The 144,179-nt window shown below is 36.5% G+C and overlaps 1 protein-coding gene across 1 annotated transcript; it reads right to left on the bottom strand.

Annotated features, from left to right (window-relative positions):
- Positions 1-42,098: 42,098 nt before the first annotated feature.
- Positions 42,099-138,435, bottom strand: LOC149535748 (uncharacterized). The gene is made up of 4 exons (XM_089804748.1): positions 137,832-138,435; positions 107,681-108,140; positions 76,886-77,287; positions 42,099-43,005 (listed from the first exon to the last, which is right to left on the bottom strand). Exons 1-4 carry the CDS (start codon positions 138,173-138,175, stop codon positions 42,589-42,591), a joined length of 1,623 nt encoding a protein of 540 aa, XP_089660874.1. The 5' UTR covers positions 138,176-138,435; the 3' UTR covers positions 42,099-42,588.
- Between the last annotated feature and the right edge of the window lie 5,744 nt (positions 138,436-144,179).

The raw sequence follows: 144,179 nt of genomic DNA, 5'->3' as shown, positions 1-144,179 counted from the left end.
GAGTGAGAATCAAGTAGCATGTTACTGGTGGTTTTCCCAAATTGGGTTTCCACGTAAATCATTGTGTCATGTGTTGATCTTGCATGTTTTACCTTTGCATGTTGATTTACTATAACTTGCTAATATGATTGATTTAAGCTTGGATGGTTAAAAGGTTTATGAGTTCACTACATTTGGTGAAAAAAAAAAAAAGTTTTATTAGGGCATTTGGGACCTTGAATAATTGATTCACCCCCCCCCCCCCCCCCCCCTCTCAATTATTCTAAAAGATTCTAACAAAAACCACCAGTCTACTCCTTTTTCACTCTTATAAAGCAATTCCATGTGAAAGGCCAACCTAATTAAAGGTTACAATACACACTATTAAACATGACCCGATTAAGGGATTTCAATCACCCTGTTAAAGTGAGCCTTGTTAGAGGACTTTAGGTCATTCACTTGGAATGCCACCCGATTAAAGGATTTTCAAATAAGTGTTAGGTCAACCTTAATCTAAAGGATTTACCCTAGACTAATACAATTGTTAGAGAGTAATAGTAGAGCTTTGATCTGATACAACTTACAATTTCCCTTGTAGATTATAGATCTTTGTTCAGTCCTCCATTCTACTTGGCCTTCACACTTTGCAGTTCTGACAGCTTGGTCACCCTTCAAGTATTCATCTCCTTAAGCCTTCTTCCTTAACATGTCATTGTAGACTCTTCTCTTGGGTCACTTGATGAAGAAAAACCCTTAATTCCTTCTCCTCCTTAGGTTTTTGCACATGACAACAACCACCTTTGCTTCATGACCAAACATTCCTATAAATAGGAAATTAGGATATTTTTCCACTCATTTTCCATCATCCAAATTAGGGCTTTGGATGGATTAGGTAGGATACAATGTATCTACCTCATATCTTGTCTTTTTTAGAAAATTCTCCTAGAATCCATTAGAATTCACCTAAAAATGGTTTACATCAAATTCTATGCCACCAACTCATCAACCTTATCTTCCTCCTAGTTCACAAGTTTCAAGAAAAAAAACTTGTCAACTCAGATTCGATGAATCTTTGATCTTTAACATAATATAGTAGCTCATCATTATCAATCTCCTGATGCTTGGCACATATTCTGTTGTGCATTTGATTTTTGGATTTAATTGTGTGAACAGATTTTTTACATCAATGTTTCGGATCACACTCTGTGATCCATCATCAAGATGCATTTTTTACATATTGTGTTGCCCAGCATCAATTAAAGTTTATTGATGCTCGACATCAACTAAACTTTACTCATCATCAACTATTTTTCTTGACATCCACTAGAATTTGCTTTCATTTGGCTTCAACTAACTTTCTGCTCAGCTTGCACTAACTTTGCTTGGTACCTACTATACACTCGATCAAGCTTGGTAGACAAACTTTGTTTAACTTATTCTTCTAAACTTTCTAAGTGTAGCCAGCATTTTTTAATCTTAAGTAGATCATCAATACATCATGTCATCACTATCTTAATTGAACCTTGTACTTCATTGCATAATCATAACTCAACATTTCCTCTAGGTGCTATTATTACCTCTTATTGATTGAATCCTCTTTATCAATCAACTAAGTGATAGTACTTGAATCTTCTAAGCAGTTGTCCTACTAGCAAATAGTAGGTTTGATATTAGTGACAAAATAATGATTGAAATACATAGTCTTGTTTAACAACTCTCCTTCTTAACAATCTCTCTTATCAATCATCTTTTCAATCAGATTTCTACACTTCCCACCATAAATTAATGTTTTCCATGAAAGTCTTGTCTAGAAACCACATTTTTTCACACTTGAAGTTTTAATTTGTTCTAAAGTTTCTAATTGTACTACGAAGTGGTCTAATCCTACATAGGGGAGAATCAAAGATTGGAGTGTTGATTTGAAGTTACTTAAGTCTCCGTTGAAGATAAACATGTCCATTCTTGTTGCAATGAAGATGGAATCTAACCTTCGGTTATTCCATGTGTATTTCCCATTTGTTGTTGGGATATCTATTAGCTTCCCTTTGTCAAACCATTCTTTAAAGTCCTTCATGGAATGGGAAATTGATTGTGTGCCTCCAAATTTTTCTTCTAGATTTAGGAGTGCATTAAAATCCCCCCCAATACATATATTACTTTCTTGAAAGTTCCTCATGAAAATGTTGATTTTTTCCCACACTAATTTTTTTCTACTATTAGTATAGGGCCATAGAAATTGATAATTATTATATGGATACTACTTTTGTAGTTCAACACCCTGCCTCCAATCCATCTCTTGGTTGTTGTTCCTTTGATATCTAATTTCCTTGGGTCTCATATTAAATTGATTTCTCTAGATGCTCCAATTGACTCTACTAGATCACTTTTCCAAATGTCTAAGGATTTTCTCAACTTAGTGCCTTTCACTTTACGTAATTTGGTTTATTGGAGTAGTATTGATGTAGAGCCTTACCTTGGAAAACTCAAGAGCAAATGAATCACTTGACTAAGATACATCAAGGGGCACATACACCTTCAAGATCAATTATTAACTTCCTCATATTGTTAACCAACTGACTTTACTTCATACCAATTCATAAGCTAACCTGCAATAGGAACTTCTTTCACCTGTTGTAGCTGTTGGAAATAGAGATGGAGTAACTAAGAGGGGAGGGGTGAATCAGTTACCACAAAAATAAATCCACAGATCCTTGGATGTCTTAAAATAAAGTTATTGCTGACACTCGGTAACCACACAAATAAATGGTAAAACTTGATAGATGTTCTATTAACTTATTAAGCATTTAAAGTGGTTAACATGCATGCATAAAGAAATAACATGAACAAAAGAGACACTAGATTTAACGTGGAAACCCAATTTGGGAAAAACCACCAAGTAACTAGTTACCAATTTTCACTCTTCTGAAGTGAGCCCTGTTAGGAGCCAACCCTGTTAAAGGTTACAAAACACACGATTAGGTGTGACCCTGTTAGAGGATTTAATCACCCTGTTAGAAGTGGCCTTGTCAGAGGTCTTTAAAACAATTCAACTGAATTGTCACCTTGTTAGAGGATTTACAAAATGGCTGTCAAACCAACTCTGTTAAGAGGTTTTGAATCACTATTACAATGATTAGAAAGCAACAATGAAGTGATCTGAAATATATGCAACTTATCTTTGCTGAATACAGATCTCTATTCTACTTCACTAGATCCTCACTGATCGAACACAACTTTGCAGCTTTATTAGGATATCTAATCCTTTTTCAACATTCGCTCATATATCCGCTCATTCATACATTCACACTCTTATGCATCCACACTCTTATGTCTTATGAATTCACAACTTGACCTTTCATATATACCTTTCAGATTGTCAAGTCGGCTCAATTACAAGTTACAACAACTGAAAAACATTAAATCAGTCAGCTCCACAAGACAATTAAACTTAATTCTTTAGAACAATAAAATTCTTTGTTGCCCGGCCCAGCTCGGTGACCATTGCTCCAAAATGGTATCCCCAGTGTTAACCAAGTGAAGCTTGGTAAACATTGCAAACCTTGCAAATTTCTTCAGAGACCAAGTTAACTCGATAAACACTTACCTTCCTTCATTTACCAATAGAGCTCGGTAAAAGCTAACCTTCCTTCGCTTATCGAGTGAGCTCGGTAAAAGAAAACTTTCTCTTTGATGACTGAGTGAACTCAGTAGATATTGAATTCAGTAAACATTGACTTTCCCTTTGTTAACCTTGGGAGCTCAATTAACATTAACTTTCTGCTACAAGATCCTTTGATGCCTGAGTGAGCTCGGTAAGAGCTAACTTACTGTGTAATGTTCAGGAACATTCGGTAGACACTGTAAATTGCTTTGTTAATCATCTAAGCTTGGTAGACTCTGTCTAATGGCTGATATGACATTTTTGTAACATCAAAGACAATACACAATTAACAATTGTATCCAACAGTAGCAACTTTACAACAACATGATATAAAGCTGACTGGACTCCTCTCTTATTACAATTGAAAGACATGGAAAAATTTTATCACCATCAAATGTAAAACTAAATACTAAAACAAATACAAACTGACTACACATCAAGAAATAATCATATTCAACTCCACACCAACATTCTACATATGAGATTTAAAACTCGAGACCAAGCTGGATATTGAACATGACATTCTCAGTCACTCACAACTTCTGTCAAACCCAAATACAAACCAAATTTCCTCCCTATCACATTTCAATTATGTGATTTCAAAAAATTAGTGAATACATGAACATATTCACCCAATTCATAGATTGGATTATGCATGATTGTAATAGAGTTAAATGAAACAGAAAAAACAAATAAAAGTAAAACAATATGATACATCACTCCTCCATGATCTCAAAAACAAATCGTAGAGATTTTAATAGACTCCCATCAACTAGTGCAACTCTCAAAACAACAAATATTTACATTGAACTATTCAAAAAAATTATTTTCTATAACAATTTCAAAACAACAAATTTAATTTAGACTAAGAAATGATTGATATGTTGTTGTTCTAAAATAAAGGTATTGATAAGATCTTAGAATTTTGAATATTAATTTAGCAAAGGAAACAAGGTGAATCACACATCCAAATTGCAAAACTCGCAAAATCTGGCAAAAAAAAATCAACTCTTTCTATTCTCCTGGTCATATCTAATCTCCTTCAATTATAAAAATCTACCTCAACAATACATTCTCTTCCTTCTATTGGGAAGATGAAATGTCAGCCCAAAAGCAAGAAAGGAAAACCATTTTAGAATCATGATGAATTAGAAACCAAAAGTTGTTGCAACTTCATGTAGTCATTGATTACATAGCTGGCCTAATTATTAAGCACACACAAAACACACTTAAAGAAAACTGACTCAACATAAAATGAAGCTCACTTTGTCCTAAGTGGTTATACTTGCAGAGTTTATCGAATCCCTACTCCATTTATGCCACCACATCATAGGAGTTTATTACAAACATAAAAATTGAAAATATTTAAAACATGACATTAACATTCTTCACAATTTCTACACTTCCTATAGCATCTCTAACTATATTAGTTCCTATCATAGAATGTATAGTCTGCCACTTCAGCATACTCCCCTATAGAATGAATCTCAAGTCCACTTGAGATGAGATGTTGTAGTGATGAACCACGTTTGTTAATTTATTTTTCATTCATCCAAGTAGCTTATGTTGTTGGTTTGTTCTTCTATTTAACTAAATACTAAGTATATCATCTCCTTTGTGTCTTCTTTATCTTTGTGTCGAGTATCTTCTCCAATTGAAGTGGTGTTGGTTTGGGTACTTGTTGCAAATCTGTTGTTACTGAATCTTCATGTGTTGGTTTTTTTTCTGAACCTTTATATGGTGTGAGATCACAAACATTAAATATGGGTGAAATGCCAATTTCTAGAGGTAATTATATCTTGTATGCATTATGTCCATACTTTTCTAAGATTTAACAAGGACCAACCTTCTTAGGAAAAAGTTTAGTATGCTTTGTTTGAGTTAATCTTTCTTTCTTCAGATATACCCACACTAAATTGCCAACATTGAACTTGTACTTCTCTTCTTTTCTAATCAACAAATTCTTTATATTTCTGATTTGAATTCTGTAGTTGCAACTTGACTTGATCTTGAACTTCTTAATAGCTTCAGCAAATTCTTCACCATGTGAACTACTAGGAAAAGTGTTTGGAAGTTTTCTAAGATCAAGAATTCATCTTGGGTGTGTACCATACACAATCTGAAATAAAGATTTTCCCTTACTTCTATTCACTATGTCATTGTATGAGAATTCAGCTTGAGCAAGTATAGAATCCCATTTTTCTCCATTTTTTTTGTAAGGCATCTTAACAAGTTTCCTAAAAATATGTTAACAACTTTAGTTTGACCATCAGTTTGTGGATGATATGCAAATGAGAAAGATAAGTTTGTGCCAAGTTTCTTCCAAAGGGTTCTACAAAAAAGACCTACAAATCTGTCATCTCTATCTAATACAATATTCAATGGGAATCCATGAATTTGAACTATTTCTTTGAGGAATAAATCTACTATGTGTTGGGATTAAAAATTGCATGGTCAATTTTGAGTATTTTTGAGAAATTGAGCCCTATAAATGCTTTTAAAATGCACATGTACCTGATTGTACCTTTGAGCCCCGTAAGGTGTTTAATATTTCTAACACCCTCCATTTAGTGCATCTAAGTGTTCCATGATGTTAAATTTCCATTCCAATCTATTCTATAAGATCTTGTTTTGAGCAATTATTAAAACATATCTCGCACCTAGAAATGTGTCATGACTCACCACTTTGGGAATGTTTAGTGTCCATACCTGAGAACCTATGTTTTAGATTTTGAGTCATCTCAAGTCTGTTTGACTAGGTTTTGAATCCCTCAAAGTTGGTCATTTGTTGTTTTCATGCATTTGCACTCTGCACATAATTTTGGGAGGCCCTGTTCGATGTGTTATAACTTTTGACTAGTTAACCAAAATGTTCAATTTCCTTTTGTGTTGCATTATAGATGTCAGAGACTTGTTATGTTTCAAGTTTTCACCTCATGACAAATCTGTTTGATCAATTTTCAAACGCAATTCCAAATGCAATTTCTAAAGTTTTATTGTTGTCAGCATTTGCAAATTGATTAGTACCCCTATTCATGATATCATAATTCAAAATTCGTGATTGACTAGACTGAATGGATTGTACCATTGTGTAGTACTCTAAAAATAATTTAAGTGTGCCCAATTGCAAGTCTTGATGAATCAATCTGCACACTTTTCCAGGTCAGGTCAATTCCATTTGCAAAAATTGTTATCTTGTCAATGTTTCTAGTCTGCGATTCCGAGTAGCCCACTTTGATCGATCACCATATGCATCCCGTGATTCGTCATGAGCCCAAATTATAGAATTGTATTCTCCTCATTAAAAAGTGCCAACATCCCAGTTTTCCTCCTCCCAAGTATCCACTCGCCCAATTTTTGAAGCCAATTTCGTATGCAATTTATTGCTTTCTAACATGTTTACTTGCAGGCAGTTTTGAAGGGTCAACTTTGATAGCAAATATCTTTTGACCCCAAATTTTTCATGAGACAAGATTTGAAAGGGTAGGAATATGTAGAACAAAGATTTAGTACTATTGATTTTAGAGCCTAGTTATAGGTTTGGATCAATTTTTAAGGTCAATCAAAAGACCTTCTGGCACAAATTTGATAGTGTGCAGATCGATGATAAAATGAGGTTTTAATGATCAATTAACGTTTGAAATCAATTCCAGTGAATACTAAAAGGTTAATGAATCACTTTGGCATTTTAGTTCTTTCAAAATGAAAAGAAAATTAGCTGAGCCCACTTTGGGGCTCGACTAATTGCATCAGACTGAATAGAAATGTGAGCGTATGAGCATTTCAAACAATGTTCCATGCTTCTTTTTCATGGTTACAATACTGGTAGGAATAAGATGAAGGAACTGCTAGGGAATTAATTGAAGTAAACTATGAAGTTGTGATAGAGTAGTTAGAGATGGGTATGAAAGACATAGAGCAAGTTGCCATGCTTGTTATTCTAGCCTAGTTGAATATGAGTCTTTGTGAATTTATATTCGTAGAGTATTTGCTTGAGTAGATAAAAGAAATAATGGCCAATGTTGGGAATCATGAGCTATTGGTTGACAAGATTCTATAAATTGTAGGGAGTATGTATATTGCTCTTGAGAAGCCAGAGGAAGCATGACCTTTATGTACAAGAAGTCTTGAAATCCAAGAATGCATCCTTGGAAAGAGTAGTCTACTATTGGTCACCATACTCTTGTGTTTAGCTGATGCACTCAATCTTCTTGGTGAGGAAAGTACAAGCATTGAAATTTATCATTGGGCGATTTCTATATTGGAGGCAACAAAGGAAGTAGGATTTAAATAATCTCAATTCATAAAACGGATATCGCAGGTCAAAGACAAAGATGCTTTTCTTAAGGTGTGCACAATTGTGCAAGGAGTAGAATCAAGACAGAATAATCATTAACATTTTCTATGTTTCAACAAAGAAGCATCGAGGTGAAAACCCCTATCTTCAAAGCAGCAATAGCAATTCTACTTCCCTTCAAGGCCACAGTCAAAATTGAAGAAACCTATTACATAAAAGTAAGAAGGCGAGCTGAGCAGATCAGACACATTGAAAATGGACCCACACAATTACAAAAAGGAACACAGTCAAAGCTGAAAAGAGGGAGCTATTCAAAGAGGTAGTAGCCCACGACTTTGATTTCCATCGAGTGATTGAGGAACAAGGGAGCTACCTTAAAAGATCAGACCATTTACAACATAAAAGGAAGAGCTCACACCAATGAACAGGGTAGTGGGCAATAAAAAAAGCCCATGTACGTGTTAGAAGCGGAATCTCATGCAAACATTGAAGAAAGCACCCACGTAGAAAAATGAAAAGGCAGAGCATCAATGAAATAAGTTGCCAGGGGTAAATGAATGTCTACCAAAATCCTTGTCTTATGCATAGAGAAGTCTATTAATGTTAAATAGACGTTGAAGGTCAAACCAAAAATGGTGCATCAATCAAAAGAATGCTGCAATCAAATTGAAAGGATGGTTCACGTTTTTCAAGGAACTCCACACATAGATTTAAAAGGCTCCACGCAAGTGTTTAACAAAGGAAACCCACCTTTTAAATGGTGGCAACAGAAACAATTTCAAAATTATTTTTAAAAAACCTAATAACAAAGAAGCTCCAGGTGGCATAGATAAGAGACAAGCAAATCCAAGAAATGGATGCTGCAAGAAATAAACAAGACATCACACAGTTAGAGAAGCTCCACATGCCATTCAAATTGCAGAGGATAGGGCAGATCAACATTGAAAAGGGATGTTTATGTTTTAAGAGTTGAAATCGACATGAACAGAGGAAATAAAAAGGGAACAATCAAAACCCTTTTATCCCACATTTCTCTCGTGGTAGGTATTTAACCTTTTTAAATACAACTACACACAAGGCTATGGTATCTAACAAAGATGAGCCTTTTCAAAGGCATGCAATGCACTTGTGGTGGGACCAAGCCTAGATGATGTCAGCAGGAGGAAGTAAATGCATTATTTTGAACAAAAATGCGTCGATGATGACATGGCAGATCCATACAATAGTACACGAGATCATGACATGTGTCACGGTCTGACAGTTGGCATAAGCCTGCAAGATGGAAGTGATCGATTGTTAAAAAGTATGGGAAAGTGGGCTGTTGACACATGGCACGAGTCCCAGCTATCGATGAGGTGGCGCAGACAAGTAGTTCAGACGCGATGCATAGGATGCTACCACGTGGCAGATCCAATGAACGATGCAAGCTCGCAAAACCAAGATGCCCAGGAGATAAGAAATGCAGGTATGTGGGATCGTGCCATGTGGCATCAGGTCCGATGTGTGATGATGTGGCAATCAAGATTAGATTAGAGGCAAAAGCACAGGATCGTGACATGTGTCAAGATCCAACGAACAGTGCATGCCTACATTTCCAAGGTGCTCACCAGTTAAATATTACAGGTAAGTGGGATGCTAACATGTGTCAGTAGGGGCTACTCAGAATGTTGATGTAGCAATCCAGTAGCAGGGGTGCAAAAGTTGAGCAATCACGAAGTGCCACGTGGCACCCGATCAAAACTTGTTGACTGAATTGAGGAGGAGGGAAAAGTTTGAAAATAATAAAAAATAATATTTTATTATTTCCTCAAATATGTGCACGTCAGATCATTTTAAATTCAAATGGGCCTTTTTTCTAAAGTTAAAACTTTAGGTTGTTTTAAATTTTTCAAAATTTAAAATATTTTAAGTTGTAGACCTGAGTTTTTCTAGCAGAGGGGGACATTTTCAAATCAACTTTCTGGGAGTTTCTGAGAGGCTAAGTATGCAATATTATATATCGTCGAAATCAAGAGAATCTAAATTTTTTGATTCTAAGGTCAATTTTTGCACAGAACACCGTTGGTTCAAGCTATAGGAGGTTTTCTTCCAGATTCCTATCTTGCAACCAAATTCAGGCATCAAAATTCAAAACTAATTTCTAGTAAGATAATGACTTGAGTATGGGCAAAAGGTAGTGAAAATGCAGTTTGGGTAAAATTCTAATCAGATTCACTTAGTAAAACTCAATTTCACTAGCATTTTCACGAAGTTATCAGATATTTTGATAACTCAAGATTTTTCATCATTTAGAAAAGGACATTTGCAAATAAATAATAGAAAAATGATGAAACCAAATCAGATTAGATGGGAAGAGAGAAGAAAGAGGTTATTCAGTTGTAGAAGATTGAATTCCAAGTGGACACATGTCAGGCATAGATCAGATATGGGAATTCATCTTCTCTTATATCTTTCTTTCTTTCTTTCATTATAAGGGTTAGTAGTTTTCTCTGGGTAATACCAACAGGGTTCCAGTGTTTTATTGTGAAACCATTTTCTTCAGTATTTTCTCTCTTGTATGAACAGCATTAAGAAGGTTAATATAGATAGTTTAGATCTATTACGTTTTTTCATGTTTTTCATTTCATGTATATGATTGCAGATGATTGAGTTTCAATTGAATCTTGTCTCCTTTATCAGTGATCTTCAATGTTTTATAATCTTTGGCATAGAGCTTAGGTTTTAGTTGCAGTCCCTTAAGGTTGTATGTTATTTCATTGTTGCCTGTGACTCAAAGGGTTACGTAAATGCTTTAGGGAAATCAATAGGGTTGCAAGTTTACTAATGGGGATATCATGTAAGAATGAGGTTTAGACTGAACATTGATGTTTATTTACAAGTTGAATAGATAGATCAGATATCTGAAGATACTCATACATCTCAGATATTCATATGTATGTTTCTAATTCATGGATTTGCCCAATGGTTAAGGCACTGATCAGTTACAGATTCTTGAGGTCTTATTGTTGCATATGAGGGGTCTTCTGAAATTAACATTATTAATCAAACGTGTTTTACCCTTTCATTTTGAAGGATTTAAAGGATTAACCCTCACTCAACTTATGTGATTCACATATTTGCATCTAGCTACTGTATATCTATGTTATTGCATGAGTTATTAGGAGATATAATGGGTTGCATCTACTATTATTAGGTTCAAATTTATGATTTAAATTTACTGGTACCATATCTCAAAACCTGAAGGTTAGGTCTTGTAGAGCTTGAAGTGAAGATGGAGTTATGCCTTAAAGTTGGCCCAAGACTGCAGTCAGGTGTATCAGTCATAGGAAGTTGCTAGCCTTAGATGCATTTGTCTAATTTCTTGGTTATTTACAAAACTAGTAAATCAGGAGCCAACAAAATGGCGACTCTACTGGGGACAAAGATTGTAAATGCTTGAATTAAGGAGCTAGAAATCTCTGGTATATATTGTTCATATTCAAGTTTTGTATGCAAGGCTTCATGTTCCCTAGTTAAGTTTTATCCATTTGCAGTAGTAACTTTGAGGTTGAATGTAAATTGTATTGCTAAAAGGTGTCCATCTTCAGTCAATTTAGTTGGTTGTTATTTCCAAAGTACTATTGTAATTTCAGAGTCAAAATTGTTTCATGGTGGTTTCTCTCTTCTAAGTTTTTGAAGTTTTGCAAATTCTACAAAGGGAAATTTCAGTTCAAATCTGTCATGTATGAATCATGTGTTAAAATCTTTCTCACATTTGTGAGTGGCGACTCTCTAAAGGATCTCTTTTCCAGTATAGATCAGTTACCTATAATTGTTTTCAAGAGTTTTCAGTTGAACTAGGTAGATCTAAAAGTTGTGTCAAATTTTTAAAACAAGAAGAGAGTATATAAGTTTGTGACCAATAAGTTTAGAAGTGTTGTTTGATCTGTTGTCATAAGTTTTGAAATGATAAAAAATGAATCACAATTTTGATTTCATTTAGTTCTCCTCAAGGAGATGGAAACTCCACAAAGGATATGATCAGTGGTGTGAGGAATTGAGATCAACACCAGGCCAATCAACAGATCAGTGGTTTCATGCAGCAACACTTGAGGTATTTCATTTTCATGATGTTTTTCTTGTCATGAAAGAAAGTAAGTTTTACATATGTGTTCTTTGTCAAGTGAAGTTTTAGCACTAAGAAGAGGAGAATAGTTTTAAAGATTTTATACATTTCACTGGATCTATTTCAGCTAGTTATATTTAAGTTTGTGAAGTGTATTTGAAGTGTTCATTTGGTAGAAGGTTGTATAGATCTGTTGCAAATTTCAAATCATAATTAGTGTGAATGAGGTTCAAATTTTTAAAGGATTTCAAGATTCATTTCACCTAAGATGCAACTGGTTAGTGAAGTTCCTAGATCCATTTCTACCAAGAGATATATGCCATTAAGTTTCAATGGTATTCATGGTTTCCCGAATGTCATTCCTAATGATGTTCGAAATAAATTGCCAAAGTTTAAAGGAGACCATCTTGTTTCAACCAGTCATCATGTTGAATTATTCAGTAATGTAATGGGTGACTATGTGATTGCTCATGAGGATGTGCACATGAAGTTATTTGTTCAAACTTTGGAAGGTGATGCTAGAGACTAGTTTTCTTTCATACCATCATGTTCTATTTCATCTTGGGGTCAGTTGCATTCCACCTTCATGGAGCAATTTGGAGAATGGGTAAGCATATCTGATTCTTATGACAAGTTCTTGAAGATTTATATTTAGAGTGATGAACTTGTCCCTCAATTTAACATCATATTTGCAAGAGGTTTGAATGAAATCCCTGAGAGTTATAGACCTAATGATCAAATGTGTTTAGCTATTTACTTTGATGTATTTGATAAGAAAATGAATTATCTACTAAGAGATAAAGAACCACAGACATTATATCATACTTTTATGACTGCTAGGGATATTGAGAATAATTTTAAGTATGGATTGACGAGAGGTCATTTTTCTATGAATGATAGTCGGTATAATGGTCATGAAAGAAAATTTGAACATGGTGTTGATTCTTCAGTTTTAAATAAGCTTATCAATACCCCTACTATAATGAATAATTAGATTGAAATTTCAAATCAGAATGTGTGTGTAGAGAAGAATGAGTTCATTGCAAATAAAGACACATGTGTTCATGATGTTACAGTAGTAAGAAATTTTTCAAAATTTGATAGGATTTAGCACTGTGTTGATTTTATGAATCAAGGTTTAGTTACAACAGTAAGTTATTCTTAAGATGATTATATGTATGATGATGTAACTAACACTTCAAAGTTTGAGGTTGCTGCACCTATATCTCAGTTTTGTGCAAGTGAGGAGGCTGAGAATTATCTCTATGATCATGAGTTTAATGTTGTTGATCTGACATGTCATGGAGAGATAACACAAGATGAAGAATGTCAGTCACATTTATCTCAGTCATAGTTAGAGGAACATAGCACATATGTTTGTAATGTTATAGTAGTGGATGATCAGATAGATTCACTTGATCAGTCAGATACACAAGAAATTAATTATCTTATTGAGAGATTGCATTATGTTGAGAATGTTATAAAGGTTAAGTTGAAAGATATGCATCTCAATATGAGTACGAAGATGTTGAAAGTCATCTTTCAAGTAATGATAATGAAGTTGTTGATCCAGTATATTATCAAGAGGTGTCATACAAAGTTGATGATGAGAGTTGTCACTCGAGTCAAGGAGAGGACAGTCATAGTGTATGTTATGAAAGTAGAGGTATGAATTCTTTTTCTGAATCTGAAAAAGAAAGTGCATCTCAGTTTTTGTGTTATAAAAATTAGTTAGCCAATGAAAAATTTGAAAGTGATTTGTCCGCAAAGTATGAAGATAAAGAGATGGTGAAGTCAGTCAATGCTAATGAGTTTGAATATGAAGATTTTAGTGAAGAATTGTCAAGTGTTCTTACATCAGACTGTAAAGATTCAGCATATAGTGAGATGTTTAGGGATGAATTAGGGTCTATTTGTAATGGTTATCCTAAACAAGATAATGAAAAGGATGTAATTATGCACACTATATGTTTGGTAGAAGAAATAGAAAGGGAGTCTTCATATAGTTCTGACTTTTCTTCATATGCTGAAAGTTTCCATGAGGATAAAACGGGTAGTGAATTTAAAGTATATGATAACACTTTATATGATGATGCTTGTGAGAATGAGAAACCCATGTTTTTTCCTAATGTTCAAAAGGGATCACTACATGGAGTCATTAACCAATTGTTTGAAGAGGACATGGAGTTTTCAGATTTAGCAGGGTTAGATGCAAATGGTGATACACTATCATATTGTTGTAATAAATCAAAATTTTCTTCTTCCATTTTTGATATTGAATCTTCTAATGATGCTACATTTTGTGAGTTTGAAGATGAAGTGTTCAATGGAGTTGTCTTTGAAGAGAAACCGACACTTCATAGTAAGTTTTATGATGATTCAAATGAGGTAAAAGCCAATCAACACTTCGATTATGAAAATACATCACAAGGTTATGAAATGCTTTCAGATTGTGATGATGATGTTATGTGTGAGTATAAATCTGACTACTCATTTGACATTCAGTTGGCAATATTTGAGGAAATGCAAAGTCAAGGTATGAGTGACATATATAACTCATTTGATGAAGTTGAGTATAAGACTTTTGTATTTCCGTTTGATAATGTTCATGAGTCAGTTTCTGAAGATGAGTTTCAGTTTGAAGTCAATATTCATGAGCATGTTGATGTTCTATTTTATGGTGAGCTAGAGGTTAGATTTATGCCAAGTTTTTACATGCACTATGGAAGTGAGGGCGATGATTTTGTTTTGCCAAGTGATTCATTTTATGATGTGTATCTAATTGGTGAAACGATACAAGTGATCATTTCAGTTTACCTTATGAGGAAAGGAATGAAAATCAAGTATATGACAAAGGTAAACAATTTTGTTGAAGTTTGGTGGCTTGAGGTCATCATATGTACATAGTAGGAGTAGTTGCTTCCTGTTTTCAATAAAGCTTTTCGAGAGAAAGTTTTTGAAGTCAAGTGTGTGGTCTGCTTCTTCCAGAGATCTAAATCCTTGCCATCCCCACAAGGGACATGCATCCTTAGATAAAGCCACTGTTGGGACTAAAAATTGCATGGTCAATTTTGAGTACTTTTGAGAAATTGAGCCCTATAAATGTTTTTAAAATGGATAGGTACCTGATTGTACCTTTAAGCCATGTAAGGTGTTTAATATTTCTAACACCCTCCATTCAGTGCCTCTAAGTGTTCCATGATGTTAAATTGCCATTCTGAGCTATTCTATAAGATCCCATTTTGAGCAATAGTTAAATCTACATTTTTACCCCGTGCGACAAGAGGTTGTGTTTCCTACTAAATATCTCACACCCAAAAGTGTGTCATGACTCACCACTTTGGGAATGTCTAGTGTTCATACCTAAGAACCTATGTTTCATATTTTGAGTCATTTCAAGTCCATTTGACTAGGTTTTGAATCCCTCAAAGTTGGTCATTTGTTGTTTTCATGCATTTGCACTTTGCACATAATTTTGGGAGGCCCTGTTCAACGTGTTATAACTTTTGACTAGTTGACCAAAATGTTCAATTTCCTTTTGCGTTGCATTATAGATGTTAGAGACTTGTTATGTTTCAAGTTTTCACCTCATGACGAATCTATTTGATCAATTTTCAAACGCGATTCCAAACGCAATTTCTAAAGTTTTATTGGTGTCAGCATTTGCAGATTGATTAGTGACCCTGTTCATGATATCATAATTCAAAATTTGTGATTGGCTAGACCAAATGGATTGTACTATTATGTAGTACTCTGAAAATACTTTAAGTGTGCCCAGTTATAAATCTTGACGAATCCATATGCGCACTTTTCCAAGTCAATTCCATTTGCAAAAATTGTTATCTTGTCAATGTTTCTAGTCTGCAATTCCGAGTAGCCCACTTTGACCAATCACCATTTGCATCCCGTGATTCATCATGAGCTGAAATCATAGAATTATATTCTCCTCATGACAAAGTACCAACATCCCAATTTTTGTCCTCCCAAGTGTCCATTTACCCAATTTTTGAAGCTGATTTTGTATGCAATTTATTGCTTTTTAACATGTTTACTTGCAGGCAATTCTGAAGGGTCAACTTTGATAGCGAATATCTTTTGACCTTGAATTTTTCATGAGACAAGATTTGACAAGGTAGGAATATGCGGATTAGAGATTCAGTAATGTTGATTTCAGAGCCTAGTTATAGATTTGGATCAATTTTTAAGGTTAGTCAAAGGACCTTCTAGCACAAATTTGACAGTGTGCAGATCGATGATAAAATGAGCTTTTAATGATCAATTAATGTTCAAAATCAATTCCATTGAATCCTAAAATGTTAATGAATCACTTTGGCATTTCAGTTGTTCGAAAATGAAAAAAAAATTAGCCGAGCCCACTTTGGGGCCCGACTAATTGCATCAGACTGAATAGAAATGTGAGGGTATGAGAATTTTAAACAATGTTCCATGCTTCTTTTTCATGGTTACAGTACTAGTAGGAATAAGATGACGAAACTGCTAGGGAATTAATTGAAGTAAACTATGAAGTTGTGACAGAGCAGTTAAAGATGGGTGTGAAAGGTGTAGAGCAGGCCGTCATGCTTGTTATTCTAGCCCAATTGAATATGAGTCTTTGTGAATTTATATTGGTAGAATATTTGCTTGAGTAGATAAAAGAAATAATGTCCAATGTTGTGAATCATGAGCCATTGGTTAACAAGATTCTAGAAATTGTAGGGAGTATGTATATAGCTCTTGAGAAGCCAGAGGAAGCATTGCCTCTATGTACAACAAGTCTTGAAACCCAAGAATGCATCCTTGGAAAGAGCAATCTGCTATTGGTCACCATACTCTTGTGTTTAGCTGATACACTCAATCTTCTTGGTGAGGAAAGTACTAGCATTGAACTTTATCATTGGGCTATTTCTATATTGGAGGCAACAAAGGAAGTAGGATTTAAACAATCTCGATTCATAAAATAGATGGCGCAGGTCAAAGACAAAGATGCCTTTCTTAAGGCATGCACAATTGTGCAAGGAGCAAAATCAAGACAGAATAATCATTAATTGTGATGTGAATATCAGGATTTAACTGTGTGATTTTGAGTCAAACTCGATGACCCATGTTTCATGAGTAGTGATTCAACATGAATCCATCTCTCATGAGAATGAATGGAACACTTAGCACTCATTGGATCTAGGTGATGCTCACAGGGGTGAAGCACCGGGACTTCCCGGGAGGTCACCCATCCCAGTACTACTCCAGCCTGAGCGCGCTTAACTACGGAGTTTCCTCCACAGTTAAACCCAAAGCTTGCAACCCCATTTGCAAAACCTTCACCAAGTGTTGTGCCTTATGAACCATTCATTAGAAAGCCCTTTAAGCTCATCAATTGATAAGTAGGAGATGATTTCCACAGCTAGTCAAATTGTGATGTGAATATCAAGATTCATGTTGAATCACTACTCATGAAACATGGGTCATCGAGTTTGACTCAAAATCACACAGTTAAATCCTGATATTCACATCACAATTTGACTAGCTGTGGAAATCATCTCCTACTTATCAATTGATGAGCTTAAGGGGCTTTCTAATGAATGGTTCATAAGGCACAACACTTGGTGAAGGTTTTGCAAATGGGGTTGCAAGCTTTGGGTTTAACTGTGGAGGAAACTCCGTAGTTAAGCGCGCTCAGGCTGGAGTAGTACTGGGATGGGTGACCTCCCGGGAAGTCCCGGTGCTTCACCCCTGTGAGCATCACCTAGATCCAATGAGTGCTAAGTGTTCCATTCATTCTCATGAGATATGGATTCATGTTGAATCACTACTCATGAAACATGGGTCATCGAGTTTGACTCAAAATCACACAGTTAAATCCTGATATTCACATCACAATTTGACTAGCTGTGGAAATCATCTCCTACTTATCAATTGATGAGCTTAAGGGGCTTTCTAATAAATGGTTCATAAGGCACAACACTTGGTGAAGGTTTTGCAAATGGGGTTGCAAGCTTTGGGTTTAACTGTGGAGGAAACTCCGTAGTTAAGCGCGCTCAGGCTGGAGTAGTACTGGGATGGGTGACCTCCCGGGAAGTCCCGGTGCTTCACCCCTGTGAGCATCACCTAGATCCAATGAGTGCTAAGTGTTCCATTCATTCTCATGAGAGATGGATTCATGTTGAATCACTACTCATGAAACATGGGTCATCGAGTTTGACTCAAAATCACACAGTTAAATCCTGATATTCACATCACAATTTGACTAGCTGTGGAAATCATCTCCTACTTATCAATTGATGAGCTTAAGGGGCTTTCTAATGAATGGTTCATAAGGCACAACACTTGGTGAAGGTTTTGCAAATGGGGTTGCAAGCTTTGGGTTTAACTGTGGAGGAAACTCTGTAGTTAAGCGCGCTCAGGCTGGAGTAGTACTGGGATGGGTGACCTCCCGGGAAGTCCCGGTGCTTCACCCCTGTGAGCATCACCTAGATCCAATGAGTGCTAAGTGTTCCATTCATTCTCATGAGAGATGGATTCATGTTGAATCACTACTCATGAAACATGGGTCATCGAGTTTGACTCAAAATCACACAGTTAAATCTTGATATTCACATCACAATTTGACTAGCTGTGGAAATCATCTCCTACTTATCAATTGATGAGCTTAAGGGGCTTTCTAATGAATGGTTCATAAGGCACAACACTTGGTGAAGGTTTTGCAAATGGGGTTGCAAGCTTTGGGTTTAACTGTGGAGGAAACTCCGTAGTTAAGCGCGCTCAGGCTGGAGTAGTACTGGGATGGGTGACCTCCCGGGAAGTCCCGGTGCTTCACCCCTGTGAGCATCACCTAGATCCAATGAGTACTAAGTGTTCCATTCATTCTCATGAGAGATGGATTCATGTTGAATCACTACTCATGAAACATGGGTCATCGAGTTTGACTCAAAATCACACAGTTAAATCCTGATATTCACATCACAATTTGACTAGCTGTGGAAATCATCTCCTACTTATCAATTGATGAGCTTAAGGGGCTTTCTAATGAATGGTTCATAAGGCACAACACTTGGTGAAGGTTTTGCAAATGGGGTTGCAAGCTTTGGGTTTAACTGTGGAGGAAACTCCGTAGTTAAGCGCGCTCAGGCTGGAGTAGTACTGGGATGGGTGACCTCCCGGGAAGTCCCGGTGCTTCACCCCTGTGAGCATCACCTAGATCCAATGAGTGCTAAGTGTTCCATTCATTCTCATGAGAGATGGATTCATGTTGAATCACTACTCATGAAACATGGGTCATCGAGTTTGACTCAAAATCACACAGTTAAATTCTGATATTCACATCACAATTTGACTAGCTGTGGAAATCATCTCCTACTTATCAATTGATGAGCTTAAGGGGCTTTCTAATGAATGGTTCATAAGGCACAACACTTGGTGAAGGTTTTGCAAATGGGGTTGCAAGCTTTGGGTTTAACTGTGGAGGAAACTCCGTAGTTAAGCGCGCTCAGGTTGGAGTAGTACTGGGATGGGTGACCTCCCGGGAAGTCCCGGTGCTTCACCCCTGTGAGCATCACCTAGATCCAATGAGTGCTAAGTGTTCCATTCATTCTCATGAGAGATGGATTCATGTTGAATCACTACTCATGAAACATGGGTCATCGAGTTTGACTCAAAATCACACAGTTAAATCCTGATATTCACATCACAATTTGACTAGCTGTGGAAATCATCTCCTAATAATCATTAATGTTCACTATGTTTCAACGAAGAAGCATCGAGGTGAAAACCTCTATCTTCAAAGCAGCAACAGCAATTCTACTTCCCTTCAAGGCCACAGTCAAAATTGAAGAAACCTGTTGCATAAAAGGAAGAAGGTGAGCTGAGCAGATCAAACATGTTGAAAATGGACCCACATAATTATGAAAAGCAACATGGTCAAAGCCAATCAGAGGGAGGTTTTCAAAGAGGCAGTAGCCTGTGACTTTGATTTCCATGGAGCGACCGAGGAACAGGGGAGCCGCCTTAAAAGATCAGGCCATTTGCAACATAAAAGGAAGAGCTCACACCAATGAACAGGGTAGTGGGCAATAAAAAAGCCCACATATGCGTTAGAAGAGGAATCTCATGCAAACATTGAAGAAAGCACCCACGTAGAAAAAGGAAAAGGCAGAGCATCAATGAAATAAGCTGTCAAGGTTAAATGAATGTCTACCGAAGTCCTTGTCTTATGCATAGAGAAGTCAAACCAAGAATGGTGCATCAATCAAAAGAATGCCACAGTCAAATTGAAAGGAAGGTTCATATTTTTTAGGGAACTCCACACATAGATTTAAAAGGCTCCATGTAGGTGTTTAACAAAGGAAACCCACCTTTTAAATGACGGCAGAAGAAACAATTTCAAAATTATTTTTAAAAAACCTAATAATAAAGAAGCTCCAGGCGGCATAGATAAGAGACAAGCAGATCCAAGAAATGGATGCTGCAAGAAATAAAGAAGACATCACATAGTTAGAGAAGCTCCACGCACCATTCAAATTGCAAAGGATAGGGCATATCAACGTTGAAAAGGGATTTTTATGTTTTAAGAGTTGAAATCGACATGAACAGAGGAAATAAAAAGGGAATAGTCAAAACCCTTTTATCCCACATTTCTCCCGTGGCGGGTATTTAACCTTTTTAAATACAACTACACACAAGGCTATGGTGTCTAACAAAGACGAGCCTTTTCAAAGCCATCCAATACACTTGTGGTGGGACCAAGCCCAGATGATGTCAGCAAGAGGAAGTAAATGCATTATTTTGAATGAAAATGTGTTGATGATGACATGGCAGATCCATGCAATAGTACACGAGATCATGACATGTGTCATGATCTGACAGTGGGCACAAGCCTGCAAGACGAAAGTGATCGACTATTAAAAAGTGCGAAAAAGTGGGTTTTTGACACATGGTGCAGGACCCAGCTATCGATGAGGTGGCATAGGCAAGCAGTTCAAACGCAATGCACAAGATGCTGCCACGTGGCAGATCTAATAAATGGCACATGCCCACAAAACCAAGATGCCTGGGAGATAAGAAATGTGGGTATGTGGGATCGTTCCACATGGCATCGAGTCCCACGTGTGATGATGTGGTAGTCAAGAGTAGATTAGAGGTGAAAGAACAGGATCGTGACACGTGTCATGATCCAATGAACAACCCATGCTCGCATTTCCAAGGTGCTCACTAGTTAAATATTGTGAGTAAGCGAGATGCTAACACGTGTTACCAGGGCCTACTCAGAATGCTAACGTGGCAGTCCAGTGGCAGGGGTGCAGAAGTTGAGCAATCACGAAGTGCCACGTGGCACCTGGTCAAAGCTTGTTGACCCAGATTGAGGAGGGAAAAGTTTGAAAATAATATTTTATTATTTCCTCAAATATGTGCACGTCAGATCGTTATAAATTCAAATGGGCCTTTTTTCTAAAGTTAAAACTTTAGGTTATTTTAAATTTTTTAAAATTTAAAATATTTAAGTTGTAGACCTGAGTTTTTCTAGCAGAGGGGGACATTTTCAAATCCACTTTCTGGGGGTTTTTGAGAGGCTAAGTATGTGATATTATATATCGCCGAAATCAAGAGAATCTAAATTTTTGGATTCTGAGGTCAGTTTTTGCATAGAACACCATTTGTTCAATCTACAGGAGGTTTTCTTCCAAATTCCTATTTTGCAACCAGATTCAAGCATCAAAATTCAAAACTAATTTTTGGTAAGATAATGACCCGAGTATGGGCAAAAGGCAGTGAAAATGCAGTCTGGGTAAAATTCTAATCAGATTCACTCAGTAAAACTCGATTTCACTAGCATTTTCATGAAGTTATCAGATATTTTAATAACTCAAGAGTTTTGATCATTCAGAAAAGGACATTTGCAAATCAATAACAGAAAAATGATGAAACCAAATCAGATTAGATGGGAAGAGAGAAGAAAGAGGTTATTCAATTTTAGAAGATTGAATTCCAAGTGGACACATGTCAGGCAAAGATCAGATTGAGGAATTCATCTTCTCCTATATCTTTCTTTCTTTCTTTCATTGTAAGGGTTGGCAATTTTCTCTGGGTAATACCAGCAGGGTTCCAGTGTTTTATTGTGAAAACATTTTCTTCAGCATTTTCTCTCTTGTATGAATAGCATTAAGAAGGTTAATACAGATAGTTCAGATCTGTTAAGTTTTTTCATGTTTTTCATTTCATGCATATGATTGTATAATTTCAAGGAAATAATACAAAGAGCAGCAAATGACTGAGCTTCAGTTGAATCCCTTCTCCTTTATCAGTGCTCTTCAATGTTTTATAATCTTTGACATAGAGCTTAGGTGTTAGTTGTAGTCCATTAAGGCTGTATGTTATTTCATTGTTGCCTGTGACTCAAAGGGTTACGTAAATGCTTTACGGAAATCAACAGGGTTGCAAGTTTACTAATGGGGATATCATGTAAGAATGAGGTTCAGACTAAACATTGATATCTATTTACAAGTTGAATAGATAGATTAGATATCTGAAGATACTCATATATCTTAGATATTCATATGTATGTTTGTAATTCATGGATTTTCCCAATGGTTAAGGCACTGATCAGTTACATGATCATTAGGTCTTATTGTTGCATATGAGGGGTCTACTAAAATCATCATTATTAATCAAACGTGTTTTACCCTTTCATGTTGAAGGATTTAAAGGATTAACCCTCACTCAACTTATGTGATTCATAGATTTGCATTTAGCTACTGTATATCTATGTTATTGCATGAGTTATTAGGAGATATAAGGGGTTGCATCTGCTATTATTAGGTTCAAATTTGTGATTTAAATGCACTGGTACCATATCTCAGAACCTGAAGGTTAACCTACCTAGGTCTTGCAAAGCCTGAAGTGAAGAAGGAGTTATGCCTTATAGTTGGCCCAGGACTACAGTTAGGTGTATCAGTCATAGGAAGTTTCTAGCCTTAGATGCATTTGTTTAATTTCCTGGTTATTTACAAAACTATTAAATTAGGATCCAACACTATGTGTGAAGCATCTTTAGTTGACTTGCATGGTACGAAATGTGTCATTTTGCTAAATTTGTGTACAAAAACAAAAACACTATCATACCCTTTTTTGAGTTCTTGGTAATTCTATAACAAAATCCATATTGATACTTTCGCATGGTCTTGATGGAATAGGTAGAGTCTGATATAATCCTACATTGGTACTTTTTTCTTTACTTTTTTGACAAATGGTGCATTCTTCCACAAATTTTCTTAATCTTTCTGTAGTTTTGGCCAAAAGTAATGTCTACAAACCAACTCTAAGGTCTTGTCTAGTCCACAATGACCAGATAATGCTCCACTATGTTTCTCTTGTATGATGTTATCTCTCATTGAGCATTTTGGTATGCAAAGTTGTCCTCCTTTGAATAGTAATCCTTCTTGAATCAAAAAATCAGCATACTCATGATTGTACCTAGCATCTAGATTAGTACATGTTTGATAAATCTCTTTAAAATCAGCATCATTAGCATACATATCTTTCATATTTGAAACTCTTGTAGTTTCCAACTAAATTTGTGATGTGGTCAATGTTATTCTACTTAAAGCATCAACAACTTTATTTGCAACTCCCTTTTTATGCTTTATAGAAAAAATAAACGCTTACAATGTCTTTTCCCATTTCATATGTCTATGATTTAACTTCTCCTGACTGTTTATGAAACTAAGGGCCTAGTAATCTATATATAATGAATTCTTTGGGAAGCAAATAGTGTCTCCACTTCTTCAAGGATTGTACAAGGGCATACATTTCCAAATATAAGAGGAATATATTTGTTTAGCTTCATTGATTTTCTCACTAAAGAAGGCTATAGGTATACCCTCTTGACTAAGTATACCTCCTATTGCTATGTTGCTTGCATCACATTCTATTTGGAAAACTTTACTAAAAATAGGAAATGTAAGGACTGGTTGTTGAGCTATTTTCTTCTTAAGAAGTTCAAAGGCTTCAATAGCTTATGTTGTCCAAACAAATTTACATTTTTGTCCTCCTTTTATAGTATTCAAAATTGGTGTACAAATCAAGCTAAAATTCCTAATGAACTTTCTATAAAAGGTGGCTAAACCATGAAAGCTTCTAACTACTACAATAGTCTTAGGAATTGGCCATGAAATAATTTCACTTACCTTATCTTGATCCATCTTGACTATTCCTTTTGAGATTACAAATCCAAGGTATGTCAACTCCTTTTGCATAAAATTGTATTTCTCTAAATTAATCATCAACTTTTCTTCTTGTATCTACCTTAACACCAAGTCTATATATTTCAAATGCTCCTCCTTTGTATTGCAAAAAACTAAGATGTCATCTAGATATACTATCACAAACTTTCCTACAAAATCTTTGAGAACTTCATTCATGAGTCTCATAAATGTACTAGGAGCATTAGACAATCCAAACGGCATTACCTTCCATTTGTATAATCCCTAATTTATTTTGAATGTTGTTTTACATTCATCTCCTAGCTTAATTCTTATTTGATGATACCCACTTCTTCAATTTTTGTAAATGATCTTGCTTTGCCCAAACAATCAAGTAAATCTTTTATCCTAAGCATTGGAAATTTGTACCTTATGGTGATTTTGTTTAGTGTTCTCAAATCTATGCAAAGTCTCCATGTTCCTTCTTTCTTTGGTGTTAGGATTGTAGGTACTGCACATAGACTAAGACTCTTTCCAATCAATCCAACTTCAAGTATTTCTTCAATTTACCTTGTCATTTCTTCATTTTGTTGTGGTGTTAGCTTGTATGCAACCTTGTTGGGTAATGTTGAACTTGGTATGAGATCAATGCAATGATTGATTTCTCACATAGGTGGGAGACTTTTTGACATTCTGTCAACTATGATTTCCATGTACTTTTCTAGAATTGGTTTAACTTCTTCCACTACCTTCTATGACTTCTTTTCTACCACTGTCACCTTCAAATTCAAAATTTCCACTTCTGATTTTCAGCATCATTCTGTAATTTATCCTTGAGTTCTGGAATCAATGCAAAAAGTGGACACTTCTTTACTTTCATTTCTGTTAAGAATCCTTTCTTACCCATTACCATTACCTTAGCATATGTAGCTTTTGCTTCTTCTTGGCTTGGTTTGGTTAAAGGTATCAATTCAATCATCTTTCCATTCTTTGTAATGGTGTATGTGTTCTTTACTTCATCATGTTGTGCCTTAAGATCGTATTTCCATGGTCTACCAAAAAGTAAGTGATGTGCATCCATATTAAAAATATCAAATAGCAATTTGTCTTTATATGCTCCAATCTTAATTTCAACCCAAGCTTTTTCTTCCACTATAGTTTATTGTCCTTTAATCAACCAAGATACTTTGTAAGGATATAGATGAGGTGTTCTTGGTAACTTTAACTTCTCCACCATTTGCAAGAGCTACAAAATTTTCTATGTAACCAAATCTACCAATACCTTACAAACTTTTCCTCTAGACTTACAAGTAGTTATGAAAATAAACATCCTCCATGGTGATTCTTCTTTTATAGGAATCTTCAATTGTGTTCTTCTCATCATAAGAGCTTATCCTCTTCCTCAATAACTATAAGTGTCTAAATCATCTTGTCAATCAACTTCCTATGTAAGGTATATTCTCCTTTCTCCATGAGTACTAGAGCTTACCTTTGTTGGACATTTGTGTTCCATGTGACCTTCTTGGTTACAATTATAGCATCTTATTGTTTCATTCATTCTTCCTAGTGACCTTCCTCTCTACCTCTGAAACTTACTTTGAAATTATCAAAATTGGTTGTTTCGTTATATGTCTCTATTTGTGACTAAAAATTTAGGATTCTTCCTCTAAATGTGCCTCTTCCTCTAAATGACTATCTTCCTCTACTTATGTCACTATTCTCTTGTCTTCTCTTGATTTTCTCCTTGACTTTCAAAGCTAGTTGATAACACTTAGCTATTGTGTTAGGACTTAACAACTGCAACTCCTCTTGTATGTTCATTCTTAGACCATTTAGGTATCTTTCTACCTTGATACTCTCAAGTTTTGCCAATTTTGATCTTAAACTCAACTTTTCGAATCCCTCTATATAAGTGTAGATATACATATCTCTTTGTCTAAGATTCTGCCTCTTCTGGTGTAATTGTACTTCATCATCTTCAGAGATAAGACTCTTTCAACATAGACACTATCTTCTTCCATGAAGAAACCTTCTTCTTGTCTTCCTTTACTCTTTCTTGTTGTATAAAATTCCACCATGTAAGGCGTGATCCCTTCATCCTAGACTTAGCTATCTTGACTTGTTGTGATTCTCAAATCTTCTCACATTCAAAATAATTCTCCAAAGAATTAATCCATTCCAAAACTACTTCAGTATCCATATTTCCTATAAATATAGGTAACTCAGTGGATTTTCCTCCCAAAGTCTTCAAAGCTTTAATGAATGGCTTCTCAATTTTAGATAACTCATCCTCATCATTATCTGGGGTTTCTTCTTCTTCTTCTTCTTTCATTTCTTTCTTCTCAACCACAGTTTTCATGTGTTCCAACTTATTTGCTAATTCTTCCAATATCCCCTTCACTTCTCTATTCTCTTTCTAATAGAGCTCTTCTTGCTCTTCAACCTTCTTAGCTAACTTTGCATTGGTCACCATCTTGCTGACCCTACTGAGGGGCATTGATCAGGAATATACAACATGTAACTTCACACAATTTTTAACTCTCACTCTAATACCAAAAATGATGCAAAGCCTCACCTTGGAAAACTCAAGAGAAAATGAATCACTCAACTAAATTACATCAAGGGGCACACACACCTTCAGAATCAATTATTAATTATTGGAAATAATCAAGACTAGCTAGGTTATTGAGAGGGGAGGGGTGAATCAGTAACCTCAAAAATTTTGACAAAATCAGCACTTAACAACATTATTCATTCACCATTAATTGATCTAATCTACTACATGCATGAGAAACTAAAAGCACAAAACACTTGAACACAATATTTGGTGACCCAAAAACCTTCCAAATAGAAAGAAAAATTGGAGTGGGGATGATACCCAAAAAACTTCAATACTGCAGTATAAAGTTGGCCTATTAAGGCTTACAATGATCACTTCTAATGATCTTCCCTATTAGGAGCAATTAGGACTGCTAGGTCCACCTTGTTAGAGGTTTTACAAACATACAATGAAGTATGCACTCTATTAAGAGATTTAAAGAAAAGACTATTAAGTCTACCCTGTTAAAGGATTTGAATCTAATTCACCTGTTAGGATGAAATAGTAGATCTGACTTACAACTAAATTGCTGATTTAGATCCTTGAAATGTTGATCACCTCTTTGTGATAGATGTAACTTGATTGTTCCTGATTTGACCTCGCTGAATACTTTGCTCTACTGCTAATTCACATTCGCATGTTGATCATCACATTCACTTTCACTCTTCTCAAAACATTACTGCTTCATTATTTTTTGGTACGATACAAGACATTACATATATACCATCCCAAATCTCATAATTACAAGGTTGGCCAAAACACAAGTTAACACCAATATTACTGAGTCGGCCCAAATGTAGAAACCTAGAATCTAAAAATTGACTTGATGAACTTTTGATTCCCTCCACTGCATTACTTGGCATCGTCATGCATTTAGTAGAAGTAGAGGCTCTGTCCATACTACTCACTCAACATAGCTTCGAACTTGGTGAACATTGGAGACTCAATAGATATAGTGTAACTTGATAGAAACTGAATACCATGTTTACCTTTCTTGTACTTGGTAAACACTGCTCATCCCATTACTTAGTTAACATTGGCTTCACATCACTGGAATCGATGATTCAATAAATACTATGAAGCTTGGTAACCACTAACTGCTTGGTAAGAACTGAACTACTCAGTATGAACTATGAAACCTGGTAACAACTAAATTACTTATCAAACATTGGAGACTGAATGATGAACTTGGTAACCACACAAAATTATGAATAAGTGTTGTCACTAATGACAAATATAACTTAATGCCAACAATCTCCCCCTTTGGCATTAGTGACAAAAACACTTATTAGCCAAAATTTATGTACAAGGTCATGCTGATTTTTTGATTTTTTAAAATTTGCCTTTGTAATGCATTTGCACATATCTCCCTCTGCATTATTATGTACAAATCTCTCCCCTTTTATTCTGTACATATGTCTTTCCCCCTTTTTGACAATAATGCCAAAGATTTATACTCAACATACTTATACAGGGACACTAAAATGTGAAAGAAAGTCAGAATGTACCTTAAGAATAAGAGCTAATATCTTATCCCAGTTTTGTTGCAAATTTTTGCAGGTTTGAAGTGCCACTTAGACTTCTACTAAGAGTTCAATCATATGATCTACAATTGAAAAATTGTTATCATGGATCAATGTTTTTGAATAAGCAATGTGCTTCTGCATTGTATCCATGATTGGAAGGATCATGTTTTGGATGTCTATAAGTGTAGACCAAATCCTTGCTTCCTCTCTCAACAACTTAGCCTACATGTCTAATAGGAATCTGACCTTCATCTGATGTGTTGAGCTTGAGCTAGGGTTAAGCTACAACTTTTGAGCACTGGCCTTCAGATCCTCATCAATTTTATTCAATTTTCCTTTTATTTCCTCTATATACTTGGTAACATCACATAGCTTGGCAAAAAGAGATGTTACATTGATGAAATAATTTTCAAGATTAGCCAAAATTGAGGAAATCTCTACCTAATGAATAGCAATGTTCTCGAGCACTTTATTGTCAAACATTTTTCAATTTTTTCTATCAACTTTTCTTGGCTAGTAGAGTCCTCATTGAATTTATTTATTGCTTCTTCTAATTGTAACAAATTATATTGAGATGAATCAACATCAATGCCTATAGCCTCTATCAAGATATTCTTTGCACTCTCTATGATTCAAAATTCTCTGTCCCTTTCTTCTCTTAACTGCTTCTGTCTAGCCTTCTGTTCAAGAAGTCGGCTGACCAGTCTCATTTGTTCCGCAGTAGTATTATCAAAATCCAACTTGGGTATCTCAATTTCTTTGTCCAAATCAATATCTTCCTCAATTTCTTTTCTATTAATCGAAATTTTAAGTGGTGTCCTTGATTCAACTTCTGACATTACTGCTTTGGACTTTGAAACAAAAACAATGGTAAAAATAGTAGGGCTTGCAGTGAAAACTTGTATGGTGCCTACTGATGGAATACTGACTAGAGTACTAAAAGAATCCAAATCTTATGTACTACCCAAATTTGAAGTAATTACAGAAGTACATACAATAGGAGCACTTACTGGAATATGCAAAACTGAAGTATTGTGGAACTAGATGTTGTACTTAATGCTGATGTCCTTGACTCGGGAGCTGAAGAAGAGGAAGGCTGCAGCTCGGTAGATGAAGTTGTAGACACTTCCATTAGTGATACCTAGAGCTAAGAGGGAGCAAAGAGTGATTAAGCAGATGATGTATCTGTTGTGGTTGCAATCACACTTGCTAAAGTTGTCTCCATGCCTGATGATGTGGTTGTTTTTATTAGAGAGTGAGGAAGGGAGGCTATAACTTTTGCAGCTATCCTAACTGGATCACTCTCTTCTTCTTCTTCCCTATCTTCCTCTTCAACTTCATCCTCTTTCTCTTATTCACCATCCTTTATCAATTCTTTATATTCTTTAGCATCTATAGTGACACAAGGAGAATTGTCTTCCTCATTATCTTCATACTTGTCACTATCATCATCATTTATTTCAATGGGATCCTCACTTGGCTTGTGCATATGATAAACATTTTTCCACATGGATGTAGCATCCTTAACTACATGCTCAATATCTTTCACCAAAATTAAACAAGTATGAAATCTGATCATCATCTTATCTTCATTTTTCTTCATTACTTCCTTAATCTCAACATTAGTAAGACTTGGTAGCAACTATCTCAAAGATTTTTCATATATGTCCTTTGCAGTTTACATAGTTGATTCCCATCTTGGCTTCAACCTTGCTAATAACTCATTGAAAATTTGAGGGGCAATTTGATTTGGGGAATATTTCCATTTTCTCATCTTTTTCAGCACTAGCTCCTCGATCTGCATCTTCTCTGCATCAATTATGGTTTCATACTTTAAAGCTTTGAAATTTGCAATACTAGCACCTTCTTCCAATTGCTTCAATCTTTCTTGGAAGCTGAGAGGGGGCTTACTAAATACAATTTCACTGCCTCCTTTATTCTTGGATCTTTTGGTAAATACAACTATGGAGGCCTTGGGTGGCTTGGTGATAATCACCCTACCTTTCTTTCTTATAGGCTCTTCCTCCTTTTCTGATTATTTTTCTTCATCCTCATATTCTTCTTCATCTTCACCTTTGCCCTCAGTAAGCATAAGAGAGGCACTTTCTATTTTCAATTTGGATATGCTTCTCTTACCTTTATTCATTGCCTATGGAAGCTTAATTTCTAGCTCTATTATGGCTTTGGCTTCATCATATGTTCCAAAGAGAGGTACCTTTGGATCTACAGGCTCATTCACCATGGCTTCAATTATCTCCTTTTTTTCATCAATATTAACCTCATAAGGAAGAGGTTTCAGCCATACTATTCTAGGCCTTACTACCTAAATGTATACTCTATCACAGTCAACCATATAACAAACATCATCCTTGTAGTCTTTAACTAATTTTGGTGGAATCTAGAACATATTATTAATATTTTCCTTAAATGCTTCAAAATAGTTTTCCATTATACTATCAAAATTCTCACCCATTTCTACAATAAACTCATTAATTTGGTACAAAACTAGAGTGTCCTTTCTCCATACCATTTTTCCTTTAGAGGGGAAAAATTTTTGAACGTAAAAGAACAAACAAGTCAACAAAGAACCGAATTTACATGGGTTATTCTTTGATTTTCTTATGCTTTCCATGTTCTTGTTCAAATGTTTCAACATTAAATTTGCTAAATCATATTCCAAATTCTTCTTAACTTTGTATGCTAGGTCAATAGCCTCACACAACACACTATTTAGTTGACTAGAGTTGTATATCTTATGTGTAATGATATGAATGCCAAACCTGAGTTCCACATCAAATACATTACTAATATTTGATCCTCTATCATCCCACTTAGCTAGGGTTTTCTTCTGTAGCTCATCCTGAACTAGGGTTTTGGTAACTTTAACCTTATTGAGCATAGGGACACCCGTAATTCTATGAATCATCTTCTTCATTATCAAGATTGGCTACTCTAACCACAACTAACCATTATGCACTCGGCTCAAAATCTACCTAATCCATTTTATCTAAAAGTTTCTGGCAAGTGTGGAAAGTGGGTCAAGCCTTTCTCCTCTAGATGTTTATGCTTGGGCTTAAGAGTTCCATCCACACATAGTTCACCTAGGGTACTATTCATTTCTAGGGTTCCAATTTCTTGAATAGCACATTTTAAATGAGTTCAGATATCATTTATAAGGAGTACCTTTTGTGGAATTTGCGACTGAGCTCCATTGAGGTTGAGTGATTCTATAATTGATGGCACCAGTTTGAAGTTCAGAGCTTTACATTTGACTCCTTCTACCAACATCTCTAATCCTTTCTTTGCCTTGCTGCTACTGGTGGTGGATGCCATGATCACTCGGTAAGATAAGAAAAACTTCTTTGAAAACTTTGCTACAAACTTTGCTCAAGATCGCTTGAATGCTCTACAAATCGCTCTGCTCTGAATATATTGAATTTGTGATGAAAATGAAATCAAAATTATGCCTTTTTGATGAAATTTTCCCATTAATCCTTGGTACGATGAGAGCCATAATGACATAGTGCTTGACAGGCTATCATCCACTATCTATGTAAATTACTTGGTAGAACCTTGTAAATCAGCGATCAAACAAAACTTTGTTACTCCCAACCTTGCTCGGTATGATCTAGCCTTGCTTGGTGAATATTGATGTTGACCTTTTGTGAGCCCTCTGTATCTAAAATACTAATTTGGATCTTTTGCTTCCATTCAATTGGAACTATTTGAGATATGACCTTGAGAATACAGTTCCAATTCTTCCTTAAGAACTTAATTGGAAATGGTGGAGTCACCCACTTCTTGAGTGACATGACCATCATCACTTGAACTAGCTTGCTTGGTAGATTTGAAAATCCACTGTTATTTCATCTGCTTCTTGATGTTATCAGCTTTAACTTTCTTTTCATCTTCAACTCTACCTATATTCATGCAATTCTTAGCTATATGACTAAGTTCAGTGCATGTGTAACATCTTATTGTAGTATCTTTTCTTCTCAAGTGATGCCTTGCACAGTTTAGGCCAATGTGTCCATATTCTCCATAGTAATGATATCTACACCAAGTATCATAGTCCTAACCAAATATTGCCTTTACAATTTGTTCAGCTAGATTGAATGGTTTAGAATTGCATTCATATGTCGTGTGACCTTGTTTCTTGCATTTATGACATTTGCCTTCAAACTTTGGTTTCTCCTTGCATTCATTAGCTGTATGACCATGCTGACTGCAATTATAACATTTTCCATTGAATTTTACCTTTCCATTACTCCAACATTTATTTGATGTATGACCTATTTTACCGCAGTTATTCCAAGTAGGTCTTTGATTCCTTTGAATACCTTGTTTGGAGGATTCACCTTCTTCTTTGTGTCCAAGTCTTGTTTTTCCCTTTTTCCTATAGAGATTCTACTCATTTTGTTGATTTAGTTGATCCATGTCTGCTTGAGATTTTATTATTATTTCATTGAGTTGCTTCTCATAATTTAGATCAACTTTCAATCTTTCGTTGATTTGTCTTTTAGTGCTTAAATCATTTCTTAACCTTTCATTTTCAGATCTCAGACTCATGATTTCCTCATTTGCATTGGAGAGTTGATTGATAAGACTTTCTTGCTGAAGGGATTGATTTTGAGTTTCATTGTTTCTTGCCTCCAAGTCTTCACTTGCCTTATTTCTTTATTCCAAAATTTCACACAATCTTATTGACTAAATTTCCTATTCTCTTTTCAATTTTCTTACCTCTTCTTGTAGGGAGCCATTCTTTTCTAGGAGTTCTTTGATTACCTCATTTGCTTCTTCTGAACTAGTTGAAGGGAAAAAGTCTTCAATCTTTTCCTCAACATACTAGTGGTCATTCATCTGTTTTGCAAGTTCCTTCCTTCTTTTTAGGGATTGGGAAAGATGCTCTTTTGCTTCCTTGAGTTGAGCTATGGCCATCTCCAGATCTAGCTTCTCACTGTCAATAGCTTTGTCAAGTCTGAATATCTCCATTTTTCTTGATCTTTGCTCAAGCTATCGAAATATATCCTAAGAACTACAAAGCTCTGATACCAATTGTTGAAAATAACCAAGACTAGCTAGGTTACTGAGAGGGGAAGGGTGAATTAGTAACCTCAAAACTTTTGACAAAATCAACACTTAACAACATAATCCATTCACTATTAATTGATCTAATCTACTACATGCATGAGAAATTGAAAGTACAAAACACTTGAACACAAGATTTGGTGACCCAGAAACCTTTCAAATAGAAAGTAAAACTAGGGTGGTAATGATATCCACAAAACTTCAATATTGTAGTATAAAGTTGGCCTGTTAAGGTTTAGAATGATCACTTATGATGATTTTCCCTATTAGGATCAATTAGGACTACTAAGTCCACCTTGTCAGAGGTTTTACAAACATACAATGAAGTATGCACTCTGTTAAGAGATTTAAAGAAAAGACTATTAAGTCTACCCTGTTAAAGGATTTGAATCTGATTCACCTATTAGGATGAAACAATAGATCTAACTTACAACTGAATTGTTGATTTAGATCCTTGAACTGTTGATCACCTCTTTGTGATAGATGTAACTTGACTATTTTGCATACTTTTCTCTGTTGTTGATTCACATTTGCATGTTGATCATCACATTCGCTTTCACTCTTCTCAAAACATTACTACTTCATTATTTTTGGGTATGATACAATACATTACACATCTACCATCCCAAATCTCATAATTACAAGGTTGGCCAAAACACAAGTTAACACCAATATTACTGAGTCGGCCCAAATGTAGAAACTCGGGTTCTGAAAGCTAACTTGGTAAACTTCTGATACTCGGTGTCTACTGCATTACTCGGCATCATCATGCATTCGGTAGAAGTAGAGGCTCGGTCCATACTAATCACTCAACATAGCTTCGAACTCGGTGAACATTGGAGACTCGGTAGATATAGTGTAATTTGATAGAAAATGAATACCATGTTTATCTTGCTTGCACTCGGTAAACACTGCTCATCCCATTACTCGGTTAACATTGGCTTCACATCACAGGAACTGATGACTTAGTAAATACTATGAAGCTCAGTAACCACTAACTGCTTGGTAAGAATTGAACTGCTCGGTATGAACTGTGAAACTTGGTAACCACTGAATTGTTCAACAAATACTAGAGACTGAATGATGAAATCAATAACCATACAGAATTATGAATAATTGTTGTCACTAATAACAAACATAACTTAATGCCAACATTAACTTCCTCATATTATTAACTGACTAACTTTACTTAATACCAATTGATAAACTGAACTATGACAAGAACTTCTTTGACCTCCTATAGCAACTTTAGATTTCTTGCACCAACTTGATATAAAGTCGATTGGACTCCTCCCTCATTACAATTGAAATACATGGACAATTTTTATCACCATTGAATGTAAAACTGAATACTAAAACAAATACAAATTGAATGCTCATCAACAAAAAATCATATTCAACTCCACACCACCATTTTGCATACGAGATTTAAAACTCAAACTAAGCCCACTATCGAACATGACATTCTCAGTTTCCTTCCTATCACATTTCAATTATGTGATTTCAAAAAATTGATAAATACATGAACATATTCACCCGATCCACAGATTGGATTCTGTGTGGTTGTAAATAGAGTTAAATGAAAAAAAAAAAAAAAAGGTAAAACAATATGATACATCACTCCTCCACGATCTCAAAAATAGGTCACAGAGAGTTTAATGGACTCCCATTGACAGGTGTGACTCTCAAAACAAAAAATATTTACATTCAACTATTCAGAAAACTTGTTTCCTATAACAATTTCAAAACAAAAAATTTAATTTAGACTCAGAACTGATTGATACGTAAGATCCTGGAATTCTAAATATTGATTTAGCAAAGGAAACAAGGTGAATCACACATCCAAATTGCGAAACTCAAAAAATCTTCTCTTTTTTTTAAAATTAACTCTTTCTATTCTCCTTGTCATATCTAATCTCCTTTGATTACAAAAATATACCTTAATAATACTTTCCCTTCCTTCTATTGAGAAGATGAAACATCAGCCCAAAAATAAGTAAGGAAAACCATTTTAGAATCATGATGAATCAGAATCTGTTGCCAGCTTCTTGTAGTCATCGATTACATCGCTAGCCTGATTATTAAACACACTTAAAGAAAACTGACTCAACATAAAATGAAAACTCTCTTTGTCCCAAGTGGCTATACTTGGAGAGTTTATTGAATCACTGCTCTGTTTATGCCACCACATCACAGGAATTTATTACAAACATAAAAATTGAAAACATTTTAAAACGTGACATTAACATTCTTCATAATTTCTACACTTCCTATAGCATCTTTAACCATGTTAGTTCCTATAGCAGTATCTACCTAGTCTACCACTACAACAAGTATTAGTTCTGAGTTGAATAGATTTAGATTGTGCTTGAGAAAGCGCTTCTTGTTAGGGGCATTGAGGCCCCAAACATTCCATGTCATGATTTTCATTGCAGGGTGGGAAGGTTCTTCCCCTTCCCTGCATTTAGTATGTCCTCAATTTTCTTTGATTTCCATCTTTAGCTATTTCCACCCTTAACTCTGCCAATGATTTCCTTCCTCTCTTTTTGAGTTTTTTTCCATAGTTAGGGACACTCAAGCCTTCCTTATTTTCTTCAATTCTAAGTTTATCTAGGAATTCAAATTCATCTTATTCTTTTATCTAAATATCTGGGCTTGAGTCAATAAGTGGAAAGCCTTCTGCTTCTTCCAGGAGTTCGTTTATAATTTTCTCTCTTGAATTTTTCTCTTCTTTTATACTTCTTATGCATGGTTGGGTGATTCTTTGTTATTGTCCTGATAATTATCTTGATATTCTTCCAATCCAAATTCTTCCCAATTAATGGTTTCTTTATTTTTTCTACTTGCATTTTTTCCTATCTGTAGATTAGATACAAAGCTTTATGTTTCTAATGGGATGAGTAACTTAGATGCTGATGTTTCTTGATTTCTTTGTTGACTCTTATCCATTATTGCAAATGGTTTTTTCCACTTTCTAGGGCCTACCAAAATTTATGCTTGTATTTGTAAGCACTTTTGGGGTTATCTTGTTGTAACTATTTCTCCTTCTGAGGTGTTATCTACATTTCTAAAGTTTTATTTTGTAAATCATTCAAAGATTCATTGAATCCAGTATCCTAAAAAATGGTTTCTATTCCTTCTTGAGGTTGTAGATTTTTATTGATATCAGTAGAGTGATGTCGGTCTATTTATGTTCTTAAATCTTCTCTTTCATTATCCTATTGTATATTATCTTGGCCAATTTCCTTAAATTCTTTTTTTGGTTCTCAGATTGTTAGTTTAAGAGCTTCTTGTGATTCTTTCTCTTTATCCCAAAACAAGGCTTGTTCTTCTCCTTGTACTATGCTATGTGTATACAGATCATTCTGAGGTGGAGATTGAGTGTTTAAACTTGATCTACTTTCTTTTGTTTTATCCTCACAAGTTGGTATGCTATATCACAAGTTGGTTTGCTATATCATTGTGGATAAGAAGAAACTAATTAATCAATTGATTATGTTTTTGCAGATTCTCTTTTATGTTTGCAATTGAAATGTTGTGTTCTACACATTTTTTACAAAGTTGAATCTTTTTAATTTCATCCTCTTGCTTGGATCTTAGGCACTTTAGGTAATCTTGCAATTTTTTATCGTCTCTTTCATCCCTGCTTACTTTTTTTAATTTACCTAAATCCATCTCTTTTCTATAATTTCTCCTCCTCCTATGAGTTCTTTTTCTTGAGTTATAATGCTCTATAATTTAGTCTCTCTTCTACTGATCTAATTCCAATATTTGTCCTCTACCTTGGTTATCCTTAAGAGATCCTCAATGTTTGCTTTATGGTGATTTATGATTAGTTTTTTCATATTTGTGTTTCTTTTTATTGGGGTAAATTTGGCTTTTGTCAGATCTGATGGTTGGAGATTATTGTAGATGGATATGTCTTTAATTTTGCTTTCAAATTGTTCGTATTGAAGATCATAAATTGGTCTATTTGTTATCATTCTTATTTATCCATTTACTTTGGTTTATGGATTTAGATGGACTAGTACTTTGCTTGAGTTGTATTTTTTATAATCCAACTCTATCCCTATAAGGTTTCCTAGTGTTTAGCCTAATCTTGCCAATCTGTGTGAATGGAGTATTTTCATAGGAATATTTTGTAAAGCTAACCATGTTGGTGTTTTGAGAGATTGAATTGAGATCTTAGAGAGATTAGGTTTGCATTTGATAAAGTTAATCAAATACCCTTTAAAGAAACAAGGAGGAGCTAACAAAAAAACATTTATAACCAATTATTGTCGCATTGAATATAAACTAATTTATGAGAAGGAGGAAGCATACTTACATGTTCTAATTTGAAGGATCTAAGCTAGTCCCCCTATCTTTCTTCTCTATTTTTCGGAGCATCCCAGTATGCATAGAATCCTTTCTTTTAGCACCCGTGCCATCTTTCTTCCATAATATTATTACTAATGATGATTATTTTCTTAGATTCTAATTTATTAAGGATTGGGAATAGCAATCTAGGGTTTTGGTGAACAAGGGTTGGATTTTTATGGTGAGGGGGGATATATAGATTGGAAGATGTAGTCATAGATTTAGAGGTTTCTACTAATTTTTTGTTGAGGGATTTAGAAATGTAATTTGATCTTGGCTATGTTTGGTTGTAGACTTGATTTTATTTGAAGTTTGATACTGTGGTAGTGAGATCTATTGTGATTTAGGGTTCTTGCCAATAGGTATGTTATTTGGTTCAGATAAAAAAGTAGGTATTTGAGGATACAAGGTTGGATTATGAGGTAAGCCAATTTTATTTTCTTAAAGGTTTGGGCAAATATTCAAGAGGGAACAAAGTGAAGATTTCCAATTTTGCTCATTGCAGTTACTGGTTTTGTTGGTTTCATAAAAAAACTCTTTCAATTTATAATTTCCTACTAGGTTGAAATGACAGTTGCTACCTTGTCAATTCTGGGGTGGTTGATCTTGTGCCTTTCGATTTTTTCTTTCTTTCCATGTCTGGTTTAGTGAATTGTTTCCTATGGGAAATTTTTATTGTTGCTATCGGTTAGTTTCCTTTTTTGTTATTTTTCCTTGAGCCCTAATACCCTAATTTTTTATGGAGTCGGTGATTCTTCTTCTTCTCTTGTTCTGTACAATCTTCTATCTTGGGCTCTAATCCTTTTTGTTTTGTTTAGCAGAGTATTAGCCTCAATCATTTTTCGCCTATGGATCTCTTTGCTCCTTTCTTCGTGTTGTCTCACATATGCATTGAATTCGTTTATACTTCCTAAGGAGGCTTCTTTGTGATGTTCAAGACTTATGGTTTTATGCTTTCCTTTGATTTGATTCAAAACTTCGAAGCAGTTTGACGTGCTGAGGGGGGGCTTTTGTTTTGGGTTAAAAAAATCACCTTCTGCTTTTTCGCTAATTCGCATATCTTAGGCAAAGCTATTTTTTCCATTTTAGAGTTAACTTTAAGATTACTTTTCATATGAACAATTAAATAAATAGTTTTTCTATATTTTACTTTCATGAAAAACAACTATCATCTATTTAATTAATTTAAACAAATGTAAATTTAAGATTTTTTATATTAAAAATTAAATAAATATTTTTCAATATTTTTTTCTCAATATATACTGTTTGTCCTCTATTTGTTAATAAATAAAATAATCAAAATAAAGTATCCTTTTTATTAAATAGGAATATCAAAACTAAAATTAAAAATAATAAGATATCTAAATCTCTAGAATAATAAATTAAATACATTTTTATGCAATAAAATAAATTTGTATTAATTGAAAAAAATTAATAATTAATATAAATTATCTATTTTATTAAATAATTTTTTTTTTAAATAGAATAAATAATATAAGACTCTTAAATCTCAAAAATAATAAATAGAACGAAAAAAAATCTATTTTCTTATTATTTTAAATTTTCTTGAAAATATGCATAAATCTTGTCATGTGTTTAACTTATGCCTATAAATATCAGGTCAGATATTTCAAAAACCATAAATTTGAGAAGACTCGCATGCTGAAAGGTATTAACATATTTGTATGAATGAAGTTGAAATTGGATTATTAATTGTTAGTATTTTGGTAATTTTCTATTTTGTATAGTGTTAAGTATCATTTGTCCGTTCCATATATTGATTACCAATCAAATGGAACAACTGCTACAAGCACTGATATTCAAGATTTGTGAGTTTGTGTTTCATGGCCCTTTGAATAGACCCAAGATATTTTGTCAGAGATGAATTGTCACCTAGTAATATCTACATGTATTTTTAGATTGTCTAATTTTTTGGTTTACTATGGGGTATGATTTTGGTATTTGTTGATTTTGTAGTGTTATGTATCAATTGTTCATTCAATATATTGATTACCACTAAAATGGAACAACTTTTGCAAGCATTGATATTCAGGACTTGTGAGCTTGTGTTTCAAGGCCCTTTGAATAGACCCAAGATATTTCGTCAGAGACGACTCGTCACTAGGTAACATTTAAATGTATTTTAGATTTTAATATTTTTTTGGTTTACTATTTGGTATGATTTTTAGTAATTGTCTATTTTGAACACATACACATATTCTATTTTTTTTGTTCAATTTTACATACATACATATATATATTCTAATGTTTGTTCTCTTATATTGAGTAGCTTTCAAGGCCCATGTTGGACAAGCCTGATTTACTCTTGTTTTTGTATATGTATGTTGATTTGATGTTTTTCATGTGTTGACTCTAATGTTTAAAAATACTAATTGTCCCTTTTCCTTGGTGTTTCCCCCCACTTTATACTCATTCAAGGAAGGAGATCAGGATAAACCTTCAAAAGGTCGACACTTCCCATTGTAGTCTCACACCCTTTTGATCATTAAAAAAAATTATATCATTTTACTATTAATAATAATAAATTCTATATAAGAAAGGGGATATTAAAATCTCCAATTGCTTATCCCAATACAATATCATTTCAATGTGGGTGACTTATGCAAATTCTAATATCACCAATAGGTCTCCAAACATTAGACATGACATTGTGGAAAAAAGTGCACACTGAGAATGTACTAGAAACAAAACAAAAAAGTTACAGATATAATGTTTTACTTATAATTTTCCTGAAATTCATTATTTTTTAAATTTTCAAATTGAAAATTAAAAAAAAGTATGAAAACAAATCAACTAAATCTAATAATGAACCACAATTCATTACTTTAATAACATTATTTTTCAAGAGATCAATTTACTCCCCAAAATTATCTGAATCTCATAATTACAAATCACAATGAATTTTCTATATAAAACTCTTGATCAAAACTATAGATATTACACAAAAGCTCCAAATCAACTATAATACCTACTTGCATGTTTTTCAATTTTAACAAGTTTTAGGTACTCGATACGAGCCCACGCGTGCCTGAAACCTCTTAGGCTAAGAGCCAAGGACTAAGGAGCATCCACACTACCAAATTTGCTCGGCCTCATCCCTTATGATGTCTTCAAGTCTTGCACTCGAAGACTTGATCCTTGGTGGACTCTTTGTGAGCTATTGAACTTCACCAATAGACCAAGAGCCCATTGATGAGATGTGATTGTTTGAAAACAGGATAGATTTTTAAAAGACAAACTAGAATCAAAGAATAGTTCATTTGATTCTTTACAATTGTTGCAATCACCTTGTATTCTCAGACACCCCTCCTTTGACGTTGTGTTGTGGATGGTAAGGTTGCAATTGAATAGTAGACTAGGTGATGCTAACAAATTCAACATCAATCAGTAATAAATCATCAATGGTGCTCATAATGAACAACAGCATATATAAATCAACAATGATTCAACAAACACTCTCTTGCAAACCTAAATTGCCCACTGGCACTTTGCATGAAATGTTTAGGAAAACAAATAATGAAAACTGTAGCGAATTTCAACACTTCCATAAAATAGCAGAATCGTGATCTCCAAATGAAATCAGCCAAGATTACAAACGGGATTTTCATCCTTGATTCCAAATGTGGAAGTCCAACGTGTTTTCATTCCCTGAACAAACCAAAAAGTTAAGTCTTAGATGTCCTACTCAAATATGAAAATGTGCAGAGAATGACTTGAATCATCCTCAAATGGAGCCAGGCACCTCATTGATAGAACTTTTCAACTGGACCCCTCGTCCTAAATTTCCTTGGAAGTATTTAAAATATTTAATTTATATTTCAAATTATAAAGGTATTATTGAATCGTATTTAATATTGGAAATTATCACGCCCAAGTTAAACTACATTGTTAATTATTTTCAGCCAAAAATGGGTGCATATTCCTGACAGGAATAATTATGACTCTATTATGATTTACTTTTTTACAACTACTCTTTTCTAGGAAATAATTATAAATTATGAAGGAATTGCGCCAGAGTAAGAGATTTGAATTATTTTTATTCAACTTTTGACGGTTGGAAAACTATAATCAATATGAATCTTCCGAATATCAGTCCGTAAAAGAGTTAACAAAAAAATTTCAAATTTGCTTGGAATCTATGGGAACTTCATTAAAATATGCTATATCTAATATCACGTGTAAAATTCTGCCAACTTGCAGACAAATACAATTTTTTTTGAAATTGGGATTATGCTGAGTTTGCTTTTTAACATTTATTAATTAAACTTAAAGTCATGGAACAACTGTTTCGATTTTCAATTTAATTAATAAATGTCAATAAACTATCATATCAGGTAGAAATAATAGGCTTCATAGCCAATTCCCCATGTTTGCGATGTACGGAAAAAAATTAACATTTTGTGAAGTTTGCAATGTACAAACAAAAATCTACTCCTTTGAGCTGTTTACCTCAAAATTTGACCTTTACATTTTGATCTTTGAAGTCAATCACACCGTGATCCATAATCAACATGTACTGTTTACACCTAAAATATCAGCTTGGAGCCAGAATGTGCTTGCAGTCCAAAATAAACAATAACCTCTCTCTGTCTCTTCTCCCCAGTTGCATAATTCATGATCATCTGTTGAATTCTTCATCTGATGGAATACGATAAATTGACTCATTATTTCCCTGTAGGTGATCATCTGAAAGCATACTCCAACTCTCTAGTTTGAGATAAACCCAATAGAAGTTCTTTTGCGAAATGGAAATTGTTAGAAGATTTTATGTAGGGTAATCCCCTCCTTCAGTTTCTGATCCTGAGAAAGAATCTAGATCTTCCTCTTTTAGAGAGTCCATATCAAGGTCATCCAACTCAGAGTTAGCTTCCTTACTTTCTGCTGTTGAAACTAAGCAAGAATTATTGACATCTAGGCTACATCCATGCCTTGAATCTATCAGCCTGTCCGAACTATGATCATTTACTCTTCCATGACTAACAATAACCTCACCTCTGTAATCTTTAACCAAACTTGGTTTATCAGTTTCACAGTTTGCAATTGATTTGGTTCTGGAACTCGGATCACCTGGCTTACCATAGAAGGCAACATGTCTTTGGTAATCTTCAAGTTCTCTCTCCAGGACTGCAATGAATTGCTTCACCGAACTAAGGGACTGCTCAAACATAAACTTCTCTAAAGCCTGCAAATCTTGCTCAATCCAGGTCAGTGACAATGTCAAAAGCAAGCAATTTAATAAGCATTAACAAAAGACAATTTGTAGCAAAACTCACAACCAAAGAAATAGCAAACAAATAATTGAGCTAAAGAAAACATATTATTTTGAATTCTAGATGATAATTACATGAGCTAGTTATGTTGCCTCTTTTGCCTACAACTAATGTGGCTTTTGTTCCAGTTTTATCTAACCATTAATGCTATGTTTACCAAACTCTACTTCAAGTCCATAGCCAAAAACTAATACTACAGTAATAGTCATCATGAGTCTTCCTGGTAATGATCAGTATCAAGGTTAAACTACAGTCAATCATAAACAGGTGTTCTGTGATCTTCAACTTTATACAAAATCCATTGGTAAAAGTTTGCTAGGGGTGCACGAGCAAACTAGTATAATACAATTGAGAAAATGTCACCTGGCAAACACAGAGCTGCATGAGAGATGGAAGGTTGGAGCTCTGCTCTGAAGATAGGAAGGCCAAAAGACATTCATGAGAATCTATCCAATGCTTTCCCTTGCTTTCTCAAAATTAAATTTTAGTTAAGCCAGCTAGTCTTCCTTTTGACTTCGGCTATTGAGCCCTTTTGGTAAAGTATTGGTCCAAAGTTTGGTGTTGTCGTAGCACAGTAATGTTGAATTTTTGAATTAATGCAGAAGCTTTGGCTAAAAGCATTGAACACAAATCAAAGGCAGGCAGATTTTGAATGTTTGCACAAAGTGTGTTACATGCTTTGTCCAAGACAATGAATTTAGGATACGACTCTTACAAAATTTCTACATGTTGGAAGAGGTGCTACACTACCCAGATTCAATGGTGAAAAGTGAAACTATAATGGAAAATGGACAAATGAAATAAGAAATAACTCTCTCCAATCAATGGGTGAAAACTCCTTTAGGGATTTATATGGAAAATACCGCAGGTCATCCAAGTCATAGTTACAGACATTCTGAAAATATTTTTCAATTTTTCTACATTCTTCTTTTCTTAACAGAGGATTTGACTGTTGGACACAAGATCAAACAACTATCCAACCCAGATTGTTTAGTTCATAACCTAAGATTTCCAATTTATATATGAACTTTGAACTTCAACTCACCAGTAATAAGTTACCTTGACCGGAGAGGTTTCAAAGTTAAATAAATCCCACAAAGCTTTTCAATCTTCTCCTAAGTTCGTCCTTATCCAACACTAAAGGACACAATATGCTACAACGTTTGGTGGTGACTCTTTAAGTTCTTACCAAAAGTTATTTGTCTATTTGTTGTCTTAGATAGATTAAAAGCATGTACTCTGAGTAGAAGGCATACATCTCTACTATAGACTTTGTTCATTTTTTATAAGCTCTGACTTAAACTAAGAACCTAGTTTGTCAGCCATTCTGAATGGTCAACTCTGTTTTGTTTAAACATTGTTCAATAGCTTCTTATAAGAAATGAAATTCCTCAGCTAGTGTATTGTCCTATGAATTACAAAATTCAGATCATGGAGTTCTTAAAATTAACACTGATGGTTCTTCCCGGGGGAAACCAGGACCTGCTGGTATTGGGGGAGTGGCTCATTGCAGCTCTGATGAAGTTAAATTTTTTTTCTCAGTGCATAAGGGTTACCATACTAACAATCTCATGGAGGCTCAGGGCATTTTGTATGCTGTGGAACAGTGTTGTTTGAGAGGATGGCGCAAGATTATCTGTGAATCTGACTCCCAGGTGGTGGTGAACTTGCTTACTGCACAGGAGCTTGAGGATGTTAGTTGGCAACTAATTACTGTTGTCAATCAGACTCTTCTCTTTTGTACCTCTCTTGAGTTCATTAGGTTTATTTACATTCCTCGCGAATGGAACAGAGCTGCTGATTGTTTGGCCAAATAGGCTTCTATTCATGCACCGGGTCTGGAATATTATGGATAGGGGGCAGCTACCCCCTGATCTGTTACAAGAATTTGATGAACTTGTTGATGAGGACAGAGTTCCTTGTTGAGCTCTCCTTGTTGTAATCCTTTCTGTCTTAATAAATTTGTACCCCTTTTTCCGAATTCAACAAATTCATGTGAGAAGATGTTAAAAAAACAACCCCAGGTGGATCACACCTAGAGTGGGGAAGAGAATAGCATGGTAAAAAAATCATGTAATTCATATGGTTCTCTCCAAACCCCACCTATTAGAAAAAAATGAACTTGGAGCACTGTTGGAACTTAATCACTAAACAGGTCTTCACACAATTCAAAATGAAACCCAACATGAAAATCCTGTGTTCTTCCAGACCCTTCTCCCAATTCATCAACTCGTAGACATAACTCACTTGTTTGATTTCATTAGGTTATTGGGAGGCAACTGAAGATTCAATTTCAGCTATAATAGGGTACATACACATATATAGAACAGCAACACTGTTATCAAATTGATCAACAAGATATGAATGAGCAAACCACATTTATAGACTAATATAAAGGATCCAACTGTGCAGCAGAGTGTAAGGAATGCAAGCCATCAACAAGGGATACATACAATGCAGCAAAAGAGAAGTCAAATCGTACGATGGACAAGTGCACCGAGGAGGAAAATATGCAAGGAAGTACAAAAGATTCAAACATTGCAAGCTGCTGTCAGATCTTATAGGGACCAAGATGGAAGTATTTACATCTAACATACCATTAAAAAAACCTTTAGATGGATCACATAGTGAGAAGTGAGACAGTGTTGGCCATATAGCAGAGCAGGAAGAAGAAGATCATGCGAGGGAAGATTGTAAAGAAGCCTCTTCAAAATTTACTATCAAATTTCTATTGTTGGCCATAGGACAAAAACCTTTAGCAGCTAACCATATGATAGGCAAATAAATACTTGTCAAATCCTTCTTTAGATGCCATAAATACAATTTCTTGTCCAAACACTAGGAATTTGTACAGTTATTTGATTATATTAATTTGAATTGGTTTTATCATTGCTTGTACGCAAAAGCAAGTAGAAACTTTAAAATTTACTTTTACAATTTCCCTTACCTTGGATGGTTGTATGGTTGTCCAACAGCAACCTATCACTAGGCATACTTGCATGTTTGTTGGAGCAAAGATAATTCTTTGCCATTGTGATCTTCAGTTCTTGTGCTTTATCAAGTCTCTCTTCAAAACATGAATCTAGGGACACAAACATCTTAGAATGGGCTTTCAGTGATTGCCAATATTTTATTTTCTCTTCCTATATCATCATATTGTTGTTGGCTTTTTGTTTTGGACATGACATCCTCATGGTCTCCAACTCCATGACATTTTCAAAGTAGTCCATTTCATGTTGGCTTTTGCGGCAATCCCTAGCAAAGTCTCACCATTTACTACATTGTTGAACTCCGTCCTGCCCCACCCCCCACCTTTTTAATTTTGCTAACCAATCAAAGATGCATGCATTTTATTTTGCAACTTAAGTCAAGTGAACTATTCCCCTTGGGTACTCTTTACTTTTCAAAGAGTGGGAACGTTTATATTGAATGGCACCATATTCTAACAATTATCACCAAAACCATTTCTTGTGACTGATAGCTTAGTGTGACCTTTGCTTTGGTAATTTGTTCACCACAATTCTTTAGGCTCTTTGCTAATTTTATTTTGCCACCTTCAATTAATTTATCATTTAAAACATGTCTCAGCATAGAGCTTGAATTGTTCCAGATTTCATCTATTACTTCCATTCAATCCATTAAATTTTGGATTGTGGAGACACCTTGTCCTCACTTTCTGTGTCCATGTCTCAATTACATGCTTTTGTGTATGATAAAGGTGTTATAATTTTCATTCTTTATTTAATAAAGAAATAAAGTATTCAATGAACCATATTTTCTTTACCATCTACTGGCTCTTTTTTAAATTTTACAAGTAATTCCCCAAGCCTACAACTATAAGCTCTTACACTTCCATACTTACCTAGCATGATGCTATAGGTTTCTATCAAAATTTCCTTCTTGTCTCAAAGTAGATTGAATTCCAACCATGAATGGGCATTCTAGGGCTCATCCCTCTCCCTACTAGCTCTTGAGGTGGTCCAGTGGCAAAGACCCCAAGAAGGGTGGTGGAAGTGTAACTTTGACGGTGCCTCTAAAGGGAATCCTAGCCCTTCTAGAGCAAGCTTGATCATCAGAGATGCAAAGGGGGATCAAATTATTTGTAGAGGCAAATGTATTCTGGATGGAACAAATAACATGACAATATCTGAAGCGCTCTTTTGGCAATCAAAGCCTCAAAAAAATTAGGAGCGGCAAAGTTACATGTTGAAGGTGACTCACAAATAGTTATTAATGCCATTATTAAAGGTGACTGGAGGCAAAGCATCTCCAAAATTACATCTCCAGAATCAATGATGAGTTGACATCCCTAGAGGGCTACAAGATCTCATACATAAAAAGAAATGGGAACAAAGAGGTTGACACAATGTCAAATTGGGCATTGAACCTTATCATCCTTGAAATTGGCATGGAAAATTATTCTGATGTCAGATGGAAGGAATGAAAGTAACATAACAATTATTCTCCTACTCCCTTATCTAGCCACCTCTCCCCTTCCATTAATGCAGCATGCAGCCAATGGAGTTGAGTTGTCATTCCTCATAAAGTACTATGATGGATGTGACGAGTCTTAAATGCACTCCATCAGTAACCACGTTAAAAAATAGAGGTGTGTGCCTTCAAACCTACAAACCTTGTAAGTTGTAGAGGATTTACAAAGAAAAACAGCTTGGGAGTTATGAAAAATGGAAGCCGCATTCACCCTCCAGTGTAGGAAACAACAGAATCCCTTCCGTGGACATAGCAGAAGAATCCATGTGAACAAAATGTTCAAATTCACCCATCATAGACTTACTGATGTAGTTGATTAGTTGCTTGGAGAAATCTTTTACTAGTTGGAAAACGGCCATTGCACCAACACAAACATTTATTCCATGATTATGGCATGGGCTCCACAATTAGGAGAAGATAAGGACATTGTCAGGTTTATGATGATTGATTTGGTTCCTACAGAAGCTCTAATAGGCAGATGAAATTGTAGATGTCTCAATTCCTGGCATTGGCATAAATCTGGGTGAGAAACAAACTGGCATTGAGAAAATCTAAGGCACAAAATACACTCCATTTGTTTGGACATTTGATGAAAGGCTAGGGCATAAACATTCCAAGGAGGCAACGAAAGCTTGGTACGCTCTAAAACTATTGGTCATGCAATATATAATTGACATGGACATTGCACAGATGAAAGCTCGGGTAGGGTGGTATGCAAAAGATGAGGAATGGTTGCAAGAGCTGAGGAGAACTAGGGAAGAGACAAATAAAGGAGAAAAGTACTGGTCAAAAGACATATTTAATGCAATGCTAAGAGCAAGGATCTAGGGGCTTATCTCACGTGCCCTCAGATGAAGTCAAGTTGTGCTTCCCTTTTCCATTTTTACTCTAGTAGTGGTTTATGTGGATTGGTGTCTCATTTTTAACTTCTTTGTTGTTTCTTTGATGTTTTTACAAAAAAATTCAAACTACTTAGGTGTATGGGCTGTTTTAAAAGAATGGTTGAGTTGCTTTTAAATCTACTCTTCAAGGCAGCATGTTAAACTGCTAGTTTTGTTTGCAACTGTAAAATGGGGTAACGAATTGTCACATAACACTATCTAGAAGGAGGTTGGGCTCCCTTTCATTTTGTTTATGCTTAATAGTGTATTAATAATCAAGAAGGTAAAGAAGAAATGATGCCAATCAAAGGTCGACAATTGTGGTTCAATTACAAAATAGTTATTGTGAAGAATCTTTCATGATTTTACCCCTGCTCGTGTCTTGAAGTGTTAAGGCTCCATTGAACACTTTTCTTTGGTTCTTGATGTAATTGTGATTCTATAATTTTTTGTAAAAATTGTTGGGTGGGTATTTTGCAACCCAGAATTTGTTCAAATTCAATTGGAAAATTGGTCGACCACCAAATGTATGTGACAAAATCTCTCCTATCTTGAAGAGAAGGCTCCCCCTTCTCACCATTCCTTGGATCAACTCAAGGTAAGCAAGAATTTGAGAGATTTTGTAAGGGGTGTTACCAATATTCTTTGCTCTTATTTTTCAGGAAAGAATCCACTTACCCACAGAGCGAGTAATGAGAAAGATTAAATCTCTAACTACACTTTTATCTAATAGCTGGAAAAGGTTATACCAATAAACCAACACCAACTCAAAGGCTGATTGAAAGCATACCGGTTTGGCTCTAAGTCATGTTTTTGTCTATTTTCTAAGAAAAACCTCTACCATTGGGGTACAAAGAGTTCCAAAAGTAGGGATATTCTAACTTATTTCATGAATTTGAGATGATAACACAAGCTACAATCAAAGCTTTCAGTCTATGTATTATCACAATTGTTCCCAGTCAAAGCTTCGACTCTGATTGTTTCTTAATTTCAGTGTGTTCTATTATTAAATACACAATAACAACATGAGTCAAAGCTTCTAATTTGCACGATCACAATTGCTCTCGATCAATGTTTCAGCTCCAATCATTTCATTGTATTCACTTTTCTTCAAAATTGGTACTACACAATCAAAGTTATGCTTGCACAATTTTATGAGAGCTCTCTTGCCTAAAAATAAAGATGATTTTTACAATGAGAGGGGCATAGGAAAAAGAAGTGAGAGAAAGGAGAAAAAAGCAGAAGCAACTCAAACACCTTGACTCGATCAAACCAGGAAAGAAGATTTATTGGATTACATGCAATCAGCTTATGCATAATCTATCTTCTGCAACTACAAAGCTGAAAAACACTTGAAAATGTTGAAGCAGTTGATTTTGAATGAATCAATCTCATAGATTATCAGCAAAGGCCTTGTACTCGATGGTGTGATCCTGGATGATCATCAAGTTGGGAGTTCATGTATTCTGCATCACTGCATTCTCTGTGATGAATTTCTAGTTGTCATTTAAAAACTTGATGTAATCAAGCTTCTCTTCGTTCCACATTTGTTGAGAATTCTTCTTTGGAAAATTTGCACATTTTAGAGTTTCTGACACTTTGAAAACCTTCCTAATGATGTCTGGATGTAAACCCAGAACAACCTTCCCATCAACATCTTTAACTGAATTTTTTTTCCGGATCAAAATGTTTGGCGCATTCCCACACCAAGTCCGGTTCTAATGCTGTCATTAGGAAAGTGGAGACCACATGAATATTGCTTCTTTAGATTCGAACCATGTGTTCTCAACAGGATGTCTCTATTCTTTGAAGAAATTCTAACATAACTTGACTTGAAGAGTTCGCAGCAACATGAGAATTCCAAAGTGTGAATACTTCATCTAATAGGATTGGATCCATGCAAAGTGTGGTTCTTGAGTTGCAAAGGTGGATCTATGAAAGGTAGGTGTTCCAAGTATAAAATAGATACTTGTGACACACATGTGATGGCTGGAGATTAATGTAACAGGTTATATTTTGAGAAAAAATAGCCAAAATCAGGTTTGGAATGGTGGTTTACATGTGGGAAAAATAGGGCTTTTGTTGGGAATGGTCAGGAATGCAAGTTGGAGGCATTTGGGTATGTAGAATATGAGAATTTGGGTGCTTTAAAATGTGAATTTTCACCTCGATCGGGTTCTCTAGATATCATTGCACGTGGTGAAAACTTCTTATTTTACATTGTGTAAAATATGCAATTCGATGTAAAGAGTGTGATTACGTGTATGGGAAAGTGGAAAATAAGTGAATTTAGAAAAATGGATGAAGTGTGGGAGATGGAAACATGGAAATGCAGTTGCATTCTAGGGTGAAAAACTTCAACTTTTCTCCAAAAACAAACTAAAAACAACCAACAAACAAGAAAGAAAAACTAACAACAAAACAAAAACTAACCTCTTACTTTTGACTCAAACTTCACAACCTTTAATTTGTTTTTGGAGTTGGAAAACTTTTACATTTGCAACAAGAAGAAGATTTCAAACTAAAAGCAAAAAACTAGGGCTGCATTTGAACAAATGGACAAAAATGAACCAAAGAATGCAATATTTCAGCAAAACAAGTAAGAAATACGAACAAAGTTGAATCCTTCTACTTACTTGGAGCTCAATAAGCCAAAAATGGAGGATAGAGAAGTTTGGATGAACAAGTCTTCTCCAAAATCGGGTTCTCCAAATGCAAATGCATGCAACAACCAAGAGCCTTCAAAAAAATATAAGTTTTCAATGCAAATTGTGTTCTCCAAGTGCAAAAGCATGTGCATGAAAGACCAAAATGTTATTGGGACCTTCCTTCAAATGTTGTTGGTGTAAATCGGACTTAGAAGGCCGAATAGCATGGGTGTGTTTGCTTTAATACGTCAAAATGTGATTGCCAAAGTCAAATACATGTAGAACACTTTTTGAGAATGCATGTATTTGGGCGTTTTTAATGCAAATCATGCCCTAGAAAGCCAAACGCGTGAGACGTTTTTGGCATTGAGGAAAAATGTAGTCTATAGAAGCATTTACATGCATTCAAAAGCCAAGACGCACTCTTTAGATGCAAATGCATGAATTAAAAATACTTACATTTGTGACTTCTAGTGCAATCACACTCTCCCAACCCTTTAACATGTGACATTTTGCATGTATACATGCTCTCAATGATAAATCGAACTCCTGAGATGTAAGAAAATGTATTATTTTACCTTTGAACTCCAACATTTTTCGCTTATGAGAAAAATCGGACTCTAGGTAGGTAAATGCATGAAGCAAATGCATATGCAAAGTGAGTTTATAGTGCAAATTGCACTCTTGGAGCGCCTTGGCTGAAAAATGCATTTTAAATGCAAATCGCACTCTTGGAGTGTCATTAATGTTTTAAAATGTGTTTTTTTTGTTTGCCTTAAGTCCAAAGCTTTGACTCCTAAAGCAAACTCTCTAAATGCAATAACATATTTTATTTTTGCCTTTAAGTGCAAATCGCACTCTCCAGGTGTGTTTGCATGTTTTAAAATATGCTTTGACTTTGATGCATTTGGGTTGGACAAGACAAAACCCCAGTCTAAAGATGCATTTGCATAATATGGTCATTTGCATTTGCATGCAAGAGGAAAATTGCATTCTCTAGATGCATTTGCATGCGACACATTTCAAAAAAGACATTGAGTTGCACAACTTAAATTTTCTATTTAGCACATGTCTAATTGATTATTGAGCAAATATCACTTTAAAAGGGTCAAATAGAACATTTACACTATATAGTTTATATATTATGTGTACATATTTATTTACAAGCAACATTTTACTTCGATGTTTTAAATAAAACATTAAAGTAAATCTCAGCATTAAATTAGACTATATAGTGCACTATAGTCATTTAAATGAAAAATCAAAAAGCAACTCAACATCAAAATATAACATAAGTGCACTATAATAACTTAAGTGATAAATTTAAGTCATAAAGTAACTTTAAAACATAACATAAAGTGAATTTAAGTTATATTTTTCAAAAAATGCAACTCAACATTAAAATATAACATCTATTTTTCAATATGCAATTGAGCTTGGAGAGTCCACTTTTTGGGTACTTAAATGGTCATACCTTTTGACTAACAAGTCCGATTAATCCCTAAGATTCCAAATTGAAGGGAAAACCGAAAGCAAGAGAGTAAAAAAAATACAAACTAAACAAACACTCGAAAGTGCAAATAAGGTCTTTGAAGGCTTCAAAAATCTAGCATAGGCTAATAAAATGAAAAAACAAAAAGGACTTATTGAAAGCCTTCAGTAAATGGATTCACTGCACGAATTGGGAAGGATTGGTTAATCAATGTTGGCCAATTAAGTAGTGGATTATCTTAGAGATATGCAAAACTTAGTTGAAAAAGTTTCGTACTATTATCTCCATTTTAGGACAACAAAAATGACAATTGCAGAGCTCTGTAAATGAGTCTACAAGGATGGTTAGAGGTTAGGGTTTATCTTGGATGGATTGGTCAGCACAATGACTCCATCGTAGAAATTTCAATGTACTTACTTTATGTGATGTTTTTCCTACTTCAATAAAATCAAATTTATTACCGAGTCAAAAAAAGTAGATTGAATTCCTTAAGATAAGATAAGATCAGTTAGACATTGTACCAGTCTCTCCAAGCAGCAACAGTCCTACAGCAATTCTACACAGCATTCTAAGACTATGGACCGTTCACAGGGTTACCCCTCTATTACTGATTTCTTTGCGACAAGGAAGGACCCTTAGTGCCTTACCTTGTCTTCTTTCTTGTTTTGTTTCTTGTTTTGTTTCTTGTTTTTGTTTCTTCTCAGTCACCGTTTGGTGCTTCTGCTTGGTTGGCTCTTCTGTTGGTATGCTCAGTCCCATAAACTATGTTGGTTTCTTGTGGACATTAATAAAATTATCTTATCTTATCTTATCCTCTTCAAAATCCTTTTGTAATTCTCCTCTTGTATTTCAAGATGCTAGTTCAATCTCTATGTACAAATTAAAAGCCATGATTCTCAAGGAGATAGGTAAGGACAAATTTTGATGGTGTTTTTGGTGGTGTCTTTAAAGGAGTTTTTGCTGGTGTCTTCAAAGTAGTTTTTGCTTTCAAAGGTGTTTGTTCAATTTCTTCTTCATCTTTTGGATCTTCTTCTTGTTCACATATACTTGGTATTTTGCATTTTCTTTATCTTTTCAATTCCTTCATCAATTTTTACATTTGTGATTTCAACAATCTTGTGAAGTCTTTTATTATAGCATCTATATGCTTTACTTTTAGATGTATATTCAAGAAAGATTCTTTCATCTGCTCTAGCTTCAAATTTACCCAAGTCATCTTAATCCCTTCTTACATAGCATGTACTTCCAAAGATTCTGAAATAGTTGACTGATGTTGGTCTTCATTTCCATAATTTGTAAGCTATCTTGCCATGATTTACTCTTATTTTTGCATGATTCAAAATGTAGATTGTTGTATGTACTGCTTCTTTCCAAAAGGTATCGGCCATATTAGATTCATTAAGCATTGCACTTGACATTGCTTGAACCATTTTGTTCTTTCTTTCAACCGCTCCATTTTGTTCTTTCTTTCTAGGTGCTGAAAGTTGCCTTTTTATTCCATTCTTTTCACAATACACATCAAATTCATGTGATCTAAATTCTCCTCCTCTATCCATTCTAAAACATTTTATTTTTGTATCCATTTCATTTTCAACTAGTTCTTTGAAGGCTTTGAGCTTGTCAAGTGCTTCTGATTTTTCTTTTAAGAAGGCTACCCAAGTCATTATAGAGTAGTCATCAATAAATAATATGAAATATATTTCTCCTTCAAGACGTTTTGTCCTGGTTGGTCCAAATAAATCTGAATGAAGTGGCCTTGATGTAGAGTACTTCTTAGTTTTGAATGTGCTTCTTGTTTGCTTTCCTAGTTGACATTGTTTGCAAATGGTGTTTGAGGTTTTGATAATTTTGGTGTCTCTTACAGCTCCTTTACGGCTGATTTTAACCAAGTTGTCAAAGTTTAAAAGCCCCAATCTTTTGTGCCACAACCAATTTTTATCTTGTTGAGCCAAGAAACAAGTCCCGTTTTTCATCTCTTGTAGAATGTATACGTTATTTGCTGTTCTTTTTGCATTAGGTATCAATTTTCCATCCTTAATTTCAGAACCTTGTTGTGAGGTTCTCACACCATCGCCCCAAAATAATTTGGGGAACCCCCTTTTTTTAATCGCCTCGGTAAATTTTGGGATTGTCCAACAATTTTTATTTTTTGAGAATTTTGAGCTTTGGACACCTTCAGGCCAGTGGGGAGAGGCTTAGTTTATTTTCACCCACTTTGCACTTGATTTTCTAGAACAACCAATTTCATCCTTAGGCCAGACAAAATTTTAAGAGACAACATTTGGTAGGATAAAATTGTAAATTTGTACTTAGATGTTTTCTTTTGAAAATTTGGATATAACTATGTAAATTTGAATAATTTTCAAATGGGAAATTTTGTTGGATTTGAGTTTTGGAAAATCTTAAATTTTTTCTCTGGTGAAAAAATTAATTTTGCAGAGATGAAGCCAAATTACAAATCGATTTTAGGCTCTAGAAGTGATTTTACTTTTGTCAAAAAAAATTAAATGGCATAGCAAAATCAATTTGGATATAAATTGCAAAAATTGTCTTTAATGGGTTAAAATTGCCTTGAAAACTTTTTAACTTTTAATGAAATTGGTAATTTAATATTGAAAAATGGCTTTTGGTTAGCCAAAATCCAATTTTAATGACATATTAATTACCAAATCCTCATTAAATGGAAGTATTTAACATCTCCAAGGCATTATTTAATTCTTTTTGCAATGTGGATCTAATTGGTAATTTAAAAAAGAAGCAATTTTCATTTTGGCAAAGTTAATATTTAACTAAGTATTTAATTGTGGGCCATAATTGTGCATTAATTATTGTTTTTCTTGCTCCCAGGGTCCAAGTCGGCCAGCTTGGAGGGAGTAGGAAAGTTGGGTATAAAAGGAGGCCTCTCTCCCATTTCCTCCTCACTTCTCACTTTTCCTCCTCAAGGTGTTGGCAATTTTAGCAAGGGCAGTCTTCTCTTGTTTTGGGCGAATTTTGTCTTGGAGCAGCTCTCCATTGTTGGGCGATTTTTCTTGCAAGTGCAGATTTCTCCTTCATAAGCGATTTTTTCCTAGGGCAAAATTGGCTCTTTCTTTTGGGCGATTTTTGTTGGAAGGCAGATTTTCATAGTGTTAGGCGATTTTTTTTTGCAAATTCTGATTTTTGTGGAAGGAGCTGCGATTTCTGCCCTAAATTAGGCAATTTTATTTGGGAAATTATTGAGATCAAAGGTCTAAATTTTTGTGGACAAATGGTGGACAGTTTCAAGTGTTTAAATTTCTCATTTGCAAGAGGATTTGCAATTCTCAAGGTCTGATCCTAAATTCCAAAAGAGTCAAGATCCGGCTATTGGTAGAGGTGACTTTTAATCATTTAGAGTTGAAAGGGGTCCTTAAGCTGACTTCTTTCTTTCGTTCTAGTCTAAGGATTGCCTCCCTTGGTTATGCTTGTCTAATTGTCCACCACTTTACCATCCCATAATAAGGCGACGAGATGGAGGATGTTAGTACAAGCAAGAATCCTAAGGGGACAAACTCTAAGAAAGACAAAGAGGATATGATGCCCAAAACACCTTTCTTCTCGAAAATGAAGTGAATAACTAACACCAATATCAGTACAGTAGACATGATACGGGTAAAGGAGAGACTAAAGGAAGTACAATCCCCCTTGGCAAAGAAGATATACAGAAGGCGGTTGCACATCACAGCCCAAGTGTCGACACTTCCATTACAACCATGATGAGCAACATCGGAGTAGCACTTGATTTTGAAGATATCAGAGAAGAGGACATCAATGAAGCAAAGCTTGGATCGAGATTGGATGAGCTAAAAAAGGTTAGTATCAAGAAGAGACATTTGAACACCCTTTCTTCCCTCAATGCTTTTATTGGAATCGCAAAAGAGTATGAGAAGACATAAGTAGCAAACAGCATGATGAAAGCGGCAGAGCTCAAGATAAAGCACACACCTTGTCCTCCCTTGGAAGAAATCAACGAAAGGCTAGCTAGGTTCATTGCCTTAGCTAAAAGAATGAAAGAAAAATGGAAGAGTCATATTAGAAGATCATTTAATATAAGCCCAAGTGGCAAATTCTCTTTCTTCTAGAATAGGACAAGTGTCTATTTCTGATTGGCCTCCATTTTGGTGCCTTCTCATTGGTTGCCGCTTTTACTCCTTTTTCATTGGTCCATTGACAAGGTGGCATCTTCTCATTGGCCGATGAAGTGGCAACCCTAATTAGGGTTTCTAGGATTTGATCTAGATCATCGGTTTTGCTTTTGATCTCTACCATCGGTTGTAATTTTGGCATCTACAGAAGGCCATTTGCTCTCATTTGTAAGTCAAAGAAAATTGTTGCATAAAATACTAAGAAAATTCGCTATTTCTTTCTTATTGTTGTGACTTGCATGGTGATTAAGGGCCTTTGGTATTATTGCATGGTTTCTACTTCCAAAAAGATAGAGTAGATTTCTTTTCAAGTTGTTGAAGCAAATTTCATTTCAAGTTGCTAAGAGTAAAGTAAATGGATAGTTGCATGGTAGCATTAGTAGGTGTTCGATAGGGATCAATACTAGACCACTAGCATCCTAACAGCTTGTTGGGAAGCCTTGCATGGCAAACTAGTTTATTTTTCCTTTGAATCATTGCACCTGTGGAAGTGAGGCCGCTGGTTAACTTTCATTAGGTTCAATCGCAATCCATTTGCTAGTCTTCCATCCATAGGAGTAGGAGTAGGATAGCAAGTAATTTAGGACATAGAATTAAGGAGAAGAGAGTTAGAAAAACACCAATCATTAGGACCATTCACCCTCCACCACCATCACTTTCCATCAACAACATCTAGCATCCATACTGAACCACCATCTCCATCATCCCACCAAAGTCCAAGTCATGCTCAACAATTTGCATAAGGCCACCTATGTGATTACCAATGAATCACATCGATAAAACATGTTACATCCCAATTTTTGACCTAGCTTGAAATATAGATGTTGAGGTTCACATGAAGTCAGTTGGCAGTTTAATTTGACATAGTCTAGCAAAAAAGTAAGTTAGTTGGTCGTTATGATTTCTAGTGCAGATGACATGTTAGTTGATCGTTAATCGTGAATTCATGAAATTAGGATGAAAGGTTAACTGTTATGATTATTTATGATTATATAATTTATAATTTAATTATGGAGAAATTCCTTGCAGAAAGCATGTCGAAGGGGTGACAGCATTGTCAGAAAAGAATTAGGCAGGGCATCACCATCACTGGCAAACAAGTAAAAGACCTAGCGATTTGAAACAGGATACATATGTGGAATTACATGAGTTATTTAAATAAATAATTTAAATAAAAAAATTGAGTTAAAATATAAAATGTATCTTAAAGGATTTTAATATATATTTCATCATATTATTTTAATTAATATTTATTAACATTCATATATGTATAACTGATTTGGCACCATTATAATTTTAATAATTAATAAAGCGATGTTACTTGTACATATAAATAATGTTCGAATTTTAACAACATTTGAATTATTATTATTTTCGAGTTATAATCTTTCAATTCTTTTCCCATTCTTTTATGCTTTCCTTGTTTTTTAAGCGATTATATAATTGGAAATTAGAATCCATTATAACCTTTTAACTTTATTTTCTTGCTTTACATTGAATTCATGAGTGGAATTCAGATAGTTTCTTGTAATGGATAGAAGCCATAAGGTCGGACTCTAGTCTATATTTTGAACCATTTACGTATTAACAATCATCCATGCTTACTAACCGACAATCTTCAAGCACTTTGACTGGATATCTTCCGAATTCCTTTATCAGTATTTTTGGTGCTATCTGAACCCTGTTTTTGTTCTTATTTATTATTGCATCGAATCAGATCAAAAGCCATCCATTCTTGCTCTCGGCATTCATCCTTGCCCTAGATTCTGAGATACAGTTCACAGCTGGTTTGAAAGAAAGATAATGGCAAGACCGTGGTGTTGTGAGACGCCTCCACCACGAGATCATCCTTCTATTGGCATTGGAAAGCTCGAAGCCTTTCATGACTTGATGGCTTATGTCACTGGTTCCCCTGAGGCTGTTGTCGCAGACATTCTGATTATTGACGTTTTTGGTATTCTTTGCCACACCTTTGATCATTTTGTTTGCATGTTTAATCAGCTTAGTTGCGGAGGTTTTTATTTTTATAACTCTCGTTTACTCATGGTCTAATGCTGAATCAAGAAGCTGAAAACGACTGCTACCTAGAACTAATTATAATTCCTTCAACATGATGCTGAGTCGGTCATAGGTTTAAACCTATGTAAGTTGACATACATTTTCCATTGTTATTGAAAGTGTAAAGCTAAACGTTTTTCTATTCAGCCTTTTTAATTTATCTGTATTGGATGGAATATATAAGCAGACTGCAGTTAATCTAAATTTATCTATATTCAAGATTAAATCAACTGCCATAGCATTGATCCAGTTATAGGATTGTTTTTCACCATAATATCCGAATATGTATTATTCTGTAGATTCTTTTAATAACTCTCTTTCTTGGTAAAAGATAATATACAATATGGAATATTGTTTAAAATTTGAATTGAATAACAAAACAAAGTACCAAGGAAAATTACCAGGCTAAGAGCCATAATAAGGTAATTAAGGTACAAGACATAACAGTTAAGGTTAATTGTTCAGGCACCAATGAGTCAATGGCCTAAAGGCCTGATTATGGTAAGGAGGTGTAGATGAACCTATTAAAAAGAAATACAAGAATGTTGACATTTTGAGATCTCTTAAGGACATAATCATAGTTTTATGAAATGATGGTTGTATATAATTTTCTTAAATATACGAAGGAGTTGTCTGCTCTGAGAACCCCGAATACTTGGACTCATCTGGCTGTGAAGCCAAGAAGATGGGTGATGTGGTAAGAAAGGAATCCTCAATAAAATGAATCAGTATCAGTTATGACATTCCATATTTACCATTTAAACAAATTAGTAACTCATGCATAATCCTGTTATGGTGATCTACTGTTACCAAGTTGTATGGCGTGTTTATATCTTGAAGTCCAATGGATGGTAAGATGTTCCCTGTCAATTCCGAATAGAGAGGGCCTTTCTCGTTAGAGATCGTGTGGGGATATATATTGTGGTCCAAGGTTGGGTGGTTAAGCCCCTGACAACGTTTCATCTCTCTCAAGATGTTGGATATGCGACAGACAGAGATAAGTCATGCATTCAATTGTTTATCGGAAACAGGTAATATCATTTTTGTTAATGAGAAGGTAAGATTAAATTTAAGTATCTCATTGTTATCATCATTTTTACTTTCATATAAATGAATATTGAATATAAGAATTTATCTAATCTTGAGATATTTTCATAGATAAGCAATCGAAAGGAAAAGAAATCTGAAGCCCTAATTAATTGTGTGACAGCTGGAACCTTAATTGATACAGTGGTATTGGAAGCCCTAACTGAATCCGTGGTATTGAAAGCCCTAGTTGAATCCGTGGTTGCAGAAGCCCTAAATTGAATTTGTCGTCGCAGAAACCCTAGATAAAATCCATCTTCGCGGAAGCCCTAAATTGAATCCATGATCGCAGAAGCCCTAAGTGGTAAAGCGATATCAGAAGCCCTAGGTAAACCGATGGTAATTGATGCCCTAATTGGTAAGATGATATATGATGCCCTAATTGGTAAGATGATATATGATGCCCTAATTTAAGTTATAGTGGTATTTAATTGTATTCATCAAATGATTTTTGAGATAGCAGTTGATTTGGGAAATTGTTATAGTGTATTTGTGGACTAACCCGGGTGGTTGCAGAAGCATACTTAGATGATTTTCAGTCTCAATTTTCCGAGGTATGTGATTCCAATTTCTGAAGTAATTTCATTAAAAGGTATTTCAAGTATTTAGTTATGAAATTTTTGTTTAACTGGCTTTAACAGTAAATCTTCTTCACATGAACATGAATGATGTAATTGCCTTCTTATAAAATCGAAGTTATAACTGTATTCTATGCTTATGTTAGATGTTAATTTAGACCCAGGAAAACTGGATGTTACAAAACTGAGTGAGCATCCACAAGTGTAAGGAACATTGGAGTTATTCTCATATCCCATGAGCAATAACTTTTCAAGAGAGGAATTGTATGTTTGATACTCTGTATCAGATATTCAATTACTAATATGTTATGTAAGTGATACAAAACTCGCATCAACAAACCTTAGGATGAAATATTACATTATGACCTTGACCACAAAGCTGACTTACACTTAGTAAGTTTTTCTTTAATCCTTTTACATAGAGGACATCCTTTGTTTTAAATTTTCCATGGTCTAGACTTCAAAGCAATTTGCTCCAAAATGCAAAGAACTTTCTAGGTGGTTTTGAGTCACTTGGGAGGTCTACAATTCTATTTTCAGCTAGTTTGAGAAGCTTCTAGCAATCTTTGGATTGTAACAAGATGTCATGTCCCCTTATCCGCACTAGTGTTATGGCGCCAGGTTAATCTATCTCCACATCCGGATAGATTAACAGCATTAACTGTAAGGATGCCTACCAATCACATTGGAAATTTTATCTTAAGTACATCAATTATTATATTAAAGTGTGTAGATAAAGTTACTTTATGTTTATAAAGTCATTTATTTTATAAAGTGACTTAAGCAACTACAGGACGAAATTGTTGTTTTATCCTACATCCCTTATTTCAACCTCTTTCCCTCACTTTGAGGTTATAAATAAGGAACCTTGCCTTGGGATTTACACACAAGAAGTTTATGAATTCAAAATATTCAGAACTTTGGTGTAGTTGGCAGTCTGGTCGAGGGAGAAGCACCATATCTTTCTTGCGTTGTGTTAGACCTTGTTCCTCTACAACATAAAGCATGGGAGCCAAGGAAAGTGGATGCCGAGGTTAGTAGAAGTTCATGGGACTGGAAGTTAGTTGAGTAACACTTCATACAGTTGGGTGGAAGGTGATTGGAATGGACGCCGACGGATTTACCATAGGGTTCCCTTCAGAGCTTATGCAGTACCGCGTCCAAGGAATATCCTCCATTGCACAGGTTGAATAAGTTCACTGTCAACAGCATAGCACCTCCTATTTGAAAGGAACAATGACCTGTAGCAGCATGATAGAAGTATTTTCCAGTCGCAAGCTCTCCTCAATCCAACCTCAACACAGGTCGGTCTTTATCTATCTGCTTCCCTGCGATTTTTATTTTCATCTGTCATTATTGTGTTACTCTAGTTTAACTTCTGGAATACAGCAGAGAGTTTATTGTTTCCTATTGTCAGCATTGGTATGAATGATTAATGTTAGTTCAGTCAGAATTCTTTCCGGGTGGATTTTCAATGTACTATTGTTGGTTAATCATGTCAATTCATAGTGCTAAATTCCAAGCAGTGACACAGATTGTTTTCAGAACATTTATACATTGAAGAGTTGAGATTGCATGACAAGTGTTTGTTAAAATACCTCAGTTTCAAAACTGAATTCTATGGCCAGTTTTAGTTAATTTTAGTACAGTGGTATCAGAGCCACAAGACCTGCCATCTTGTGGGAAATAATAGATATTTTGCAGACCTATTTTTTACCCAAAATGACAGTTAGGAATGAGTAATAGACAACATAAGTTCAGTCATCTACAGCTGGAACAAGCAGGTTCTTCAGATCATATCAAGATAGAAGATAGTTTTACAGTGGATGAGGAAGTAGAATTTGGAACAGGTGGACAAACTCATATTACTCAACAGATTGGTCATTTAGGAAAGGCTGAACCGGAAAAACAACGTTCAAATGGCACATAATGAGACGGAATAGGAACGTGAAGTAAAGAAAACATTGCGGGCTATCAAAAATGGACCAAACAACATTGCTAATTGTTTACCATACTGGGGTAAAGAAATTAATGCATACAGACAATAGATAAAAACAGCAGACTCCTTGTATTATTCGCATATAACACAGATATTACCTCATGATTCTGATGATAAGATGATTACAATGATCCCGGAGGGGGGTATATATACATCTCAAGGAACCTTCTCGAAGGTGTCCATCAGCCACATACAACTATGTCGGCTACATAATAAGAACCTTCCTGATAGCGACGACATACATCTTGATACTGACGGCATACATCCTGATACCATATTTACTGACGACATCATCCCCCCCCAAAAAGAAAAGTTGTCTCTAGACGACCACACAACAAAACTCAACAACTAACTACATTTATTCATAAAACAACATAGACTTAGACATCATGAACCAGAAGGCTGTGTCTCGGACTCTGAAGACCGGCTGCGTTGAAGTTGATACACTTGTTCCGTCTGAACCTTCAAATCAGCTATGATCTGAGAGTTCTCCTCCACTACTTCTTTCAACATCAATGCAACCTCTTGGCACTCGGCTTCTTTCTGATCATGAGCCTTCTTCGCTGAGTCCTCCTCCTGTACTGCTGCTACCAACCGCTGTTCTGCTGCTACTAATTGTTGTTCTGCCTACTGCTTCCCTCGTGCACTTTCCTCGAGTTGCACTAACAAGGCTGTCCGCTCTGCTTCCCAAGCAATCTACTAGGTGGCAAGTCGGTGCCAAATGTTTATCATACTGGGGTAAAGAAATTAATGCATATAGACAATAGATAAGAACAGCAGACTCCTTGTATTATTCGCATGACACAGATATTACATTATGCTTCTGATGATTCTGATGATAAGATGATTACAATGATCCCGGAGGGGGGTATATATACATCTCAAGGAACCTTCTCGAAGGTGTCCGTCGACCACATACAACATGTCAGCTACATACTAAGAACCTTCTCGATACCGACGTAGAACCTTCCCGATACCAATGACATACATCCCGATACACACTCTGTCGGCCGATACCGACAACATACATCCTGATACCAACAACATACATCTTGATACTAACGACATACATCCTGATATCGATGACATACATCCTGATACTAACGACATACATCCTAATACCATATTTACTGACGACACTAATGCTCTTCAGCAACTAGCAGGTACTATGCAACAGTTGGCCCCGGTCCATAGAAGAGCTCCAAGCCGTCACAGTAGAGGTGGTAGTGTAGCTAGATCTCCCCGACCTATTAGAGCTACCACACATAACACTGACAAGCCCTTAATGCCAGTTTTTAATTTAGAGGAAGAAGCAGTACCACCAAAAGCACCAAATTTACTACCGGACAATGTTATGGCAATGTTTGATGAATGGGATTTGTTTCCGGACCCAATTAAACAAAATTTGACCTTTGTCCAGTGCCTAAATCAGGAAAAAAGGGAGGTTGACAAACAGCAGCAGGACCGGAGACCAAGAGCACCAAACAAGGACCTAAAACATGCTAGAGTATTCTAAAAATGCTCACGCATGTCAGATTATGGATGGTATACTTCAGGATGAGCGGTACAAGGTAATAAATGATATTATATATTACAAAAATAGAATCTACCTAGTACCCGAATCTAAACTAAAAGGGGATATTATGCACACCATACACAATGCACCATCAATAGGACACTCAGGTTTTTTCAAAACCTACAAGCAGATTAGGGAGAGATTCCCTTGGAAGGAGCTAAAGGACAATGTATTGCAGCATGTTAGAGAGTGTCAAACTTGTCAACAAAACAAGTCAGAACAAAGTTTTCCTGCAAGTTTACTATAGCCTCTCCCTATTACAACTCAAAGGTGGGAGAGTATCTCCATGGATTTTATCACAGGGTTGCCTAGGGTCCAGGGCATAGATTGCATCTTTGTGGTGGTAGACTGACTGACTAAGTTCGCATACTTCTTCGCCATTGCCGTGAATTGGTCAGCCTCTCAGGTGGCTGAGTTGTTCTTTCGAGAGGTTTTTCGTCTCCATGGATTACCCAGGACTATTGTGAGTGACAAGGACAGTAGGTTTCTCAGCACCTTTTGGCAGGAGATTTTTAGATTGACAGGTACAGAGTTAACTCCCAGCACTAGCTATCACCCACAAACGGATGGTCAAACCGAAATAGTGAATAAATGGGTGGTGGGGTACTTGAGAAATTACATTACAGATCAGCAGAGAGCATGGGCTAAGTGGCTGTACTTGGGGTAGTATTGCTATAACTCCATTTATCATATGTCTATTCGGATGACTCCTTTCCACGCCCTTTATGGTTACTAGCCTCTCTCTTTCATTGATTTAGCCTTACTGGACAGCAGGGCGCCATTGGCCAAAAATTGGATTTTGGATCAGCAGGACATCCTCAGAGCTCTTGGGGCTAATATTAATCAGGCACAGAACCAGCAGAAGTTATATGCTGATCGGCATCGTACTGAGCGGAGTTTTGAAATGGGTGACAGGGTTTTTCTTCATCTACATTTGTATAGACAAAGCTCCTTGAAGAAAAGTGGATGAGAGAAACTTAAGCCCAAATTTTACGGACCTTACTGCATCACCAGGAGGGTGAGAGAGGTTGCTTACGAGTTGGATTTGCCAGGTGACAGCCAAATCCACAACGTATTTCATGTCTCATGCCTCAAGAAGGCTGTTGGCCAGTAGATTGTTCCTTCAAAGAGTTTGTCTCCGCTTGATGAGGAGGGTAAACTTATTTTGGTACCGGATGAGGTGATTGAAACCAAGGAAAGGAAGCTGTGTAACAGGACTATCAAGGAATATCTAGTTCGTTGGAAAGACTTACCATATGAGGACGCCACCTGGGAAGGTGAGTCTACTTGCAGCACCCAGCATTGAGATTGCTTGAGGGCAAGCAATCTCGGAAAGGGAGGACTATCATGTCCCCTTCTCCGCACTAGTGTTATGGCGCCAAGTTAATCTATCACCACATCTGGATAGATTAACGACATCAATCACATCGGAAATTTTATCTTAAGTACATCGGTTATTATATTAAAGCGTGTGGATAAAGTTGCTTTATGTTTATAAAGTCATTTATTTTATAAAGTGACTTAAGTGACTATAGGACAAAATTGTTGTTTTATCTCACATCCCTTATTTCAACGTCTTTCCCTCCCTTTGAGGTTATAAATAAGGAACCTTGCCTTGGGATTTACACACAAGAAGTTTATGAATTCAAAATATTCAGAACTCTTGTTGCTTTGGTGTGACTGGCAAACTTTGAGGATGAAATCCCTCGAGTTTAGTTTTCCGATGGATTTTCAAGGGCAGGAACTCATTGTTAGCTGAAGACTTTGCTCTCATTACAGTGAATACCTCAGGCTCCCCATGCATTGAAGTACGGGTTTAAAGGGTGTAGTTGGCAGTCTGGTCGAGAGAGAAGCACCATGTCTTTCCTATGTCGTGTTAGACCTTCTTGCTCTACAACAGTGTGCACATGAGCCAAGGAAAGTGGATGTCGAGGTTGATAGAAGTTCAGGGTTCCCTTCAGAGCTTACGCAGTAACCGCGTCCAAGGAATATCCTCCATTGCACAGGTTGAATGAGTTCACTGTCAACAACATACCACCTCGTGTTTTAAAGGAACAACAACCTGTAGCAGCGTGATAGAAGTATTTTCCAGTCGCATGCTCTCCTCAGTCCAACCTCAACACAGGTCGGTCTTTATCTATCTGCTTCCCTGTGATTTTTATTTTCATCTGTCATTATTGTGTTACTCTAGTTTAACTTCTGGAATACAGCAGAGAGTTTATTGTTTCCTATTGTCAGTATTGGTATGAATGATTAATGTTAGTTCAGTTGGAATTCTTTCTGGGTAGATTTTCAATGTACTGCTGTTGGTTAATCATGTCAATTCATAGTGCTAAATTCCAAGCAGTGACACAGATTGTTTTCAGAACATTTATACATTGAAGAGTTAAGATTGCATGACAAGTGTTTGAATACCTCAGTTTCAGAACTGAATTCTGTGGCCAGTTTTAGTTAATTTTAGTACACAAGACTTGGGTACAATTTAGCCCGAACTATCTATGAATGTTTTGGGCAGTTTATCAATGACACCTGTACTTAGCATGTCTTTATTATGATCTATTCTCAAACATGTATCGTTCACTTGTTGACTTCACGTAATTAGTTCTTAGTGGTTAGATGCCGATGGCTGTTTGTTTGATAAAAGTTATCAAGTGCTTTAAACAGACTTTGCATACTCAGGGAAAGCAATTTAATCCTTGGCTGATCATCTCTAGTCCATTTCTTAAAGTACTAATTTTATCAGGTCAAAGAAAAAATATTGACATAATTGTCCTAAAATTTAAAAAAGAAAGACTGATCAAAGATAATTCATTCCCTTAGACCCCAATAAATGAAAGAAGAAAAAAAGAATCTACTCAGGACCGAAGATTAGAAGGTTCCTAATGTTCATAACTTTACAGATCAAAGAGAGAAAAGAAGTTGGTCACAAGAGACTCCAAGAGTACAAACTCAAAACCAAAGTCTATCCAAAATTTGAAATTAAAGCTTTAGTCAAAATCATGGTTAGGAGCGAAGATATCAAGACATTAAACTCATTGTGAATAAGCTTAGAAGGGAAGAGTGAGTGTGATGAGCTAGACATCTTCAATAACCAAAGAAAGCATGTGTCAACCTTGCAAACCACATTTGATAAGAAACATGAAGATAGCATTGTTAAGACCATAGTTTGAAAACTTTGAGTACTCTCCAAGTTGCCAAGTGCTGCCTATTTTTTCCCCGAGCGAGTTTCACAAGTTTAGCTCGTGTTTTTATAGACACAAAAATTGTGGGTCAAAATGCTGATAAAGGTAAATAGTGGCTAGAATGTGCCTTTCACGATGTTTTTGCTATAAAACCATGCATTTTCTCTTTCAAAATGTCATTTTTGATTAAATGCATTTTGTAATTGAGTTATACAAAAAAAATATAGAAGAGATTTTAATTTTTAGACTTTCTAAATTGTCGAGTTTTTGCAAAGCTTTCGTCAAGTAGTTGTCGAGTTGAAAATTTTGGGCTTCCCAAGTACTATTTGAGTTTCAGTTTGTCTATTATGCTTTAGACAATAAAATTTCTTCCCTAGGAGATGAATTTTGCGGACTAATTGCAAACAGAGAGAGATCTAAGCATATAAAAGCAAACCCTCAAAGCATCAAAGATTTGTTGATAGAAGAAACTGATCCAACAGCTTGAAAGCTAAGGATTAGAACTTATAGAAGAGCACAAAAATGTGGATCGAGTGTGTAGAACATTAAAGCTGCAAGAGTAGTAAAGGATTCCACGTGTTCAGGAGTATTAAAGAAGCACTATAACATTCGAAACAGAATTCCTCACAAAAGACATTCTAGGAGCTAAGTTTGCATCTGGGCAAAAACCATGGTGACACCACAATCAAGCCCGTGTAGAATTGCAAAAGCTACCTAAGCTTAGAAGAGATGGATTAGAAGACCCAATTAGACAATGTAACACCTACAAAAACATTTGGCCAGGAAATGTCTAGAGTGACAAAGTACATTGACTTTGGTTATTTACGACCCTAAGAGGCATCCCCATTGAATGGTACACAAAGATTGAACTAGCCTCCCAAAATACAAAGAAGAAATCACAAACTCTTTTAAAGAGAAGTTCAAACTACTTTGCAACAAATCAATTTCTTGATCAGTGCACCTTCAAGTTTTGAAAATGTTGTATTTACATTAAACAAACTAAATCTAAGTTTGGAAATTGTGATTTCTTCTTTGATTGATAAAGAAAATTACAGTCAATAAAAGTCAAACTACTAAAGATATTGATTTACTTGTCAAGAGGAAGCATAACATTTCAACAACAAAATATACAAAATTTCAACTGTTACTAATTTCAGAAAAAAACAGACATGTTCAAATAAAGTGTATTCACTAGGCCAAAGATCGTGTTGATGGCATCGTGAAGAAATATTATAATATATCTTTTATTGCCACCAAAAATGAGGTAGAAGATTGTCATTTTATAGTACACAATAAAGACTCTCCCCACCACACAGTGAGGTGGAATAACTATGTCAAGGACCAAACAAGCCAAAGAAGAGCCTAGATGACAAAGGAGCTTAAAAATTATCCACATATTGAGCTACCTTCTCACACTGCGATGATATATTGTTCGAGAAGCAACACCACATATGTGTCCCTTCATGGATAGAGAGGACATGTCTTTCTTGACAGTATTTAGTGGACAGTGTAAGCTTTGATGAAATTCAGTGGGGTTAGTGTATCTACATTATTTTTGTTCTCAAGAGGGATGTATTTCCCACAACACTAGAGAAGGGATAAAATGGACTCTTGGACAAGATTGCCATCTCATTGTTGAGGCATTGAAGAAAGAAATTTGACATGTTCAAAGGAGGGTGGGCTCTAGGAGTTGTCCTCTCATGCGATATAGAGGATTTTTGGGTTTGATGGTCAAGAAATTTGTTGATGCAATCAACTTTTTGTCTTTTCAATGAGAGGGCAGATGTAGAGAATTCAACTTCACAAACTAGAAATTCCACTCGGCAAACAAGGAACGCTGAGTGACAGTTCTGCTCGGCACAAGAGGGTGCCGAATGACAGGCAGATGGTGCCGAGTGACACGGCACACGAAGAAGACAAGTAAGCTCGGCAATAAGGGCAACTCGGCACAAGAGGTTGCCGAGTGAGCTCGGCCACCAAAGGAGGTGGAGCTAGGCACAGTGGATGCTGAGTGAGCTCGGTCAACAAAAGGAAGGTGGAGCACGGCAAGCTCAACACTCAACCAACACCAAGAACGGTTGACGAAGGAACTGAGTGAACTTGGTAAGAACTTTAGATGGAAGCTTGGTGGGCTCGGTAGAGACACCACGTCTTACACAAACCGAGTGAGCTATCTACAAACTTTTTGTTTGAACATTTCCACCATTAACACACAGAGAGGATAACAAAAAAACTTGCAAGTATGAACTTCTCAAATACTAAACATGCAATAGCGAATAGAAGGGAGACAACAATGAGCCAAGTATGCCTGCTTGCTTGCTTTCTATTCAACTAGGTTAAAACTATTATAAAATTTGGGAGCATTCGACTTCAACCAATAATAGCACTAAAGGTTGCATACAATAACACCTGGAGCAATCATTGTTTCTCAGAATAAAACAAAATGTACTTACAGAATGACAGAGAGATTCAAACACGTACTGCTGCAAACACTGAAACTAAACCTTCCTTCTATCCTCTGAACTCTGAATATTCCTCCTATGTTCTACACTTTTCCTCTATCTGCTTCCTTCTTACTCCTGACCCTTCAAATGAAAATAAGATTCATTCCTTTTGTCTGGCTCAAAAAAACATTTTCCCTCTCTTTTTTGAATTCGAACTCACCTACCGAGTTGAATGCTGTCAAGCGGGTAGTTAGGCGTTTCGCTCCAAGGGCAACCAACCATGTCACATCAAATTTCTGACAAGAGATTGGTGAAGGTGCTTTGTCTAATTTTCAAATGGGTTGTTATGTTCAATCTATGCAGCATTTCGTCCTTTGTTAAAGTTTGTCTAATAAGTGAGGAATGCTACAAATTATATTAAATCTTGGTTTATTAGGTTAATGAGAAAAAGAATTAGTATATTAGAATGTTAATACATAAGATAGAATAATTAAATATTTAGTAGTGTATATCAGATAATTAGTTGTGTCAAGTAGAGAACTTGAGAGATTTGTATGATATCAAATGTTTTATAACTTGAAGTATTGACATGTGATAAATCAGTGAACGAATTCCCGATAAAATAATACAACAATTTATTATATGCGATGATGGCTTGATCTAGTTGTTTCTTTTTCCCTACCAATTTCAATAGTTTGCTGGTATGATGACATTTTTTTCTTAGGTTCAGTACACCTGGGTTTGGCCATACAATCTATCAGCATTTTATTCTATAAGTTATATTCAGAGTAGCCGAAAATTCCTTTGTCCCTTCTCAATACACTCATATCCCTGTATCTGATTTGGATACACGTATCCAACATGGCCCAGACACACGTCCAATACTGTACCCACATGTGCCCAAAATATCTTGATTTTCCAACCATGTCTAATACTACGTGATTTGATTTTTTTAAAAATTTGACGTAAATCTTCCTGGATTTAATTTAATAAAACTTCACTTATTCGACTTTTTCAAATCATCTTGGTATAAATAAAACCTACACCAAATAAGGAAGGCAAATGACATATTTTTCTATTTCAGCAACTCATTTCTTTGGGTTATCTTCGAATGCAACTCTACTATTTTTTCATATAGTAATATAGTAAAGTGTTTCTATTAACTATAATTATTTTCATAGTATTTGTGTCCATATCTTTTTCTAAGTAACGAAAATTTCCTCTAATAACTCAAAAACTTGTATAAAATATATGTGCGTGCCTTTTAATAATGTCACATCCAACCATATCCATATTAGAGGTCTTTAAAAATAGCCACATCTATGTCCAATAACATATTCCGTATCCGCGTTCATGCAACTCGCGATTTCTTTTGACCGAACTCCTTTGCAAATCACGGCTTCATGATTGGAAAAATGCATTTTTTGGAGGTCTGTGTATGGTCGGCCTGCATCTAAAATTCACAGGCGTCCTTCAAACATTAAAAAAACCCTGTGTTTTGACTGCAAACTCGCGATTTTTTGGAGGTCCGACATCCGTAGTTTCATGGTTGTTTTCCCTGTTCGCGTGACCTCAAGGCGTCGGTTTTTCTGAGTTTGTCTGAGTTTTTCCTTCGCCATATTGCCATGACCTCCTTCCAGTATTGGTCGACTGTGAAAACCACCATTTTTTTGCAAATTTGAACTTCAAATCCACCGACTAGGGTTTTTTGCTCGAAACCCTAATTTTTGGGGTCGAAAAAATATTTTGTTTGCAAATTCTTGGTGGGTTTTTTGAGAGCTCAACTGGGTTGTCGTCCGTTTTTCTGGGTGCCTTGATTTTTGTGCCTCGATTTTCGAGCCAGCGGATCCAAAAAACGACAATAGATTCCTTCTGAGTTTTTCGAGCTCTCTTCTGGATCATTCTCTGATTCTTCTGGGTCTTCCGTATTTTTGCCTCAAAGAACGTGCCTTCACAGATTTTCACAATTTTTCATTCAAAAACGTGCCATGGCATCTCTAACAAATATTCTACTCGAGCATAATTCCAAATTCAATGGTCGCAATTATGGAACCTGGAAGCAGCGCATCATCGCAATCTTCGAATATCGAAACACCGATCAACTTGTTCTGGGTGTTAAGCAGCGTCCGACTTCTCGGGTCCTGATCAAGATACATGGGATCTAAACAATCGAGAGGCAGTAATGCTTCTCAAACTATCCGTAGCTGATGACCAGCTTTCTCAGATTCCATCCGGCAAGACAGCGGCCGAAATCTGGACACATCTCAAAGGTCTTCATGAGACTTCCGACAAGAGCAGAGCCTTCTTTCTGAAAAACACTCTGTTTTCTATTGTCATGGATGAGCGCACCTCGCTTCAGGCACACCTGAATCGGATTTAGGAAATCCGTGATCAGTTGATTGCCATCGGTCGCAAGATGGAGGAAGAGGATATTGTGGTAATCACTCCTCGGAGTTTACCAAATTCCTATGAGCATTTTATCGAGACTCTCAACATCACATCTACTGGTGTTGATCTAAAGTTCACCGATCTCTGCACCCTGCTACTTCAGCAAGATCAGTGGAAACAACAGTTCGGTAGCAGCTCCAGTTCCACCTCCACTGAGCAAGCCTTTGCTGCGAAATCCTTTCAAAAGGATAAGGGCAAGTTTCAGCAACCATCTCAGCAGAAGTCTCCTGCTCCAGCATCCGATGGTACCAAAAAGAAGAACATTCAATGCAACTATTGCCACAAGTATGGTCACATGAAGGTTGCATGTCGGAAACGCTTAGCTGCCCAATCTAAGCAATCAGGTTCGCAACCCAAAGCGAACAGTGCAAAGCACACTGAGCAGGCGGAATCTGCCTTTTACGCCTTCATGGCTAAAAGACCCGCAGATCATGTGCAGTCATCTGCCTGGTACATTGATTCAGGTGCCTCTCGACATTTCACTCACCGCAGAGACTGGTTTACTAACTACCAGCCTTATTCAGATTCTGTTATCTTTGGTGGTGGAGAAGAGTACACGGTTGTTGGTAAAGGCAACATTCAAATTCAGTCTGTTGGGAGGAAGCTCATATTCCTTGATGTGTACTACGTTCCAGGGATGGAACTAAATCTACTCTAGGTCAGTCAGTTGCTGCGACATTCTCCACACTTGGCAGTCACCTTCAGTTCACATCAGTGCACCATCACTGATCGGGCGACTAAGTCTACTGTTGCAGTTGGTCTTGAGGATCATGGTCTTTTCAAACTTACTGATTCTGGTGATTCTCAGGACTTAGCTATGGCTGCTCGGTGATCTTCCATCAGCACACTTTGGCATCAGCGATATGGGCACTTAAATGTGCATTATCTCTCACAACTTGCTCGGGATGAGCTTGTTCTTGGTTTGCCAGAGATTCAAACCCAACACCTTGGAGTTTGTGACGCATGTCAGGCTGGGAAGCAACATCGCACACCTTTCCCCAGTGGCGATTCTTGGCGAGCTTCTCAAGTACTTCAACTTGTTCATGCTGATATCTGCGGCCCTATGGCCACTCCTTCTGTTCTTGGGTACAGGTATTTTCTGTTGTTTGTAGATGATTTCAGTAGAAAAATGTGGGTGTATTTCCTTAAAAAGAAATCCGATGCATTTACTGTATTTCAGAAGTTTAAACCCTTAGTTGAAAAAGAGTCTGGGAAATCTATTATTACTCTTAGATCAGACAATGGGGGGGAATTTTGTTCTAATGTTTTCTCCAGCTTCTTGGATACACATGGCATCCAACGCCAGTTCACCACACCCCACATGCCACAACAGAATAGTGTAGTTGAACGTCGAAACAGGACAATCACCGAGATGGCTCGTTCCATGCTCGAACACAGACATCTTTAGAAGCGTCTTTGGGCAGAAGCAATTAACACTGCAGTTTATCTGTTGAACCGGTCACCCACAGTGGTGGTCAAAGGTAAAACTCCGAAAGAGGCCTGGTCAGGTCGCAAGCCCAGAATCAGTCACCTGAAGGTTTTTGGCTCTCTTGCTTTTGTTTGGATCCCTGATGCTTCACGCACCAAGTTGGATGCCAAAAGTCAGAAACTGATGCTTGCTGGATATAGCAGTCTTCACAAAGCCTACCGCCTTATTGATGTTAAGACATCTCGTCTCATATACAGCCGCGATGTAGTCTTTGATGAGCAACGAGGACCATTCATGCCTGTTTCTCCTGTTCCTGATCCAGCAGACCAGCCTATGCAGGTTCATGATTTGGGAGTTCGGCTTCCATTAGGTCCACCTGATGGGAGGGCTCCAGTAGCTCCTCCAGCTCCAGTCCTGCCAGTGATACCTGTACAGACACCTCCGACTTCTCCTGCAGGATCACCTCGTTTTGAAGATGCTTCACCTGAGTTTGATCTAGATTCTTCTAATCAGGATCCTGCTAATCAAGCATCTCCTAGTACTACTGTTGGTCATTCTCCTCTCCGGCCTAAGTGGTGGGCTAAGACACTTGCTGATCTTCATGATGATGAGCTCATTGATGGGAGAACTGCTCGGAAAAAGAGCAAAACTACAGATTCTGTTAACTTTGCTCTTATGGCCAACATTCACAGTGTGTTTGAACCTCAAACATATTCCGAGGCTAAAGGAATTCCAAAGTGGGAACAGGCCATGCAATTTGAACACCAGAGCCTGCTGAAGAACAACACTTGGGTCCTTTCTGATCTTCCCCCAGGGAAGAAACCCATTAGCTGCAAATGGGTCTACAAAATCAAATACAAATCAGATGGTACTTTGGATAAGTACAAAGCTTGTTTAGTGGCAAAGGGCTTTTCTCAGCGTCAGGGCATTGATTATGAGGAGACCTTTGCTCCTACTGCAAAGATGAGCACCATCAGATTAGTCCTAGCCATGGCAGCACAGTTTGGCTGGAAGGTCCATCAGATGGACGTAAAGAGTGCTTTCCTGAATGGTGATCTCCATGAAGAGGTCTACATGATGCAGCCTCCTGGTTTCAAGGTTGCTGGTAAAGACCATCAGGTTCTCAGATTGGTAAAAGCTCTCTATGGTTTGAAGTAGGCCCCTTGGGCATGGTACATCAAGATTGATACGTACCTCAATGATCAAGGCTTCAAGAGGAGTTCTTCAGACTCAAATCTGTACATCAAGACTACTGACAGTGACATCATCCTTCTGGTTATCTATGTGGATGATCTGATCATCACTGGCAGTTCGACATCTTTGATTCAGGGAATCAAACAACACTTATGCCAGTCTTTTGATATGACTGACCTTGGGCTCATGCATTATTGCTTAGGTGTTGAAGTTTGGCAACAGTCTTCTGGTATATTCATCTCTCAGTCCAAATATGCCAGGGCCTTGTTAGACAAATTCCGAATGCAAGATTGCAAACCTGCATCTACACCTATGGAGAAAGGTCTCAAGTTATCAACCAAGTCTGATTCTCCTTCCGTTGATGATACTACGTATAGGCAACTAGTAGGCAGCCTCATCTACCTATCTGCTACTAGGCCTGATATCAGCTTCGCAGTCAGCTATATTTCACGCTTTATGACAGCTCCTAAGGCTGATCATTGGATGGCAGCAAAGCGTGTGCTTCGTTATGTGAAGGGCACTTCTGATTATGGACTTCTGTATTCTAGGAGTTCTACTCCTAAACTCAATGGGTTCATAGATTCAGATTGGGCAGGCTCTGTTGATGATAAAAAGTCAACATCTGGATATGTGTTCAGTTTGGGATCCGGTGCAGTCACATGGACCAGCAAGAAGCAACAGGTAGTTTCTCTCTCTTCTACAGAGGCTGAATACAGAGGGACTATTAAGGGAGGATGTGAAGCTGTCTGGCTTCGTCGGATGCTTGGGGATATGCAGATGTCACCAGCAGGACCGACTACTCTGTTTGTTGATAACGAAGGCGTTATCAAGTTAGCACGGAATCCAGTGTTCCATGAACGAACCAAACATGTGGATGTTCATTGTCATTACATACGACAGCTGGTTGAAGACGGGACTATAGATCTGCAGTATGTTCCTACCACAGATCAGACTGCAGACATTCTCACCAAGCCTCTTGGTCCTGATAAGTTTGTCAAATTCAGAGGACAGCTTGGTGTGTTAGATAGATTAACCATTAAGGGAGGGTATTACAATAATAGATAAGACGTCTATTATTAGTTAATGGTTATCTTGTAAATATCTTTAGCTTTAGTTTGCTTTCGTTTTTTGCTTTCTCTGGAATAGAATGTTTCTATTCTTTACGATCGTTTCCTAAGGAAACATCATCTCATTCTTTTGTATAAATTGACCTTTCGGTCTCTGTTATTAACAAGCAAGTATTTACCAATTACCTCGTAATACAACACACCCATCCAAACATCAGATGGGAACAGAAAATAAGCACACCGGACAAAGGGCCAAGATATCAGTTCTTTAAAATATGGGGAGGGGGAGTGAGCCGGGTGGGGGATGGGCGAAGGTTTGTGGGGGGCAAGGGGGCAGGGAAAGTGAGGCCCAGCCCTTGGGCATACCCATACTTACCCAGACTTCTCCAAGACTCCACACCGGAACGAAATCAAACCCCTCTAATACAGGACTTAATTCTGTTGAACCCAATAAATTAATAATAGGGATTTTTATTTATAAGACCTAAGTACAAATGTGTTAAAAATCTAAAGCATACACAATGATTAAATCTTGTAGCAATCATATTAGCAAGGTGTTAAAAATCTAAACCATGCACAATGATTAAATCTTGTAACAGTCATATTAGAAAGGTGTTAAAAATCGATATTAAATGTTGTCAAATCCATTTTGATGATAGTTATAGATAACCTATTACAACACATACTACATTATATACCATGTCTATGAAAAGATTACCACTTACATTGCTCAAATGAATGAACTTGTAAACAAATGTATTCCCATAATCTTCTAGTATAAAATCAATGAGTGGAAGTTCACTACAAATTATCCTCTATAGATCTAAACAGAAAAGAAAAATGAATCCACAGAATGTTATAGCAAAACATGACGAGTGAATGAACAAATGCACGCATATGTGCATCTGCATTTGAAAATGGGATTTAAATGGTAACTTCAACAGTATTGGCTAAACATGATAGTGCCTCAGTATGCATGCATGCATGCAATTCCAACAGTGCCTTTAACTTGAAGAATAATGCGATAGATAAACATCATATAATGAGAAAAAATACCTTCTTTTTCGATAATGTGTCCGTAGGAGACATAATCTCGGGTTGAACATAGTTCTTACCCCGATAAAAAATGATTGTGTTATCTAGACTTATATCAATTGGAATGCCTCCACTCAATCTAGCTATCTCATCTGCATATTGATGAATTTGGCCAGGTTTACAAGGTTTACATATAACCTTAACTGTTTCATGTCTTTTCCAATGCAAATGCATGTTAAGGATAACACCTCCAAATATTCCACGCACACCAACTGGAACATAGTTTTTCTGCTTTTGGCCAGTCCGTTTCAAGTAAAACTTCTCTTCAGCTGTCAAGGGTTCAGGATCATGTCTCTCGAACCGAGCCTTTGGAATTTCATACTTCAGCAATTTCTCAATCAACCAGGCTTCTTTCCTTTTTGCCTAAAACCAACAATAAGTAGTGAGAATACTAGGCACACAACAAGAACTAATATAAAAAAATCCTTAGAGAAATAAGATTAATAAATTAGCATTTTTTTTAAATTTTATACCAACACAAAAGATAAATTATAATATTATGTTTAATTCCATTCCTACACAGAATGTCCACTATTTTCCAAAATGAAATTGGAGATCAGCATTTGAGGCTGCAATTCAAATCATATATAGATAAAGGAATGGATGGATTTTTCAAAAAAAATCATCACCAATAGATACACAACTTTATATAATGTGAAATGCATAAAAGCTGTAGAAAAATTTAAAAGATATTTTTTAAAATACTGAAATAAATGTCAATCAGAAAAAAGATTAATTGTATTGATATTTATTATCATCATGATCTAAGAATTTACTTGAAACCATAATCACCTAAAGATGGCAGACAGACTACTAGAGAAGTGACATTGTTCAAGAACATGACAGAGGATCCTTCAAGACTAAATTACCAATCAATTGATCAAATTTCAATGCCAGTACGGATTTTAAGCTTTAGTTGTTTCTATTGTATTATTGCCTCTTTGGAATTTGTTATAGAAATTTTCTAGTACAAAAAAAGGGCTTGTAGTCATCTATGCAAAATATAGAAAAAAAACAACTCTATTACTGTATTTCTTTAGTTCTTTTAATTTTTGTCAATCAAGTATTAGCACTTCTAAAAAACCACTGCAATGTGTATGATATATTTGAGAAGACTCTATACGAAGTTTCCTAATTTTTGAGGAACACTTCAAGAAGCACATATTAGCACTTCTTAAAAACCACTGTAATATATATGATATATTTAAGATAACTCTATACAAAGTTTCCCAATTTTTGAGGGATGCTTCTAGGAAACAGATAGTTGCAACAAGACTTCATTGACAGTCTACTAGTAATTGGATAAGTCGGGATATGAGTCTCTGAGATGGGAACACATTTCTGGTACAGGAGACAAGTATCAAGGGCTGCAGTACAAAACTATTGATAACTATGTTCTTTATAACAAAATGACACTTTTTAACAATATCAAGTTCCCACTATCCATATTGCTGTTCAGTATATTTCCAGATTCAATTAATGTAATTTACTCTGTGATCCATCAACAGGATTTCCCAGGCTTGATCAAGCTGACTGTGAGACTAAGCTTGTAATGGTAGGGCAGGAGGCTTGAGCCAGTGCAACAAAAGATAAATAAGTTGTCGATAAGAATGATGCTACATCTCCAACAAATGAAATAGTTGCAGCTGCTTCTTTCACATACTTAAATGGCCTGGAAAAGCTAATCTTGGTATGAGAGGCTTCTCTCAAACTACCTTACTTTTGTAAATAGCTGAGTATTATTTAAAAGGATTTATAAATCTACAAAAGAACAATTATTGGTATATTAAGACAATTTGACGAAATAGTTGCAGCTGCTTCTTTCACATACTTAAATGGCCTGGAAAAGCTAATCTTGGTATGAGAAGCTCCTCTCAAACTACCTTACTTTTGTAAATAGCTTAGTATTATTTAAAAGGATTTATAGATCCATTGTTTATCTACAAAAGAACAATTATTAGTATATTAAGACAATTTCTATTTTTATATTAGAGTTCAATTGTTCAAGTATGAAGTCTGTGCCCTTTTAACTAATTTTGCTGTCTATGCAGTATAGCCCTCTAGTAATGAAATTTAATATTAAATCACAATAGACTTGAAAGTATTAAATAAATAAATAGCAAATGTAAATATAAATAGTAATAAAATATAACATACACATACATGAGGTGAAAGTACCTAGTCAGCATTTAAGCATGATACTCAGAACAGGACAGAGTTGGGGAACCAACAAACAAAGCATGCTGCCAATCTAATTATAGAGATGAATATAGTTATAGACGAAGTCCACTGGTATCGTTCACAGTTAGAATATCAAGGAATTTGATATATATTACCATCATATATTAATAGGTGATTAAGTCTTGCATAAAGAATGCAGTAACGACTAATCGGTAATCATATAGGAAGTTGATAATGGTCAAAGACTAGTAGAGAACAAATTAAAAGCTACGATATGCAGAGTCGAAGACGTCAATAACTATTGAAAGACTATCTTATGAAACATATGCAATGAGTGACTGCTAACGCTAGACTAGACACAGTGGTTAATTAGAGGACATGTCCATAGACTTAACAAAGGATAGGAGTACATTCAAGAGCACAGTGCCGGTGCAAAAGCATGGGATGGACTCAAAGATAGTTGGCAGTGTACAACATGTGTTATAAGGGCCTGATTAATATGATTACCCAAAACGGTAGCATGATAGACGCCCGGACATTGGAATCACATAACTGCCACGATTTGTCTCATTTTAAGATAATAATTGTTGGTCATTGTTTACATTAGAATTACAATCACTGCCATTGAAGAATAAACCACCATTATTGAAAATAACCGAAGAGACACCTCCTTAGGGAGAGAGACACCTTTGCAAAGAAAAATTACTCTAGGCCTCCTCTTGGAGGCTATTTCTTTTATATCCACATTTGAGAAGAAACATCATTGAATAGGAAAGAATATACAGTTGGGTATAATAATAGTAAAAAGAGACTGTTTGTAATGACCATATTCTGAAACGGCACAAGGGATTTCTCTTGTATTCAACATTTATATCAACATTCAATAATATGGACTGAGATTCATATGAATTCTATTATGGGCAAGGATTCATATAGGATCTTATATGTAGAAAATAATAATAGTATCAGAATTCTACATATATATATATATATAGCAAATTGATTAACTTATATATATCCAAATCCTATTACTATTGACTTATAAAGGGAAGTTGTAATGTTACCAAGGAGGGGCTTGTATAAATCCAAGCAATTGATCTTTGTTCCAAGATAGGGTGGGGATTAGCAACCCCGAGCACCTTGCAAGCATCGTCCCATGAGAGGCTTAAGGGCTTGGATCTGTAAACTTTGAGGGAATCCATTACAAAGTTGGAATCTAGGCAACTTGGTTAACACCTACTCCTTCTGTCTTCAGCTGGAATAGTAATAAGGTTGGATATGAGCATTAAAGATAAATCTAATGAGATTAATGATGAATTCTATCAGAGACAATACAAACCAAACCCTAATTGGGAAATTTAGGATAAATTAAGGCCCCAATAAAGGACATTACAGTCTGAATATGTATGGTAATTCCAAATGATTAGTTTATGTGGGTATGTGAAGCTACTTCAATATAAGATGCAATATGATTAGCTTTTTCATAAATTCACTATCTTTCAAAATAGACAATTTGAGTGACTCAAGTTGACATTGAGTTTTGGAACCCAATCTAAGTTTGAGGAAAAACAAAGTTTGTCCAGTCTCTATTAAATCTAGGTCTCAACATTGTTTCATAAAAATCAATTAAGTCTAATCCACCAAAATATTTACTTAGCGTGTCCATAACCATTGGCAAAAAAGATCATTGTGGCGTGTTGATATGCTCAAGGATCATTGTATTGCTCGAGGTGGTCTATCCCAAATCTGTTTTAGCAGACAAATTTGTTCAATGTATCCAGTATAAATGAAGTATCATTTCAAGAGGGATGTATGAAAGTCTGTAAATTCAAGTTTTAATGTAATCTTGCTGCTTATATGCTAGCTATATGTTATGCAAATGCGAATTTACTCAGTTGATTGATTCAAGGAGATGAAAGCAATAGCAGATTGTAATTGCAGAGGCTCCACAACTACATTTTGTGGTGGTTCCTACTTCTTTCATGTACTAGCTATAGGCATGTCAGCAGTGAGCCTTTATCTATCGGTAGCAAGCCCTATTGTATTTCTAGGGTGTGGCCACTCTAGCAATGAAGCCTACCAGCACTAGCCTTTCATATTGCAGTGAGCATTTCAAACTGTTAGCCTTCTTGTAAAAAAATCACAGTTATCGATGTTATCCTAACCAGTGTTTTCCTTTTCATGATAATTATCTTCTCTGTGGTTTTTGTGCTTTCATGTTTATTTTTATATTGGTGATTTATTTTGCTATAACAGACAAATCTTAAGTAGTGGTTGTTGATTGTTAAGTATTAACTGACAATCAAAAGTTTTTACAAGTGCATGGGAATAATTGATCCCCCCCTCTCAATTACTCGATCATGTTCAACAAAAGAGACAAGACATTGAAGAGTCGAGAGTCGAGATAATGAAGGATCAAGACGAGAAAGGGTCTTCACTTTCAAAAAGAAAGATAATGAAGGGCCAAGGCAATGTGTTATACTCTTCAAGAAGGAATTCATTGATCTAGATTTTGATATTCTTTGTTGAGTCATTGTATAAAGGGGTATCTTCATTTATTGTCTGCAGCTCATAGGGATGATGATCAGTGCTTCATTTTCTGACCTAGTTTTGGGTATATTGTAAATCTCTCTACAACTCTTTCATTACTAAGATGATTCATGTGTGGCTGGGATTTTTCCCCCTCAAGTTGAAGGGGTTTCCCAAGATATCTTTTTGTGTCTTGTTCATTTATTTTGTTCATTGTTTATCTTTAATTCTGGTATAAAACTTCAACATGGTATCAAGGCAAGGTTAGTTCTAGTAGAGCAGAGTGGTAGTGTTGTAGAGGGACACTGTAACACAATTTGGGGTTGTCTTCTTTCTTTTGGCATTGGGGAATTGATCCTTTCTAGAAAAAAAATTCGGTTTGTTGAGGTTGTTTAAGGGGATTGCTCGAGAGCTTCCTTTTCATGTGTTTGTGTGGTTTTACTATTGTAGTTTGTGGCGCAAGATCTTGAAAGAGAATCATTATTCATATCTAAAAGTTAATAGACAACTTTGAAGCAGCTAGAAAAACAAAATGGAACTTGTGAATTGCAAGTGTGCTATTTCTATGTCTGAGGGTAGCTTACACTAGAATCAAACTGGTTTTAGAACTCAAAATGGTGTTATCCATTCGTTTTTTCCTCAAAAAAATTGTATCTCAATTTCCCCTTCTCATCATCATATAACATTTTTAGATTTATTAAAATAATTCTTGTGTAGTTGTATTTTGTCCCCTCAAGTTGGAGGGTTTTCCCAAAATAATTTGTTGCGACTTTTGATCATTTATTTTGTTTGTTGTTTATCTTTAATTCTGGTATGAAACTTCAACACCAAGTCCTCTTTAAGGATGGGGTCTCGATTGATAAGTTAAAGACTGACACTGATGTAGGCAAGCGATGAATAACTAGGGCCAAAGGCACACCCAGCTATCCAAACCACCCTGCAAGAGTTAACACAACGGAAGCAAACACGAGGAACAACGCCAAGGAAAGAGAGAACAATGATATATTTATTGATTCATCAAATATTCAGCATACATGCCCAGCTGTAAGGCCTTCTGGGTTATGGCCAATTACAAATGTACAACTTCCAGATCTTCAAATCAGCTTTTTAAATCCACATATCTCTTTTCTTTTGAACTCTCCCCAAAAATCTGCCCTAACCCTAAACCTAAACACCCTACTTATACTTGCCAAAATGGCTTACGGATAATTCCAGAACATAGAGAAACCACAAGTCGGCCCTCATCAAATATAATTAACTATAACAAAATTAAATGTGAGCAAAGTCGGCCCAATTGGAACTAGGCAGAATGAACTAATGTACAAGATTACAAAGAAACCCAGGATGCTCCTGCATCAGACAACCAGGGTTGGAAAAAAAAAAATGATTCTCCTGAATCATGCAAGTGTCACACCCTGAGCTGAATCCAACTCAGACTGAGAAATCCATGTAGCATCTTCAACTGGTCTATTCTTCCACTTCACCAAATATTCATAGTAATCTTTTCCTCCTGTGCTCTTACCAACTCTTTGATCCAATATCTGTTCAATCTCTTCGATTTGCTTCTTAGGATAATCATCAGGTACAGCAATTTCATCCTCTGACTCATGATACTTATACAAATCAGCAATATTGAAGATAGAAGATATATCCATGTCATCAATTAACTCAACTTCATAAGCATTACCACTATCAAACTTCTTCAAGATCTTACAAGGTCCAAATTTCTTCATCTTCAGCTTACTGTATGTTCTAGCTGGGAATCTTCCTTTCTTCAGATGAACCATCACCTCATCACCAACCTGAAAATCATGGTGTCTTCTAGACTGATCAGCATTCTCTTTATACTTCTGATTACTTTGTTCCAATCTCGACTTCACTTCGTTATGCAAAGATTCCATAAAATCAGCAAATTCTTCTCCTGCAGCGCTTCTCTTGTCTTCACCAACAACATCTCTCAAATCTGATATGCCTATAGGATGCATTCCAGTAACAATCTCAAAAGGTGTCTTCCCTGTACTCCTATTCACAGAATTGTTATATGCAAATTCAGCTTGTGCCAATACCATCTCCCAATTACTTGGCTTATTCCCAACCAAACATCTTAGCAAATTACCCTAGCTTCTATTCACAACCTCTGTCTGTCCATCTATTTGTGGATGGAATGTAGAACTAAACTTCAACTCAGTACCCATCTTCTTCCACAAAGTCTTCTAAAAATATCTAATAAACTTATTGTCTCTGTCAGAAATAATACTTCTTGGTAATCCATGCAATCTCACAATCTCTTTAAAAAAAAGTTCAGCAACATGCTCAACATCTGATGTCTTCTTACATGGTATAAAATGAGCCATCTTAGAAAATCTATCCACTACCACAAATATGGAATCATACCCTTTCATTGTCTTAGGCAATCCAAGAACAAAATCCATACTAATGTCAATCCAAGGTCTCTCAGGAACAGTAATAGGTGTATACAAACCAGTATTTTGACTCACTCCTTTTGCAACTTGACAAACTCCACAACTCTTTACAAATTTTTTAACATCCTTATACATTTGTGGCCAATAATATTTTTCTTTCAGCAAACCCAATGTCTTATCAATTCCAAAATGTCCAGCTAATCCACCACTATGCTTTTCCTTAATTAGATTCAACCTCATAGAACTTCTAGGAATACACAACCGAATGCCTTTGAACAACATACCTTCTTGAATGAAATACTCATCATACTTATGTGATCTGTCAGATTTGGTGTTCTGCACTCTCTCCATGCCTCAGAAAAATCAGGATCAGCATCGTATAACTCTTTCATCTCATCAAAACCAAGAACTTCAACCTTCATTTCAATCATCAAAGAACGTCTTCTACTCAACGCATCAGCAACTTTGTTAGTAACTCCACTCTTATGCTTAATCACAAATGTAAAACTCTGCAAATATTCAACCCACTTCATATGTCTTTGATTCAATTTATGTTGACTTCCCAAGTATTGTAAAGCTTTATGATCAGTATACAACACAAACTCCTTAGGCATCAAATAATGTCTCCACTTCTCCAATGCTTGAACAATAGCATAAAACTCTTGATCATACACAGAATATTTCCTTCTAGCATAATTCAACTTTTCACTAAAGAAAGCAACAGGCTTACCTTCTTGACTTAATACAACTCCTATTGCATTACCACTTGCATCACATTCAACTTGAAATACTTTGTTGAAATCAGGCAAAGCCAATACCGGTAATTCTGCAACCTTTTGTTTCACAGTCTCAAAACTCTTATCAGCTCCATGTGTCCACTTGAATTCCTTTTTATCTCCCCTCATTGTCTCAGTCATAGCATTGCAAACAGCACTAAAATTCTTTATAAACTTTCTATAAAAACTAGCTAAACCATGAAATGATCTTACCTCACTTACATTCTCAGGTGTAGGCCATTCCAAAATTGCTTTAACCTTCTCAGGATCCATCTTCAAACCATCAGCTGAAATCACAAATCCCAAATACACAATCTCCTCTTGCATAAAAGAACACTTTTTCAGATTAATCAGCAACTTTTCCTCTTTCAACCTCTGCAATACTTGTCTAATATGCTCAAGATCTTCTTCCTTAGTCTTACTGAATATCAAAATATCATCCAAATAAACGATCACAAACTTACCCAAAAATCTTTTCAGAACTTCATTCATTAACCTCATAAAAGTACTAGGTGCATTAGTCAAACCAAAAGGCATAACCAACCATTCATACAAACCATCTTTTGTCTTGAAAGCAGTCTTCCATTCATCACCTTCTCTGCTTCTAATCTGATGATAGCCACTCTTCAAATCAATCTTGGTAAAATACTTTGCTCCACTTAAACAATCCATTATGTCATCCATCCTTAGCATAGGAAACCTATATTTCACTGTTATCTTGTTAATGGCTCTGGAATCAGTACACATTCTCCATTCTCCATTCTTTTTAAGTGCTAATACAGCAGGTACAGCACATGGACTCAAGCTTTCTCTGATCAAACCTTTCTGCAACAACTCATGCACTTCTCTGTTAAGTTCTTCATTCTCTGTAGGTGTCAATCTATATGGTGCTTTGTTTGGCAAACTTGCTCCAAGAATCAAATCCATACAATGACTTATACTTCTTACTAGAGGTAATCCATCAGGAAGATCATCAACAATAATGTCTTTATATTCATTGAGCAATTTTGCAATTTCTTCTGGCACTTGGTCAATACTGCCATCTGTCACTTGGTCACCACTATCTGGCACTCGGTTAGCATTATTCTCTTGCACTTGGCCTTCATTGACAAAACTTGGTTTTCTTGAAATTATGGCAAAACAAACCTAATTCTTCTTCACTTCCTTTTCAAATTGTTTCCCATTAATCATACAAATCTTTACAGTAGTACAATTAACCTCATCTGAAACTTCAATCAAAGGCAACAATGTTTGTTTCTTCCCATTCACCCAAAGAGTATATTGATTCAATCTTCCATCATGTACAGCATGTCTATCATATTGCCAAGGTCTACCCAACAAAATATGACAACAATCCATGGGTATAATATCACACAAAACTTCATCAACATAATGTCCAATTTTAAATTTCACAAGGCATTGCTCACTTACCAATATCTTATGCTCATCTTTGATCCATGAAACATGATAAGGTTTGGGATGTTTCAGCCTCTCTAACTGCAACTTGGTAACCAGCTCTTCTGATGCCAGATTTGTAGAACTCCCACTGTCAATGATCACTTTGCAACATTTTCCAGCCATCTTACATCTTGTCTTGAAAAGACTTCTCCTTAAAACAGGTTCCTCATCACTTCTTTTATTACATAAGGTTCTTCTCACCATCAGATTTTCTCCAACTTCAGGTCCACTTGGTGAACTTTCAATGTCTTCTTGAATCACAGCATTTCTATTATTCTGTCCACTTTCAGAGGATCTACATTCAAAAGATCTATGCCCTTCTTTGCCACATCTAAAACAATTACCATGAAATCCACTTCTAGAATAGGAATTACCTCTTCCCCGATAAGAATTAGTGCTTCCTTGGTAAGAATTACCACCTTTCCATTCGGTCTTGCCTTTATCATCACTCTTCCATTCAGATTTGCCTTTATCTTGCATAGAATTGTAAGATCCACTACTTTCTCCATAAGATCTACCTCTACCTCTTTGGAATCTACCACCTCTACCTCTTTGTCTTTGTTCATGCTTCTTTGTCAAAATCTCCTCAGCCTTCAAGGCATACTGATATGCTTCTTCCACACTTTCCAATTTCACAAAACTTATCTCATCTTGAATTCCAGATCTCAATCCATTAATGTAGCTTGCAATTTTCTCAACATCATCATCCACATGTCCAGATCTGATGTCCAATCTATAGAATTCCTCGGTATATTCTTTCACAGTCATATCCCTTTGTTTCAAATTTTGCATCTTTCTCAATAAGCTAACTTGGTAATCAGCAGGAAGGAATTTGTTCTTTACCTTGTTCACCATCTTTGGCCAAGTTCTTATCTTCTCCTTTCCTCTCCTTTGTCTATCAGTTTGCAAGTGCTCTCACCATAATGATGCATGACCTTTCAGCCTAGTGACTGCAATCTTCACCTTTCTGTTATCAGGAGTGTTTTCATACTCAAAGAACTTCTCCATATCAGAGATCGAATCCAGCACAGTATTTGTATCCAATTTTCCATCATAAGGAACAACTTCTATAGTAGGCTTTGAATTTGCCCTAGACAATAATCGCAACAATCTTTCCTCATCTCGATCTTCTTCAGGTTCTGGATTATGGTTTGGTGCTGCTGCTTCATCATCACTTACATCTTAAAGATGCGCTCCTCTCCTCTGGGCTGTCTCCACAGCATCTAATCTGGCTGCAATTTGTCTTAACTGATCCAATATAGTGTTATCAACATTATTTCCTCTACCACGAACCATCTTTACAAATCAGGTTCCTGCAAGATCGTAACCCTCTGTAAGTTATAGGTCAAATCCACAGACCTGCCACCCTACAACCAGATCCAAATCAGGGTTCTACACGATCCAATCTCCACAAGGATGAACTTTGGGCTCTGATACCAACTGATGCAGGCAGGCGATGAATAACTACGGCCAAAGGCACACCCAGCTATCCAAACCACCCTGCAAGAGTTAACACAACGGAAGCAAACATGAGGAACAGCGCCAAGGAAAGAGAGAACAATGATATATTTATTGATTCATCAAATATTCAGCATACATGCCCAGCTGTAAGGCCTCCTGGGTTACGGCCAATTACAAATGTAAAACTTCCAGATCTCCAAATCAGCTTTTTAAATCCACATATCTCTTTTCTTTTGAACTCTTCCCAAAAATCTGCCCTAACCCTAAACCTAAACACCCTACTTATACTTGCCAAAATGGCTTACGAATAATTCTAGAACATAGAGAAACCACAAGTCGGCCCTCATCAAATATAATTAACTATACCAAAATTAAATGTGAGCAAATTCGGCCCAATTGGAACTAGGCAGAATGAACTAATGTACAGGATTACAAAGAAACCCAGGATGCTCCTACATCAGACACTTGTATCTTGATCAGTCTATTACTAAAATGCTTAATTTCTTGGTTGTTAAAGTTAGAGGATAGAGGCCTAATATCTTTCTTGCTAGAAAGTGGGAAGCAATGTCTTGGGCTTTAAACAGCTCTACTTAGGTCTCAACCCTCTCTAAGGATTGTTTTTTGTTTCTCTCACTTAAAGGAAGATTATTTGCATCCTAGCTACTGGGCCTTGGTTTTATGGTAAATTGATGCAGGAGCATCTTGAGTTCAGAGCAATCTTGCATCAACCAAGAATATTTAGTTTCATGTTTTGCCAGTTTATTTCAATCTGTTGATCGATTCAGTGCTCGTTGATTAGTTCTAGTCAACATTCGCAATTTTTGGAGTATGATCTGGACTAGTCTTGTTTGTGTTTCTAGGTTCACAACTTATTTGGATCTTTGTTGCTTGAAATGTGATTCATTATGTCTCAGGTAGTGTGTTCTTACTAGTTTTCATGACTAATTGGTGGATTTCAATCTTGCAAGAAAATATAACATCTCAAGTATCTTCAGTGGCACTTCTAGTTATGTTCTTGGATCACACAAGGACCTAAATCTAGAGACGCAAGCTTTCAAGCAGTTTATGTCTTGTGTTCCTTATGATTTGGGACCGGAACTATTTACTATAATATGTTTCCTATTCTTGGGAAATGTTATGGATCTTGAATCCGACCTGCGTGTCGCGATGCCTATTTATTGTATTGTAATATATATCTTGAAGGTACCTTTGTTAATATCAAGAAAGTAGTTCATTAGAATTGGATCTAAGGTTTCTGACCAAAGATTGTAAAAAAAGAAAACAGGTATGAGCATGGCATGTAAGAAAGCATATTGTTGAACATCTGTACATCTAATTTTCTATGAATGAATGTTAAGCTCCCTTTGTTCTTTGTGAATCCTAGTTGTTTCCGTTGTATTTACTCTTGCTACATTTTGGATAGATCCCTTTGAGGTCTCTCCAGCTGGGTGAATGTGTCATAAATGAAGGTCAATTTCTAATCTAGTGGAGCACCTCTTTGGTGTCATCTTGACTTGGGTTTGTCTCCCTGACTTACCCTTGGAGTTCTAGGATGAAGTGATTGAGGGGATTGCCAACTTTGTTAAAGAATTTTTGGGTGTTAACATAGTCACTAAGAAGTAAGAACTTTGTTTTTGCCTGTATTTGTGTTTCAGTGGTCCTAGGCACCTTTCTTCCAATGTCAATTAAGTCAAGGTTCTGGTTATGGTCATGGACATAAAGGCTTGAATATGAAACTCTACTTCATTTGCCAAATTTGTTCCTCAAGTGGCCATCTCAGTTCTGAATGTCTTGAGATTACTGAGAACTCTTCTCTAGGGAAAGAGAAAGTTGTGTACTTTGCCTTGTCTTCTAACTCTTCCATATTGGCCCCTATCAATGTAACTTTGAGAAGAGACTTCTAGTAATCTATCATTTAGACCATGCTTATTTCATTGGTGTTGATTGGATGATGATGGGAGACTTCAACTCTCCCCTAAATCCTTCTAAAATGCAGGTAGGTACCTCTGAATTCACAAATTGTATGCAGGATCTTCATGACTTTTTGTCCCTTGGTCAACTTTTGGATAATGAGATGTTGGGGAATACGTTCACTTGCTCAAAAGTGAGATCAGTGCCTTCTTTCTACCTTTTTGTCCATCTATAATAAATGTTAGTTGTCCTCTCAAGTCAAATTTGGATCAAATCTGCTGATGTGAATTTTGTTCTAACACAACATTCAAAACTGAATCCCTAAGATTCCAAAATGGAACACCAAATCTCCAACTCTATCTTGAATAAGGATGCTCATTGTTAAATATATAGCCTCAGGAGAAGTGTTTTTGTATATGACTCTCTACACACACACACACACACACACATGTAAATGATTATTTCTATATTAGAGAAGTCATTCATATTTGTTATATCAAATTCTGATATAGGAGTTTATACACTCATATAAATAATCACATACATACATACATACATATATATATTCAAAATTTGATCGATACTAAGAATCAGTTAGCAAGTAATGAGTTCAGACTTTACTAATTACATGCCCACGTAGGGACATGATCCTACGTGGCTATTAGCCATGTAGAGTCATGCCCCTACAGGGGCATGTACTCCTCCCTCTTATTTATATCGATTCTGCTGATGATCAAGGATATCAATAAAAGCGGCAATGTCCTAGTCTTCATCGGTGGTCAACACTACTTCAGATTATTATATCTGTTTATTATAACAGGTGTATACTCACTCGGTCTGGTCATTATATCAGACATTATTATACTATATTCAGTCTGATATTATTCATTGACTGTTATATCAGACTTTCAGTCTGAAACCATCATAATAGATATTCAGATATTATCTATTAGATTGAAATAATAAAAGCCATTAGAATCTCTATCAGAGATCCTTTACATTTACATGGTATCAGAACCATCCTGATAGAGAAATTAAACTTTTTGATATAAAATTATGATTTATTCAAAATGGTGAATAACGTAAGGTTAGAGGATAGACTTGAAGGAGCTTCAAATTTTGCATCATGGAAAATTCGAGTTATGATTGTCTTACGAGAGATGGAATTAAAAGAATATATAGAGTGAAATAAACCAATACCAGAAAATGATCCAAATAAAATAACATGGAAGAGGCACAACAACAAAGCCATTAAGATTATTATAGATTATGTAAAGGATCACATTCTCCCCTCTATATCTAGTCTTAAACAGCTTTTGAGATGTTTTCTACAATTAAGAATACTTTCGAAATTAATAACACTAGTAAATTGCTAACATTGAAGCAAGATCATCTATATATCCAAATGAACAATGGAGAATCAGTTACGTCTTATTTCTTAAGAATTTCTGAGTTAAAAGATCAACTTGCGATATTGGCAGTCAAGTAGATGACAAAGAACTTAGCATTATAGCCTTAAAAGGACTACCATTATCTTGGGAAATTTTATTCGTGGTCTAAGCTCTCGACCTGATCTTCCTAAATTTGAACTATTTAAAAATGAATGCACTCAAGACGAGTCAAGATTAGTTTCCAAAGGAATCAGCTTATATCAAGAGGGAGACATTCAAGCTCTTCAAGACAATACCAACAATAAAGAAAAGAAAGGTACATTCAAACAAAATAGAAAGGAATTCAACAAATCATACAAGAAACGGGATAGGTCAAAAGTACAATGCTTCAAATGTGACAAATTTGGTCACACTCATAACTTCTGCCCAGAACGAAAGAAAATTCAAGCAACTTTAGCAGAAATCAAAGATGAAAAAGATGAAAACTTCGCATTTTATCAAGCACTCTCAAGTGAATTAAACTCCAACAAAAACACCTGGATTATAGATAGTGGAGCATCATGTCATATCACAGGCTTTAGAGATAAATTTGAAAGCTTTGAAGGATACTCCTCTGAAGAAGTAACCATTGGAGACAACTCTACACACCCAGTAAACGGTATTGGATCATGTTCAATTCAACTAAAAATTAGGGTATTACTTTTCAACTTAAGAATGTTTTATTTGTACCTGGCATAAAAAGAAATTTGGTCTCGATCTCCAATCTTGTTGATCAAGGGTATCGAATCAAGTTCCAAGAAGATAAAGTACTATCTTGGCCAAAGAATTCAAATATCAAGAAAGCTATATCCATTGGATTTAGAGATGGAAGTTTATATAAACTTTGGAACTAGCAAAATTTAGCTCTAAATCATGAAATATGGCTTAGAAGACTAGGTAACCTTCATTTCTGTGCCTTTTTATCAATAGGAATAATTGTAACATAATTATCTAGTCTCAAACCTGATCATTTAGGCATTTGCAAAGGATTTGCCCTAGGTAAAAACACAAAAAGGCCCTTTCCCAAAAGTGAACACAAATCTAATTATATACTTTAACTTATTCATACTGATCTATGTGGTCCTATGCCTATACCTTCCCTAAATGCATGTCTCTGTTATGTGATCTTGAAAGATGACTATTCTAGGAGCACTTGGATCTACTTCCTTAAACAAAAGGAATCAACTGAAGTGTTATCTAAATTCAAAGAATTCAAAGCCCTAGTTGAAAACTAGTCTGGACAGAAAATCAAAACCCTAAGATCAAATAATGCTAAAAAATGTAAATAAATTGTGTGATCAAATGAGACAACCTTAAGGTTCGTTTATTGTGGACTTCCACTAAGTTTTATGATGTGATATGTTGGTTATCACAAAGGGCCTTATGATGTTTAATCAATGGATACCAATTTGACTTATTAAGTATGAAGTATGCTCCCACGATTACCTATGTCAACTCTCTCTGGTTTCTCTACACGAACACCACTAGCTATTGTGATCGCAACCATGCCCATCGTTGATTTTCCCTGGTGTCTTGCTCGCAGGTCATTTCTACTTGCTGATTTCACTGATCTTTTTGCATTGCTAACGTGAGGGTTTCACTACTGTTCGCACTCATGTTTGCTTGTTTATGCGACATGTGCCTTTGCTTCTTGTTTCCATTCGAGCTGTTTGTTTTTGGTTTTGTGCTCGTGCACGACAGGTTTATTGTTTGCGAGGTAGTGTTTCCTAGATGCATGGCATGTTTTCTCCTCCACCATGTAACTCTCTTGCCAGAAGCAAGGCCACACGTTCTTTGTCCTGTGTTCTCAGGCATCGGTCATTTTCTCTTGTCTTCTCGTGAGTCGAGGTCTCTCCACCTGTGATCTTGGTTTTATGGGCTTGCATGATTGTGCACACATCCTGCAACCCGATCATCCTTGCTTGGTTTTGCAAAATTCTTGCAACCCGATCAACCTTGCGCTAGCTTCTATTGCATGACCTGTTGATGATTGTAGAGGATGTGAAGGGTACTTGCTTCTGTCTAGTTTCTCCTGCTTGCTCTATGACTGTTGTGCCTTTATGGGGAACTCTGAGTCTCTAGTTATCTCCTCTCCTGCTATGTCTACTTCAGTCCTTGCTCCAACAGTCATTCCTGCACCATCCCTTACATATCAGAGTTTGTATGACAGATTAATTAAGGTTGAGGCAGAGAACCTTTGTTTGAAGCATACAGTCCATGCACTTTCAAAGACCATCGCTACCATTAAATTGCAGGTAGATTCAAATACATCAAACCTCGGTAATTATCAACCACTTTCATTTCTGATACATCACACATCAAAACCCACTTTGACATGGTCATTAAACAGCTAGGAGATCTTGAGACTTTCTGAGAACAGCAAAATGAACTTGTCATTAAGCACACATCTCTTTTGTCAGAAACGGGGAAGAAGGCCAAATGTTGGGCCTCTGTTTACACCAATCCCGAGTCTACCCCTTTAGCGGGTGTGGAAAAGATTGTCCATGGGAAGATTACCAAGGAGCATTCGAGACATGCCTGCAAACTTAACCTCAAAGTTTGGGCCCTTCCTAGCTTCACTACTGCTCCGAGGACAATTGGACGATCCTTTCTCATAGATCAGCTAGGCATCTCCAATATCACTTTAGACAGGTGTTAGGTGGGACTGGATAGTACCCTTTTTCTGTGGTTCTTCTCACTTTCCGATAGGCTAATGGGCTCTTTGATCGAAGAAGAAGCTTTTCCCTCTTCCTTCGAAGATCTTTTTGGACGAGGACCTCACCAAAGCATAGGTGGCTGAGTTGAGACACTCTAGGGGTTTGGTTGCAAAGGTGACATGTGTTGGGAAATGATCGGTGATCCAAAACCTCATGGCTATTATCCATGATTCCACTCCTAGAGAATGGGAACGGAGACCGACTCCTCTAGCCAAATGACATTCTCACCAACAGTCGCATGATAGAGAACCCTCCTTCGGCTCTCTTCATGTCAACTATTGGAATGGTAATGGCACCCTTTGGTCATCACTTGGGCTCTTTTAGGATGCAATTGGTTTCGCAGATATTTTGGTTGTCACGGAGACTGGCCCATGCTCTCGCGGGCTTATTTGGTTATTACTAGTTATATGTTTGCAAAGAGGAGATTGAAATGTCAAACGGTGTTTGTGGTTCGAGTGGTGTGGCTTGCCTGATTAGAGACCTCTTCAGTGCTACAACGCTGGTTCACTCAGAGACCTCAACAAGATTTATGTGGATCCAGATCTGCCATACTAGCCACCGTCTCAATGACATCTTTGTTGCAGTTTGTTATTTCCTACTGGCCACTTCTTTGTATGTCATTCATAGCCCGGCAGGTGGCGATCCCTTCTCCAATCTGTACGAATGCATCTCCAAGTTTTCAAGCTTGGGTGACATCATCATCCTGGGTGACTCCAATGCATGGACAAGACATCTTTAGACCCCTCTACACGACCGTATGTCAAATTTGACTTGTACTTAGGAGACGGATCCTGTCACTATGGGTTTTTAGTGCCACTCTCAGGACTACCTTGGGCCTCTTTCATGCTATGGTCACCATCTCTCCTCCAACTCTGTGAATCTTTTTATATGTTGATTCCAAATGGCCTCCCCTGCTTCCTAGGTTATGAGCTCTTCACTTGTTGGTTGCATTGCGGGGGTGCTAGTGTTGTCGATTATGTTCTTGCACCAACCTCCTCTATCCCCTTGATTAGCCGCTTCACCATCACCCGCCTTCTTTTGGCCGACCACTTCATCCTCAGCCTTGTGCTTCGCTTTGCCCCCCAGCCCTCTCCTTCCCCGCTTTGTCCCCCGCCCTTACTCTTGGGCCCCCACACCACTTTTCGCTTCTCAGACGGCTTCCTCTTCACCCTCCACCTCAAACGGCTTCTCTCCCTAACCACTTATCTGATTCATCCCTTGCCTCATCGTTGCTTAATCTTTTGGCTGCTGCTCTTTGGGAGTCTGCCCTCATCTCCATCCCCCACCGCACTTCTCCCTCCCCATTCAATGCTGCTAGCCAAAAATCCTATCCCATGAACCGGTGGTATGATGTTGATTGTAAGTCTTTCCACCACTCCTTGCATGCATCCTTTGTTGCTCATTCCCCTTCCTATACCTAGTTGCGTTCCTTGTACCACCACTTTCTTCATGACAAGAAGCAATTGTTCGTGGCTTCGCAATGTAGCAACTCTGTGACACGCTAGCTCGTGACTCAAAAACCTTCTAGTGCACCTTAATCCCCCACCCTCCACCCTTGATTGCTACTTTCTGGTGTACCATGCCTCCACTCTCTATGATATCCCTAGCCAGCTGCCCTCCATCCTACTCCCCCCCATTGTCATCTTTTTACTCTGCCCACTGTTTGCGAAGCTATCAGATTCATGAGACGTAGTAGAGTCATCAATGAAGAAGGATTCCAAGCAGAACTTTTCAAGTTTGGCATTCAATCTTGTGCTCCTTTCTTCCGGTACTCTTTGATACAGTGATTTGCACTGGGTTCCCTAATTCATGATCGAGACATGTGATTTATCCGATCTACAAGTCCAAGTTGGCCTCAGACCCCAACAATTACAAGACTGTTATGCTTGGGCGTACCTTTGCCAAGCTCTATGCCACGGTTCTGAATACTATTCTTTCCAGATAGCTTGACAGGAGATAGTATCGAGCTAGAGGACAAGCTAGATTTCGTACTGACTTCTAGACTATGGATCACATATTCACACTATGGGCTATCATTGAGGAGGCTCGACATCGTGCTAAGAAAGTTTACTATTGTTTTGTAGACTTTCGTAAGGCTCTTGACTCGGTTCCTCGGGGCCCTTTTCTAGAGGCTCAAAGAAATTAGTATTTCTAATATTCTTCTAACTGCAATTATGAGAGCGTATGAGACTGTGGTTGGCAGATTTAAGACTCCTGAAGGTTTCTCTTATTTGATTTGGAAACCATTGGGGTGAAGCAGGGCTTCCCCCTCTCCCCCACACTATTTAGTATCTATATTGATGAGCTTGAGGCCTTTCTCGACAAGGCTTCGCTCCCCAGGGATGGATGTTATTTGCACCAGGTTCTGATCTCCATTCTCCTCTTTGTTGATGATGTGATTATTTTAGCCTCCTCTCCCAAGGGACTCTAGAGACTTATTGATAGGTTGGCCTATTTTCGTGACTGGCATCAGCTTCTTATGATCCTGAGCAAGACTTGGGTTATGGTCTTCAATTGTCTAAAGATCTTGCATCTTCACTTTAGCTTCCAAGGTCAAGAAATCGATATTCTCTCTTCATACACTTGTCTCGAGGTTAAGTTCTTTGGCCCCCACCTTAGCATGAGGCCCGCCCACCTACCCAGAGTTGCTAAGGGGATGGATTCCCTCACCCTTCTAGAGAGATTGAGTTTTCCACATCACTTTCAGTCCCTCTTGGACTCATTAGTCAGACCAACTGTTTTGTGTGGCTCTTTGATTTGGGGACCATCTCTTCTTGATTCAAATTGGGCTTCTGTTAAGCAGGTTCAGACCCTTCTCCTCTGTCGGATCATCAGATGTCAACAATACACTCCGCACAACATTATCTTGGCTGAGTTGGAGGCTCATCCTTTCAAGCTCAGTGCCATTTACAATTTGATCTGATTCATTCACCACCTCAAGGGCTTTGCGAACTCTGCAAACAATCGTTACAAGTACTACCTCACTCACTGCTCCTCAATTGACATTGCCAACTTTGATTTGAGGACCAAAGCTCGTTGTCGGTACACCCAGGCCACTACCTTATTGAGCTCGATCAAGATTAATATTGATCGTTTCCCACCATACCATTTCTCATTGGATGCTCCAATCCATCTCCTCCCCTCACGGCAGAAGTTCAATGGGCACGTCAAACTTGACATTTATAGACAGTACATCACCACGACCTAGATTACCCTCCTAGAGGACTGCGCCCACGGATGGCCTTCTACTATGAGCACTTTCTGGAGACCCATGTGTAATGTCCCCGTTATAAAATAAATTAAACTTTGTAACAGACCGATTGATTTAACTTATCTCGGACCCATTTTAATTTTGTGTTCGAAGTTTGTGTCGTCGTTGGCTATCTTTGTACACCCTTGGAATGATTTCCCGACAGGTATTTAAGCACTTCTTGTAGGAAGTCTTAGGTATGCTTTTGGATTAATTTCTCTGTACTGCGAATTCTTGTTGGAGTTCTGGACTGTTCGCCATTTTGGAAGTGGAAGATCTTCCCTATTTGGCTCGTGCGGTTTCAGTGGGATTCAACCCTCACCCTATTCCGTTGTTGCATTGTATTGCGTCACTCAGATTTGGCAAATCGGAGCATCATCTTTCGACACATACTATTCATATTATGGTTCCTGATACTATCTAATATTGTCTGTTATTGTCATTATTTAGTGCAAGTGTGTCTGTTTCCGGTTCATTGTACCTCACTGCCAAACCCCTCTACATTTTCCTTGTCGTACACCCTCTCTCCTGTCACCATTCAACCACTTGCCCCTCACCGTACGGCTCCCATCCATATCATTGTACGGTTTATGCCCCTTCACTGTACGGCTTACTAAGGTACAACCTCTAGATCATCTGTACGGTTTTCAAAAACCACCGTACAACTACTACAATTCCATGTACGGCCGGCATAGTTCTTGAACTGTCTTCTTATTCACCATACGGCTGCTCCTCTCCCCCATACGGCCTGGCAATCTCCTCCATACTGCACAGCAATTCTACAGCCTAGTAATTTCAGTGTACGGACCATCCAAATTCCTTTCGTACGGATCCTTAGCATCCATTCCTCACACCTACACCATACACCATCCATACGTACACACCATTATCCAGTTGATGCGTTTACCAATGGAGGTTGGAAACATTACAGTGGTATCAGAGCACTTTGATCCTGCCAGCCTGTGGACAATGAATGAGAGTTTATAGCCAGAAGAGGAGGACACATTTCATTGATCAAATGGCTGACGAACGGGAACCGACCGCTGCCGAACTTGTGGCTCTTCTGAGGGAACTTGCCAGGAATCAGGCACAAATCACTAATACATAGCGACTTATGGAAGAAACTCTCAAGAAATTGGTGGAGAACAAAATATATTGAGAACAAAATGGTCACAGTGCGGACTCGGTGTCGGGGAAATCAAACCCTCAGCCAACACACTCCCGACCTTCCATGCTAACTTTTCCACCACAGACGGAGGCACAACACGAAGGGAGACAACCAACTTTCGAAGAGATGAGAGAAGACTGGAAGAATGCAAACCTTGAAGAGGATATATCCTACAAAGATTACGCAAATCTGAGAATGAGATATTCGAGAGGCGGAAAGAGAGGATACGTTAACGATGATCTCAAAAGAAAGTTCAGTAACGTAAATCTGTCTCCATTTGACGGATCAGGTTCCATATCAGCGCAAGCATGGGTTATGAAAGCCGATACCTACTTCCAACTGAATCCTATGCCAGAAGAAGAAGCAATCAAATTTGTCGCATTACACTTAGAGGGAATTGCGCACGAATGGTGGCACCACGGCACCATCACATTAGGGAATGATCAAATAAAGACTTATGCGGAATTCACAGAGAGATTGATAGAACAATTTGATGATAAAGATCCGAAGCTCAATTTCAAAGATTTGGTGCAACTGAGACAAATTGGATCAGTAGATCAGTTCATTGCAGAATTTTAGAAACTCTTTGTTTTGGTCACAGACATTTTTGAAAGAAGGCGGGTAGTGCTCTTCATGGACGGACTAACTGAACCTCGAAAAGGTTGGGTGAAAGGATTCAATCCAGCTAGCCTATCAGAAGCAATCAGTAAAGCACGAAGTATAGCATTGTCGTCGGCATCATCCTCATCCTCTCGAAGTTACTCACATTCTAAACTGCCGACGTTTCCGAGGGACAAACCTCCGTCCAAGAAGTCGTCGTTGGATGAAGCTACTAGACAGGAACTCTGAAGGAGGAAACTGTGTTTCAATTGCAAGGGACCTTAGGAGCCTGGCCACCAATGCCTCGGAAAGGGGAAGATCCATTACATTGAGGTCATGTCCGATGATGAGGACGAACAAGAAGAAATGTCAGTCGAAGATAACCAACCCCACCATGACACCAACATCAGTCTAAATCGTATAGAGAGAATTGCCGCTTTGGTACAGCACGGAGGAACCATTGCATTGGCTGGCAGCCCTAGGTGCACAGTTTTTCGTGTATGGGGTACCCTTCAAAGACAAAGGGTTACGGTGATGTTGGATAGCGGCGCTACTCTAAATTTCATCACCTCATCCTTGGTAAGACAAAGAAGTCTCCCTACGAAAGCGCACGCAAGCTTTCAGGTCAAGGTCGTCGGAGGGACTTTCCTGCCCTACATGCACCTTGTTCCTCAGCTGAGTATCACAATGGCGAATCACACAATCACTGAGGATTTTTTCATAGTGGACCTTGCTGACATGCAAGTTATTCTCGAGATACAGTGGATGGAGACGCTTGATGAATACACTCAGAGTTTCAAACGGATGGACTTCACTTTTTTTGTTGACGGGAAGAAAGTTGTCCTCCGAGGAATGGCAAATGAAGGTCTGAAAGAAGTTTTTGCACATCGGATGGAGGCAATTTTTCGGCACGATGACATTGCATGGGCTGCGCATTGTTTTATCTCAACGGAACCTATAAAGGGGCAAAGAACACCTCCACAGGATGATGAGCTCCAGGCTATTTTAAGTAGACATGAAAAGGTTTTCATGGATATTCCTCCTGGCATACCACCTCACCGAGGGTTTGAACACACTATCGAGTTGGAATCAGGGGCAAAGCTAGTCATAAACACACCGTACCGCCATCCCAAGAAATTCAAAGATGAGATCGAAAGGACGATTCAGGAATTGGTAAAGAAAGGATGGATCCGTCCCAGTTCTAGCCCATTGGCGTCATTTGTGGTCTTGGTCAAAAAAAAGGATGGGACACTGCACATGTGTGTGGACTACCACGCGTTGAACAAAAATAAATAAAGAACAGATATCCAATTCCAAGGATAGATGAGCTGTTGGATGAACTGCATCGCGCAATCTATTTTTCAAAAATAGATCTCCATTCCAGATACCATCAAATCTGCATGAGGGAAGATGTGGAGAAAACGGCTTTCCGTTATCACTACAGACACTATGAGTTTCTGGTCATGCCGTTCGGATTGACCAATGCACCTGCTACATTTCAATTGTGCATGAACCGCATCTTCAACAAACAATTGCGTAGGTATTTATTGGTATACTTTGATGATCTTATTTATAGCAGGTCATAGGAGGAGCACCTGAAGCATCTGAATGAAGTTCTAAGTATCATGGAAGAACAGTCCTTGTTCGCCAAGCAGTCCAAATGTGAATTTGGTATGACAGAAATATTGTACTTGGGGCATGTCGTCAGTAAATATGGAGTTCAAGTGCATCAAGAGAAGATTCAGGCTATCCTTGACTGGACTTCCCCAAAATCACTCACAAATTTGCGAGGATTCTTCGGACTGTGCAGTTACTACAGGAGGTTCGTTAAAGGATTCTCCCAGCTCAACACACCTTTAACAGATCTAATTAAGAAGGGGTCATTCCAATGGAACAAAAAGGCAAAACTCACCTTTGATACGTTGAAAGAGGCCATGAGCACTTGTCCCGTGCTGGCAGTACCTAACTTCACTTGACCATTCATTTTGGAGTGCGACGTGTCAGGAGAAGGCATTGGAGCGGTACTGATGCAAGATAGACATCCCATTGCTTATGAGAGCAGGAAGCTTATGCCAACAGAACGTCTATATTCCATCTACGACAAAGAAATGTTGGCCATCGTTCATGCGCTAACCAAGTTCCGACAGTATTTGGTTGGTGCCAAGTTTGTCATCCGTATGGATCACAACAGCTTGAAATATTTTCTGGAGCAACAGGACTTGAACGAACGGCAACAAAAATGGGTAAGCAAAGTTCAAGCTTTGATTTTGACATGGAATATGTGAAAGGGAAAAATGATGTGGTTGCAGATGCCTTGTCCCAGAAACCCACCATCTACTCACTAGGCCAGATTTTTACTGACTAGAAGGCACATTTGTTAGTGGAATATTCCAAAAATACATTTGCCTATGAAATAATGGATGGCCACACCCACGATGATCGGTACAGAGTGGTGGATGACATCATCTACTATAAAGACCGGATATACTTGGTACCAAAATCCAAACTAAAGCAAAAGATCTTGAAGGAAATGCACGACTCACCTCTGGCTAGACACCCAGGTTTCCTCAAAACTTACAGAAGTCTTCGGAAGAGGTTTTCATGGAAAGGATTTAAAAGGGACGTGTTGCAGTATGTAAGAGAATGTACGGTCTACCAATAAAACAAGTCCAAACACACTCTTCTTGCCGGGCTCCTACAACCTTTGCCAATTCCCGAACATAAGTGGGAAAGTATATCAATGGACTTCATAACAGGTCTTCCCAAGGTGAATGGAAAGGATTATATCTTCATGGTGGTTGACAAATTAACAAAGTATGCACATTTCTTCGCCATCCCCTCAGACCCACAGGCTGCACAAGTTGTTGATATGTGTTTTAGAGAGGTCTTTCATCTGCACAGATTACCCCGAAACATTGTCAGTGATGAGGATGTACGATTTGTCAGTATATTCTGGACAGAATTTTTTTGGATGGCAGGGACAGAATTATCACCAAGCACGAGTTACGACTCGTAAACGGATGATCAAATCAAGATTATGAACAAATGGCTCGAAGGCTACCTTCGGAACTACGTCTCGGCACAACGAGCATGGGTAAAATGGATCCATCTAGGGCAATATTGCTACAATACCACATATCACATGTCTATCAGGATGACACCATTCAAGGCTCTGTACGAGTACGAACCCCTCTCCTTCATCGACACAGTTTTGGGTGACAGTCACGCACCAAAGGCGAGGGACTGGCTTCAGGAAGGACAAGACATATAAGGGGCTTGAAAGAAAACCTACAGCACGCACAAAATCAATAGAAGATGTATGCCGATAGGCACTGAATAGAGAGAGTTTCTAAGTGGGGGATCTGGTCTATCTCCGACTCCAGCCATACTGACAATCTTCGTTAAAGGGAACAGGAAAGGAAAAATTGAAGCCACGATTTTATGGCCCCTATCGTGGTTCATCGCATTGGTGAGATAGCGTATGAACTGGCACTCTAGGAGGGAAGCCGCATTCATAATGTCTTCCATGTTTCCTGTCTGAAGAAAGCCATAGGGCAAAATGTCACAGTTGCTATCGACCTTCCGCCACTCAACAAAGAAGGAAAGCTCATTTTGGAACCTGCCGAGATCCTCGAAGTATGTGAAAAGACCTTATGAAACCACACTTAAGGAATACTTGGTATGCTAGCAACACCTACCGTTGGATGATGCAACGTGGGAAGGCGAGCACATTTTCTAGCATCCGACATTTCATTTGCTTGAGAACAAGCAAACTTTGGGACGGGAGGACTGTAATGTCCCCATTATAAAATAAATTAAACTTTGTAATGGGCCAATTGATTTAATTTATGTCGGACCCATTTTTATTTGTGTTCGAAGTTTGTGCCGCTGTCGGCTATCTTTGTACACCCTTGGAATGATTTCCTGACGGGTATTTAAGCACGGCTTGTAGGAAGTCTTAGGTATGCTTTTGGATTAATTTCTCTGTACTGCGAATTCCTGTTGGAGTTTTGGATTGTTCGCGATTTCGGAAGTGGAAGATCTTCCCTGTTTGGCTCATGTGGTTTCGATGGGATTCAACCCTCACCCTATTCCATTGTTGCATTGTATTGTATCGCTCAGATTTGGCAAATCGGAGCATCATCTTTCAGCACATACTATTCATATTATGGTTCCTAATACTATCTAATATTGCCTGTTATTGTCATTATTTAGTGCAAGTGTGTCTATTTCCAATTCATTGTATCTCACTGCCAAAGTCCTCTTCTTTTTCCTTGCAGTACACCCTCTCTCCTGTCATCGTTTGGCCACTTGCCCCTCACCATACAACTCCCATCCATATCATTGTACGGTTTATGCCCCTTCACTGTACGGCTTACTACCGTACGGCCTCTAGATTATCCGTACGGTCTTCAAACACCACCATACAACTGTTGCAGTGTATGGCTGGCATAGTTCTTGAACTATCTTCTTATTCACCGTACGGTATCTAATTCCACCGTACGACTGCTCCTCTCCCCCGTACGGCCTGGCAATCTCCTCCGTACTACACAGCAATTCCCTCACCGTAGGGCCTAGTAATTTCACTGTACAGGTCATCCAAATTCCTTCCATACGGATCCTTGGCGTCCATTCCTCACACCTGTACCATACACCATCCGTACGTATACACCATCATTCGATTGATGCGTTTATCATGGAGGTTGGAAACATTACACCATGATGGGATTATTGTGCATCCATTCTACTTGAGTTGGCACTAGAGTCACGCCCTCCACATCTCTTTGGGGTCTTTCAGAGTCGATTCCCATCGGATTCGATGCCAAACAGATAACCACTCGACCAGAGACCACCGGATTTGTCGCCTTTGTACTTATCTGAGACTAAGATTGAGATCCATTTCATCTTCTGGTGCCCCATTTACTATGAGATCAGAGGCACATTCCACTACTTATTCAAAGATTATAGATCCCTTTCGGTCTTTTTCTGTTATTCCGACTAGCGGTGCTTAGCGCTTTACCTCCAAGAGACCTCACGGCTCCATGATCTCACTTTACAACATGAGTTTCCTCGGAGCCAGACCTCGTATCAACTCATCACCACCTTTTTCCCACGCATGCCCCTTTCCAGGGGCATGAAGTGGCTGCTTGATACACCTCTTCGGGCACACCAAATCTGTTAGACCTCGCCGCAGATTCACCAGATAGAGGCACCCTACCTATAGTGTTGTTCAGAGATGGACTACTACCCCTAGTCGCCCTAGGCCTTATCCTTCGGTGCCGGATTTCTTTGTACTGAGAAAGGATACTTAGTCCTTATCTCATCTATTGTTTTCCGCTTTCTTTGTTTTCTTGTTCACTCTCTCAGACACTGTTTGGTGCTCCTGTTGGGTTGTTATTCTTCCCTATTGTATCTTCCAATCCCTTAGACCCTTTGTTGGTCTCTTGTTGGACATTATTATCATTATCTCATCCTCCAACCAACAAAACTAAGAGATAAGGGGTTTAAATATCTATTCCACTCGTAAGAATGTAAGACAATGTTGATGGCGGGGTGAGCCTCTTAACCAATCCTTGCTATGTCATATCAATTAGGCATAGGAGGGTGCTAACTTCTAAGGATGCGAGAATGGTTTTCTCATTGTCAATACTCATTCAAATACCCTATGAGGGCACAATCTAAACGAAAATCTCCAATAGAAGTTAAACACTTGCGATTCAGGCCTAGACTAACCTTGTACTATTACTTACAATAAACAAGTACCAAAAGGTATGGATACTAGCTCCACCAATAATCACCATTCAATAATATTTGTCATCCATGTACTTCTACTCCATGAATTCTGATTTTTATGAAAATTTGAAGAAACCATGCAATACTCCAAAGCAACAAAAATAATCCATTACAAAAATCAACAATGAATCAACAATTACTTTAATACCATTATAGTAACAATTCAACAGGCATCCTACTCTATTCTATAAACTAGTCTATTGAATTACAATGAAAAGGCTTTGGCCTTTAGTTGTTCAATTACAATGAAGTGCAAAAGTTTAGTTTGAAATTTTATCATTTAATCCAAGTTTGAAATGGTTACCAGCTATATGTTAAATCAGATTTCATTTTTCATTTCAACTCCAATCGACTTGTACCTTTTTCACTGAGTGCTACTCCATACCAAGGGCAGAGATATTAAAATGTTGGGAGTAAATTTATGGAGTCATGGAGAATTTCACCCCTCCTCTAGAGTTTTATCCATCGGTTTGCTGATATATTTGGCCAACTTTTGTATTTCAAGATCATCTTGTAGGCTGCAATCCTTGTTTCTGACCTTTTCCATGTTGAAATTTGGCTGGGAAGATGACAGAGATTTTGGGGTTCTGGGAATAAAATTCCCAAGAAAAGAAAAATTCTTCCCCCCTTTTCCTATTATATTTTGATCAGCTCCATGTTTTTCATCTGTATGGGTCCATATAAAGGGGCTTCGATCTGATTTTGTCATGAGGTATCTTGCATTTGTATGGCAGAAATCCCAGTATCTTGAGAATTCTGCCCCCATTTGAAGCATCATTTTCTATTCATTCACTTGCAAATTTGGTTCTCCTCTAGCATTTTCATCAAAGTTGCAACTTAGAATATCACCATTCACCTTTTTGATCAATTAGGAGATGATAGATCCAATGAAATGCTAAGGCATGGTGGAGATCTCAGATTTTGGAGAATCTCAAGGGCACAATTCACAAGAAGTTGGGAATTCCAAACCAATTTGGAGTTAGAATTCTTCTTCACTCACTCAGCAACTTGGTTCCTTGTTCCTTCTTTCATCATGAACCTTTAATAAAGGACTCCTCATTGAAAACTTTCCTGAAACCTCATTTAAGCCAAGGCAGAATTTTGGAAAGTTCGAGAATTTTGGAAACTCATATCTTGCATACCTATTTCATCATTCTCAAGTTTAGATTTCATCCCCTTTTGCTCATTCATTTTGTCATCAAATTCAACTTGGATCACCCCCTCTAGACTATGGCAGAATTTTTGAGAATTTGGGATTTTTCTTGGGCGGAATTCCCACGAACATGGAATTCCAACCTGATTTTGCGTGCTGAAACATCCAACTTATCACTTCAATTTCTTCAGCTCAAAGGGCAAAATCATTTATATAAAATATAACATTTTCCTTTCTTATACTTTAAGTTATACTCTATGTTAATACTGTCAAGATGCTTGAGAGTGGTTTCATGCTCATTGGAGTAATAATAAAGACTTTAGATTTTGGGAGTTTCTAAAAAATTCCAAACTTAACCAAATTTCAGGATTCAGCATGCCTCCATCAGTGTTATCTCACGTGACCTTTCTAATGATCAAACTGAAGTTGGAACAAAGATTCTCTAAGGATTCTATCTCATTCCATCACAAATCCCTGGATTGCAACTCCACATCCTTGGCTAGCTTAGCCCAACCCTCATTCACACCCGTTGACTAACTTGACTTCCCAACGAACCAATGTTGTCCAAACTCTTTTCTAAGACTTGGAGACTCGAAAATTGCCATCAACTAGGATCACCAACGACCTCTACTCTTACAACGAAAGCAGAAAAAGGGGGAACCCATTTGTAATGGGACGAAGGTGTGAAAACCTCACAACAGAGTTGTAGCACTATCCTTCTCGATTGGGACTCCAAAAAATCCAAAAATCTTATCCCTTTCAGATTTCAAGTAATGTGGACTTACAATCCTAAATTCAAAGACCTTACTGATTGCTGCTCTGAGAATATTTAGGGCACAACTATGTTCAGATCAGTTAGCAAATTGAAGTCGGTATTGACATGTTTATTATTGACCATGCTCTTTGCATCATAAACATATTTTAGAACATTTGTTCACAACTCCATGTAGTGTTACAAAGCATATAAAGGAATATTACAAACTTACAAGAGAACAAGATATTTTAATTGCAATAAAAGTCTTGTGCTAATTATTTATCCAATAAAAAAGCAATTTCAAGAGGCACAATAACTGCCTTTAAATAGGGTCTAGAATTTAAGATGTTTCTTCCAAAATAAAATGATAGCATATCACATGCCTCATTACTGCATGATATCTGATGCTTTTATACATTAAAACAAAACAGCCAGATGATAAGATTATGAAAGGTAAATGTCCAGAATAATAGGTATCTTGAAATCTACACTTACGATAAATGTATCTCATGAAATCATTCCCAAATTGTTTTAAAAAATGTATCTCATGATATCATTCCCAAAAAAAAATTAAAATTAAAACTATGTTGAATGGGTATGCGTACCCACACCCCCTAGGACATATACCCAAGTACCAGGTACTCTATGGAGAGCATCATAGCTAAGGACCTTGATTAAGATTTCTGATTCTTGTTTCAATTTCTTGTTTGTGTATCAGCTTGTTGTTTATCAAGTTTAATTCAATATGTAATCAATTTGAAACTTTAATACAACATTTATTAGAAGTAAACTTTATCACTGTTCAAGTAAGAAGTTTATCATTTGCAATATATCATTGTTATATGACTTATGATATTCTTGTTTATGTTTAAAGTCTGTCTTCACTGTTACACATCTAAACATTTAGCATATATTATTATTATAAACATATTGCTAACCTAAAACTGAATATTAATCCATTACATATGTAAACTTTATCACTCAGATTTTCTATTTAATTATATTATAAGGAAATTGGCATACCCAAGTACCCCCGTCCCCATGCAAACATTGAAAAAAAAAACCATAAGAATGTGTATTTTGCATTTGCTAAAGGTATAATCATCTGTTGCTTCCATAAAATCATTTACAAGTATATGAAAAAAATGTTACCTTTTCAAGCTTGTACTTGATTCTGACTTCAGGATTTGATGATTTCAATTTCTTTCTTGCCTTCAACCGGTAGAACCTAAGCTCACTTTTCTTTGCTTTTTTAGACTTCTTTTCTTTCTTTTTCTGTTTTCGAATTGTTTTATCTGATATCTCTTTGTTGTGTTGTTTATACTTTTTTTTTATCCCTGCTTCACCTACGTCAAACCTTGCAATACCATTCCTTACATCTACTTTCACCACACGATTGCTCATGAACCTGACACTTTGACTCTGTGACAAAGTATGGCAAGATAAAGGCATGCAGCTTGTCAACTGTATCATAAGATCCTCCAATCCATAGCTTGCACATCGCAGAGGTGAAGCTCTATAGAAATGCGCACAAGTCACAACCCCTCTATCCAAAACGGAGAAGCCTGTGAAATCATGAGCTGCTCCACATGTAGGTTGCTGCAAGAAGTCCCTGTCCACTCCAAAGTCAATCTATCCACATCTTGAGAAGTCTGCTTTGAGAAATCAGTAGGCCATGACTCTTAATGATTTCTCTTTAAACCTGCAAATAGAAAAATCTCTTTCCCTACTTTAACTTGAGTACTCAGCAGCAATCATATGGGCATCAAAAATCAGCTTTTTTCTTTAATATTGAAATTTCTTCCACTCTGATGCAGAATTTTGACACAAGTTTACACAATACATTTGATATTGACTTTCAACATTTAAATGATCTCTAAATGCAGATTTTTTGGTTTCATATTGGAAACAGAATTTGTGCTATTACTACAATCAGATTCACATAACATAAACCTCAGTCCACAAATTTGAATAATCAAATGCTTAAATTAATATCTGAGACAATTGCGACCAGTAAATATTGATATTGAGAGAACAAACTGCAGGATGCATCAACTTGGAATTCAAAGTATGAAATGTTGCAGGACTACTTGCAAAAACCAAATTATCAAAAAACAGGGCAATTGCATCATCATAAAAATAATCTTTAATTCAAATTTCTTTCTTTAAGAAGATCTATATTTCAGGCTTCAAACTATAATGTTACTCTTTGAAGGCTTTATCTGTCAATCACTTAAAAATATTAAATACAAAACATATATGTTGCATCCAAACAGAGTATTGTTTTCATGCATATACTCTATAAGGTGCGTAATTCTTGAATCTAAAATGATCTTTAAAATTTTAAATCATAAGCCTTTGCACAGGGTTGGAAAAGGGACCATGCATCATGTTCATTTGAGAGGAAGTGAGACTGTGGGTATCTTATTGAGGTGCCAGGAGTTAGATATGGATCACCTAATTACAGAATATGGTTGAAACTTACATCCGTATTCATGAATATAACCCATTTTGAATGCTGTATAACCTCATTTGCCACTATATCATTAGCATACAAACTCCAGGCTATGGGCCACCTTATTGTCATAAAGGAATTCAACCCTGTCACACTCCTTGTTAATCAACTGACCGTCACTCCACAAACTTTTTCACTAGGCATGTATGTTTTATATTGCACTTTTTATGTGTCAAGGATAATTTTCATGCAATGACACTGCTTGAAGTTGAAGTTTGTACCAACTATTCAGAGATCTTGCCGATGAGGTAAGTACAGTTTGGCCAGGTATGTTAAAAATGCTTACGTTTTAGTACTTCAAAATTTAAAATATAAGGGATAAATGTCAAACAGATCATGTACCAACAGAGCTGGGTACCATTTATGACTCATTCTCATGAGAATGGATACAAACAAAGCTTTGGGTTGTTTGGTAGGTCAAAAAATACACATTATAAATTTACAGTAAAACAACCATTGTTTTCAAAATTGATACATCATCAATAGAGAACATTAAAACTACTGTGTTGACCTGATAAGTGATTATTAACAATCTCACGTGGTTTGAACTTTGATCCTACTAGCATGCTCAAAAGAAATATATTTTATACATAGTAACACGGAGATGCGTCCCCCCCTCCGCGTTTGCCCCACATCCAGGAGACTTGGATGCACCAGGGACTTCCGTCCCCAGCGGCGCTACTAGATTCCGCCACCTCCGCCGAGGATGAGGGACATCCCGATGTTGACTATTTGTTGATTTGACCATTTATGTTCAATGTTCCAATTCCATCCACTGTTCAAGTATTTACTCTTTTACATCTTTACATCTTATATTGCAATACATCTTTTGATAACTAGCAATTTAATGTACCATATGTATATATATACACACCCCCTCCTATCCCCTACCACCATCCCCCCGCCGTCTCCCCACCGTCCCCAAATTAAGGCACCTCTGTCCCCCCGTCCCGAGAACTTGTCCCCCATCCCCCAGGGTGGTGTAACTATGATTTTATATTATACTAAAAACCAGACATGGGTACTTGAAAACATTGTCGATAAAAATATGAAATCTTCAATTAGGGATGGCTGGATCGAGAAACAAAGGAAAATTATGGGTAGACTTCCTAAGTAAATGGCATGCGACAGGGAAATGAAAGAAAATAATTTTCAACAAGCGAATACTTCTAGAAAGCTTTGTGAACGTCAAAATACAATGCAGGTAAGCTTTCACAAAATTGAGATCCACTGCAGCTAACATCTAGGAAAAAGGTAGAAACTACATGAAATTTTCAAAATTTGCTGGAATTAAAATTTCTCTGCTTCTATCCAGCATTCTATGGAATTTTCTTGAATGAGAAAATAAAAGTATAAACCAGCATATTTCTTGCCAGCATGCCAGAAACCGTTTCTAGGACTGATAGGGAATAATGGAACTTAAAACTGAGAAATGTAACAGTGAGCGACTTTAACCGGTATAGGGCTGGCTCTAGATTTTGAGAGTGGCAAATTTACTAGACCAAGGGTACAAGATCAAGTGTGGTTGTGAATTGATAAACCAGTTTTAAAAATCTCAAACTTCTTGCATTCGGTGATTCATTGAGATAGGAAAGAATATAATTGAAATATGAAATTTATAAGAGAAAAAATTATTTATAATTTCTACTCTCGATGGACCTATAGACTACAACAATATAATAGCCCTGTCAAATATGTGTTAAGATACTTTTGGGATCGAGGGTAAACACCAAATGGTTTTATTTTTTGTTGAAAGTATGCACTAAGTACATTTTTCTTAGGATGCTTTTGGGATTTTGGCCAGGGAAAAGTTCCAACATCGCATCAAAGGAAAAGCTAATAGTAAGAAAGAAGGAATTAATTATATTGAAGTCCACCAGTAACCAAAATAGTTCAAGATAGCTAGGAGTATATCAATGAAAGATGAACAAGATTTGAAAGCAAAAAAATTCATAGCCAAGGGTAGCAACACAAGGCTGGTGAAGCTACTCACAGAAGATTTATGATTTATAAATTTTATAGAACAATTTGGAAAATGTTAAAATAAAAGGGATGTATAGAAACTGTGGGGAATCTTCAATGAAATGAACAAAATTGCTAGAGAAATTTTCCTTTTTCAAATCAACTAGTGGAGATCATCCTTAGGGAACAACCCCATCGACAATAATTCCAAAACAAAACCTACAATATGAAAAAATCAACACCAAGGCTCTTCGATAATCTAAGAATTTTACAAAATCCTTCTTTCCAATAACGGCAAAATGCCAATGTTTATTAAAACTCTAATGATGTGTGTTGGAGTGACAAATTAGCAGTTGTCAATAAATTAGTATTGGAAAGGATGTTTTCTAGCCCCAAAATCCCTCAAATTAAATACTAAGAATTGTGGTTTTTTAAGGTGCATGGTAGTGACTAATAAATGGAGAGGGCATTTTGTAGCTGCTGTCATAAACGTACAAGGGGTTTTAGCTGATAAAAACTGAGCTACTGATGCCATCGTGAACTTCTTGCAGGGTTTTACAAACATTTATCAACGTCCAGTATAAAAACCATGGATTAAGCGAAGTATTTTGTTCTCATTTTTCACTATTTAAGTTCCTTCAGACCAAGGGTACAAGATCAAGTGTGGTTGTGAATTGATAAACCAGTTTTAAAAATCTCAAACTTCTTGCATTCGGTGATTCATTGAGATAGGAAAGAATATAATTGAAATATAAAATTTATTTATAATTTCTACTTTTAATGGACCTATAGACTACGAACAATATAATAGCCCTGTCAAATATGTGTTAGGATACTATGTGGATCGAGGGTAAACACCAAATGGTTTTATTTTTTGTTGAAAGTATGATGCACTAAGTACATTTTTCTCAGGATGCTTTTGGGATTTTGGCCAAGTAAAAGTTCCAACATGGCATCAAAGGAAAAGTTAATAGTAAGAAAGAAGGAATTAATTATATTGAAGTCCACCAGTAACCAAAATAGTTCAAGATAGCTAAGAGTATATCAATGAATGATGAACAAGAGTTGAAAGCAAAAAAAATCATTGCCAAGAGGAGCAACACAAGGCTGGTGAAGCTCCTTACAGAAGATTTATGATTTATAAACTTTATAGAACAATTTGGAAAATTCTAAAATAAAAGGAATGTATAGAAACTGTGGAGAATCTTCAATGAAATGACCAAAATTGCTAGAGAAATTTTCCTTTTTCAAATCAACTGGTGGAGATCATCCTTAGAGAACAACCCCATCGACAATAATTCCAAAACAAAACCTACAATATGGATAAACCAAGACTAAGGCTCTTCGATAATTTAAGAATTTTACAAAATTCTTCTTTCCAATAACAGCAAAATGCCAATGTTTATTAAAACTCTAATGATGCTCATTGGAGTGACAAATTAGCAGTTGTCAACAAATTTTTATCAGAAAGGACGTTTTCTGGCCCCAAAAACCCTCAAAATTAAATACTAAAAATTACGGTATTTGGAGGTACCTGGTAGTGACTAATAAATGGAGAGGGCATTTTGTAGCTGCTGTCATAAACTTATAAGAGGTTTTAGCTGATAAAAACCGAGCTACTGACGTCGTCGTGAACTTCTTGCAGGGTTTTATGAAGATTTAATCGACATCCAGTATAAAAACCATGGATTAATTTCGTATTTCATTCTCATTTTTCACTGTTTAAGTTCCTTCCCTTTAACAAGACCTTGGTGTGTAATAGGTACACCTAAATTATAGAAGGTCAATTAAGTAGATTTTAGTTTGTTTTTTTTAAAGATGGCGTGAGATATAATGGTTTAAAAGAGGGGATGAATGGAGAGAGGGGGATATATATGCGTAGAGTAGAAAGGAAGATAGGAGAGGAGAAGATATAAATAGAAAGAGATAGATGAGTAGAGGGGGAGAGAGGAATGTAGGAGAGCGGGGAACATAAAAAGAGGTAGAGGGGTAAGAAAGGGGAGAGAGAGGAGGGAGGGGATTTATAAAGAGATATAGATGTTCAGATAGAGTAGTAAAGAGGAGGGGGGGTGGGGGGTGAAGAAAGGGAAAGAGATTGGGATATAGATAAATATAGAGAAATAAAGATAGATAAATAAATATAGAAATGAGATATTGCGAGAGGGAGTGAAATGGGAGGAGAAAGAGGGGTGAGAGAGGAGAGAGGGAGAGGAGGTGATAGAGACAAGTAATGAGAGAGAGTGGGAGTTACATATGCGATGCAACAAAGGTTTGATGGAGAGGTGACTGCATCAAATCAACTATCCATCCACTTACATAGATCCAAACACGATTGAAATAAAACATTTGAATTTGGAAGATAATCATGTTATGTTATCCACATTCTTATTAAGATAGCAATAGTGAGGAGGGGGACATAGGGAAATTCAATTAGGAAAATTGGTATTTTTTGTATACATTTGTGTAATAAATTAGATAAATGAGAAAGAGAGAGAGGGGGAGGATAATTTTTTTAGGTAATAGGCCATGAGGCCCAAGATTGTGTTTAGATTAAAAAAACCATCTCAATTGGGCACCAAAGATCAAAGATGGATAGGTATCCTTGGTGTAGCCCTTAAATAAATATCTCAGAGTAATTTGACCAATTTTAACGCATATTTTTTTATTTCTGAATTTAGAACTTTGTTCTTGATAATTCCTTGTATATATATCCTACAAATTAAATTTGGCTATGATCAAGTTGTTAGAACGAAAAGAAGTATGCTTCATAATAAAAAAATGAAATTTATCTCTTATTAACTTTAATTTTAAAATCAAGTAGTAAATAAGGAAAAATTTTAAATAACCAAAAATATGTCACCTGTTAACATTAAACTTCCATGATAACAACTAAAAATTTAACATGTTTATTTTAACAATAAAAGTTCTAAACCAATTTCGCTTTAAGAACAAGTGTCTAACTTATACTTATCATACTAGTGTGTCTTATTAGAATCTCTTCTCCATTTGCTCCTTTATTAACGAGATTATCTACTTCTCTATTACATTCCCTATAATTATGTTTTACGATTGTTTCTTTGAATTGATCATCGATGACTAGGGCATATTCGTGTATAGAAATTAAGGATCAAGTTTGGAGTCTTTATTTTTCTTAACACTTTTAGGATACTTTGTGAGTCCCCTTCGATAACTAATTTATTAATACCTATCTCTCTACTTAGAGTTAAGCCATCAATTAGGCAGTTATTACACATTACTCCTAAAGGTTCGGTGCATTTAGTTAGGTATGATCTATTATTTGAACAAATAATACATCCTAAGCCTGTCGGTCCTGGACAACCTCTAGAGGCCTCATTAAAATTTAACTTTGACCATCCTGTAAGAGGAGGTTCCCATTTATATTCTTTCCTAGCGATCTTGTTGGATTTTGTGTATATCATCGGTAGATTAATTAGTTTAAACCATTTTTTATGCATATTTGCATCCTATTCTAAATAGGAACATTCCTCCTTATATGATTTTCTGATATTATTGTTAGCTAGCTCAATACAAGCCTCCAACTTATTCAGAAGGGTCTTAGATCCATCTTTTCATTACAAAAAAAAAATCTTCTATTCCTTCCTTTCCATAATTCCCATAGGAGTATGGAAGGGGATATTTTCCATAAACCTTAGAACAACCATGTTTTAGCCAACTTTTTTAAAAAATTAATAGGTTATCAAGGAATGTGGTTTGCCAATTTAATTTCTTACATAACCAATACCAACAATTCTTAGCAAACGGACAATCATAGAGCAAGTGTTCAAATGTTTCAAATTCTTTTTCAAAAAGTGGACATCTCAATGGTCCTTCAAAACCTATCTGTTGTTACATTTCTCTTTTGCCGAGCAGCCCAAAGGAAGATGCATGTTTTCGGAAGACATGTTAAATCCCAACATAGATTTATAGGGATGCCACTCTTATCCCATTGTTGAGAATTTAATATTTTTTCATACTCTAGTTTGACTTTATAATTTCTATCTTTCGAGACTCCCCAAATTAATTTATCTTTCCTATCTTTATGATTTGCCTGCTTACTTTTTAAAAATGTACTTTTCATGTGATGAAAGTAAAGTTTCATCTAGGGTATTCCATTGTCATCCTCCATATTGATTATCATTAATTTTAATTTTATCATCACTAACATTCTTACCCCACAGAGTTGAGACAGTGTTTTTAATGTTTATAGGTAGATTTACACCATTTGGAGAAGGGAGCCATCCCTTGAATCTTCTCAAAATAAAGCATCCTACCCTAATTCAATATCCCAAGTTATGTTATTAGCTATTAATGGGCGATAGTTTAAATAACTATTAATGGGCAGAAGATACCTTCTTTTGGAAGACACGTCGCATCCCAACATAGATTTAGAGGAATGCCACTCTAATCCCATTATTGAGAATTTATTATATGTTCATACCCTAGTTTGACTTTATAATTATGTCTGTCAAGGCTCCCCAGATTAATTTATCTTTTCTATCTTTATGATTTGTCTGACTACTTTTTAAAAATTGATTTAAAATGTACTTTTCCTATGATGAAAGTGGAGTTCGATCTAGGGTTTTCCATTGCCATCCTCCCTACCAATTATCGTTAATTTTAATTTTATCATCACTCACTTTCCCACCCCACAGAGCTGAAAGAGTGCTTTTGAAGTTTATAGGTAGATTTACACTATCTAGAAAAGGGAAGCCATCCGATGAATCTTCCCATAATAAAGCATCCTGCCTAAACCAATATCCCAAGGTGTTAGCTATTAATGGACGACAGTTCAACATAAAGTTGCAAATTGTTAAACCTTTTAGAGGATTTTTTGTTCTAAACAAAGACAGAGAATTATTATTGTTTAAATATTTATGATATAAAATTTTAGCTCGTTTACTATTATGTTTTTTAAACATTCTCCAATAAAGAACCTAGCGCCTCATTTTGCAAACTCAAATTTTTTATTCCTAGGCCTTCAAATTCTTTAGGTCTACATATTTTTTCTTATTTTATCAAAAGCTTATTTTTTCTTATCTCCAGTACCTTGCCAGAAGAAGTTTTCAAGTTTACAGTCCAATTTCCTTTCACACCTTTGGGTAGGGGAAGACGTGACATATAATACGCGGTGATGGGCAAAAAAACTTCTTTATCATAGCCAGTCATTCTACCAGCTTTAGTTAACCATTTTCCTTTCCAACTTCCCATTTTTTTATCCAGTTTTTCTAAAACCATATCCCAAGCTTTACTTTCTCTAATGCCTTTTTTAAGTTGAATACCAAGGTATTTGCATGGAAAGGTTCTGATGTAAGGAAAAACAAGTCTTGCTCTTCAACCCTACTTACTCCTAGGGTCCTCTCTAGGCCACTTCTCTAACCTACTAGGGTTGTTTCACTAACCCAACCCCTAAAGGACTCTATTCCCAATACTCCTACTCTTCAACTTGTCCACACCAATGATGAAATCCACTCAATCCTTAACATGCTTCATGGATGCCTTCTTGGCTCACCCACATCAAATGGTCAAAGATGACCATAACCAACCAAAAATGGAGAGGAAGGTTTTCTTCTAGATCATAGGTTTCGTAACACTAATCATCAACCCAAAATACATTCACTTCTTTATCAATTTCAAGTATTTGCTTGAAACTAGGCCTAAAAGGGCTACAAGGAATTAGACCTCCAAACATACCTTTTGGCTCATAATCCAGAAAATGTCTTAACAATTTGGTAAATAAACTTCATTTCCTGATACCCTTTTGGAAAACCTTTCAGATTTGCTTGATCTCACTTCCTCAACCTATCCATACAGTGGGATGTTATTTAAAGCCTAAAAATAAGGGTTTCCCCAATGTGCTGACAACATTCACAAGGGTTTTCTCAAATCCCTATCAAAACATGTCACCAGGACTTTTCCTTGGGCACGGAGCTTCTCAACCCTCATATCCATCTCTTCATCCACTTGGATTGAAGCAACCAATGTACTCAATCCCATCAAATGTTGTTTCAACTATTGTGATCCCTAAACATGCTCACTTGGCTTGCCTAGGGCATCACTGTAAAAAGGCCACACTCGTTTTCCAAGGCCTGTGCACTTGCATGCCTATAGTAAAAGGAGCCACCTCACACATTTCAAAAGACCGTACAACTTCCACAGTGGAAAGGTGAGTTATGACCCAATCTTCAAAATTTGTCTAGTTCAGAACAGCAATAGTGCAAAAACCAAAATATTTACAAAAATGCAAGGAAATGGAATCAACAACCTATCTAATCACACATAGAATTAAGTAATTATACCTACCAACTTATAAAGAGGTTACAGTACAGAGTTCAATACATTTAATATCCTAATGAACCAAAAAGGCTCTAACAATGGTAAAACAACTCAACAAAAATGCTTGTTCACTAACCAAGATTTCTTCAAAATGCCATCCAACCCCTTTCACAGGTCGAGAGAGGCCTTATATAGGTCTAACACACCTATTCCAACCGCTTAGAAGTGGTTATTCCAACTGGTGCTCAAAAATGCACTTTTTGCAATAAAAGTTGTCATGACAACTTTTGCAATTTTGCAAAATTGTCATGCAACTTAACAACTTTTTGCCTAGTTAGACCAGACCTGGTCAAAACCTTATAGTACTTTACCAAGTACTTGGATATGTCACTTATGACACGAAACCATCATTCCACCCCTCATTTGTCCAATCTAGCCCTCCAATTGCCTAAATGTCTATTTAGACAATATTAACAACAAATACTCACTACCTAGCAACTTAGGACAAACAAGTAACATTGAATACTTCCAATGACCCAATTAGACCTCCTAATGGCTAAGTCATACTCTAGGACTCATTAGCTCCTTTATTACACTAGTGGCTTGAATAAGGCCACTACAAGCCAAAACTAGACTAGGAACCCTACGTTACCAAATAGCCTTACCTAGGTGCTTCTGCAACATGCTCCCCACAAAAGTAAATCATGTCATTCCTATAGGTAAGAATGTTATCAACAATTCCCAACTTCTTGAATTTTGTAGCTGCAACTCGTGTTGCCTTTGACTTTGATTTAGCTTTCCATTTGATGAGGTGTTCCATGTACACCATGTGTCTAGTAGACTTCTTGACCATTGAATCCAGTACTTTCTTTGCCTCTAGTTCCAACTTGGGGGGTAAGACATTAGATGCTACATCATTGCCAATCTTTTGTTTGTTTAAATCTACTTCTTTTAGAGGTCCTTAAACTTGGTTAGGTATGCCACATTGAAGATAAGTGAGATGTTCAATTCGCTAGGCAGATCCACCTTATATGCATTAGCTCCATATTTAGCTATGATCTGATAGGGTCCCACTTTCTTCATCTATAGTTTGGTGTATACTCCTTTCTGCAACCTAGACTTATTCAAGTGTACCATGACATAGTCACCTACTACAAACTGAACATCCTTCCTTTTCTTATCCACTTTAGCCTTCAATATTTGTGTAGTCTCTTGTATAGTCTTCTTCACCTGTTCTTGCATCTTCTTCATGGTTTGAGCGAAGTCTTCTAACTGACCACTCCTATACTCCATACCTCCAAGGTCTCTAAGTTCATGCACACCCCTTGGATGCATCCCATAAACAATCTCAAATGGGCTTCTACCTGTTGTTTTGTTCACGCTATCATTATATGCATACTCTGCTTGAGGAATAATCACATCCAATGTCTGATCGTACTCTTTAGTGAGGCACCTTAACAAATTACCCAACGCCCTATTAACCACCTCAATTTGGTCATCAGTGTGAGGGTGGTAAGTTGAACCAAAAGATAGGTTAGTTCCCAACCTATTCCACAAGGTTTTCCAAAAATGGCTCATAAATTTCACACCCTATCTGACACAATGGTTAGGAGTAGTCTATGGATCCTCACAATCTCTTTAAAAAATAGATGTGCAATATGGCTAGCATCATGGGTAGTCTTGCAAGGTATAAAATGACCCATTTTACTAAATCAGTCTAATACAACATAGATTCTATCACATCCATGTTTTGTTTTAGGTAACCCTACAATAAAGTCCATGCTAACACACTCCTGTAACCTATTAGGGACCGGTAAAGGTTGGTATAAACCTGCATTACTAGCTCCTCCTTTTGCCTTCGTGCACACTACACACTATTCCACATATCTTGTCACATCTCTTGACAATTTTGGCCAATAGTAGAACCTTTGAACTAACTCTAGGGTCTTGTCAATGCCAAAATGACCTCTTAGGCTTCCATTATGCTTTTCTTTGATAAGGTTATCTCTCATGGAACCCTTAGAAACACATAATTGGTTTCCTTTGAACAATAGTCCACTTTGCAAGGTATAATCAGCAAAAGAACTATCAAAATGATTCTAAAATTCATAGTATACCTTGTAGGCTTCAACAAAGTCTTCATCATCCTTGTAGAGGTCCTTGAAACTCTTTATGTCAATGCTATGTAGTTGAACTTCTTGAATGGTCAGCATCCGCCTGCTTAGTGCATTTGCAACCTTATTCAACTACCCCTTCTTGTGCTTGATGGTGAATGTGAATGCTTGCAGATATTCCATCCACTTCAAATGTCTATTCCTTAACTTTTCTTGGGTATTGATGTAGCTAAGGGCTTGTTTGTCAGTAAATACCACAAACTCCTTGGGTAGAAGGCAATGCCTCCACTTCCTAAGAGACTGAACTAAAGCATACAATTCCAAGTCATAATTCCTAGTCATAAGAAGAATATTTCTTCTTGGCTTCATTTAGGTTCTCACTAAAGAAGGCTACCGGCCTACCTTCTTGGCTTAACGCACCCCCTACTACCATCCCACTTGCATCACGTTCTAGGGAAAATAGTTTGTCAAAACTAGGCAGTTTAAGGATAGGTTGTGTTGCTACTGATTCTTTCAACTTTTCAAATGCACTTCCTACTTTAGAAGTCCACCTAAACTTGATCTTCATCCCATTCTCAATGGTGTCTAGTAATTGTGCACAAATACCACTGAAGTTCCTAATGAATTTGCTATAAAATTGAGCTAACCCATGGAAGATTCTTACCTATGTTATTGTAGTACCTAGTGGCTAGTTTAAGATAGTTGCAACTTTGTCTTGGTACATCTTTAAAGACCCCTTGGATACTACAAATCCCAAGTATACAAGCTCTTTCTTCATGAATTCACATTTCTCCGAATTGCTTGCCAACTTCTCTTCATGCAACCTCCTTAACACCATCTCCACATGTTCAAGATGTTCTTCTCGTCTTATTGAAGATGTGTATATCATCAAGATATACCACCACAAACCTTCCTGTGTAATCTTTCAACACCTCAATCATGAGTATCATGAATGTTCTAGGAGTATTTGAGAGCCCAAATGGCATCACAAGCCACTCATACAATCCATCTGTGGTCTTAAAAGTTGTCTTCCACTCATCGCCTTCCTTTATCCTTATCTGATGGTAACCACTTATGAGGTCTAACTTTGTGAAATATTGAGCTCCTCCAAGGCGATCCATCAAATCTTTAATTTTGGGTATGGGAAACCTATACCTTATAGTGATCATGTTTATGGCCCTTGAATCTATACAAAGCCTCAATTTTCCTCCTTTCTTAGATGCCAAAACTACTGGCACTACACACAGGCTAATGCTCTTCTTTCTTAGGCCCTGATATAGAAGTTCTTGCACTTGCCTAGCTACCTCTCTGTTCTACTCTAGGGTAAGCTTATAGGCTGCTTTATTTGGCAATGAAGCACCAGGCACAAAGTCAATCTGATGACTTCTTACTCTCCTAGGAGGTAAAGTCGTAGGTGTTCCATCAATGACAATGTCCTTATACTTCACAAGCATCTCTTGTATTTCATTGGGTAAGGGTTCTTGCTTAGTTTTCTCTTCTTCCTTAGGCTTAAGAAGAATAGCATACCCTTTACTATATTCATGCTCAAGCGAATTGATGAACTCCTTCCCATTGCTCAACAATACAGTAGGAGTCTTGGACTATCATTCATTTTCCTCCAATAAGGACTGAATTTTGAAAGTTCTCCCATCTTTCTTGAAAGAAATGGAATTTTCCTTCCCATAATAGACAACAACTCTATCATATTGCCAAGGTCTTCCCAATAGCAGATGGCATGCATCCACAGGTAGTATATCACAAAGCAATTTTTCTTTATAATCTGCAATTGAAAACTCAACCCAATCTTGCTCATTTACCAACACACTATCCTTTGCTCAACCATGTCACCTTGTAGGGGTTACCATGAGGTACCTTTTCCAACTTGAGTTTTTCCATTACTTCCTTTGATATAATGTTATCTATGCAGCCTGAATCCACAATAACTTTACACACCTTGCCCAAAATCTTGTATCTAATTTTGAACAAGGTCCTTCTATGCTTGGGTTCATTCTTGGTTGATTGTCTAATCGATACTCTCTTGAACATTAAGTTCTCTCCTCTCTCTAACTCAATATGATCTACCTCAAATACCTTAGAACTCATTGTGTCCTCATGAGCATGTGTAACTCTCTTATCACTATTTGAAGAAGTAGGCTTGTCAGGACATCTATAGGAAGGGTGGCCCAACTGACCGCAAGTATAACACTTTATACTTGCAAAGTATGAGTTACTCCTACCTGCACCTCTCCCTCTATTTGATCCTCCTTGAGTGCCTCTTCCTGTTGTATAACCTCCTCTTGAAGTAGTTTCACTACCCTACTCAGTAAGTTTAGACTCACCTTGGTTTCTTTGACCATTGCCTCTGCCTTGGTATCCACCTCTATGTCCTCTTTGGTATCTCCCTCTACCTCTACCCTGAAATTAGAGCCCCCCTTCTTCCTATTCTTTTCTTCCACCTTAAGAGCCAACTGGTGGCACTCTTGAATAGTGTTAGGGGTCCATAGGCTTAATTATTCTTAGATGTTCCACTTTAGTCCACCCAAGTACCTTGCCACTTTAACAGGTCTCTTCTTGAATCTTGGACCTTAGGCATAGTTTTTGGAATTCCTTTGTATAAGAGGCCACATCTAAGTCTTTATGCTTCAAACCTTGCCTCTTCCTATAAAATTGTGCCTCATAGTCTTCAGGTAAATAATTTTCTTTGACTTTAGTCACCATGGAATTCTAGCTAGCTATAGGCTTTTTGCCCATACTGATCCTTTAATCTTGAATGTACTTCCACCATGTCAATGTTGAAACCCTTAGCCTTGACTTTGCAACCTTTACTTTTTGTGCCTCTGTGACACCCTTACACTCAAAGTGATTTTCCATCCCCTCAATCCATTCCATCACTGTATTAGTGTCCATCTTCCCACCAAACAATGGTATTCTTTCTAGGGATTTTCCTCCTAGTGCCTTGATGGCCTTCAAGAGTGGTTCTTCATTCAATGGACGGCCTGGTTCAGGTATGATGTCTTCCTCATCAATCTTTGCTTTTCCTCTATCACTGCTTTCACCTTCTTTTTCTTTATTCTTGGTTGCTTCATCAACTTCTTCTAGCTTTGTCTTCATTTCCTCTAGGGCTTCTCCAAGGACTCTATTTCTCTCCTTTTGCTCACCCATTTCTTTGGCCAAATCTGCATTAGTATTGTTTCACCTAATGATTCTAATGCAGTCTAAAAAATCTATCCACAATCCCAAATTATTTTGGGCATGGAAAGGTTTTGATGTAAAGGACAAACAAGTCTTGCTCTTCAACCCTACTTACTCCTAGGGCCCTCTCTATGCCACTTCTCTAGCCTATTAGGGTTCTTTCACTAACCCAACCCTTGAAGGACTCTATTCCCAATCCTCCTAATAGTAAACTTGTCCACACCAATGATGAAATCCACTCAATCCTTAACATGCTTCATGGATGCATTCTTGGCTCACCCACATGAAATGGTCAAAGATGACCATAACCAACCAAAAATAGAGAGGAAGGTTTCCTTCTAGATCATAGGTTTCGTAACACTAATCATTAACCCAAAATACATTTACTTCTTTTTTAATTTCAAGTATTTGCTTGAAACTAGGCCTAAAAGGGCTACAAGGAATTAGACCTCCAAACACACCTTTTGTCTCGCAATCTAGAAAATGTCTTAACAAGTTGGTAAAGAAACTTCATTTCCTGATACCCTTTTGGAAGACCTTTCAGATTTGCCTAGTCTCACTTCCCCAACCTATCCGTATAGTGGGATGTTATTTATAAGCCTAAAAATAAGGGTTTCCCCAATGTGCTGACAACATTCATAAGGGTTTGCTCAAATCCCTATCAAAACATGTCACCGGGACTTTTACTTGGGCACATGGCTTCTCCACCCTCATATCCTTCTCTCCATCCACTTGGATTGAAGTAACCAATGCACTGAATCCCATCAAATGATGTTTTAACTACTGCGATCCCTAACCATATTCACTTGGCTTGCCTAGGGAATCATTGTAAAAAGGCCAAACTTTCTTTCTAGGGCCCACATACTTGCACATTGGAAAGGTGAGCTATGACCCATCTTCAAAAACTGTCTGGTTCAAACCAGCGATAGTGTAAAAACCAAAATATTTACAACAATGCAAGGAAATGGAATCAACAACCTATCTAACCACACAAAGAATTAAGCAGTTACATCAAATAACTTATAAAAAAGTTATGGTACAGAGTTCAATCCATTCAATATCCTAATGAAGCAAAAAGGCTCTGATTATGGTAAAACAATTTAGCAAAAATGCTTGTTCATTAACCAAGATTTCTTCAAAATGCCATCCAACCACTGTCACAGGTCAAGGGAGGCCTTATATAGGTCTAACACACCTATTTGTTTGTTGCTCCTCATCAGTTTTGTTGTTTCCTATTCGCTGGTTATATCCTTTGTTCCATTGACTTGTCATTGAACATTATTGTTCCTAATTTCCATTCTTCCGCTGGCTATTATGATGCTCTCATTGTTCTGAATCTTAAACATCATAACTAATGGGTATGATGCAGTGGTGCAAAGCACAGACTATCCTATGAACTGTGTGTAACTCATAAACCAAGAGAGGCCAAAAATTAAGAATCATTAAGGAACCCCTAATTACAAGTGCTACAGTCAGACTGTCAGACACATCACCATACTGAATAGTGAATATCATCAAACATATCAAACATACATTCAAATCAGAAGGTCATACAAGTTTTTTATAACCAAGCATATTGAAAGAAGAACTTCCCCCAATGTTCATGCAGATATATATTCTTTGTCAAACAAAGCAGTGTAAATTGTTTGGTTCGATGATGTGGCTAAATTTGTCTGGAAACTGCCACTTGTCATGTTGTTGAAACAAAGATAGTTGTAACCATTTTTTGGTTTGACAAACTTGCAAACATATATATTCCTATTCATTCAGAAGTTTGAAGACAACGATTACATCAAAAGAAGCATAAAATTGGATTCAGGAATACGATATTGTTTCTAGAGGTCATAGGCTACTAATGGTTATTACTCAAGAATTTCAATCTGAAATGTTGCCATTTGCAGGCAGAATATTATTTGATATTGGCATAGAAACATTTGTTTGGATTGGTGAATCCTTGAGTCACTTGTGTTCATATTTGGCAGGGGAAACATTACAGTCTTACCGTTTTTAACTTCAATTTTAGCACATCCACACCTTTATCATAGAAAATGTTATATAGCTTGAGAGAAATATTCAAAAATCTATTCATCAAATGTCTAGTTCAAATATATGGTTGAAAGATTGATGTTTTCAAGATTGCCACTAATGATATATTTGTGTGGGGCCCATATCTATTAACGTGGCATATGAAAGCTTAATTTAAAGGGAAAATGTTATTTGAAGGTGAAAAGATATATGTTGCCAAATGGATTTGGTGGTGTTGAATGTCCTAAGTCAAAGGGTTAAACCATATTTGCATCAAAGCCAACTTTTCTAAAGAAATATCTTTACAAAAGAAAACATATAATTGGCTGGTAGAGAGGCATTGAATCAGGATGTTGGAGATTTTGATTAATTGCTCAATGTTGATTTGAGAAATATCGACCAAAGAATAGGGGTCTTTTAGCGGGTTGCCATTTCTTGAATTAAGAAAAACAAACAATGTTAATAAAGGAGGCTCATAAGCATGATCCCTACTATTGAAGCTAAGTGTTGATATTTATTTTTGTGCCTTGAATATGGTGCAAAATAGCTCGACAATATAAGAGTGGGAACTTCACATTATAGGGAGAAATAGTAATCAATGTTCCATTCCCACTGTTTGACAAATGCTTATATAAAGGAAATTGAAAATTTTAGACTATTATATGTGGACAAGTTTGATAAAATGGAAGGACGTGTTCGCTTCTACTGTTAAACTAAATGAATATTTGGACCTTCAATAGATGAAAAGAGCAAGTTGGAAGTTAGAAAGGACTTGTCATTTTTTTATACAAAATTGTTCAACAATATAAGAATGAGTAGAAATTTTACATTGTAGGGGGAATAATAGTCAATGCTTCATTCCAACTTGAACCTTATTTAGAGGGGGCATGTTCCATTCTCAAATAATCTAAAAAGACAATTTCTGAATCTTTATGCGCAGATAAGTATTTTTTATCTTTTACATTTGTCTACTCTTTGTAGTCTATCTCTTATTTGTAATTCTATACATACTATAAGGGTTATTTGCCTTGATCTTTTCCTTTATCTTGTAGGATGTTCTTACAGGAAAAGAAAGTTGGTACTTTACACATGCTACCAAATATTGTGCAGACTCAATCTAATGACAGTAGCTCCAAAGACCCTGATGATCAAGATGAATGAAGTGAGGCTCTTCAAGCAAACATCTTTGATGATTGAAATTATGTGATCCTTCTACATTAAGAGGGAGTATGACACTACTTCTAAGGCAACGCGGGAGCTTAGAAGATTGATACTTAGAGGGAATTAAGAAATACATGTGGGTGACCGCATGTTGATGGGCCTACTCCTATATATATTATGAGGAAGCATTGACTTATCACTAGAAAATCTAAAAGATTGATATCAGATCTAGAGTGAGTTCGACAGGTATCCTTGGGTGAAGAGATTTTTTTGAGGAAGTAACTAGAGGACCTAATTTCCCAGGATCAATGTTCAGAGGGAGAAAGTTTGAGATGCAATCCTTCGTAGATGATATTTTTTCTATGAGGTGAAGTTCTAAGAGAAATCCTTCATAATGTGCTCTTCTCTATGAGAGAGAAGTATGAGGTGAAAACCCTTTGTTCCACCCGCTAGTAGCAGCTATGATGGGTCCACCCTCTGACTTGGTTCATGTGGATATCATGTGAGTTACTACATGATGTTGTTGTAGTTATGTCATGAAAGATGATAATCTTTCATTGATGTATATATTTAGAGGGAAGTTGTTGAAAGGTGACGATCTTTCCAATAACTGGACCTGTTATCATAACAAACTACATTAAGTTGTTGTCCCGGTGTGCCGGAAGTTATGATAACGAATAGAAGGTAACTATTGTAAGGTGACAATCTTATCAATAGATGACCAACCTTTTAATACTAAAAAATATTGAAGGTTATTGGCGTCATTGTTATAGGCCGAATTCTACTGGACAAATTGATATCCATCATGATTATAGGCCAGATTTTGCCGGACATCATGAAAATTATTGGCATCATTGTTATAGGCCGGATTCTACCGGACACATTGATATCCATCATGATTATAGGCCGAATTCTGCCGAACACATTGATATCCATCATGATTATAGGTCGGATTTTGCCGGACATCATGAAAATTATTGGTGTCATTATTATGAGGTCAAATTTTGCCAGACACATTGATATCCATCATGGTTATTAGGCCGGATTTTGCCGAACACCATGAAAATTGTTATGATTCTTCGAGTTGGATGTTGTCGGACACCATAACTTAAATATATTATAGACCACACGTAGAGTGGTATTCAAACTTTATTGAAGTTATAGTATTTGCTTAATTTCCCTCCTTGCTAAAAGGAAAAGTGTTGAGAAATGTAGTCTCATTATGAATTGTAGCAAAATTCCATATATAATATATGTGTGTGTTGATGGATTTATGTTGATATCCTTAAATATGTCATTCTAGGAATATCATATTGAGATGATATCTCTTCATATACTCAAGAACATAATATGTTCTATATCAATCCTTCCTAACTAAGAGGGAGTGTTAAGTTTGTAGTTACAATCAGATTGATATGATCATGAGTATCATTATTGATGATAATATAAATATTCCTTTATAAATATATATATATATAATATATATTACATATATTATATTATATTAATTATACATATAATAATGTTATATTATACATATGGTTAATTATATTATTTTATACTAACTAATGATGTTTAAACCTTGGAGACATGTCTCTTCAAAAGACATGTCTCCTTCTCTCATATGAGATCCAAATCTACATTTGAAAAATATCTATAACAATGGCAATATTACATTTGCAGAAATGATCTCAGTTACTTAACAGAAACAACACGTATAAAAAGAATACTTTTATTTATGTATATTCTTTGTACATCATGGGTCGTCAATGCGACCGTTACAGATTTTAGTGCTCTTTTCACTCGCACTCTTCTGACATTTCACTCACATTCCCATGGCCTATGGCTCATGGGTTAGACCTCCGAAGGTTTTCATCAAGTTCCTCAAATTCCTAACAGTTGCGTTCCAGGAAGTTTCAGAGGGTTTGTTGCATGCGCTATTCTTGCTCGATTTTTCCTCTCATTGCCTTGTTTGCACCAGAAATGCTTGTACAAACAATCGAGGAAATTGTTGCAACAAGCGGTTTTCCGTGAGGCTCATGTTCAGTGAGTCCCAAACAGTGTCCTTCAAAACCCCTTCATGTACAACTTATCTCCGTACGAAGGTTTCAATACTCGAGCAAAACAAAATATGAAAGTTTGTGGTCAGTTCATGCTCACCTTCGTATAGCTCAGTTATTCTGTTTTCGTGGGTTCCCACATTTTCCTCGAGAGGTATTCCCATTTATTTTACTCTTCATATGCCATTATGCATGTCGCGCTCCCTAGATTTGGAATCAGCAATGCCGCCAAATGTTTACCGTCACGGGTAAACAAGTTTAATGTCTAATAGAAAAGCAAATAATGCAACACTAAGTTTCATAGAACTGAACTGTTTCCATTAATATTCATGACAATACAATATAAGATAATTAGCTTATGATTGATTCCTAATGTCACTCAGGCGGATATACATTTAGTACCCAAAGGGATGCGACTCAATCGTCACATTCCAACAACCTTCGATACTGGACAATTTACACACTTAACTAATAACTATTCCCAAAGGTAATAACTATTCCTGAAGGTTTACAATTATTTCGGACAACAATCCAGAAGAAGACATGACAAGATTTTATGATGCATACCATGCTCTAAGCCTTGTAGTCTGTGTAGCTCTGACTTTCAAGGACATTTATGAGTTGAAGAATACAACTGGGCATGGAAGAAGGTATGAAAAAAGACAAGACCTTTAGCACAGTTTGGGAAAAATAACCATTCCAACATTCAATGGTGTTGGTGATTTCTCAATGAGGGCTTGTTTGCAGAAGTTAGATGAATATATCTCATCGAACCCAATGCTTGAAGAAGCTATCAAATTTCCCACCTTGAACCTTGAAGGAGTGGCTCATGAATAGTGGTACCATGACATGGTAAACCAAGGGCATGGTTCTACCACAATCCCAGAAGACTTCAACCAAAGATTGATTAAGAGATTCAACAAGAAGGATCCAAAGACTCACTTTAGAGAGCTAGCACAGCTGAAGCAAGAGTGTAAAGTAGAAGATGCTTTCGCGCAGCTGAAGCAAGAGGGAAACGTGGAAGGCTATGTAATAGGTAATGATTTATGTTGTGTCAAAGAAAAGGCTTAAGTCTTCTTATAGAAGACTTAGCTAAACCGAAAGGATTAGTAAGGGCACTTGATCCAAACTCATTGTAAGAAACCATCAAAATGGCCTTGAGTTTTGAAGACTCAATGACAAAGGACAAATTGAACTCCAAGCAAGCATCACCTATGCAATCGAAGAAATCTTTTTAGAAGAACATGCCAATTCCTAAGCCTAGTCCACGGAGGTGTCTAAGAACAAATTGCAAAGGAGGAATCTATGCTTCACATGCAGATCTTTATGGCAGCCTAATCAAAGATATTTGAGAAAAGAACAATATATAGAGGTTGTCTCAAATGAGGATGTAGAAGATACATTTAGGGAAAAAACAATAGCTAGACTTTCAAATAAAAAGTTGCTTGAGGACAAGCAATATCTTGGATAGGATGTGATGTACCCAATTAGGGAGGTCAACTTTTTCTTTGCTAGTGTTGTTTATAATAAAATATTAATAAGTGCAATTACTAAATATTTGAAAAGAATGTTTATTGGGCCAATTTTTAGAAAAATCTCAAAGTTACCAAGGGATGTACCCTCCCCATCCTCGTCTTTTGAAGATTCACAAAAACACATCCCAACAAGTCGGGAATGTAGGGAAACCTTTTTGGGGATGGTTGTATGCCCCAGTGGCGGTCAAGGACACCATAGTTGTCCCTCAATCATCCCTGGGACGGACAGCCATCCCCAAGGGAAAAGAGAAGCATCTACCTTTTTAAAAACATTAAAAAAATTAAAATATTTGATTCTTTGCTATTGTTATATGGGCCCCTCCTCCCAAATTCGCTCTAACATGCATTTTGGTTTGGTTTTGGCTCAATTGTATTTCTCTCAGAGTAAAAAACTAAAGCAGCAGCAACAAGGGTTTGAAAAGGCCGTTGTAAGAAGAGAAGCAGCAGCAAGCGCAAGTGATAGAAAGAAGAGAGGGCAGTTCTCTTACTTGAAGCTTAGAAGGGATAAATTAGATCCTTCAATTCTTTTCTTTTTTCTTTTTTTCAAAGCTTGAAGCTTGAAAAGTCTGATTTATTTTATTCAAAACTTAAAGCTTGAATGGTTATTAAGTTCAAACTAGGCCAGTAGTAGTATTTATGCAAGAGCTCATCGAAGGATCATCACATTGATTCAGATGTAGGTGAATGTAAACACAGACTACGATGCCTGTTCATATGTGTGAGGCTAACGAAAAGATTCATGTTTAGGATCAAATGAAGATGCACAAATTTACTCATCCAGAACTACGTGATAGGATTCGGTTGAATCTCATTTCCAAAACTAGGATTTGTGCAAATCTTTTACCCTTGACTTGAGAACACAAACACATACTACACCCTTTTGTGTTTCATAAAGAGTTTGGAGCCTATGTCCCAAGGGATGTTCCATAGTGCTAAGAAGGTAAAGAATCTATGCTGGCTCTGGCCTAAGTTGTCGATTCGGATGTGGATGTGAGAACCAAATGCACGAACGTTATTTTAGGAGGATTTGGATATGTATGGATGCATCTATGTGTGTGTATGTATGTATATATTTTTCTATATGTAATATATATACATATATGTGTGTAAATAAATATGTATGTATATATATGCAAAGAAATGAAAGAAATATACAAAATTGAGACATGTGATAGTATGATACTTGTAGTTTCACCAATACATATTCAATAAAATTATAAACCGTATCATATATGTCTATGTTCACAACTCCAATGCAAATCATCACAATTACAAAATAAATATTTAGCTCATGATTCAATGTTCATCAATTTGACTCTGAATCATATGGATTTGCAAAAGAATCCCCATCATCTCCAACTCCTCCAATTGTTGCAAGTTCAATATCATTTGAACCGAAAACAGTTCCACTTGTGCTAGATGCACCATGTGTCATGATGTTATCAGCATCATCTTCTATGAATTTAGTAAGATCTTGAGCCATTGCATCCAAGTTTACACACTTAGGTTCTACTTCCCAAAGCTTGGTTGCCCCTTCCCTATAGCAATCCTCCTTTCTTGACAACATACGCAAGTTGCTATGAATGTAAATCAAGTCTTCAACCTTTTTTGGAGCCCAACCAATTAACTTTCATGGACTGGATAAAGTATGAACTCTAATTTCGTTCAGCAACAGAAGAACTAGCGACCTGGACAATATTCACAATTACAAAATTAGTTATTAAATAAAAACATAAAAATAAAAAGCAATTTAAAGAATTGTAGAATACAAGTGGTAAACAAAAAACAAATAAAACTTACTTGTGAGAAGATTTTGATTACAAGACGTTTTAGATTCTTAAATGGTTGACCATAGAAGTACCACCATGTGGTAGCTCCCATTTCACATTGGTCCTTTATTACAAGTCGACTAAGTTTTGCTCCCGAAGCAAATAAGCCAAATTATGTCCTAACTTTTTTGTGAAAGTCGTCATCTAGGAAGACTCTTGCAAAATCTTTGTAGCGCCCACTAGCAACTCTTCATTCGCATATGGTGCTACTCTATTTGGCATACCAAGTAGTTCCTTGCTATAGTACCTTGGAGATAAGGCATATGCAAGGAGGTGCAATAAGGTGGTCATCTTTTCACAATGATGATGAATGATTGTTTCTAGTTGACTACATAAGGCTTCACATTTTGTGGGGTCATTCTCATGTATTTGTATAGGAACCTTTACCTTCTCTATCATTTTATCCATGCCATCATAGACATCCCCCAAACAAGGTCGATATGTATCAACAAAGCAAAGCATAGTCATGATATTGTCCGTGAAATCTAATGTTGATTGCGCACCCCACCAACTGTCATCGAAGATCAATTCCTTGACTTTTTGTGCCCACTCTGAATTTGAAGCCTTCCATATACCCCACTAGCTAGAAATAACCATTTTTCTTAAAAACCCTTGTACCTTGACAAGTCGTTTCATAACAATAGTATGAGATACAAATCAGGTTTCAGCCACCTAAGTTAATCATAGCAATATGTCAATAAATATTAAGCAAAGTAATAAATATTAAGCAATATCTCAATAAAGACTAAGTTTTGCTATGAGCCAAATTATGTCCTAACTTTTTTGTGAAAGTCATCATCTAAGAAGACTCTTGCAAAACCTTTGTAGCGCCCATCAGCAACTCTTCATTCTCATATGGTGCTACTCTATTTGGCATACCAAGTAGTTCCTTGCTATAGTACCTTGGAGATAAGGCATATGCAAGGAGGTGCAATAAGGTGGTCATCTTTTCACAATGATGATGAATGATTGTTTCTAGTTGACTACATAAGGCTTCACATTTTGTGGGGTCATTCTCATGTATTTGTATAGGAACCTTTACCTTCTCTATCATTTTATCCATGCCATCATAGACATCCCCCAAACAAGGTCGATATGTATCAACAAAGCAAAGCATAGTCATGATATTGTCCGTGAAATCTAATGTTGATTGCGCACCCCACCAACTATCATCGAAGATCAATTCCTTGACTTTTTGTGCCCACTCTGAATTTGAAGCCTTCCATATACCCCATTGGCTAGAAATAACCATTTTGCTTAATGGCCTTTGTACCTTAACAAGTCGTCTCATAACAATAGTATGACATACAAATCAGGTTTTAGCCACCTAAGTTAATCACGGCAATATGTCAATAAATATTAAGCAAAGTAATAAATATTAAACAATATGTCAATAAATACTAAGTTTTGCTCTCGAAGCAAATGAGCCAAATTATGTTCTAACTTTTTTGTGAAAGTCATCATCTAGGAAGACTCTTACAAAATCTTGCCACTTAAGTAAGATAATCATAGCATTATGTCAATAAATATTAAGCAAAGTTATACACAATTTGATAATTGAGAATAAATTAAATTTAGTAATTACAAATTACCTTCAACAATTCTAGTTTGGGGAATGATCTAAATATCGATTGTGACATGTGATGGTTTGTCACAAACATCTGTATCTCCTTTGTCTCTTGGCAACATGCATGGTGTCCAAAACATATAGTCATATCGGCCCTCATCCAAAGCACCTGCACTCCTACAATTTTTGCATTATCTATAATCACTTGGACTAAATCCTCACCACCCACCATTTCTATGGCCTCAGTGAGAATTTTGAAAATGAACTATGAATCTTCCACTCCCCCTTCACAATCAACTGCCTTCAAAAACATTGCCTCTTTCGGTGACATAGTAATCACATTAATCAATGGTCAATTTCTCATATCTTTCCATCCATCTGAAACAATAGAAATACCTAAAGTTTTCCATGAATTTCTAATTGGTTGAATAGCCTTCTCTATACAAGCCTTCTCTTTTTGCAATGCAGTGGTATGCATCTTTTCAAACCTAGGACTTGTGTAATCAGTCAGTGCTTCATTTATGGTTGCCACTATTTCCTTCCAATATCGTGATCTCACCAAGTTGAAAGGAAGACCTTTGGCATAGAGGGAACACGCAATGACTTGATCAGCAAGCTATCTTGCCTCCATTTTAAACGTTGTATCCAATAAACCTCTTTTGCAGGCAATAGTGACTGTAGTGTTTTCTTTGAGGATGGAGCTTCATAAAAAGTTTGTTTTGATTTTTTTATCAATTTATCAGCAGCTTCTTGTTCTTTTACAAATGAAGCTATTTGTGCATTGGACAGCCCCTTCCTATTTGTGCCTTTGCACATTACAAATCCTTTACCAGCAAGGCCCATAAAATGTAGTTTGACCCGAAAATATGAGCTATTGAATGGTAGCGGTCATTCTTGCACAATACAGTCAAATTTATATGCCTATAATAAGAAAAAAAATTAAAAATTAATTAGAAAAAAACTATGAACATCAAGCATACAATAAAAAAAATGATGAAAAACTACTAAAATAGGTAACTAAACTTGTTTCTTTATTTCCTTTATTTTTAAATGAGAAAAACTTGAAGATTTTCTTCAAAAACTTGAAAAAATTTATCCAATTTATTAAAGAACTCAAGAATGGGATCAAGTGCTTACCTTAGATGCTTAAAACTCCTTTGTGGAAGCTATCTCTTGCCATACAAACAATCCTCTTCAAAATAATCACCTTGCCTTCAAAATGCCAAAATGGAGACCAAATGAGAAGAGAGTGTAGCTGCAAACAAAATGAAATGAAGAGTGGTTGAATGGCCTCTTTTAGTGTCATTCTAGGGTTTAGGAGCAACAAATAGGTTCTAAAAGTCTTTTTTGCATGTGTTAAGTAAAGGTTTAAATGGCGAAAGCAATTATATAAAACTTTTGTTGGCCTGGGCCTACGGAGTCATCTAAATGCGAGTGAAAGCTACTCGGAAGCACCTCTGAGGCATCTAGAAGCAAGTGGAAGCAAGTGGCAGGCTTCCACTAGCCTATGGATGTCTAAGAGGAACTTTTGGATGGCTCCCATCGCCTCCACCTCGCAGTCCGCCTCCACTTCCCAGGCGAGGATGCTTGCATTGGTATCTAAGGATGTGACTGAAGCATTTAATTTGTTTTGTCAAAATCCATGTTGACAATCAAAATGGAAGTAGGGTTATTCTTCTTATGCTTGCACTTCAGGAGAGGGTTCAATTAAATTTGGTCCATAACCTAAAGTTTAAATGAATCTTTTATACTTGACCAAAGAACATGGACACAAATACCACAAGTATGACTATTTTGTAAGGAACCTGGAGCCTATGTCCCAAGGGTTGCTTGATATTGCCAAGAAGATATACACTAGGTAGTGTGGCAGAAGCATTTATTGATTCTGATGTAAAGGTTTGCACAAGAAGATTGCCACATTCAATTTGTTTAAATTTATAATACAGTTGGCCAAAGCATGTTCTAGAGGAAATTGAAGTCACTTCCAACCACAATATCAACAATTGTATACCCATCAGTTTTCCATGTACTTGCTATTGGGCATAACTACAAGCTCAAATATTTCACATTGAAGAATGAATTGGGAGAATAAAACGTTGGGCGAGGAATGGAGGAGGATAACATAAGGTGGAGATATGTTCATAAGGGAGAAGAATAAACTACGCATCTGGTCAAAGGAGCAATGCCAGAGATTTCAATCCAAAATAACAACCCACTTAGGAGGAGGAGGACCATTTATCTGAGTTATAGAAGGAGCTCACAGCTGTACAAGATCAGTTTTTGGAATTAGCAGAGTTGAAGGCAGAATGTAGTTAATTTGCACCTGCCTGTAGGGATCTTGTGAGGAAGATGAAGTTAACAAAATGTGAAGTACACTCAGGAACAAGAGCTAAAAGAAGACCCCTGTCTAAAGATATGGAACAGTCCAAGTCCTCCGAACCAAGATGAAGAAGAAAAGGTTGATCGGTAGGTTTTTCAGAGTTCGGACCAGCTAGAGTATCAGCAAGACAGCTAGACCACATGTGTAGCATGCACATTCAATTTCAAACCCTTCCACCGAACCAGGGATGTCATCTTCATCCTCCTTACTCCTTACACTTTTGGATTTATGTATTAGACTATGTGGTGACTAAGATGAAGACTTCTCTAAAGAAGATGATGGCTGCAGGTAGATCAAATGTAATCAATTATTATGTTTATGATGTAAAATTGCAGTGTACATTGATTTAGTCCTAATACATGTCCCTACAGAAATAGTCTACTTCAGTAAGAAAAGTACTGTGACAATTGTGGTCTAACCAAAACACCTCTCAGTAAACAAACTATTTTGACACTCTCTATACCATGGTTCGTATCAATAAAAATGCAGTAATCTAATTCAATATATGCAATCTCTGATACATCTATTCTTATGTACGTACTTGTTGGGATATGAAGCCCAACGGTTACTAACTGTTCATTCTCCCTATTGACTCTTCATATTCATACAGTTCTATATAATGGCTGTGTGCAGCCCATGTAATATATCGATTAATTAATACAAGTAATTCCGTGCTGGAGTGTGGACGTAGGCAAGTTTTGCCGAACCACGATAAATCTGTGTTATTGTTTGTTTCGTCTTCTTTGATTAAATTTCTTTGCTTGTTATTATATTTACAATTGGTATTAGAGCCGAGGTGAGGCTAGAGCAGAGATGGAAAACGGTGAAGTTGATTTTATTATCAATGAGTTTATTGATAATTTAGAAAGAGATGTTGTGTATGTGAAAGTAAGAAAGGAACGTCGTGTACGCTGGTGGGATGGTTGGAAAAAAGAGGAAAATTCACCTGAAGACAAGACGAAAGATGGAATTATTTCCTTTCACAATGTTGATGCAGCTATGATATTTATTCAGAACAATAGCTGGCCTTGTAAGACAAGTTTCCAACTTCTTTTCCCTATGTTGAAGGTGGAGATAGATTCTGGTTTTATGAACAATGAAGGTTCAAAAGATTTGTCATTAGAGTCCCAGGTCAAAACTGATGTGAAGTTTGCCTCTCAAGTTGAGGAGGATGAAGCTTGCAAACATGTGGCCAGGCATAGGCTGTGGTAGAGGCCCCAAGGAGAGGCCTGTATATTGACCAAGAAGGTCAAGAGGTGCAAACTGCTGCTCATCCCGGAGAAGAGGAGGCTAGTGAGAGCCAGGAGCTCAAGGCTACGCATGATCCAGAAGCCTTTGACATGTCAGAGAATAAGAACTCTGATGATTTATTGTTGCAGATTGCAGCAATAGAAGAAGAATGGAATGCATTAACTGCAGTCTTCTCTGTGAAAGGTATTGTAAAAGAAGATAAAGCGTCTATTGTAAAAGAAGATGAAGCAGTAGAAGACATGATTTGCAGGATGGAAGACACAGTTGAGAGAGCAGGCTTATCTCTATTGGCCAAGAAGACGGTAAACAGGTCCAAGTTATTTCTCCATCTGGAGAAGAGGAGCAGAATAGAAAGGCTATGATTGAGGAGCAGAGGACGGAGCCTGTAGATTGCTCTCTGGTTGCTAAAGTTAATATGTTTATTCACCACTCTCCTCTGCTATTAATCTTCCCAAAGTCAAGTAAGATTACTGAGGACAGCTTCTCTAGATTTGCAGCTTCATGCAATAAGACAAAGGGAGACGTGATTTCAAAATTAGGAATTTTAAAGGACCCTGAAATGCTTAGCGTGAATGTTGGTGAGCCTGATTGCTTGGAGACATTTGGTAACTTTATGAACTCCAATGATGGGTTTTCAGCTGGAAGTTCAAATCCATTTTTGTCTGAAATCTCGGATAATATAGGTGAAGCAGCACTAAGGTTGCTTAGGGAAAAAGGAATGGAAATTTCTGTTAAAATAAACTCACCGCAGGTTGTTTCCTGTCAATTTCAAAACAAGCTACAGTTCTGTGGTGATTTAGGTGGCTCAAGGCATAATAATAATGGAAATAAAGTTGTCTTAAATCAGAACAACCATAAAATTGATGCAAATTATGGCAGAGGAGATATTTTCGACTCCAATTTGATTTGGAGAAGACTCATTCGGAGTGTGCTGGAACAAATTCTGGCAAAGTTAAGATCTTCTCAAGGTTTGGTTGTTCTATGAGATTTGAATTGGGAAGCAGGGATGCTAATACACATGGCTGTACCGGTTGGACTTCACAGGGGAGATTGTTGGGATATGAAATCCAACGGTTACTGACTGTTCATTCTCCCTATTGACTCTTCATATTCATACAGTTCTATATAATGACTGTGTGCAGCCCATGTAATATATCAATTAATTAATAAAAGTAATTCTCTGCTGGAGTGTGGACATAGGCAAGTTTTGCCCAACCACGATAAATCTGTGTTATTGTTTGTTTCGTCTTCTTTGATTAAATTTCTTTGCTTGTTATTATATTTACAGTACTTACCTATTTCACTTGATAACGCATAATGGCCTCTGCTGAGTGCCTACATATCGTTGGTCCTTTTTTTCTCTATAAATGGGCACGGGACAAAAATATACAGAATGAGAAAGAAAATAACCAACTTACCCAGAATAACGTCTAAATCCGGACGAATGTTTGATTTTCACAATCGTTTCGGCAATGAAACGCCTCATGTTGGAAAAAGCTGAAACATGTAGGAATATGCCCCTAAGGCCATGCCTAGTATGGCCATTGACTAAACTTGATGAACTGATAGCAGTCATGCCTGAAACATGTAGGAATGTGCTCCCGAAGCATTGCCTCGTATGGCCATGGGGTAACTTTAATGAAATGAAGGCAGCAGTTGTATTTCCCATGGGATTGACCTCTCTGGAGTAGGAATTGGCATGCACGCTGTATTCACTGATCTTTTTCAAACGCCAAAAGAGCTGTCTACCGGCACTACCCATTCTTCCCCGCTCTGTTTACTTATTTCCACTCTCTTCAGACTATAGCTACCTTGTGCCTTTATGCATCGACTGGGGTCAAATTAGCGCAGATATGGTCATTTTCCCACCTATCATCAAGTCGCTCGCTATATGAGGCAAACTGCTTGTCCTTCCGGAATGTAAACAGAAATGTACTGGTTTCCTTGATCGACCAACCGCAAGTAAATTTAAATACAGACGTACCCTTTTTTCACAACTTTGCGGTCTGAATAAAAAACGAGTATATTTTGGTCCTTGAAAAAATAAATACTAAACGAGTTATTGTTGTTAAAGTTATTTTGTACTAAGGTAGAGAGGAATTTATAAGTTGCGGCCATCTAAGATATAGAGGTTTAGTTTAGGAGACCTTATAAATATCTATGTATCTATCTAAGATGGATTATTAGTAGAGCATTAAAAAACGAAAGAATAGAGGTCATTTTATTACATGTTAAAAGTATTTTTTATGGTATTAAAGATAGTTTTTTAAGAGTGGAGTTTTTTAAGAGTGGACAATTACCTTAATGTTCTCTATATAAAGTAAATATCATTATTATAGTTAATCATTTTTTTATGTAAAAATTCAAAAGAATAATAGAATAGACAAAAAAAAGGGGGAAACTACAATATCTTTGGAAAAACTTGTGATGTTGTGGCTTCTCTTGAAGGTTGTATAAAGTATATTACCATTTGGGAGGGTGGAGGAAAGCGGATGGAAATCAAATTTGCAATTAAGGTAGTAATAATGGTTAATTTAGAAAGAGTGCCACCTTATGAAAGATATATTATTAACAGTTACTATGACTCTATGCTTCCTTTGAAGTATATTGTTGAGTTGTCATTTTTGCATGATGCTTAACGGCAGGAATCCTTTCGAACTGCTCTCTTGAAAAGCTAATATGGAATCAACTCCAAGGTTTCGAGTGATCTTGCGACCTACTAAAATCAACTCAGTTGAAGATAAATGTATTTGTTCACAAGGAGGCCTTTGTTGGTTTGAACAATTCGGATAAGATGTAGAATCTTCTTGTTATTTCAAAAGAATAAAACACACAAAAAGAAATTTATTTATTTTTAGTATTCTTTCATTTTTTAATGAATGCAATCTAACAATGCAACTATATGAATTCTTAAATTAACCAAGTGTTTGTAAAAGCAAATAACGAAGATAGGATAACAAGAAGTTTAAGCAAATAACATGAAAGTAAAATCTTAATGGACATAAGTCACGGAAACAATGCATCTACGAGTTAAGCCTTTGAAAAGATCAGTGGGTAACCAATGAAAATAGGAGTAGCACTTCCTTAATTCCATTGATGCAATCGTCGATGGAAATTCAGTAACCATAAGATGTTTCACTTTTCATCAAATCACAAGACTCGAAAAGTGTGCTCATGAGAGACAAAAAGCTATGCAGGGACAATATGGTGATCTCTTCTCGAACTAAGTATGTCAGCAAAATTTGTAGACTTGTAGCAAACACCAGAATTAAAAGATTGCACAACTAGAATAACACGATAAAACAAGTGGCTCAATTACACTTCATGAACATACATTCACAAAATATAACACACTTGGCAAGAATCGCTATACTCTGAATGCGAGCACCAATAACATATATTATTGCATCAAAATAAAGACGGCCTGAAATGCATATTACATTCTTGAATTTATAAGAAATTGTCTCCTCAATTTATGTTGAGAGTGAAAGATCTCTTTCTGCAAACATATGCTTCTAAACTAATAAAACAAATCTATTTATGTACAAACTAACTCTGTAACTGGTGCTTAGTAAGACTCCATTCATATTTATATCAATAAATGGATGCATGAGCCTTTACATGTCTTAACAAAAAGAAAGCATGAGAAAATAAGAAGAAGAAAGCCTTTATATGATGTAGGAGTCTTTGGAGTTGTCAAAAATAGAAGCTTTATCTTCACTAGGTGTCTGTAGGAGTTAAACTGCCATCAGAATGCATTTTTGATGCATGGAAAGCTCTAAATTTAGAAGTGGCAGTTAACTGCTAGTGCACCTCTAAATTCTTCAAAAAAATTTCGCACACCTCAGAAGAAGCACACCTTGGAAGCAATGCACTTGGCGACCTGCGCACCTCGAAAGCTTGAAAGCTCAATTTGCCAAAAATTTGAAGTTCTCAATTTTGAAAATGATATATGGGTTTTTCTCAGACGAGGTCTGGGACCACTCTAGTACACTTATTTTTCCCTTTTTTGATGATTCATACCCTCTTTATAGCCAAACATTTTCATACATTTGAACTCCTTCTGCTTCTTCTATCTAAAATCCCAAGGCACCTATGTTGAATATTGTCATTAATAGTTGCATAAAATGAGGAACATGTTCTGGTTCATGTGTTTGACCTCTGTATCTTTGATCTTTTCTTCTCTCTAATTGCCCAATCCTTCTGGGTCAAAGACTAGGTGATCCAAATTATCCAAAACAATCAAATGTTTGAAACTTTTCTATATCTTTTTTAACAAGATTTTATAGGTCTTTTTAATTGGCTTTTTCGGAGGTGTTCTCCTCAAAATTTTAAGTTGAAAATTTCATAGGTCCCTAAAATTGGGCAGTCAAATGCTCTTTGTTTTAGGGGCTGAAATTAAGTTTTTAGTTCTTCTTTCCAACAGTGTAAACGATTTTGATTTCTGAGCTCTAGGTCAAAAGTTATGACCCCGACAAGTTGAGGACTCCTTTTCATCTGCACAAAGAAGCAAACATTAGTTTGAAAGGCTAAAAATCAAACCCTAAACTAACCCTAAATGCTAAAAAACCTAGCCCTAGAATGCCAAAACATCTTAGAACACCTAAAAAAACCTCTCTTTTTTTGCCTCTGATAAACAATTATTTGGCACACCTTGTGCACCTTGAGGGTGTGCTAGGTGCGCTAAACCCACTAAAAAAAAATTTAAACAATAAGAGTGTGCACTTGCACACCTTGTGGGGTTCGCATGTGTGCACCCTAACTATACAAAATGTGCTAGGTATTTTAAGTTATTGAAAGGTGTGCATGTGCGCACCTTGGATAGGTGCACACATGCACACCTTTTGCTTAGGTGAATATGTTACATTTTTTAAAGTTTTGTTAAACATTGTGAGAATAGGTGTGCTAGGTATGCGCCTTCTAACCTTTTGTGTTCAGTTTTTGTGTGTGTCGATCTTTAAGATAAAGCGCACCTCTGAGGGTACGAAGGTGCACTCCTTAACAACCAGAAGAAACAATAAGTGAGGAAGGAGGGGGTCTTGGGACCATGCACACCCTTTGGGGGTGCGCACCTACACATGTATGTAGGTATGCATCTCCAAAGGGAGATGGTAATGCAGAAGCACATCTAGCACACTTGCGCAGCTAGGAAAGGTGTGCATGTGCACTAGGTGTGCTAGTGCACACCTTTGCATGAAAACATCATTTTCCTCCAAGATTTCTCAATTTTGACACATGGGTTTTTCTAGGGAGAGGACTATGGCTTGATCCTGACTCTGAGTAAAGTCCCAAAATGACCTAGACCCAAAACTAGGGGTTTGGGAAACAAAAAAATTTACTAAGGGGTCCCCATTTCTAGGAGAAATGGGGCATGCATTGTGAAACCACAACATATATAAAGGAGGACTTCATATTTGGGAAGAAGAAAGTGATAGAGAAAGGAGCATAATAATTAAGGAAGGGTTAATGGAATGAGAAAGGAGTGGGAATAATTTACAAAAGAGACTCTTTGAAATGGCAAAAATGATGAAGGGTAATGACTCTTTCAAAGGGTGGTTATTATGAGAGGTTGTGACCATTAAAAAGGGAAAACATGATGAAAATTTATGACTCCTCCCACATTGGAAGACAAAAAGATGATAAGGTTTCATTTGAGGGGGATATCAAAAGGAGACAATTTTAAGAATAATATATTATTCTCAAAGTTAGTAATGAAAAGTGGTGACTTAATTGATGACCCTCTTGCCAATAAAGTATAAAGGTATCATGACCCGTTAGCCCTTTGAGTGAATAAATTGGTATTTCTTTGCCACTTAAAACTTGTCAAGAATTTTATCTTTTATAAAATTCATGAATTGGAAATTATTCTTGATTGTAATTAATTAAAATTAGTGAGAATGTCAGTTACATGTAAACAATTATGGGGTGTCAATTAGGATAGGGACCACTCCCTGACAAAAAATAGAAAATGCATTGAAATCACTATGAATCAAGGGGGAATTGAAAAGGAAAAAAAGGATTGTAGTGGTCAGTAGACATTTTCAATCACGTTTTGGAGAAGCAACTAGTCACATTCCACCATATTCAAGTTCCCATTCTCTTTCTTTTCCAAGCTATGTCGATAATGCTTGTTTGTGTCTTGGTTTAAGACTCTAAATTCATTATATGAAACAGTTCTAATGAGACACATCTTTTGAATCGACAAAAAAACTCTTGATGAATTTATGGTTTGTTTGAACCTTTGTTGGATCCTCAATTTGATGATCTTTGATTTTCATAGTCTTCTATCATTTTGTTATTTCTTTCTTAGTGGCAATCTATATATCGTATCGAAGACTTGAAACGATTGCATGAATTAGTTTTTGCCCCATAAATTTCTCTCAATGCTAGTGTGTTGTTGCAATATTTTCCTTGTGGAAGTTACACTAATTAATAGCACTATGTGAGTGAACTTAAAATTTTCCTTACCATGATTGTGAGCCACATTTAATAGGGAAGAATGTTCTCTTTTACTATTGAAACATTGTCAATTTCTCTCCATTGTTGAGAAAAGTTGGAAATAGTATGTCTCAATTTCATATATCGGCCCCTCTTTTTAGCGATATTGTTTTCTTTTGATCTTTTTATGAGCCAACATATGGCCTGATGCATCCTCTATCTAAAACATATGCAGTCATTTTCTCGAGCATTGTGTGTTTTCCCCTTTTATTTTTACATTCCAAGTTTGTTGGATGTTGAAGGCATAAGGAATAGGCAAAATGGACCACTGATGTATTTAGTGTTGAGATTGATGCAAAGTTGGGTTTAAAATAAAAATGATTATAACTTGATCTATAAGGATTGATTATAATGTGGTAGTGATAATAAATCCCCCTTCTAAGAGTCTTCTTGTGGAAATGTCTTAGGTATTGTGTATATTGTCTTATCTATAGAAGCATTCACATTGTGTCAACAAATACTTTATTTTAACTCAACCATTGAGCATCATGAGTGAAGTAAATGGTAGTGTACATTTTTATTGTTTGGATTTTCTATTTTATAGTGTCTCCTATAAATTTCAATTAAAACACATATTCTACAACATCGATGGAAATAATCAGTTATAATAATTACGATCATTTAAGCCTTCTCCTATGTTTTAAGAATCAATCCATCTTCACAAACAAAAAAAATGCTCACGTCTATGGTTACAAGAAGGAAGTCTGGTAATATTTTGTTGTAATGATTGTAATGTCTAGTAAGTAGTTCAAAAAATCTTCAACATTTTTTATTTTTATTTTTATTAGCACATTTAATGGGAAGACGTAAGTTGTGCACAAAGAAACATTTACTTGCTCTCTTTACTATTTGTTCCTATCTCCAATGTCTAGCACTATTGAACAATTATCTATTTTTTATCATATATGAGATAGCTAATATAGAATTATTATAGGATGTACTGCATGTCGTAAGTGGTTGATTGGAAACTTTTGAAATTCATGGACTAATTCTGCATTGTAAATGCATTTTAAAGCAGAAGTTAGAAAAAACATATAATTAGCATGTACTGTTTGAAGCATGAGAAAAGTAATGACCAAAGTTTCTCTCGTTAAATTTGAACATCAATTTACTGATACAGAAGCAATTTGTGTTTATTAACTAATTCTTATGATTCTTGAGATGGCTCAAAGAACTTGTATCTTGTGATTATGTGTTTTGATAGAACACTGGAAAAAATATTCTTTAAGTTTTCTTCTTGCATGAGTGTGTTGTTTCCTTATGGGATG

This window comes from Cupressus sempervirens, chromosome 10 (assembly GCF_028749045.1).
Source record: "Cupressus sempervirens isolate cs-2001-9-10 chromosome 10, ASM2874904v1, whole genome shotgun sequence".
NCBI lineage: Eukaryota > Viridiplantae > Streptophyta > Pinopsida > Cupressales > Cupressaceae > Cupressus > Cupressus sempervirens.
This window is presented reverse-complemented; position numbering and strand designations above follow the sequence as displayed.

Bases quoted from the DNA above. Each gene is read 5' to 3' on its own strand.
- LOC149535748 (XM_089804748.1), bottom strand. From the start codon at position 138,175: ATGGGTAGTGCCGGTAGACAGCTCTTTTGGCGTTTGAAAAAGATCAGT. The intron at 108,141-137,831 runs GTAAGTTGGTTA...TGGAGTGGACAG, and splicing joins GGATTTAGACGTTATTCTGG to GGACTTCTTGCAGCAACCTA. The intron at 77,288-107,680 runs GTAACATTTTTT...TGTTGGTTTTAG, and splicing joins TCAAGTACAAGCTTGAAAAG to GCAAAAAGGAAAGAAGCCTG.